The 144179-nt window shown below is 44.7% G+C and overlaps 1 protein-coding gene across 1 annotated transcript; it reads left to right on the forward strand.

Annotated features, from left to right (window-relative positions):
- Window positions 1–24500: 24500 nt before the first annotated feature.
- On the forward strand, window positions 24501–75314 carry SDC1 (syndecan 1). Its single transcript, XM_040348544.1, has 5 exons — window positions 24501–24621; window positions 68795–68873; window positions 69530–70713; window positions 70925–71042; window positions 72422–75314. The coding sequence occupies exons 1-5, from the start codon at window positions 24565–24567 to the stop codon at window positions 72586–72588; spliced, it is 1605 nt and encodes a 534-aa protein (XP_040204478.1). The 5' UTR covers window positions 24501–24564; the 3' UTR covers window positions 72589–75314.
- Window positions 75315–144179: the final 68865 nt, after the last annotated feature.

Genomic DNA, 144179 nt, shown 5'->3' on the forward strand with positions numbered 1-144179 from the left:
CATTGAGCACAGGGGCATGGGCCCGTTAATCATATGAATTAACCACCTTCAACACCAGACCAATTGTTCAGTTTTCAGTATTGTGATAGTTTGACTGACAATAACCCATCATGCCCATAAAGAATTGTATATCATTGTCAGACAGACAGAGCTTTCTTTTGGTGTTTTTGACCATATAAATAAAAAGAAAACAATTTTGCAAAAAAAATGTTATAAAAAAACTGGTATAAATCATATAAGATAAATAGAAAGAATTTTTTCAACCACTAGTGGTAGAGAAAAAGACACTGCGCTAACATATAAATTATTGTGAAACACGTGAATGTGAATAGCTGCCAGTACTAAATACCTAGAACCAAAGTAAAAAAACGAAAAATACAAAAAAAGTACAGCGCTAAAAATATATGTGATCACCAAAAAAATGTTAAAAAAATTTGTGAAAAAATAAATGAACAGTGAAAAGAGAACAATAGTTCAATAAAAGTCCAAAAAAGATCATGTATTGAATAGTGATGTTGAAAGTAGAAATCCTCCACCATAAAGGACACCCGGTATATAAAGATGTAGTCTCCTTACCAGATGATAAGACCGGTATTGCAGCGGTCTTTATAGGGCCCAGGGATATTTAAAAGTCCTCCCAAAGGACTAATTCAGATGCTGGAATGGGTCTCATAAGCTAAGTGCGTGCCTCCAAGCATAGTCCCTTCAAGCTCCCATGTAATGAAAGACAATAAAGAGCCACATAGTGTAAATCCGTAAACTATGTAGGGTTTAATAAAATGAAAAAGGCGCACTTACAGTGAGTAGAACACAAAAACAGCGTGTAGACTGAATGGTTTTCGGAGTGGCGTCTCCTCTGTGTTTTCTTCCGTCTGCTCACACTCTGTCACCGTGTGTCTCCGGGTAGTGCGTGATGACGTCACAAGCTAGGCCACGCCTACGCGTTTCGTCACATACAGGACGTCGTCAGGGATTGGCTGCTGATCCCGACGACGTCCTGTATGTGACGAAACAGCTTTTTTTCAGGGGGAACTTGGGGGAACTCAGTTCCACCACCTCTGGCTCAGACCCTTTGGTGCCTGCTCATCACAATCACTTGTAAACACAAAAGTCTGGTTTCTGTGTTTACAAGTGACAGCTCTGCACTCTGTGTGTAACTCCCTGAACTCTGCACTCTGTATGTATGACCCTTCTACTGTTTTGTGAAATTTGAATGGGGTCGTGGTTGAGTTCCCGCACCTATTTTTTAAAGAAAAAAAGCTTTGGGAGGAACCAAGGAGCGCAGGGGGGGAGCAGACGATTGACACCGGAAGTGCTCATTTACACTTACTTCGGCTTCAACACACATTAATGGCTAGTATACATTTGTTTCAAAACAAGGCTTCGGACAGGCTTTGTTAACGCTCTCTAAACGCTAGTCAAAGCTCCTGTCACTAGATAAAATGGTTAGCTTACATTCCCGTTTACCCCTTGCTTTTGCTTTGCATTGCTTCGGCTTTACTTCAAAAATGATTCCCCATGTAGCTTTAGTGGTGCTTCAAAGCGTCTTCAAAGCCTCCAAAGTAGTCTATGGCAAAGCTCACTTGAAGCTCCACTGAAGCCCCACAAAGCCTCATCGAAGCCCCACCAAAGCCCCAACAAAGGCTTGTCGAAGCCTCATCAAAGCTCCACTAAAGCCTCATCAATGCTCCACGAAAGCCTCATCGAAGCTCCACCGAAGCCTCTATGAAGCCTCATCGAAGCACCAAGCAAAAGCAAGGTGTAAACAGGACTGTAAGGGCTGGTTTACAATTGCTTTAAAACATGGCTTTGGACACGCTTTGTTAAAGCTCTCTGAACGACAGTCAAAGCCCCTATCACTAAATAAAATGGTTAGCTTACAGTCCTGTTTACACCTTGCTTTTGCTTGGGGCTTCAATGAGGCTTCGATGGGGCTTCAATAAGCTTTTGGTGGGGCTTCAGTAAAGCTTTGTGGGGCTTTGATGAGGCTTCAGTGATTCAAGCGAGTTTTGCCATAGACTTCTATGGAGGCTTTGAAGAGGCTTTAGAGCAGCACTAAAGCTACATGGGGTATAATTTTTGAAGCAAAGCCAAACCAAAGCGAAAGCAAGGTGTAAACGGGACTGTAAGCTAACCATTTTATTTAGTGACAGGGGCTTTGATTGGCGTTCAGAGAGCTTTAACAAAGCCTGTCCGAAGCCATGTTTTGAAACAAGTGTAAACTAGCCCAAAGTGTCAGATCCAGAAGATTCTTTAGCCAGCCGATTGAAGATTAGCAGCGCAAGCAGCAGCAAGTCTATTGATATTATACAGGTACCACTTTGAGTTAATTTTTTTGGGTAGAGTCACTTTTTTATTATTATTATTATACAGGATTTCTATAGCGCCAACAGTTTGCGCAGCACTTTACAACATTTTATGGTATACTTATTTAACCAGGGCCATAGACAAATTATGTCCTGGTCGGAAAGTGAAATACCGGGGATATGGCTGCAGTTTCTTTTTTTTTTCCAGCCGATTCTCAACAAGATTAAAGTGGTCCCAGTGCTGAATTCACCACTGGATCACTTTTAGAAGGCCCCACTGCTTCCCAGTGGTTCCCGGGCTTACAGACCTCTCTAGCGCTGCCGGTGCAGTGGCATAGAGATGAGCAACGGCAAGATGGCCTCTGCTTATCTCTATGGCCTTGGAGGACCGGAGTGACGTCATGACGTCACTTCTGTTTCCTCCGACAAGTAAAGAAGGTTTTTTGTTTTTTAAAGAAAAAGTTTAAAAAGTGTAACCAAGTGTAAGAATAGGTCCAGTAGGCAGGTGGTTAAAGCCGCCGATTTATTTTTATTTTATTTAAAGTCAGCAGCTACAAATACTGCAGCTGCTGACCTTTAAATGAAGGACACTTACCTGTCCAGCGTGCCCACGATGTCGGCACCCAAAGCCGAGCTATGGCTTGGCTCTCGGGTGCTGCTGCCGCCATCTTTGGTAAGGAAATCAGGAAGTGAAGCCTTGTGGCTTAACTTCCTGGTTCCCTACTGCGCATGCGCGAGTCACGCTGCGCGATCCGAATGGTCTCTACTGTCTTCTGGGACCTATGTTTCTCCCAGAAGACAACGGGGGGGGGGGAGTGGCGTAGATACCCACCGATAATGCAGCTAATTATTCCCGTAAGTGGGAGCAAATAACTGTATTAAACAGGTATCAGCTCCCCCCTGAAAGGTGCCAAATGTGACACCAGAGGGGGGAGGGTTCCTAAAAGTGGAAGTTCCATTTTTGGGTGGAACTCCGCTTTAATATGCTGAAATTAACACAGATATGTGCTACTAATGTGAATGAGACCGGGGCAGATACAAACATCAGAAGACATGTTTGCTTGGCTGAGATTTTATGTTTATACTGTAGAGCTTGGATGGGGGCACAGATAGACAACCCAAGCTGGGGTTGACTGACACTGCCCACAATCATAGTCTGGACAGATTGGGATAAAGTCATGTCATCTTGCCCATGAAATGGCAATTCTCCAGGCCCAGGGGCCAGTAGTGACTGTTGGCACTTTTTTTTTTACTCCAGTTCCAGAGAGGACCAAACATTTTGTTATAAATCGAGTAAATCTGTGACCCAGTCAGGGAATTATGAATTATTAGGCAAGGCGAAGGAGTTTCTGAATGATAGTAATGCCTGCACTCGCCCACAACAAAAAGATGGTGGTGAATAAAACATGCTGCACCCCCTTATACCATAGTAATATTGTTATCATAGAGCCATATGCAGATTCACTATGACATTGTCTTTACTTTAATTATAACTGCCAAGTCATTGTATTCATTGACCTGACATACAAAATCCCATCTCTACATGAATGAGCAGAGGGAAAAATAATTATGCCAGCCTGTCACAATACGTAATTGTGATGATTTCAAATGTTATATACTGTAGGACAGAAAACAACAATTATATATAGCTAAACATATATGGATACCATATTGGCACTTCTACAATTAATTCATCAAGTTTAGTGATTTTTTTGTGTTATGTGATATTTTGTGTAATATGTGATTTTTTTTTGTGTGTGATATGTGATTTGTTTTGTGTAATATGTGATTTTTGTGTAATATGTGATTTGTTTTGTGTAATATGTGATTTTTGTGTGATATGTGATTTATTTTGTGTGTTATGTGATATTTTGTGTAATATGTGATTTTTTTTATGCAATATGTAATTTTTTTGTGTGTGATATGATATTTTTTTATTGTGTAGAATATATTGTTTTGCTTTGTTTTTCATTTATCTGTCCCTGCAGTCTAAAAGGACTCATTCAAACGTGCCTAACCACTTAAATACCACCCACCGCATATATACTGCGGCAGGTGGCTCTATAGCAATATATCGCTCTATTGCAATATATTGTTTCATGCAATAGATAGTGTGGGGGCGCGTGCGCCCGCTGCACATAGGAGGAGCACTTACTACATTATTGCTCATTGGTCCTAAAATCCTCCTAATAGAGACTACTCTACTTATAAACTCAGAATTCTGAATTTGAATCCTCAAAAGGGATACGCCGGCGTATCTACTGATACGCCGTCGTATCCCTGTTTCTATCTTTGGAACTGATCCACAGAATCAGTTTCCAAAAGATAGGCAGAAGATCCGACATGTGTAAGGGACTTACACTGCCGGATCTTAGGATGCAGTACCGCATCCGCCGCTGGGGGCATTTCGAGTCGAAAATGCCGCTTCGGGTATGCAAATGAGCACTTACGGAGATCCACGAAGCGGTTTAGCTTTGTGAAATCTCCGTAAATACTTACGTTGCAATCGTAAAATTAGGGCTGCTTTTACAAAGTGTAAACTGTTTACACCTTGTAAAAGTAGACCCTTCTTACCCGCGACGCTGTTATTTTCTTTTTTTTTTCCCACCGTATCTTTTTTTTTTCCCGACGCAACTTTTTTTACCCGGCGCGATTCTCAAAACTCGGCGTAACGTAAAACCGCGCTATGCACGTCGGGAAAATGACGTTGTGAGCATGCGCAGTATGTCCGGCGCGGGAGCGCGCCTAATTTAAATGGGACTCGCCCCATGAAAATAGGAACGCCTTGCGCCGGACGGATTTAAGTTACACAGCCGAAAATTTCTAGGTAAGTGCTTTGTGGATCGGGCACTTAGGTAGAAATTTTGCGGCAGTGTAACTTAAATCAGAATATTTAAGTTACGGCGGCTCTTTGTGGATCTGGCCCTCTGACTTTTAATAACAGAATTTTGTAAAAAAAAAACAAAAAAAACAAATGTAAACGCAGAATTCTGTAAAAATAATATTTTTTTTTTTCAAACTCATAGTTCTGTAATATTTTTTTCATGATGGCCCCAGGGCTCTTTGATAGGAAAGAGGTCATAAAGCCAGTATATGGGGTAAGTGGCTGAATAAGGTTGTGCCATGGGTCACAAACGTACAGAGGCAATTGTCTCATTTATATTATTGTGGAATATTATATGTTAAAAAAGGTCATGCATCTTGTTTCATTCATTCATGTGCCATAATAAAGGAAAATTTATTATCATACTTACCGTAATTTTCCTTTCCTGATGGACTCCATGGCAGCCTACGTGTGGGTTAATCCCGCCTCCTCTCCATTGATAGGACCCCATACCCATAAAGGTTTACTCACCGCCCAGTACTGGTGTTCCGTAACTATCCCGACTCCATAATTTCAGGGTGGGAACTCCGTCTGCCATGGAGTCCATCAGGAAAGGAAAATTACGGTAAGTATGATAATAAATTTTCCTTTTTCCTGACTGACTCCATGGCAGCCTACGTGTGGGAAATAACTAGCCAGACCACACGGGTGGGTATGCTGAACAAAAAATAAATTTTAATTTGTCCCGTCAACTGACAAAACTGATAAACCAAAATTCACAGAGGAAAGAGATGCAGGCTCAACACAGTAATGAGACATAAAAGTATGTATAGAAGACCAAGAGGCCGCTCTGCAGATGACATCTGGAGCCACGTGACGAGCTGCCGCCCAGGAAGCTGCCATCCCTCTGGTAGAGTGAGCTGTCACCGCTTGCGGAGGAGCCAAGCCCTTCGCCCTGTAAGCCTGCTGAATTGTCTGAACGATCCAGGCCGCGATTGTTCTGGCAGAAGCCTTTTTCCCCTTGTTACTGCCTGAGTGCAGGATAAACAGATGATCCGAACGTCTAAAGGGGGACGTCATCTGGATGTATTCAGAAAGGATCTTGCCCATGTCTAGAGGGTGAGTCTCATTGGAATCCGAAGACCTGAAGGTAGGAAGGACAACTTCTTGATTCTCATGAAAGACAGAAGAAACTTTCGGATTTGAACCCAGCATGGGTATCAAAACCACCCGATCCGGGAAGAAGGTCAGGAATGGCTCTTTGTGACCAAGAGACCCAATCTCCGACACTCTTTTGGCCGAGGTGATAGCGACCAAGAATGCCACTTTAGCTGAAAAGTCCTTTATAGAGGACGGGGAAGGCCCCGTCGTACTGAGTCCACTCAGAAAATCCAGGACTAGTGGGAGATCCCACTTGGGAAATCTTGGCTTCCTTTGAGGTTTCAACCTTGATGCCCCTCGAAAGAATTGTTTAACTAGTGGGTGTACTGCCCACGAAATTCCAGAGAAGGCCGACAGAGCCGAGATTTGAACTCTCAGTGAACTTACGGATAAGGGAAGATCTAACCCCGTTTGGAGAAAACTCAATACATCTTGGATTTCTGGATTCCTAAAGGACCTGCCTGAGACCGTAGAGAATTCCACAAATTTAGCCCAAATTCTTCCGTAGACTTTATTCGTGCTTGCCCTTCTCGAGCTCATCAGCGTGGAGATCACTCTAGAGGCGCAACCAAGGGATTCCAGCCTCTCCCTCTCAAGAACCAGACCGTCAGTTTCATCAGAGCCGGACAAGGGTGTAGGAGTGAACCCTGAGAGAGAAGGTCCGGTCTGACTGGTAGAGGTACTGGGTCCCGGTAGCTCAGTTGGACCAGGAGAGGGAACCATGGTCTGTTCGGCCAGTAGGGGGCCACTAGTGTCACCTCGACATCTTCTGCTTGAAGTCTCTGTAGGAATCTCAGAATTACTGGGATCGGGGGAAAAGCATATGCTCTCTGAAAACTCCACCGATCCGTCAAGGCATCCGTCCCGATCGCCTGACTGCAATGACCTCTCGAGTAGAACTTCTCCATCTTGGTATTGTGCTGTGAAGCGAAAAGATCTACTTGGGGACTGACTCCCAGAGACAGGATCCATTGGAATGTTTGGATGTGGAGAGACCACTCGTTGATGTCCAGCTGAGTGCGAGAAAGATAGTCTGCCTGGGAGTTCTGTATTCCGGGAATAAAGACTGCTGTCAGGTTGACCAGGTTTTCCTGTGCCCACCTCATGATGGGTTCGACTTCCCGTAGAAGAGACGAACTCCGTGTCCCTCCTTGCCTCTTGACATAGGACACTGCTGTGGTATTGTCCATCCTTAACAGTACCGACTCTCCCTTCAGGAGTTGGGAGAAGGACTGGAGGGCACACCAGGCTGCTCGAAGCTCTAGTATGTTCGAGCCCGGATTGCGGAGGCGAGCATCCCATCTGCCCTGTGCCATGTTTGTACCACACAGGGCCCCCCAGCCGTAGCCACTGGCATCGGTCGTCACTGTGACCCAGGAGACCGGGGCGATGGAATGACAATTCCGTAGATTTTTGGGCTGGAGCCACCAAAAGAGGCTGTTCCTCATGGAAGTTGAGATGCGAATCTGCTGATTCTTGTTGCCTGACTTCCACTGTTTGAGGAAGCCGGACTGGAAGGGACGTAGTCTCCATAATGCCCATTTCACCATGGGGGTTGTGGAAACCATTGTTCCGATGATTTTTAGACACTGGAATGCCTTCAGGTGGTGAATGAATGAATGAATGAAAAATTTATATAGCGCGGCACATGCGAACTGAATCGCCTCTGGGCGCTTGTTGTTTGTGTCTCATGCCTTTCAGAAAAGCAGGGTTTTGATCTGCCTTCTGAAGGACAGGTGGTTTTGCTCCAACCGAATGCTGGTTGGTAAAGCATTCCAAAGCCTGGGGCCCTGGAAAGCAAACCTTCTTTCTCCTTTGGACTTGTATTTGGTTTTAGGAACCTTGACCAGATTTTGGTCGGTGGATCGCAGAATGCGGTTGCAATTGTGCGGTTTGATCTTGTCGCATAGATATCTAGGAGCCTTCCCATGGATGCACTTATGTGTCAGGCAGAGTGCTTTAAATGCAATTCTGTCTTTCACTGGCAACCAGTGAAGGGATCTCAGTGAAGGTGAGATTGATTCCCAAGATTTTTTCCCAGTCACCAGTCTAGCGGCCGTATTCTGTACGACTTGAAGACGAGCGATTTGGTACTTGGGTAGCCCGAGGTAAAGGGCATTTGCATAGTCCAGTCTGGAATTCACGATTGTTCCCACCACGACTGCTACGTCTTCTTTGGGGATAAATGGAATCAGTCTGCGTAGTAGGCGCATCAAATGGTGCGCCCCGCTGACTACTGACCCTATTTGTGCGTCCATTGTCATGAAGGTGTCAAACGTGACTCCCAGACTTTTGACTTTGGAGCTAGGGGAGATGATTTGTCCCAGGATGGGAGATGGTGTCCAGTTTGTTGTCGGTTGTTTCTTCCGACTGGCATCGAAGATAAAGAGTTCTGTTTTAGCGCTATTGAGTTTGAGATAACTCTTAGTCATCCAGTTTTCTATTGAAGAGAGACATTTCTCTAATCTGAGATGATGATCCTTTTTATGGCAGATGCGAAAATACAACTGCGTGTCGTCTGCATAAGAGTGATAGAGTAGTTCTTGGCTACCGATAATATCAAAGAGAGGACGAAGATAGATATTAAACAGCACCGGTGATAGGGGGGATCCTTGGGGGACCCCACATGGCACCGTGCGTTTTTCTGACGTGAAGGATCCCAGTTTCACTGTTTGTGATCGGTTTCCGAGAAAAGAGGAGAACCATGGTAAGGCATCTTCTGAGACTCCGGCGACTTCTGTTAGTCGTCTCAGTAGCAATTTATGGTCTACTGTGTCAAAAGCTGCGCTTAGGTCCAGCAGAACCAGGAGACACGATTCTCCTTCGTCTGCGGCCTCGAGCGCATCGTCCCATATTTTCAGTAAGGCCGTTTCTGTACCGTGTCCGGGACGGAACCCGGATTGAAATGGATCGAGTAGGTTGTGGGTGTCCAGATGCTGTTGCAGCTGATTTACCACCACTTTCTCCATTATCTTGGACAGAGCATTTAGACCTGTTATGGGACGGCGGTGAGTTGGGTCCATAGGATCCAAATTAGGTTTTTTCAAGATCGGCAGGATTGTGCCCTCTTTCAGCAGGGAAGGCATTATGCCTTCCTTAAATGACTGATTTATAAGCTGCGTGATCGGAGGCGCCAGGATGTCGGCACATTCCTTCAGTAGCTTGGTGGGAATGATGTCATTGGGTGCTGTGCTGTTGCGCAGCGCACCAATGAATTTTTTTGTGGTATCGATGGAGATGGGTTCCAAAGTGAACTTAGTTGATTGTAGAGGCGTTCCGTCTGTGTTTTGATTGAAGAGGGGGCTGAGTGGAGTATTGTTTTGCCGAATACTGTTTTGGTGGGTGTCTAACGCTCGAAAAATCCTCTCTTGAATCACAGGGATCTTTTCCACCGGAAGAGAGATGGTTTTCTTCACTGTGTCGAACTGGGCTCCCAGATACACTAGGTATTGAGTTGGTTCTAAATGGCTTTTCGATAGATTCAGGAGCCAACCGAATTCGGACAGGATCGAGATTACCTGATCTCTTTGCGCTAGGAGCTGTGTCTTGTCCTGGGCTAGGACAAGGAGGTCGTCTAGATAATGATAAAGTCTTATCTTTTTCAGTCTGATGAAGGCCACCACTGCTAATAGGGTTTTGGTGAAGACTCGCGGTGAGGTTGTCAGCCCAAAGGGTAGGCACACGAATTGAAGGTGTTCTTGCCCAACGTGGAACCTGAGATATTTCTGTAGCTCGATTGCCACCGGGACGTGGAAATAAGCGTCCTTCAGATCTATCGAGATCATCCAATCGCCTGGCTGTATGGCTTGCTGGATTGTCGACAGAGTTTCCATCTTGAACCTTCTGTGTTTTATAAATTTGTTTAGATAGGTCAAATCTATGACTGGACGCCAAGCACCGCTTTTCTTCTGCACCAAGAAGAGGGGGGAGTATATTCCATGAAACTGTTCGTCCTTTGGGACGCATACTACTGCTCCTTGGGATTTGAGTAGATCCACATATGTTAGAAGAACCTGTCTCTGATCCGCTGACTTTGGGAGAAGGGTGGAAATGAACCTTGGAAGAGGAATGTTGGAGAATGACCATGCGTGGCCTGATGTTATTGTTTTGATGACCCAAAAGTCTGTGATCGAGGCCGCCCAAACGTGCCGAAAGAGGAGCAGACGAGCTCCCACCCGATCCGCCTGGGCGGGCGTTGTTTCAAAAGGACTTAGGCTGATCGCGCCCACTCGACGCTTGGTTAGAAAACGCTGGTTTGCGAAAGGATGCACGGCCTCTACCCCAGTTTCTTCTGAAGTTCCCGCCAGGTCTGTAGGCGCGAGCCTCTCTAGTGCGGTCCGGACTATACCTTCTGAAATGCTGTTTCTTCTTACCGGACTGACGCCTGTCCTGGGGGAGAAAACCCGATTTACCACCTGTAGCCTTAGAAATGGCGTCATCCAACTTGTTGCCAAACAAGGATGATCCCTCAAAGGGAATCTTACACCAATTTTGTTTGGATGATGGGTCAGCGACCCAGGGGCGCAACCACAAGGCCCTTTTGGCTGTAACAGAGGACAGCATAATTCTTGCCAATAGGCGAATTAAATCAACGGATGCCTCCCCCAGAAAGGCAACTGCTAGTTTAAGTTCTGAAGTAGCCGAACTACTGGCCAGCTCTTCAGAGACACCCTTAAGGAAGGAGTCCACATTTTCCGTCCAGGCCTCCATTGCTTTGGATAAAGCTGCCAAGGCCAAAGCAGGTTTGCAGGCTGTACCAGCCAGACCGTAGATTCTTTTGAGGTCTTGATCCATCCTTCTATCAAGACCGTCCTTGAAGGACACTGAATCAGCCAATGGAAGTGTAACATGTTTGGCCAGTCGTGTCACTGCTGCGTCTACCACAGGAATATTCTCCAGGTGTTTAACGTCATCTGCTTTGAAGGGATACAGTCTGGAGGCCTTATTGGCCATAGAGGACCTCTTGTCCACTTTACTCCATTCTTCCTCAAAGATGCCCTTCAATTCGGTTAACAACGGAAAACTCGGGCGTTCCTTCCCCAGACGTTTGAAATACTTCTTTTGCTTAGCTGGAGAAGTAGATTGCTCTTCCCACAAGAGAGCCTCTTTGATTGCTTTGATAAGTGGTGTCACTTGGGAGAAGTCGAACTCTAGACTCTCCTCATCGCTTTCCGGTTCACCCTCCTGGGAATCTGGAGAAGCAGCGCGAGGCTGGGAAGGACCGGGATCCTCAAGGACCTCAATGGCCTGAGAACCAGACCTGACGGTACTGGCTTGATTTTGCGTGTGGGAGATATTCTCTCTCAAAGATTTTTGTACCACACGTTCCACAAGAGACTCGATACGACGATCTTCAGTCTCCTTTTCCCCAACCGCCAGGGCATAGCATTGGTCACATAATGATTTGCCCTCCGGGACATAAGTATCACATCCCCAGCAAGCTCTGCGATCAGAGCGGCTTTCATGGCGGTGGGAGCGGTGTCTGGAGGAGGAATGGGAACTTCTCCTCTGATGGGAAGATGTAGACGGAGATCTTCGTTTACTCTTTGATTTAGATTTAGAAGAAGAACGATGATGTGGCCTGGCAAGGTCTGCGGACTGGATAGCGGCATAAGGATCAGGACCGGAAGGGCTAAGGAAAAGGTGAGACATACGTATAGGGGGAATAAGTCAGATATAAAAAATATACAAAGTATGAATTCCACCCCTATGCCCCTCTCACCCGCACATACCTTGTGCGTGAGGGCTGGCCACCTGTAGACGGTGACTGGTCCGTGGTTTCTTGGACCTGCATAGTAATGTGATATATATATCCAAACAACTGAAGAGATCCTAAGATGCCAGAAAAAAATAACAATATAAGAGTACTGCCCCTTTAAGAAGAAAAAACATTTTTAAAACCATATAGAAAATACATACATTTTAAAATCGATTAAAAAAAAAAAAAAATTAATCTATGCAGCATTAAGATACCAGCAAAGACAGTAAGCATGTAAGCAAGTGGAATAACAGGGGGGATCTATGCCTATAGCATAGGCAGATCCCTCACTGACCTGGTAGAATGTCACAGGATCAGCTGCTCGCCTGACAGGAAGAACCCCAGTGTACATCGGCGAGCAGCTGATTTTTGAATCCCCCGCCGATGACGTCAGACGCTGCCCACGTACGCGCCTGCGCAGTGGTGGATGGCTCAACGGCGCCTGCGCGGCCGCCGCGAGTCCCGTCCGACTGCGCATGCGCGAACCAAGCCTCGCTCTGGGATTGGGTACTGCGCATGCGCGAAGGGCTCTGGTGCTTACACCAGGAAGAGAGCAAACGGCGCTGGAACGCAGAAGCGCTCCAGCCGCCATACAGGCAGAAAAAACACACATGGGGACATACAACATATAGGTGACTGCCATGGAAATAAATATAAGACCTTGCCAGCCAGGAAGTCCGGATCTTCAGCACACGCAGCTACTACCGCACAGCGGAGGGGAAGTTGCTGCAAAGCTCTCCACCCGCCCATGGCTGGGATCCGAGCTGCACCGCTTAAAGTGTGCCATCCTATTTCAAGTAAGTCCTTGTCTTGCACAAATTAGAATTTCCTAAAGTTGGTCCATGGAGGAGGACAAAAAAGGAACACCAGTACTGGGCGGTGAGTAAACCTTTATGGGTATGGGGTCCTATCAATGGAGAGGAGGCGGGATTAACCCACACGTAGGCTGCCATGGAGTCAGTCAGGAAACACACATTAATGCAATGTAATGGACTGCTTAACCTCTCTACGACCCAATCACATTAAATCTACTGCGAGCGGATGGCAGCTGCAGGCAAGTACACTGGCACAGTCCATGGGGCATGTAGTAGTGCTATTCTTAGACCGTACATGACTTGACATGTTGGGTATCTATTTGCTCAATGCAATCCCATCTTTAAGGCTCCATGCACACTAGCGTTTTTTTTTAAGCTAAACAAAAAGCTGGATAAAAAAACACTGGTAATAGCTTTTTTGCAGTAGCATTTTAGTAGCGTTTAGGAACATTAGCGTTTTATTAGCATTTTTGCAGTTCCCTTAAATAAAAGGGGGAAAAAACACTCCAAGAAACGACAAAAACAATTGTTTTTCTGCTCCTAGACCCTGAAGCTCAAAAAATGCTAATGAACTAAAGTAGTGTGCATGGACACATGGGATAACACTATTTAGCTTCTAGGAGCAGAAAAAAATGCTAATAACAGCTTCTAGGAGCGTAAAAAAACGCTATTATGCCTTATATTTTAACAAAAAATTAATATCAAATATTGTTTAACATAAAAATTGCTACTACTACCATTTTATTCTACAAAGCCTCTGCTTTTAGAAAATATTTAATTGCTTGTTAATTTGTTGTTTAAGTCATTTTCTAGTAAAAGTGTAGATTTTAACGTGCGTGAAATTTTTTAAAACTCTCTCGGACTTCAAGTGGTTAAACGAATCATGGCGACTCAATTGAAATACACAGAGAGCCAGATCCACAGATAATTAGATGGGGGCAGCGTATCAGAGATACGCTACGCCGCCGTACCTTACCTGGCGGATCTTCGAATCCTCAAAGAATTTGCGCCTTAAGTTAAGGCGGTGTAGTGTATTTCTGGCGGTGGAATTCAAATAGGCGGGTAGGGGGCGTGATTTATTTAAATGAAGCGCGTCCCCGCGCCGAATGAACTGCGCATGCGTCGTTTCGAAATTTCCCGCCGTGCATTGCGCTAAATCACGTCGCTAGGACGTAATTTTTTTAACTTAGACGTGAGTTACGTCCATCCCTATTCACGGGGAAATCAAATTTCGGCGCGGGAACGACAGCCATACTTAACATGGCAAGTCTATCTATACGCCGCAAAATACCAGCTTTAACTATACGCCGGAAAAAGCCGACTACAGACGACGTTAGAAAATGCGACGTTCGTGGATCGTCGTAAATCGCTAATTTGCATACCCGACGCGGAAAACGACGCAAACTCCACCCAGCGGGCGCCAAAGTATTGCATCTAAGATCCGAAGGCATACGAAGCCGTACGCCTGTTGGATCTTACCCAGATGCTGTCGTATCTTGGTTTGAGGATTCAAACTAAAGATACGACGCGGGAAATTTGAAAGTACGCCGGCGTATCAGTAGATACGCCGGCGTACTTGCTCTGTGGATCTGCCCCAGAGAGTGTTAACATCCTTAAGCCCTGTACACACTGCCCAGATTCTCGTCAGGAACATTTTTTGTTTTTCCTGACGAGATTCGTGGCAAGATTCCCTTGCCGGTCGAGTGTACACACACAGGAAGAGACAGCCAGCCCCCCATGACCTGCCGTGTCACCTGCGCTGTAGAATACCCTGAAACCTCCTGGAATGCATGATGTGAGTATCCAGGAGGCAGTGGGCAACTGAATTCACCATTGTTGCCCAGGCCAGAATCCAGGAAGTGCAGGGAGGGGTTCCCCTAAAACAGTATTTAAAAAAAAATGTCTGATTGTAAGAGAGATGGAAAGTAGGAGTGGATTGAGCGAAAGTAGATGGGCAAGGCGAAGGTCTGTTTTAATGAAAGTAGCCTATGATTGTGCGTGTGCTCGCATGTGGGACCTCATAGTGGTGAGAGTTTCATTTTGTTGTGTAATTTGTTGAGTCAGCCATTGTTATCTATGGAAATTAGCCCAGCTATGATCTTTGCAATTTGTCTTACCTAAAAATCTACCTGGAGTTTTGCTGGCATGTTTTCACATGCATACATGTAATTACTTCAAGTATAGAACTCAGGTAACCTTTCTGTTTATAACAACAGTTCTCATGGCATGCAATTAATGAGCTTTGATATGTAAATTTGGTGATTTGCTGTGCATTGTAATTCTTATGAGGGCCCCGCCGAACTTAAAGTGCCCTGGGCCCCTCAAGATCTAAATCTGCCCCTGGACACAGTAAAACTATAGGGCAGTGATGGCAAACCTTGGCACCCCAGATGTTCTGAAACGACATTTTCCATGATGCTCATGCACTCTGCAGTGTAGCTGAGCATCATGGGAAATGTAGTTCCAAAACATCTGGGGGCACATCCACAAAGAAATTACGCCGGCGTATCTATTGATACGCCGGCGTAATTTCAAAATTCCTGCGTCGTATCTTTGTTTTGAATCCTCAAAACAAGATATGACGGCATCTCGGCTAGATCCTTCAGGCGTACGTCTTCGTACGCCGTCGGATCTAAGTTGCAATTTTTCGGCGCCCGCTAGGTGGCGTTCCCGTCGAAATCCGCGTCGAGTATGCCAATTATCTATTTACGGTGATCCACGAACGTACGGCGGCCTGGCGCATTTTTTTCCGTTGTTTGCGTTTGGCTTTTTCCGGCGTATAGTTAAAGCTGCTATACTGAGACGTACTCAATGTTAAGTATGGCTGTTCTTCCCGCGTACAATTTTGAATTTTTTACGTCGTTTGCGTAAGTCGTTCGCGAATAGGAATTTGCGTAGAATGACGTCACCGTCGTAAGCATTGGCGGGTTTAATTTCGAGCATGCGCACTGGGATACCCCAGGGACGGCGCATGCGCAGTTCCAAAAAAACGTCGTTTACGTCGGGTCACAACGTATTAACATAAAAAACGCCCCCATCACAGCCATTTGAATTCCGCGCCCTTACGCCGCGATAGATACACTACGCCGTCTAACTTATGGCGCGGATTCGTTGTGGATTCAATTTAAAAAAGATAAGTTACGGCGGCGTAGCGTATCTTAGATACGCTGTGCCCGGCGCAGATGTCTGTGGATCTGCCCCCTGGGGTGCCATGGTTTGCCATCACTGCTATAGGGTCCGGCAGCTGGAACTAGAGCACACATCAGAGGATGCAGCATTGGCAACACCAAGAAGTGTAAGATGGCACATGGTCCGTCACTTCTGCAGAGCAGGAAGATGAAGAAGGTGGCCAGGAGAGTGACTCTGTTCCTCCAACCACCTCCAACTCTATTGCCCACCAGGTTGCACCAAACACTTCACAATTAATATGGCACCCCTCTTGACTGAATTGACTCTTTTTTACACACACTGCTGAGCAGTATTGAGTAACCTCATAGGATACACTGCCCAGATACTGGTCCCTAACTGAGACATTAAGGAGTAACTTTGCTTGTAACCAGGGTGGATTGTTGTAACTTTACTTAAAGTGGAACTTTAGTCAGAAAAATAAGTCCTGCTAGATTAGTTCAGGCTGGCCCTTTTTGCAGGTATAGTTTTGTAAAACATAAAAATAGGTGTGTGTTTAAAAAAAAAAAATAATAATACCCTGTCTTACCGTGCTCTGCACATGCTCAGTTGCTCTCTATTCTGGGCACTGTGCTTAAAATCAGAGCCACTAGATCAGGGGTGTCAAACTCCATTTCCTTGTGGGCCACATCAGCATTGTGGTTGCCCTCAAAGGGCCGGTTGTATCAGCACCCTACCCCCCTAACATCAGATTTCAAGAGCACCCCCACCATCAGAAGTTGAGCATCCTCCCTCTATATCTTACATCAGTGCACCCCCTTGCCTTGTGCTGCTACCAGGAAAAAAACTGGGGGCTGGAGCTGGGAAGCAGAAAATGCAGGGTCTGGAGGAGGACCAGAGAAGGTCTGGACAGAGAAGTGCAGGATCTGATGGAGGAGACCTGTCCTATCTGCTGCTGACTGCTGAGACCAGGTGGGGGCAGAGACGAGGGGGGTGTGTGAGGGCCACATGTAATGGCCTGGAGGGCCGGATTTGGCCCGCGGCCTTGTGTTTGACACCTGTGCACTAGAGGCTTATCAACTGATTTAAGATTTACTGTTGCTGAAGGGGGAAGAAAGAGGGAATGGGAATAATTTGCGCTTAGTAAAGAGTGTATGTTAGTGAAACAATTAAGATAGGGTCCTGAGAAGGACGTCCTGCTGCTAAACACTACAACTTAGATATATAGTGTAAAGAAAAATGTGCAAAAATAGTGTAGCGCTACACTGTTTTTGCACAAATAGCTTCCTTTACCTTAGTGCAGTCCTCCTTCACTTACCTCATCCTATTTTGCTTTTAAATGTCCCTATTTCTTCTTAGAAATCCTCACTTCCTGTTCTTCTGTCTGTAACTCCACACAGTAATGGGAGGCTTTCTCCCTGGTGTGGAGTGTCGTGCTCGCCCCCTCCCTTGGACTACAGGAGAGTTAGGACGCCCACTAACACACAGCTCATTTCTCTATCTGCAACGTAGAGAGCGTCCTGACTCTCCTGTAATCCAAGGGAGGGGGCGAGCACGACACTCCACACCAGGGAGAAAGCCTCCCATTACTGTGTGGAGTTACAGACAGAAGAACAGGAAGTGAGGATTTCTCAGAAGAAATAAGGACATTTAAAAGCAAAATGGAAGGATGAGGTAAGTGAAGGAGGACTGCACTGAGGTAAAGGAAGCTATTTAGGGAAAGAAATTTTAAATTTACAACCCCTTTAAGCCTCGTACACACAATGAGAATATCAGGCGAATGATTGTCCGATTTTTTTTTTGTTTATTTGCATGCTAGTCTCATATCAAATATGAAGAGGTTACTAAACTCTTGTTCGACATAATACCACTTTGGAAGTGATGTAATGTGTTGTATTATATTGTAATGTATTCTTTCGTTTCTGAGCATGCGTGGTCCTGCTCTTCAGATATTTTTCGGACGAATACTATACTTATTGAAAGATTTTCGTGTCCCTTCAGATGAACTGTTGTGATCAGCTCTCGAAAGCTATGTACTAATGATCAGATTATTGTATGACCCGTTCGAAAGCAGTATTTTTTGTCCGATTTTCTGACCCTGTGTACTAGGCATTACAAGGATAGTGTCTTATCTTATCTTCTTATCTCCCTAATTCTCTCTCTCCTTTCTCCCTCATCAACAGTGCTATGAACTTCAGCACTGTAAAGCCTGGTATATACTACAAGTTTTTTTTGTTCAACCCAGCGGGGGGCGGGGGGGATGTAATGAAAAAAAAACTGTCAGCTCTGGTCGGAGCCGCTGTATTTACTATGCAAAGTTAGTACAGCGATATCCCCTGCTGAGCTGTTGTGTGTGACCTTTGGCTGAGAGCGCTGATTGGGAGGTGGTCAGTTGATGGTTTCCCAGCATGCTCACCCGACAGAAGCCAACCAAACATTTGGCTTCTGTCAGACAGACTGACATACACATGTGCCAAATGTCAGACCTTATTTTTTCCAGCTGATCTCTCCCGACATTCGGCTTGTGTGTACAGGGCTTAAAGCTTCTGTCAGCCTTCCTCTCTAACTGAGCTAAGACATACAAAAAAGCAAATGTACATATTTTAATTGAAGAAAGTCACACCGGGCTAGATTCAGCATTGAATTACGCTGGCGTATCTATAGATACGCCGCGTAAATTCAAAGCTGCGCTGGCGTATCTTCTTTCTGTATTCAGAAAGCAAGATACGCCGACCATTAGCCTAAGATCCGACTGGCGTAAGTCTCTTACACCGTCGTATCTTAGGGTGCATATTTACGCTGGCCGATAGGTGGCGCTTCCGTAGTTTTCAACGTAGAATATGCAAATGACCTAGATATGCCGATTCACAAATTTACGTACGCCCGGCGTATTTTTTTATGTCGTTTACGTTAGGCTTTTTTCGGCGTAAGGTTGCTCCTGCTATTATGAGGCGTACGCAATGTTAAGTATGGACGTCGTTCCCGCGTCGAATTTTGCATTTTTTACGTCGTTTGCGTAAGTCGTTCGCGAATAGGGCTGGACGTAATTTACGTTCACGTCGAAACCAATGACATCATTGCGGCGTACTTTGGAGCAATGCACACTGGGAAATTCCACGGACGGCGCATGCACCGTTCGGGGAAAAACGCAATCACGTCGGGTCACCAAGAATTAACATAAAATACGCCCCCTCATCCTCATTTGAATTACGCGCGCTTACGCCGGCCCCATTTACGCTACGCCACCGTAACTTAGGAGGCAAGTGCTTTGTGAATACAGCACTTGCCTCTCTAACTTATGGTGGCGTAGCGTAAATACGATACGCTGCGCCGCCGTAACAATGCGCGCCCCTACCTGAATCTAGCTCATAGTTTTTAAGACCAAGGAGAGGGGGAGAGTTCCTAATAAGGAAGTGACTTCTCTGGGCTTCAACAAAATGGCTGCCTCCAGCAACAACAAGAACATTAGTTGTTATCAAACTGTTATGGGTTACGTTCCACTTAAATAAGAGTAGTTAAGCATATAACAGTTCATATGCTGGTATAACACAGGGATAATCCAGTACAAGGTAGTAGATACAGAACATCAGGTATGAAGCTTCCAAATCCTAGGTTATAGTCTGCTAACTGTTCAGGTACTGTCCTGGAATGTCGCACTAGCGTTTACTAATCCCAGGTTTTAGGCCTCCTCTGCTCCAGAGTCTCCTCCCCAAGCTCCAGGGAGAGCTCACCTGATGGACATCCCTTTGTGTTGCTGCTATCCCAAGAGGGCTAAGAACGCTTCTCCTCCTAACGGCTATAGCTACCAGCCCACCTCCACTTGCCTATAGACTTATCACTTTCATTTACAATTAAACATTTTAGTAAGTGCTAGGAGTATAGCTATCTCACAATGGTGTATGTACGCTGTAGTACGCCTATGTGAGTGAGGCCTTGCGGACTGGTGTCTGTTGCCAGGCGGGTAAACATGGCCCTCACAAAGGTGTATGTACGCTGTAGTACGCCCATGTGAGTGAGGCCTTGCGGGCTGGTGACTGTTGGTGTCCGGGTGGTGAGGGGGCTGTGCGATGGACTCTTTTAGCTTATCACACTGTTTACATTTTCATTAACCACTTGCCGACCACAATACATATACTGTATATACACTGCTGGCTGCAAGTGGTTTCCAAGGATTGAGGCTGAAACTATCATCCATAACCCTTGGCTCTTTCATGAAACTTACACCCCCTCCCTCCTGCCACTCGCCGGTGAAACATTCTGGCGGTGTGGCCGGCTGATCACAGAGGCGATAAAAGACTAGATCATCATTGATCCCCTCTATGACCTTGGAGGACTGGAGCAATGTCATGACGTCACTTCCAGTCCAGGGTGGAAGTAAACAATTTTTTTTTTTAAGCAAAAGATTGAAAAAAAATAAAAAATTCTTGCCTCTTTTGCTTATAAAGGTAAAGGAGAGATTTTGGGTCTCTTTGACCCCAGATCTGTCCATAAAGAGGACCTGTCATTATGTTTTATATCACAAAGGATGTTTACATTCCTAAATTGATAAAAAAATTAAAATTAAAAGACCAGTAAAAAAAATAAAAAAAATAAATAAGAAAAGAAATGTAAAGCGCTCCCATCCATCCAAGCTTGCATACAGAAGCGAATGTAAACAATGTTCGCACCACACATGTGTTATCGCCGCAAAGAGAGCAAGAGCAATAATTCTAATAATTATAGTGCTAGACCCCCTCTGTAACTCTAAACAGGTAACCAGTAAAGGGGATTAAAACGTGATTTTTAAGTACCGTAGTTTGGATTTCAAGGAGTGCAGCGATTCAGGAACTTTTCTGTGATGTACCGTAGTTTGTTGCCATTCCACGAGTGCGCACAATTTTAAAGAGTGGTTTGCTAAGTATCTATTCACTCGGCGTAACATCATCTTTCATACTATTCAAAAATGTGGGCTATATATATTGTGTTTTTTTTATTATTATTTAAAAGTATTATTTCTCAACAAATTACGTTTGAAAAACTGCTGCGCAAATACTGTAAAAATTGTAACGATCGCCATTTTATTCCCTAGGGTCTCTGCTAATATATATATATATATATATATATATATATATAGCAAAAAATACTGATTTAGCCAAGGTTCACACTGCCCTGACCTCTGCGGGACTTTGTATCCAACATCCCTGCACGACTTCATTGCAGCTTGCGTAGGACTTCAGCAGAAGTCAATGCAAGTTGTGTTGAAGTTGCACAAAAAGTAGCGCAGGAACCTTTTTCTAATTCGGAGCGACTTGAGTCGCACCGATTAGAATGGTTCCATAGCTGTTCATGGGGCACAGCAGTGCCATCCCATGTCTACATTTTTCTGTAGTGTTGTTATGTGAACGGGACACACGGGATACACTTGTTGTCTGTGAGCTCTAGTCAGTGATGCAAGTCACCTCATATAAGGGGGAACTAAAAAAAGGTGTCTAATGGCCCCTACACACAATGCTAAAATCGGACGTAAAATACCGCTTTTGACGCGATTGCGCGATCGTGTGATAATCGGATCGTTAGTACAGAGCTTTCGAGAGCCGATCACGACAATTCATTCGATAATATTAGATTGAACAAGCACAAAAATGTTCCTCGTACGGTACCAAATCGTACGATTTCCGTTTAATCAGTACAATTGTCGTCCGAAAATACAATGCACATACATTACAACGCATGACATCACTTGCGATTTTTTTTTCTGTCATACGAGAATTTTCGGGACTTTAGCAACCTATTCAATTTCTACTTGTGACTAGTAAGTGAAAAAAGTCAGACGATCTGTCGTCTGATTTTCGGATCATGTGTACAGGCCTTAAGAAACGAACGTAACGTTGTCTCATCTGGAGCGCAGCCAATCAACTTTTAAGGCTCGTTTATATCTGAGGTTGGGGGGTAAATCCCTGCGGTTAAGCCACGGCTTTACCGCCCCCAACTACTCTTCCTTTAGCTGACCAGGGGTGTACACATGCCACTACCATGATGCTTTGCATCTGCAGCAGGAATTATACCCAATGCCGCTTTCCCTGATGATCGTGACACATGCAAGTGAATAAGGCTGTTGTGCAAGTGTACAATGTACATGGTTGCAGCATGCTAGTGCGGCCTCCAAGGGGTCAGTGGCGTCACTGGGATGGGATCGGGGGGGTGGATGGAGCTGGGATGGAATCGGGGGTGGATGGAGCTGTAATAGGATGGGGGGTGGATGGAGCTGGGATAGGATAGGGGGGGTGGATGGAGCTGGGATAGGATTAGATCGGGATATGGATGGAGCTGGGATAAGATCAGGGGGGTGGATGGAGCTGGGATGGGATCATGGGGGGGGGGGGGGTAAATGGAGCTAGGATGGGATCGGGGGGTGGATGGACCTGGCATGGGATAGGGGTGGATGGAGCAGGGATGGGATGGGGGGGGGTTATTGGACCTGGGATAGGATGGGATCAAGGGTGGATGGAGTTGGGATGGGATCGGGGGGATGGATGGAGCTGGGATGTGATCAGGGGGGGGGTGGATGGAGCTGGGATGGGGTGGTGGATGGAGCTGAGATGGTATTGGGGAGATTGATGGAGCTGGAATGGATGGAGCTGGGATGTGATCAGGGGGGGTGGATGGAGCTGGGATGGAATGGGGTGGTGGATGGAGCTGGGATGGATTGGGGAGATGGATGGAACTGGGATGGGATGGGGGGGTGGATGGAGTATGAATGGGATGGGGGGAGAGATGGAGCTGGGATGGGATGGGGGGATGGATGGACCTGGAATGGGATGGGATGGGATCGGGGGTGGATGGAGATGGGATGGGATCGGGGGGATGGATGGAGCTGGGATGTGATCAGGGAGGTGTGGATGGAGCTGGATGGGGGGGGTAGATGGAGCTGGGATAGGATGGGGGGGAGAGATGGAGCTGGGATGGGATGGGGGGATGGATGGAGCTGGGATAGGATGGGGGGAGAGATGGAGCTGGGATGGGATGGGGTGGTGGATGGAGATGGGATGGGGGGGGGGGTAGATGGAGCTGGGATAGGATGGGGGGAGAGATGGAGCTGGGATGGGATGGGGGGATGGATGGAGCTGGGATAGGATGGGGGGAGAGATGGAGCTGGGATGGGATGGGGTGGTGGATGGAGATGGGATGGGGGGGGGGGTAGATGGAGCTGGGATAGGATGGGGGGAGAGATGGAGCTGGGATGGGATGGGGGGATGGATGGAGCCGGGATGGGATGGGGGGATGGATGGGGCTGGGATGGGGGGTGGATGGAGCATGGATGGGATGGGGGGAGAGATGGGGATGGGATGGGGGGATGGATGGAGCCGGGGTGGGATGGGGGGATGGATGGGGCTGGGATGGGATGGGGGATGGATGGAGCATGGATGGGATGGGGGGGTAGATGGAGCTGGGATAGGATGGGGGGAATGGATGGAGCATGAATGGGATGGGGGGAGAGATGGGGATGGGATGGGGGGATGGATAGAGCCGGGATGGGATGGGGGGAGAGATGGAGCTGGGATGGGATGGGGGATGGATAGAGCCGGGATGGGATGGGGGGAGAGATGGAGCTGGGATGGGATGGGGGGATAGATGGAGCCGGGATGGGATGGGGGGATGGATGGGGCCGGGATGGGATGGGGGGATGGATGGGGCTGGGATAGGATGGGGGGATGGATGGAGCCGGGATGGGATGGGGGGATGGATGGGGCTGGGATGGGATGGGGGATGGATGGAGCTGCGATGTGATCAGGGGGGGTGGATGGAGCTGGGATGGGGTGGTGGATGGAGCTGGGATGGGAATGGGGAGATGGATGGAGCTGGGATGGGAATGGGGTGGTGGATGGAGCATGAATAGGATGGGGGGAGAGATGGAGCTGGGATGGGGGGAGAGATGGAGCTGGGATGGGGGGATGGATGGACCTGGGATGGGATGGGATGGGATCGGGGGTGGATGGAGATGGGATGTGATCAGGGGGGGTGGATGGAGCTGGGATAGGATGGGGTAGTGGATGGAGCTGGGATGGGATTGGGGAGATGGATGGAGCTGGGATGGGATGGGGGGAGAGATGGAGCTGGGGTGGGATGGGGGGATGGATGGGGCTGGGATGGAGCATGGATGGGATGGGGGGGTAGATGGAGCTGGGATGGGATGGGGGGGTAGATGGAGCTGGGATAGGATGGGGGGAATGGATTGAGCAAGGGTGGAAGGGGTTAAAGCAGGCCAGACCTAGAACTTGTCTCACAGAGTGTAAAGGAGCCCTATGATTGCAGGCAAACTATAACTCCTACATTTTAATAGAATAAACTCATTGTTATTGCTGATATTTGTGTATAAAGGAGGGACCCTCTTGGTGCACTAGCAGCCCCAGCCTGCCCTGTGTGCGGGACTCAGTGAGCACACCTCTATGCCGCCTGCAGGTGGCGCTGTGCGGTTGCTGGATTCCGGTTGGGGGTGTGTCTGGTGGGAAGTCTTTCCTCCTCCTGGACAGTAAAGGAAGGGATCGGATCGGCAGTGTGAGCGGAGAAGAGCCAGGAGGAGGACGGAGCGCAGACATGGACCTGATAACATTGCTTTATATTCTGGGGATCAGCAGCTCACTGGCCTGGGGGGTAAGGATCGGCGCAGGGGCCTTTTATTACTGGAGGGGGGAGATCACAGTCTATGGAGTTCTGGAGGGAAACTTGACAATGGTTGGCTCACCTGGGGGAGGGAGGGGGGCGCTCCGCCACTGCACCTGTGTGCGCCATACCCGCATCACTGCGCCCCCCCTCCATATATAATCTCTATATCCATCCAGGCTGGGGAACTTTATATCTTTGTTTTATTAGACTTTTATATAGTATGGAAGGGGAGGAAAGTGCAGTCTATGGACTCTGCTTTATTCCTGGTGTGTTTATCCCATATATAGGAAATGAGATGGGGAGGGCAGGGGGTGCTTATTATTGGGGTGTTTTTGGCCCCTTTTATTTTTATGTTGTAGCATTTGGAGGGGGTTATTGCTTCATTTTGTACATCATTTTTCTACAATACATCCTAGATTGTAGTGTGATTAAAAACTGTTGTATATTGTGATAACTGATTATGTTTTTTAGTAATTTTATTTTTTAGAAGGGGCAAACTATTTATTTTACCATCCCTTTTAGAAGGTGCAAGCATTACTTTATTTTGTACACTTTTTAGATTATGTATTATCATTGAGTATAATCTAAAAAGTGTACAGAATAAAGTAATGCTTGCACCTTCTAAAAAAGTGAAATGTACAAATATTTGCCCCCCTATAATAAAATGATACTCACATTTGACCATTGTAAATGGAAGGGGTGTGTGTGTGTGTGTGTGTGTGTGTGTGTGTGTGTGTGTGTGTGTATATTACAATGGTCAAATGTGAGTATCATTTTATTATAAGGGGGCAAATATTTGTACATTTTCCTTTTTTAGAAGGTGTGAGCATTCATTGTATTTTTATATTAGTGTTTTTTTTTAGGGGAAAACTTCTTGTTTTTGTAAGGGTCAAGCATTTTTTCTTTAGCAAGGGAACCCCTTCTCTTTTTTTTTTTTTTTTTTTTTTTTTGGAAAAAAGTTTTTGAGTTTGTTTCTACTGCACGTGGTTCCTGGAGTATGGTGCCCCTCAGCTCTGAGATAGAATAATAGGGATGAGTGGGGCATCAGATCTGGGCATGGTCTTGATGTGAAGTATTAGGAAATGTTTGGCACAGTTGCTTGTCTGCCCCTTGTGGAGGGTGGTCTGGGTCTTGATACTGTGGGGGGTCATTAACCTCTTCTGTGCAGGATGAGAGTAACAAATTTCTGGGCCTGGGACCCCCCATTCCCCTCCATTGGTGGGTGGGCATCTACTTCCCTTTGTGCTGGTTTTCGGTGGGGAAGTAATGGAATGTATATAGTGTTGAGATTGGTGTGCCGGCTGATCTGCAGTTGTTGTTGTGCGGCTCCTTATTGTATTCTCGGTGTGTCTGCATCTCATGAATCCTTTCCATCCTCACCTGCTGAACAATTAAGGTGGTCATTAGCAATCTTTTGTAGTGTGGGGTGTGTTTGTTTTTGTGTGTTTTGTTTGACTGTTTAGCCATTCTTTTGCCAATGATCTGACCATCCATATGATTGTCTTGTAAGTTTTGACACTTGCCCTTGGTGGTTTTCTGTCTGGAGACCTCCATGGGAGTTGACTGCCGTGTATAATGTTCTATGGAAAGACTAAAGAAATCTCCATCTGCTTTTGGGATTCCTATTTTGCCGGCTCTGGCACGTGTTCTGATCCTGCTATTCATAGAAGGGGAAATGGCGGAAATAATTTCATGCGGGGCCAGCTGTTCTTTCTGTGTGGCCTTAAAACACTTGTGGGGTGGATTACCTGTATGTGTCCAGATGTGGGGTGTCTGTTGGCCGTGATCTCGGTTGCATATGGTAAAAAGGGGTCAATCCTTGAAGTACAGGTGAATGCTGGTGGTCTTAAGGTGACCATGCAAGCAGCAGATTGGAGATGATCGATCCCAATTTAAAAGATTGCAACATACTTGGGTTTTCTTCACACTCTCATTCATATCATTGATCAGCTATAAAGGTAGCCAAACTGAATTACAATTGGATTTCCTAACGGATAATTGTTCGATCACTCAAAAGTGATCAAGAAACTTCCACCACAGCAGATTGTCTTGCCAGAGTCCATATCGATCGCGAGCTTACTAAATCTGTCTTTTTATTCAGTTAAATTCTTTTAGCTACATTGAATGACTATATGATCATATTGATGTGTGTATTTATCATTATTCAGGATTTACGCAGCGCGGTACAATAAAAGGTTGTAGCCACCTTTGGGCTAGGTTCACACTGCTGCAGTATGACTTTAATCTGACTTTTAGTGAGATTATGTGGTGCTACTTGGATACAACTTTGTTAAGGCTTGTATGTTCTATGGGGCAAAATCGCACTGGAATTGCACTAAGGTAGTGCAGGAGCCTTTTCCAAAATTGCTGTTTGCCATTGTCATGTGACTTTGGGACTCAAGTCACATCTTAAATCGCACTAGTGTGAACAGAACCTTCACCAGTGATCCGAAGGAGTTCCTGAAATGTCTAGTGATGGAATCCAGTGAGGTCTTTCTCCCTGTCTTGAACTGATCAATACAGCCAAGGGCTGGTGACTGAGCTATGATGAGCTCTTCGGATGCTTAGAACTGCATGCATGTGTTTTAATTATTGGGCCCCTAGATGGCGCTGGCAGATAATCCCAGGCCGAAGAAGGGTTTTGGGGCCAGCCTGCCATGCCCTTGAAGGCCTTGGGTTTTGGGGCCAGCCTGCCATGCCCTTGATGGCCTTGGGGCCAGCCTGCCATGCCCTTGATGGCCATAGGTTTTGGAGCCAGCCTGCCATGCCCTTGGGTTTTGGGGCCAGCCTGCCATGCCCTTGATGGCCTTGGGTTTTGGGGCCAGCCTGCCATGCCCTTGATGGCCATAGGTTTTGGCCAAACAATTCCAACCTTTCTGCTTGGAGTATCTTCAAATTCCATTTAAGGATCTGTTGACTGCTAATCGGGGGGGGGGGGGGGGGGGTATTAATAAACACACAGTTAATTTACATTGTCCCTTCTATTTGTGGATAATACCACAAATTTTAATAAAAAAAAAAAATCCAGCTATCGTGTTCCTGATCAATATACAGCTGTCACATTTACCAGCCTGTCTGCAGGGAAACATAAGCAGGAGGAGCTTCTGGTCCTCTGATGCTGGTCACATGTTCAAAAAAAAACAATGGCATTTGGAATAAAAATAATCAATTATTTATATTGTCGTATTTGAAATTGAATCAATTTTTTGGCAATAACATGTGGTCAGATTTCTGCCAGTCACAGGCTAAGCCCCTCCAGCCTGTGTCTTGGAATAAAAGGGAGGTGAAGCCTCCATTAAGCTACATGTAATATCCCACCCTGTTGTGTTTTTGGTGGGGAGGGAGCTGTCATTTATCACTGTTTATGCTCAAATGTGACTATAGTCACATGGGCTGCTCAGATGCGATTGGGAGCAATTGCTCTGCATAAAAACTTGATGAAAACGAAGCATGTGCAGAGCTGCCAACGCTGCGCCGCAAAATGCCTAGATGAATTGGGAACATGAACGGCAGGATCAGCCAGGATTTTTGCACAATAAAGAAAATTAATCTTGTAGTGATTTATGAACAGCATGTAATACGCCATTTATTCGTAGTTTTTATTTTTTTAATGATGTGGGTTTAATTATACTTTAGGCTGGGTTCACACTAGTGTGATTGACACCGCATTGTTGCGCATATCGCATGCAATATCTGCATTGCAAATTCACCCATATGTATGGCTGAAATCTCATTGCATTTGCACCAAATGGTGCAGGACTTTTATCTATCTGCACTGGAATCGAATTGCATGGGTGCTCACACTCGTGTTCCGATTCCTGTCCTATTTTACAGTTCCGTCTGCAAACCGATTTATTTTTTTGGTGTCATTAACGTTACATTGACACCCGCAGCAATTTGCAGAGAGCAGTGTGAGATGTGATGCAGGATTTGCGCTGGTTCCCACCTCGCAAAAGCGTGAACCCAGGACTAAATGAGTGAAATGATGACAAATGGTCCCAAGAAGTCGGGTGATGGATGTCTGTCTGTTCTTTGATTGCGTTGACAGGCTGGCCCCTGGGTGTTATCCAGCTCTTGTAGAAGTGTGCTGGCAGAATCATTTTCAGAGTCCATGGTCTGACTAGGGAGGTTGTTGGTTGTTTGGAGCACGTGGCGTCTACTTTTGTGTAAAGCAATTAAAGCGCCGTCTTTCCTCTCTGAATATCTGTCTGCTTTGTAGTCTCTAGACTTTAGATGAGGCTCTAGTCTAGATAATCTCATTGGTGAGGATAACGCAATTACTGATCTTGTTAGACGTCAGATAATCGTATTAGTGTGGTTAACTTGATTACTTATCCAGTTAGACCACATCTGATCTTCAGCTGGTTTTAACTCTGCACTATACTGATTTTTATCTCTTCTGCACATTTTTTATTTTTTTTATTATTGTATACTTTTTTTCTTTTTTGCGTGTGGGGTTTTTGTTTTTTCCTCCATTGAGTGAAGACAAAAAATGGTTTGTTTTGCATCTTGTATTTTTGCAATATATACAACATGTCATTATGCATGGGTTATAATGTCACTGAAGTGTATTGTTCACCATGTGATCTTTTGTGACTGTTCAAAGTCACCTGGAAAATCCCCAGAGTGAATGTGAATTGTCATGAAAATAAAGCAGTTTCCTCAGTGGAGGGGACAGGACGGCTGTTATTGTGGAGCAGACTTGTATGGGGCCTTGGTTTTAGGTTCAGAGATTCAGCTGGGCGTACATTTTTATAAAGTGATTTAATTTTGTCTCAAGCCCCCCCCCCCCCTTCATTCTGGCTCCATTCTGCCCTGCATTTAATACCTTCTAGAGCTAGTTACTGCCAGGCTGGATGATAGGGTTGCCACCTCATCCCTTTAAAACAGAACACATATGAATTGCATAGGTTCTGAGGCAAATTTAATGCAGGTAAGGCACCAAATGAGTCTAATTACCACCTTAATTAGCCTCAGAACCTGTGTAATTAATATGTGTTCGGTTTAAAAGGGATGAGGTGGCAACCCTACTGGATGACTTGTCGCCAGTGTTGAGAAACATGACATCCTTCCTGATATACCATAATTTGAAGGCCCTAGCATTGGTAAACCATGCAATATTTTGGGTAGGTTACCATTCATGCAAGGTGTTTATTTCTGCTTGTAACCCCATTATCCCTCACTTCCTTTCCTTGTGACACCAGGACAAGAATGAGGAGGTAGTTGTCACTTGGACAAACAAGACATTGAGAAAAGTTCTGTTCTGCTACAAAAAATAAGGTTTTTGACCATGACTGAGGCCTAACGGCTGAAACGTGTTGGCTGTTATACATGTTTGTGGAATAACGAGTAACTATTGTTGGAAGCCACTCAGAATGGCTTCCATCTCTCCTCCCCAATGTGGATGGAGGCAATTCCAAAAATATAAAAAATCAAACTCCTCTCCCTTCCTGTCAGGGTGGGGGGACATCAGGGGTCAAGTTCTGGGGAAAAAAGTGTGGGAACTTCTACCCAAGATCAAAAAAAAAAATTATATGCATAATTACTAAACTGCATGTTTTTTTTCGATCCACTGTACCTTAGTAGTCCTTTATGTTAGTGGAGTTATCGCGGGATTTAGAAAGAAGCTCTTTCTAAATCCCGCGATAACTCGCGGCAGACCTCCGCAATGTCTCCTGGGAACAATAACAAAAGCTCCCAGGAGACATTGCAGCATCGAGGAAGTGACGGAATACCCGCACACTACCCGATGAATCCATATACAGGAAGCGGCCAGTAACATAAAGGATTACTAAAGTTCGCCTGACAGTGACTCGAGCTGGGCATCGCCGCTTAGTGAAGGATTGGCTCGGGCAACTCGGCTGCTCTAGTCCTGCAAAGGGAACTGAGTTCCTGCTGTGAAAAAAGTGCAGGAACTCCGTTCCCATGCGTTCCCGCAGGACTTGTGCCCTGGGGGACATACTGAATGTTGGTTCGTGCAGGTGCCCCATTAAGCAGTGTCCTAGTCTACATCGGCGTTCCTTGAGAATTTTCGGACTTTCAGAAAAGTTCCCAGTGACCCTTTTGATCTTTAGTTTTCTGTGAGGTGGTTAGTTCTTCCCAATAACTACAAATGTAAGGAGCATTCTTCTCACTGACTATCCTGAGCTGTAGTCGCGTTTTTGTGTGTGTCTTCCCCAGGCTATTTCGTGGGTTAACCTGTGTTTGAAAAGGTTGGGGCCTTCATGCTAGGCTGACCCCAACCCCCCCCTCAAAAAAAGATAACTTAATAATCCATCTCTGGTGCTTGTATAGTACCTGCCCTGTGTACATGGGTCTCTGAGGAGATTGTGGCTATATTGGAACGAATAGATATTGACTGTACATTGGAATCCACATGGTCTTTGCTCAGTGTGGGCATATTTGAGGCCTCAGAGCTGCTTTGGTGTGGGCACATGTTGGTGACTTCATGTACACACCTGTACTATTTCTCAGGTTAAATGAAGGCCTCTGCTGTCTAGAACGTGCCAGGCACTCGGTTGATCCCATTTAAAATGAACAGCTGTTGTGTTTTCCCGAATACTGAATGCATCTGATTTGAAGTGGTTGCTGTTTTGGCCTGGTTCACACTGGTGGGACCTGTCATGCAATTTGGCAAGTCGCAACTTTTTGTTGGCAATGGAACTAAGCTAATTTCGGTCAGTTCATCATAGGCAGGCGCGCATTCCCACAATCTGTGATCTCAAATGCAACAAACTCATTTGAAAATGCATGGTTTCTGGTGTGAAAGGACCAGACAGTCAAAACCTGGTCCTAGCCAATGGCCAAGGTTTTTGGGGACACAGTGATCCTTTTTTGTTACACTCGAAACCCTACCGAGTTGCAAAAAAAATTCCGACCCTCAAAAAATGTGACTACTTTTTAAGCCCTGGAAATCTAGTTGTATATGGTCAGTGCCGATCCTGACCTCCCTGGGGCCCTAAGCAAAATGACGTGTCACATTAAAGTTGGGGGGGAGCTGCTGAAAATTAGACATATCACGTTAAAGATTAAAGTTGAGAAGTGGGGGTGTTCTGCTGTCGTAAATTACATCTTATATTAGTGAGAAGCGGGGGATGCTGACTTCTTACCTCTTCTCCCATGCAGCTAGCGAGTTGAGAAGCGGGGTGAAGGGCCGAAAATGACTTCTCACCAGGCGGGGCCTAAGCGGCTTGCATAGTGATCCTATAGGGCGGATCGGCCCTGTATATGGTTCCAATCTTTTCTGGCTGGAAAAGCGCCCAGAGGCGATTCAGTTTGCATGTGCAGCGCTTTACCATTCATTCAATGTAATGATTACAAGCGGCATGCTAATCTGATCCCTTTCCATCAACAAGGCCTTTGGATGGCTTCCATGAAATGTTTCCCATCGGTTATTGCCTTAATTGCATTCTCTATAAACTTGATCCGATGTCTCACCAAATCAAATAATGTTTACAGGACACTGCAATTAAACTTGTAGGATCTGTGCTACAGAGGGTCATAAACCGAATGGCTGACCTTCTGGGTGGGGACAAAGGTGGCAATCTGGAACCTCTGCCAATGGTTTTGGTAAATCAAGGAGTATTTGTCTGCCCTATCGCCTATAAAATGTAAAGGAAGGACACACTGGATTTCTGTCTGGGTGATATAAACAAGGCTTTCTTTCCATTTATAAAGGCTTTCCATTTCAGGTTGCAACCAACGATTTTCCTTGCAACAATACATTGTTGGTCAACAAGGTCTCCCAGACGTTTCATCCTCCATCTCTTGTAACTGGCTTGCTGCTCTTATGTGGAACTATATTCTCCTCCGCTCCAGTGATGTCCCTCACCAGCCACTGACCTCTTCTACCTGGTCTTTGCCTGTTTTGATTGGCCGGACCAAGGTGATGTTTTCTCGGGAGATGCCGCCATTGTACACCGAGCTGCATGTGTGGATAGATGGGTAACTAATGCACAGGGGGTTGATTTACTAAAACTGGGATACAGCTGTCCATGGCAACCAATCGGCTTCCAGGTTTTTGTGCTTTTTTGACAAAAAAAGTAATCTAACAAGTTGAAGGTAGAAGCTGACTATGTACTATGTTTTGTGCTTTTATGTACAGCTGCACCACATTGTGCAATTCTAGGAAGGGCTGGTTCACACCACAAAAACGCACTGCAGATCTGTTCCGGATGTTTCTGCATGCCTGTTAACACTGTTACAGAGTGTTCCAATGCATTCCAGATGCCTTTCGGTGTGTCCTACTTTCAATGCATTTTTGATGCAGAAAAAAACTCTGAACTGGCCCTAAATCCCCCCCCCCCCCTCCCCCCAATGTGTCTTAGTAAATCAATGGGAGTGAATAGGGATGTTTACATGCCACGATGCTTTGCTTCACTCGACATATAGCGGTTGGTGGGCGAGTGTGACGAATGCTACATGTGTAAATGTGGTAGCGCCTCAAACACCCCGCAACTGCGTGCAGTGACCTTACAGTGTGTTGTCAAATGGGATTAAAAGGAACAGTTGCTTCACTGCCCATCGGTAGCCTCTGAGGTGTGATCTGAATGCTGATTGGGCTTCAGGGGCAAGGGAGATTTAGACGCACGTCTAAATCCACCCTACTCGCAGCAGTACATTGGGACAGTCTGAATGTGGCCCCAGGTCTGTTGCAAGGATGTTTGCCGCTCCCTCCCTGACTCCACCTCCTTTGCCCTGCCCATGTATACCCCTCCTTTTTTTGAAGCGTCCATCAAATGCAGCCTCACCAGCATCGATCAATGAATGCCTGCTTCTAGTCATTTCGCAGTCGCGACAGACACTGTCCTCTGCCATTGCTGCGCCTCTGACGCCATGTGTGAGCGGAGCAGTGTCTGCCTTCTGATGCTGAGACTTGGTTGCTCGCTGCAGAGAGAAGAGAAGAGAAACGTGAGTGGCCGGGTGCCGCCTAGCCAGCAGTGCACCCTAGGCGGCTGCCTAGTGGTGACACCGGCCATGTGGGGCCCACAAACTGATTATCATTTATATGCTAAAAGTGACATGTTTAGTACAAATGCTGATTGCACTGGCTCACTGGGGGGGGGTTATTTTAAATCTAAAATGCTGATCTGCAGACATGAATGTCAGACTTGAAGCGAATACCTGAAGGTTTCCCTTTAACTAGGTAAAGTGATCCAGTGTTTGTGGCTTGGGGTGAGACTTGTAAGGCTGCTATTTCGGTGTCGGGAGGGATCCAATTACCTTTGTGCTTTGCTTGTTCGTTCTCTCTCTCGATGGATATATATATATATATATATATATATATATATATATATATATATATATATATATATATATATATATATATATATATATATATATATATATATATATATATATATATATATATATATATATATATATATATATATATATATATATATATATATATATATATTATATTATCTCTAATTTCTCCTCAGGAAGGGTTTGTGCAGGCCGCTGGTGATGTATGCCGCGTTCTGTACACTGCTTTTTGCCTCTCGCTCCCCCTTCCTCACGCGGTCAGCACTTGCCTCTCGCCCTCTCTGGTGCAGGATGTTTACTGTGATTACAAGGCAGTCCACAGGTCCTGTTTTTAGGTGAAGTGCAGGGAGCGTCTGTTCTGTCTCCAGTCCTCTCAGGCTGGCTCTGGAGGTTGGGAACTGGAACATTCCCTGTTGGTATATAATACAAGTGATGTATTGATGTTGGCCTTGCAGAGCTTTAACACTTTCCAGTAACGTGCCTACTTCATACTGGAGCTCAGTCAGGATGGTCGACGGAATGATTGCAGCAACGCCTGTAAAACAAAATGTAAAGGAAATGTTCAAACACGTTTTCTAAATGGCTAACAATATTTGCCTCTTAAAGCCTCCTTAAACCCAACACGTAATATAGAGAAACTTACCAACACCTTAGATGTGGTGGCTCCATTCACACACCAGCGCAGAGGCCCCGCTACTACAGTGCAGGATATATATATATATATATATATATATATATATATATATATATATATATATATATATATATATATATATATATATATATATATATATATATATATATATATATATATAATTTTTTTTTGGGAGTGCCACTATTCATTTGAATGGGCCTCCCCGCCACTCCAAAGAAGCTCATGTACCAAATCTTGGCCCAGGTACACTGGGAGCGTTTGTCAGTGCTAGTTTGCTGCAATTGTTGGGCGACATATTGCAGCGCCAAACACTCCCGGCGAACCTGTGCCAATATTTGATACATGAGCCTCTTTAGGCATTTGTGCTGACATTAAAGGATGGCATTGCAAATGCATCCCTTGTTTGTTTCGCCATTCAAACTGCCTAGGATTGAACAGAGCCTTGGGGTTTGGCCAGTAACACGCATGTATTGGAGTGCCTCCACTCTGGATGAAGGAGCACAGGGGCTCCTTTGGACAGCAGCATTGTCAGTCTGGGGGGCGGGGGGGGGGGAGGAGTTGAATGTTGGTGTATTTTAGATCTGCTAACAAACTGAAGCTCACGTAGGCTGGGTTCACACTACTATAATCAGTGACTGGGTTTATTTTTTATTTTAAACCTTTTTTTGGGATATGTTTTGCATAAAAGCTGATTATTTTAAGCACCCCTGTCAGTAGTAAATGGTTTGTCTCATCCCTATAAACTGATAATTCTAGAAGATCTTGTTCCTTTGAAAAACAAACTTACAGGCTAGATCAGGCTATATCATTCGATGAAAATGGTCTAAAAGAGAACTAATGCAGCCATTGCATCTAAGAATTGGTAAGCTGCAATATAATAAATACTTTTGGGTTTAATGCCACTTTAGAGGCTCTGTCACGAACTTGAGGTAATAACATTGAGGGTTTCTTCTCTTGGCATGCACAGTAAAATATATAAAAAAAACTCCAGTAAACGTTCTAAAATGCTCAATCCAGCATGTGCAGTTTACAACTTTTAATGCTGCTGGCTCGTTCTGTGTGTGCTGCTCCCCTGAATGTCTGATCTGCACAAGAAAGAGTTAACAGTGGACAGTGCAGTCTCCAGTCAGTCTGCCAGCTTTAAGAAGGGAGGAGCAGGTAAGTGCCTTGCCTTCCTAAGCTCCAGCTTGGCTTCTATTGATGCACACAGTGTAGGGAGAGGCAGCTCTAGTCCCTGCATGGAAGGGTGGCTCCATAGGAAGCTGCAAGAGAAAGGAGCCACCCTGATGTAGGAAACCTGGCATAGTGGTCATGGCACCAGCTTAAAGTGGAACACGGGAAAGGATTAAAAGATAAAGTTGCATTCTCAGTAAGTGATTAAATCTGCTGCTTAAATTGAGGATTTAATCTTTACAAAACTACTATTAACCACTTAAGGACCAGAAGATATTCCCCCCTTAATGACCAGGCTATTTTTTGTGAAGCAGCACTGACAACTGCACGGTCATGCGACGCGGTACCCAAACAAAATTTGCCTTTTTTTTTCACAAATGGAGCTTTCTTCTGGTGGTATCTGATCGCCTCTGCAGTGTTTTTTTGTTTTTTTTGTTCTACTATTAACAAAAAACAAATTTGGGGGTCAGGGAAGGGATTCAGTATTTGTTGCTATAATATCCCAAAAAATTAACCAATTTCTTCATCAGTTTAGACGAATATGCACAATACCTACTATTTTTGGTAAAAATCACAATAAGCGTGGACTGGAGGAGAGGGGTCGCTGTTCCTTATCACTAGGAACAAACAATCTCTCTACTCCCATGTCAGCGGTATCTGTTTATATCGACAGATCCCCCGTTCTGCCAGCCACGCACATCTGCTCCCCCGCCGTGCAGCACGTGCCTGCTATAGCTCTTAAAAGAGACTCCTTACTTCGATTTGCAGGAACGACGTTGCCAAGTGGTTAAGAAAGATGCAGGATATCTTGGTGCTTTTTACAAGAGGAACTTCCACTTTACTGTGTGTAAAATAAATATATATTTATTAATTTTTATTTATATATATATATATATATATATATATATATATATATATATATATATATATATATATATATATATATATATATATATATATATATATATATATATGTTCTTTCTACCACTTTTGGTCTGTTTTGGTGGTCTTTCAAGGGAGGTTTGGACAGGTAAATGCCATACCTTAAATGCAAAGTTGGCTTTCACATGGCCAGTCCAAACTCTGGAGGCATCCTGGCAATGCCAGATCCACTGAAATGCCTGGCCAGCAGCTGGCTTGGCACACCACTGAGAGCCTGAGCCAGCCACTCCCTCTAGCCTGGCATATTGGTGAGCACTGGAGGAGAAGAGTAGTGACTGACATTTGCTGCTCTCCTCTCGGAGGTCCAAAAGAAGTCAAACTCTAAGTGACTTTTTTGCATTCTATGCGCACAAGGCGTTTTCTATAAAATGTTCTCCTTCTCTATATAGTTGCAGGCAGCTTGATGTTGGAGGGTCCTGCATGGAGAAGTCCTTTTAGTTTGGGCATTTAACGGCCGGCATGATAATGATTGTGTTTTTCAGTGAGGGGAACCTCCCTTTGCCTCTCCCAGAAGTCCCTGACATGTATGTGTATGTCATGAATTGCAGGGTGTGAAGTCAATGATTCACATGGCTCGGCAGGGAACACGTCTTGTGGCCGACGGTGAAACTTTTCCATGTTTGATAAGACTGTGATGGCAACATGGTGTCTGCCCTTGGGCCTTCTCTTTAGTTGTGTTCTGTGCACCAATGTCTGTTTACTGCTTGATGACAAACTTGTAGCCTTTCGGCTGATGTCACCAGGGCTGAGCTGGATGCTGGCACCCAATTGAGATCCTACCTGCCCCAATTAAATTGTTCCTTTTGATCGCCATCAAGACGTTGCTTCAAGATTGACGGGGCGCTCCTGATGGTGCGCACAGGCATTCTGAACAGAAGTTTGGACTTGTATTGCTGACCTCCTGCAGTTTGTCAAGGATTAATTGGGTTTTATGTCTGCGGCTCGGGATTTGCTTTCAGCACTCTGTATCTCAGGTTGTTGCTTGTAGCGGATTAGAGAGCTGTACAAAGACTAAAATTGCTTTTTGTTTGTCCACATTTTCATGAAGCAGTAAACTGCAAGTTTCTGAATGGCTGCCATGTGAACCTTCCGATCACACAAGCTGCCTACCCGCTACTGGCAGGGGAAATGCAAAAGCATGGGCGTTCTTTCAGGGTGAGTGATGGCATGGGCACTCTTATCTTGTGTACCTGCCTAGTTTTCCCGTATTGTTTGTAGTTAAAGCGGAGTTCTGCCGAAAGTCGGCAGCTACAAATACAGCAGCTGCTGACTTTTAAAATATGGACACTTGCCTCCCCCCCCCCCCCCCTCTCCCCCCGTCTTTCAGGTGCTACCGCCACCATCAGTAAGGGAATCGAAACCTTGTGGCTTCACTTCCTGGTTCCCTACTGCGCATGTGCAACCCCACTGGTCCCTGCTGTCTTCTGGGACCTGTGTCTCCAAGAAAGACAGTGGGGGGGGGGGCAGAGTAGGCACCGGAAGTGGCGTAGGTCACCACGGTGATCTATGCCCAGAAGTGGGAGCAAATGCCTGGATTACATAGGTATCTGCTCCCTCCTCCCCCCTGAAAGATGCCAAATGTGACGGGGTGGATTCCAAAAGGTGAAAGTTACATTTTTGTGTGGAACTCCGCTTTAAAATGTAGTAACTATAGTCACTTGCCAAAAAGACTTGTATTGTGGAGAAGCCTTGATTTCTCTAGAACGGTAGTCTCAACTGTGGCTCAGATGTTGCTCTTTGCTGGCTTTTATCCGGACCTTGGGGCACTATTCCTCACTGCAGCTCTAGCTTTTTTCCGGACCTTGGGGCACTATTCCTCACTGCGGCTCTAGCTTTTATCCGGACCTTGGGGCACTATTCCTCACTGCGGCTCTAGCTTTTATCCGGACATTGGGGCACTATTCCTCACTGCGGCTCTAGCTTTTATCCGGACCTTGGGGCACTATTCCTCACTGCGGCTCTAGTCCGGCCCTCTCAGTCTGACAGTAAACTGGCCCTTTTTTGTTTCGACAGTTTGGAGACCCCCCTGCTCGTGAGGTTTGACATGCCTCATAACCAGAGCTCTCAATCTGTGGGAACATGAGCGTTCCTGACTGCGGCGCTATAGGTCTGACTCAGTAGGGGGTGTGTTGGACCTCTGCAATGAGACCACTGCATACTTGGGGGATCAAGGGTCCTTCTCTGCAGCTGCTGGCAGGGGGGGGACTTTTTTTTTTTTATATCTTCTGCATCTGTGGATACTTTAGAAGAAAACTAATGAAGGCTTTTTTTGTTGCACCTGGAATGTACTGTACTTGGAGTAGCCGATTTTTAAAAGGACGGTTCATTAGGGCTTTGGGAAGAATTCCCCTTGACTCTTCCTTCCCCTGCATCTTGCTGACGTCCTGTAGAACATTATGAGTCAAACTACTTCTTGGTCATTGTGGACAGACTTGGGTGACAACAGTTCTGCAGAAACTCCCTATCAGTTGTTCCTCACATGATACCACTAAAAGGAACCACTTGGCTTTCGGATTTATAAGCTATTGTAATTGGTAAAAATAGGAAATGTGTTCTGTCACATGCATTTGTTTTCGAGGTGGCCAGAATCGTCGGTGAAATAAGGAAGTAATGCACGCTCTCACCGAGAGGCTGTGTGCATCAGCATTTTGGGGGGGGGGGGGAGAAAAGCGTGAACTTTGGGAATAGGCAAAAGTTGCAAGCTGAAACTTTTTTGCATACATACATGAACCACCCTCGAGTGTAGATGGATAATAAACTAGTCTTCCACTAAATCCCTGTTTATACCGGTGTGAATTGTCATGCGATTGACAGTTCCATATGGCATGACAAGTTCACCCCACTGCCGGCAATGGAACTGTTCATATCGCAGCGATTTATGAAAGGTTCCTGCACTACATTTCTAACACTTTTCATTGCGACTTGCATAGACTTCTGTTAAATGAAGCTGTAATGAAATTGGCAGTGCAAGTCGTGCTGAAGTAGCCCAAGTTCAAAGCTGCAACGCTGTGAACAGGGGCTAAAAGTTTTATGTGCGCAGAACCTAAAGGAGAAATCTAGCCAAAGCTATTGACTCGCTCAGCTGGTCCCAGCTTTGGAAGGATGCCAACCCCCCCCCCCCCCAGATTCCTGGACCAGCGAGCTGCCGCGTGCCTGAGCTGGACTGTCCACAGCCCAGCACTTCAGTGAGCTCTGGAGGAAAGAGTCAATGACTGATGGTCACGGCTCTCTGCTCAGAGTGGAGGGGGAACTGAGAGATCAACTGTTTGCTTGTTCTCACTGCAGAGCTGGCAAGGGACCAATGCTCTATCCACTAAGGTGAGAAATCTTAAAGGGTCACTAAAGGAATTTTTTTTCCTTTAAAATGACAAACATGTCATACTTGCCTCCACTGTGCAGTTCATTTTGCACAGAGTGGCCCCGATCCACGTCTTCTGGGGTCCCTCTGCGGCTGTCTCTGGTCCTCCCCGCAAGAACTCATCACATTCATGCAAGAGAGCTTGCATGGTGATGAGTCCTTGCGGGCACGCTCCCGTGATACAGCGAGCGGCCATAGCCGCTCACTGTCACTCGGCCCCGCCCCTCGGCATCACTGAATGTGATTGACAGCAGCGCCAGCCAAAGGCTGCGCTCCTCTCAATCCATCCGTTCTAGCCAATCAGCGGCCAGGCTGAGCAGCGAAGAAGATCTCGGGACCGAGCGCGGGACTTTCGAGGGATCAGGTAAGTAAAATGGGGGGGGGGGGGTGGGTTTGGCCAGCATCAAATGTTTTTTTCACCTTGATGCATAAATTGCATTAAGGTGAAAAAATGTTTTCCTTTTTACAAACTTTTTAAGAAGTTCATCTGCACTTCATTTTCCCTTGCCTGTAATCAAACTAGTAAAAGGATTAAGTCGGTGTCTTGTCGTGCTAGTTCCCCTATCGATATGATTCCCTGCTTGACTGCGCAGACGAAACCCACAGAAATCTCTGAACCTCAGGCGGCATCCAGGCTCATTCCTTAACATCCCTGTGGATTGGAGGATGTTAAATAAAGAGCCAGGAGGCCGAGCGAGCGCAGTGAGCCGTCCGAGCAAAGCGAGCCACTTACAGCAAATTGCACGTCACCCTGGACCTGTTGCTACAGCTGGTCAGGTTCTATGATTTCCGTTGGCTCTTATTGCGCCTTCGAAGTCAAGGAGGAACCATATCGATAGGAGGAACTATATTGGCAGATCACCGGCAACTCTGTAGTTCATATAGAGATTTTAATGGTTGGTTGCATGAAGTGACAAGCAAAAAAAGCTGACATGTTTCAGCAACAGCCTTGGTCATGTTCTCAAATACCTGTTGATCCTGCCAGTAATTCAGCTTTCTGGGATACTGCACTGCTTCTGAAGTCAGAGGACCACTTGTGCTTGAACCAGGCAGAATGGAATAAAATGTATTCAGTGAGCAATAAGTATTGCCACTGCTGATCTACAAAAGTATGTAGATGGCCACTCGGCAATTAGTCGCAGTAGTCCTGCCTGCTGTTTCTGGATACCCGGCCTGTTGCTGAAACCTTCCCACTGTGAGCTGCAGTGCCTGAGGGGGGCCGTGTGAGACACAGGTGGAGGAATTGGCTCAGCTAGGGAAGGTAAAGGATCGTTGTTTTGTGACTTGTGTTTCCTATAGTAACTGAATTTGGGACTTGTTTGTCATACAGGAGCCTTTAGTTGTAGTTTTTAACTGATGTCCTGATTTGAATTCAGCCAAAATACAATGTAAACTGTGTTCTAAACATGACACAATTGGGAAAGTATTATATATGACAGGATACTATAATGCTTAGTGTAGAATTGATGGCTTTGCACCCACTGGATAATACAGCCAGCACTATACTTCTGGGGCTCATGTGACCATCCTGTCATTTGGTGGATATGTTATGATAAATGATGCCTTTAAAAAACATTTACGTTTTCTTTATTTTAAATATTTTTTTTTATGATTGGTGTAATGGACTCCTATTTGGCAGTTTATGAATGACACGCTGGTATGAAAAGTGATCTGTCTAGTGCGGTGTTCTCTGTAAACAGGTCCCAGGTTCAGTATTGTTAGCCCATCAGATAAGGTTTCCCCGCTTCATTCATTTCTTGTGGCTGAATAGAAGCCTTCCAGCTTACAGGCTCTTCCCCTGTCTTGTCAAGCAAGGTGTACTACAAAGCGTGCACCATCGAATATACATTCTAATATGTATCTGTGGGCAAAACTATTTTATTTTTTTTCTTCGCTGAGCTCTGCAGAGTGACTTCAGTTATCCCCTTTTTTTTTATTTATTTTCTTCACCAAGCACTCAAACTTTAGAAGTTTTGCACTTTGAACAGAGGAAGGCTGCAGATTAGGGTTGTCCCGATACCACTTTTTTAGGACCGAGTACAAGTACCGATACTTTTTTTCATGTAGTCGCCGATACCGAATACCGATACTTTTTTTAAATGTCATGTGACAGTTTTCAAACCACAATACAGACTAAGGATATTTTCTTTAGAATTATGAAGAACTCTAACTCAAGACATTATAAAAGAATAAAAATGAGTAAAAATGAATAAAAATGTTTTATTTGCTTGTCACGCAGTAGTAAAAAACTCAAAGAATTTTCATAGAACATGTTGATAAATACAAAAAAAGTATTCTATTTAGGTATCGGGAGCATTTGCGCGAGTACGAGTACTCCCGCAAATACTCGGTATCGGTCCCGATACCGATACTAGTATCGGTATCTGGACAACCCTACTGCAGATAAACAAATCCAACTTGTGTAGGACTTGTTTCATTGCTGTTTAACCTGAGGCCAGTCACTTCACTGGGTATCTGGAAATATTAATTTAGGAAGATTGGGGGGGGGGGGGTTGACTACTTCTGAGCTGCTGCAAGCCATTCTCAGGTGACCAGCCTGACTTGCATCTTTTGAGGGGAGAAACTAATGGAATGTAACCTTATCTGGTAAGAACGGTGGTTGTTCTACCTGGTAAGGCAAGTTTATTTTTAATTTTGCCGTTTAGAAAATATGAATAAAATGTTACGCTAATACCTGCCATACAGCTTTTTACAAACGCCCTGAAACCTTTTTCTGAAGACTAAATATTCTGTGACTCAAAAATGATATAAAACTCTAGTTGTGTTTGTGTGGGGGGGGAATGGGGGTTCCTTAACAAAAAAAAGTTTTTGTATTTTGGCTTCAAGATGAATAAATGACTTCTATATTGAGTTAGAACTCTACTGCTTTAAGGTTGCCTACCCCTTGCCTTAGAACATAATCTCTAATGTGGAGTCTTTGAGACCACGAGACAACTCGAACAAGTGTCCATAAATCTGGGACAAATCTTTTCTTTTGAGAGGTAGTTTCCCTCACATCCAGTGGACAGGAGAGTAAATGTTGACACTAATGGAGGTCATCCTCTTCAGGTAGATGTAGCGCAGGGGCCCCCAAACTTTCTAAACAAAGGACCAATTTACTGTCCTCCAGACTTTAGGGGGGCTGGGCTCTGGCCATTGGGAGTGTAAATGTCCCAGAATCGTTGGAAATAAACAATCCCCTGTCATTGGGCCCCATTGTTGGGAGGAATTTGGATCCATTGTCTTTTGGAGGGACTGTACGCCATCGTTGACATCACTGGTAGGAAGTGTGCCCTTCATTGTTGGTGAATAAAATGGCACCCCAAGGGCCTCAAAAGCAAGCAAAGGGCCGCATCCTGCCCCCGGGCCGCAGTTTAGAGACCACTGATGTAGCGTATTCTGACTTTTGGGTGGGTTGCTCCTACTGGCATCGGTAAGTCCTGTTAGGATTTTTTTTCCTTGATTAAAGATTTCTTGGCTAGATGTGCCCCAAGGTGGGCTCTCCCTAATATGAGTGGTTCGTATCAATAGATGAGGTGCTGTCGGTAGCAGTATTTGGTTGTGGAAGCCTGCAGGCTCTGCTCTGATGAAAATGTTTGTTCTTCTACGCCCCCTGTGATTTGTCTTCTTCTATACGGACATGTCTTTCTACGTAGAGTTTGCTCTGCTTTTATGCTCTGTTGAGGTTTACATTTTCCAGTTTGTTTAGTGTAAAAAGGCCATTTACACAGTCAGTCAATCGTTCAGTCATTTTCTCAGTTCCGAAGCAGATTAAAGAAGGTGCCTGCTATTTGCTGCATCCCAAACCTTCACTTTAAAGGCAGAAGACCCACCAATTAGCATGTTATACTTTGTGGTGGTTTGTTCATTCATTGAAAAAATTCCCACATCCTAGGAGGCTGTTTACCTGCCATTATTCAGTGATGTGACCTAGTTACACCATCGTGTCTGCACTCGCTAGTGTATGAGGTTGGCTCAGTAATCTTTGTTTAATGTGCTGACATAAGGTTTTATGTAGGTGCAGTTTGATTTTATTTTCCTAAAGGCTTCTGCTGCATTTGGATGCAAATTTTGTCCTAGCAGAACTCCATGCCATCGCTCCACTCCAGAAGCCTCCCAGTTCTGTATAATCTCTATGCAGTTTTTCAGCTGCTCCACTGACATAGGAGCTGGCTTTTTCCACAGTGGGGATGAGGGGTGGGTAGGCATTCCTCCTGGAGTACTGTGAGCCCAGTCGGCAAGAATACATGCCCCCCATGGGGGGTGCTGCCAATGAGCTGGGCTCACCGGTAAGGGGTAGAGTGACATTCTGCCTGACACTGTGGGCTCCATGCACACTAGCATCTTGGCATTTTTCTGCTGCTAGAAACTAGATGGTTGCGTCTATGCACACTAATTTAAGAGATTCACGTTTTTGAGCTTCAGTGTCTATTAGCAAAAAAAATAGTTTTTAGCTTTTTTTTTTTTGTGCTTTTTCCAGCCATTTTTTCTTGTGCTGCTAAAATGTAAATGCTTCTAAAATTCTGCTACACGCTTGAACAAAACCACTATTGGCATTTTTCATCAGCTCTTCTTCCTTTTTTTTTTTTTTTTTTTTTTTTTTTTATTGCTGTGATGTCTTGAGGGCCCAATGCACCACTTGCTAGTGGTGCATGGAGCCTAAAAAGACATCACAGCAATAAGTATCCCAACCTTTGTGCAAGTATAACTTCTACCTGGCAAGTTGCTATGAGACCTCCACTCCTGGGTAAACCTTTTATAGAACCAAAGACTAAGGTCGGCCATACACGCTTTGAATCTCAAACCAAGATTTGAACTGGTAATGGTCAGGCTGAATCAACAAAGTTGATCGCTCAACTTGGGTACAACCAGCCTGCCCAATCCTTTAGTACTTGTTAGTGGCTGCTATAGCCGCTAGCAATAATTGCGGTTTTCTCCCGACGGGGACAGCTTCTGCCCACCCATGCCTCCCTGTCAGGAAAAGACAATTGCTTATTCCCCTGCCAACACTGTGATGGGGGAATCGGGTTGCAGGAAATTTGTACCGTGTATGGCCGGCCTTGCCACCAGTACTCATACCAATATTAATTGAGGTCTAGGTAGCTTATTTTCTCAAATGATTTTTCAAAGCAGTTTAGCAGTGCTTGTCTCCTGAATGTAATTCTTCTGCTTTCAGGGGAAGGAGCTTTGTGACTGCCTCTAAATTCCTCAAAGCGTGTGCATGATGAAAACCTTCACTTTTTGAGGTGTGTTCAGGAGCTTAAGCAAAAAAACTAAGCCCCAAAATGTCTGTTTAGGAGAAGTCCTATGCACAAGGCCTTATAGGGAAGCTAAATGGTATCTGCCCAACTTTCCCAGGGCGTGTGTTCTGTCATGGGATGGAAGCTTCCACCCAGAGCTTCTGAGAGCTTCCTCAGGAACCAGGAAGTGCTTCCACTGACAATGCAGATGGTCTAGGAAGGGGCCAGCCTCATTTCTTTATTTCCTTAGACTTGTCTCTGCATAGTAACAAAGTTACAGCTACTGTTTTCCTCCTTGCCTTCACACGCTGTAAATTATGCTAGGAATTTGGCTTGGCTTATTTTTAGCTGGGTTTCTAATAATCATTTACAGTTTAGAAAAGTGTCTTGCATTACATATTGGTGAGAGAATTTTTATCCGATCATTCAGTTCCAATCCTGACTTCCTGAAAGGGGGGGCGGATAGTAATTATACTGGTTAAAAAGGTAAGCTTGTAAAGTGACACCTTCAGGTGTTAGAGCTTTGAAGTATGGGAAATAACCATTTGTGACTTGGCTAGACTCATTACAGTAAATTCGCCATGAGAAAAAGTGGGGCCACCACTGCCGACCACCTTTTTAGACTGTTGCCTGGCAGTCATGCTTATTTACTAGCTTCAGTTCTGAATCCATGATCCTGAGCGAATGGATCAGGAAAGTCGTCTGTTTCAGGGCTGCCACTGAAAATGCTGGGGCTGGGGGGGGGGGGGGGGGGGAGAGAATCGGTCATGACTGGCAGATGGGATTTTAAGTTTCGAAATCTTTGATTACTTTCTGGCAGATTTAATTTGTCCTTGGTTTTTCGGTGCTGTAATGGGCCCAAAGCTCATTAATGTGTGTTCTCAAATGTTGGGAGACAAATTTCCTCCTGTAGATTTCCTGTAGCGCCTCCTATTTATTTCAGGTTGTCCTACAACAGGTTGCCCTTCCATGTTCTATCCAACATGCTATACACTTCAAGCAGCAGTCACCCAACCTTTTTGGTATCGGGGACCAGTTTCATGGAAGCCAGATATTCGTGAGTCTCTTCTTGGGGCCCCTTTTACACCACAAACCACCTTAGTGTCCAGTCTCCCTTTACATCCCAGTCCCCCACCTTTTAAAGCAATCCCAGTGTCCTCTATTCCCTTTACAGTGCAGTACCCATTTGTATCGGTGCCCCTTGCAGTCATGCCCCCCCTCCATCTCTCACTGCCCCATTCCAGTATCGGCCTCCCCTGCACAGTCCTACCTACGGCAGAGGCAGTTTTCAGCCGATGTCAGCAGGGGGTGGGAGGAGCTTCAGATCTGGACAGGAGCTGTCAAAATTTAACAAGGTTGTGATTACCCGCTTGTTAATATGAAGTCTCCTGCCCCCTGCTTTGCTGATTTTAAAATGACATCAGTGGCAGGGTGGGAGACTGCCCAGCCACACAGTGGGAGGTAAGCGGCAGTTGCAGTCTGCTAGTTGTCCGGACCGTGGTCGCCACTCGCCTCCCACGGCCGCGCTCTTGTCAAATGGTGACAGTGGGTACTGGGTAAAGCTCCCCGGCCTGCTGTCTGAGTGCAGGGATTGGGAGGTGGCTGCAGGATTCTGAATGTTACATGTTCCGCCCTAAAAACGTGTGGAACATGTTCCTGAAGGTGAACTTGTACTTTAAATACCCAGCTGGGGTGGTCATACCCTAGGCCTTATGGTTCATTTGCTATCCACCCCTTCCTTTAAAAAAAAAAGTGTTCTCTGAAACATGTATTGCTTTTTCCTGGGGAAAGCGACCTCTAGGCGCTCGTCACATTATTAAACCAAATTGTGGCTGTTTTCAGCGAAGAGCTTGCAAATGTTCAGCCAACTGTTTACTGCTGCTTGAGTATTGTGCCCAAGGTCATGACAGATTTTCTATTTCCTTTTTTTTTTTTTTTTTTTTTTTTTTCCATGTCTGCTGATGCACTCTGTATGATCAAGTGATAAAGGAATTATCAGTAGGTTGTGAATGTAAGGCATCCATTTATCGAGAAATTAGACCTTGTCTTGTGTGCAGCATGGCTCTGGGCTCAATTTGGCTGCTTGTTGGTCTGTCCAACTTTACTTTGTATGTTGGCGCACCCGGGGTTCAGTGTAGTCTGAAGGGGCGTGTGTTTTTTTTCTTTTTTGCAGAGCAGTGGCTGCCTAATGGGTATCGCCTAAACTTTCCATTTTGGCTTTCTGTTCTTGCACTTTCTCCAGCGGTAGACTGGAGTACATGTTGCATGTTTTGACATTGAATTGGGTGTGGTTTAATTGTCCCCATCTAGTCATTTGTCTCCCTGACTAATTGCCTGATGACCTACATGTAACTGAAGCCGGTTATTACAGTTGCTTGGGTTGCACTTTTGGTTCATTTGAACCCACTTTCTAGTTTCTGAAATATAAACTTGTATTGCCCATTTTCTCAAGTTCATTCCTTAAATGCAGGTATGCAGTAAGCTTCAGGCAGGGTCATAGACCTGGAAATATGCGGATGAGGGGGTGGGGACGACTTATCAGTTATGTCTGCTATAGGAACTATTCTCGGGCAACTGCCAGCTCTACCCCCTTCCTTTTAACCAATCGCTGCCAATGATAAAACAAACCTAAATGCCATTTTTACTTTCCTAAATCCACACTTGAATTTTTACATTTATTGTAATTTTGTTACGGTCTTGTTTCTGTTCATTGTGATTTTTATTTTTTTTGTTGAATCTGTACCCTTTTTATTTTCCTTGGGATTAAAGGAGTTGTAAAAGTCTTCAGTTTTTCACCTTAATGCATGTTATGCATAAAAATGAACCTTCTGATGCAGCTACTCCCAGAAAACCCAACCCCCACTTTTTTTTTTCTCCTCATCTGAACTCGATCGTTCAAGTGACGGACACGAGCCCAGCAGCTGTCTCGGGTCCTCATTGGATAGATTGAAAGCAGCAAGAGTAATTGGCTCCTGTCAATCAAATCCAGTGACACGGATTTGATGCAGCAGGTCTCTGGAGCATGCCTGCACAAGTGCCGCCATGGAATGTGGCTTTCTGTGAAGGAGACAGGAGCTCTGCTGGGGAACCACAGAAAAGGAGGATTGGGGCTGTTCTGTGCAAAACCCTTGCACAATTTGGGGTGTGTGAATCTTTAAACTAATATAGTGCTGAGTCTGACATTTAACTGCATTGAGGACTTGACATACTGGTTTGAGTGCTGACTTTTTCTATACTGCAGTGCACTCATGTAGTCTTTGTAGATCACAAACTGCTAGCAAAAGGCTGCATAGCTCAAATTGCAGTGAACCCATCTGTAAGGAAGACATCAGGGATCCCTCTGTGCCTTCTGCTTGCTTTTGGAATTGGTGGTGTTTGGAGGTCAGGGTTTGACTATAAGATAGTTTGGGATGTGTTTCAGTTTCTCCCCCATGTTCTGGTTTCTGGAATTGTAGGCACTGGTGTGTAATGTCACTGAAAACCATGTACCCTACTTGCTATGTTTTTTAATGCAGGGAAAAAAGCCCTGGAATATGTATATTTATGGCACCCCTTAAAGGTCATTCTGCAGCATAACTTTCAACATGCTAAACAAAAATTTTGAATCTCAAATGACCTATATGTCCCTAGGCTTGGGTAGAAGAAAGGCTGATCTTGCTTTTAGTAGTTTTAAATAAGTTGTTGGGTTTGAAGTGCAAAATGGGTTGCCCATGGGCTAAGCACTGTACAGTGATACCATGCGGCATCTGCACATGCACAATATAGTATCAAGTTGAATCCTATAATATTGTATTTTGGGCAAAAGGGATGCCACCTTTCATTCTTCTAGAAGTCCCATCAGATCCCTTGCTTGGTTTGCTTGTCATTTTATTTGCCAGGAATAGCTGTCCCTCCTTTCATGGTCCCTGAGAGTCCAAAAAGGCCAAGCAAAACCCAGGTGTTTGGGCAACTCTTCAAACCAGGGTGACCCGCACTGCTTTAGTTATTACCTTGTAGGTCAGTTATGTGAAGACGGTCTGACACCACGTAGAGGTTTGATGTATAGCTAAATGGCTTCCTTTACCTTACTGCAGTCCTGGTTTCATGTCCTCGTTGTTAGTTTTTGCTTTGATGTTGCTGTAATTCCTCTGTTCTGGACACTTCCTGGTTGTCGGTTTCCTGATCACCACAGTACTGGGAGATTTCACACCTAGGCGTTTTTACGCCTGTAGCGCTACGCCGCTGCCGCCAGAGGGCTGAAAACAGATGTCCCTCTATGGAGATGGTTCACATCTCCACGCCGGACGCCTGTCGCGTGAAAAAAGGTCCCGGACCTTTTTTTCAGGCGTCTTCGAGCGTTCGGCTAGGAGATGGGAATCATCTCCATAGAGGGGGTCATCTTGGGGCACATCTAGGCGGACAATACCGGCGTTTTGTCGCCGCAAATCGTGGTACAAAACGCCGCTATTTTTACCGCGATTTGCGGCGACAAAACGCCGCGATTTCGTCCGCCTAGATGTGAATGCAGCCTAATCAAGGAGGTGTGATTACTGTCAGCACCAATCCAGTTTTGTTTTACAAAGCATCACTGCCCTCTATTGGCTCTTTGTCTCTGTACATCAGAGAGACAGGAAACAACAGCAAAAACGAAACTAAACTACAGGTACATTATATGATTGGTTTTTATCTATTTTTAATAATTTTTTAAAAGGAATCAGTTAACTATGTCTATACCCTGTAAACAGTCATTTCAGCAAACATTTTTTTCCTTTAGTGACCCTTTAAGCGGCTGATGCTGCTTGACATTTTGCACATGTTTACTAGGCTATACTGATGAACTCATCCTGTGCAAGAGCTTTTATTTTTTTCTCCTCCCATGATTTGATCTGGCAATGTGCATGTAGAGGATCGAGGCTACTTTGTGCAAAACTATGCACAGAGCAGGCAAGTATGACATGTTTGTTTTTTTGTTAGCGGGTTTACAACCCATTTTTACGCTTTTTGGGTGACGGGAGTGCACATGTAATCTTATGGGAGGATTGGTAAAGTAACCGGCCTGGCGACAGGGGCCGCCTAAGATTGTTACATGAGCTCCATAAGCCGTCCTAAATGGCTCCTGCGTTCTGTTCTGGATCACTTGTACAGCCTCTGCCTTATTTTGGCAGGTAGCCATTGTGATGCTCAAGGTACCCAATTCTGTTCTGCACACAGTAAACTTGGAGTTGGCATATGAGAGGTCTTGTCCTTCAATCATCCTGGCAGAGAATGGATGCCTCCTACATGCTTCTAGCAGGGAAGTGAAGGCATCAATTTGTAATATTTCATACAGATACTAAAGTAGTGTAAGCATTAAAACTTGCTTTTTTTTTTTTTTTTTTTTTTTTATTAACATTGGATGTTGTATGTGCATGATTGTTCCTGTAAGTCGCTGGGTGGGAAGGGTTTTGCAAGGACTTGTGATTGCACCTCTGCCCCACTAAGTACAACTTTACCCATGAAGAATGTGAGCCTGCCTCTTGCTAGCTGTGCTGGGTCTTGAAAGCTGTTTGCACAGAGAAGGGGTGAAGAGTCCTTCACTTTCACACAAGTCTTAAACTGTTTGCCATACAGTCACCATAGTAATTTGCCCACATCTCCTGGGTCACCCAGAATCAAATACTTAAAGCCCAGTTTGTGATGACCTAACCTTAAAGTGTTACTAAATTGTTACCCAGGAGCATGCGTTCACTACACGGAACATGGAAATGCAGTAGTTTTAGTAAATATAAACTAAGCTTTTCTCATCAGCAGTATATAGTCTTGTGACTTTATCTGTGTCTAGTTAGTTTGTAGAGTTCATTCTACTCTGACTGTCCCTGACTCTCTGGACAGTGTGGATTGGTCCTGTGCTGATCACATGCGCTTTCCCAAGAGAATAAATCTCTAGCAATGCATAACAAATTGAGCATGTGCAGAATGCTCCCAAGGTTCTGTTTTGGGGACAGAAGAATTAGACAAAATCAAATCGCCTTTTTACACAATGCACAGGATTAACCCCTTAGGTTCCACATTGATTATAACAAGCATGCTTTGCTGCACATACAGACTAATTTTTACTGTTGGTTTAGTAACACTTAAATGCAGTACTCGCTGCCACTTTGAATCCATCCTGTACAGGTCTGCCTATAAAATTATTGGCTGCTGTAACTCTGGGTGTTGCTGTTTAATTGGCTACTCACATGGGGGGGGGGGGGTTGCTAAAAAAAAAAACTGTTTATCCCCATCACCTTTTATCTTTTGGGGTCCATGCACACTGGGCTTAACCAGTTCCTGCCTGGTCTATAGGCTGTCGGCAAGGCAGGATTCTGGGTAGGCATCCTATGATGGCGCAATCTGTTGCTGGACAGAGCTCATGACAGATCACTACCGGTACCATGTGATCATTGTGACCAATCGCATGACAATTGTAAACAATGGCTCACCGTATAGGTCGAGGGTTTTTTTTTTTTTGGTCCTTAAAATGCTCCACTCGGCTTAGACTCGAGTCAGGCGCTAAGAAAAAGTGTCCGAGTACGGTGTACAGAGCAGTGTCCGCTCCCCCTTCACTTACAAGCACAGCCCGGCTCTCATAGACCCACTGCACTCTGCCCAGGGATGAGAGAGATGAGTCTGGGGCCGCCGCCGTGCAGAGTAGTGTCCACTCCCCCTACACTTAACGAGCACAGCCCGGCTCTCATAGAACCGCCGCACTCTGCCTGCCTCGCACTGCCCAGGGATGAAAGAGCAGAGTCTGGGGCCTGGGAACATGACGGCTACTGTTTGCCACCTGAAGATACCGGGGACAAACGGGCAGGACTGCGACACCAAGGGGGATGAAGAGGTTCAGGGGTTGACGGGGCTGTGTACATCAGGAGAGGGACACATGGACAGGGGGTGTCGCCTGTCTACTGCATACACCGCACTAGACTGACCCTGTGCACACTGACAGTGCATGGAGGAGGACTGACACTGTACTGACTGCACTGGACTGACACTGCCTGTCTCCTTTCCATTCATCTGCAGTGCAGTTGAGGCTACAGAGAAGGACTGGGAAATCTCTGTCCTTAGTCCCTTTCTCTGTCTCAAAGGGGAGATTTCAGCGGTCTAAGACCCCTAATCTCACCAAAGCCCCCCCGGGGCAAAAAAGTTTAAAAGGTAAAATTTATTTAAAATGCCCTCTTTTCCACTTGCAGTACCTGCTGCATTCCCACCATAGGCTTATACTCGAGTCAATATGTTTTACCAGTTTTGTGGTAAAATTGGGTGCCTCGACTTGTACGCTGGTGTATATACAGTAATTTTATGCCATTTATTGTGTTGCTGGCTGTGATTGGTACAGCCCATCTTTGCCATGTGATTAGCTGTGGCTAATAGGGGTGCAACGGATCAAACTCACGGTTCGGATCGTTCCTCAGATCAGGAGTCACGGATCCTTTTTCGGATCGGGGGGAAAAAAAAAAATTCTCCCCACTGTAATATATCCACCATTGCCCCCACTCATCACTGTAATAGCCAGTCAAACATTGCCAAAACTCACTGTACTTGACACGCTCTTGCAGGATAGCCAGCTAGAAGATTCTCAAGCAGATGAGGGAGGGGTGATGACGTCAACGCACACCTAGGCGGCCGCCGGGTGTACCAAGATGGCCGGCCGCTCCGGAGCTAGGCCGAAGCCGCGGCCTTTCCTAAGGCCGAGGCAGCGGTTCGGATAGCGTTCTGTGCCGATCCGAACAGGTCGACCCGTTCGGATCACAGATTGGTCACGATCCGTTGCACCACTAGTGGCTAATCATAATACACACTGAATCCAGTTTAGTTCAGTGAATATGGTTGCTTATAACGGAAACTCACTGGTATAAGCAATCATGTGTGTTGAAGAGAAAAAATCCTGATCACTTTCCCAGAGTAGTACTATGGCAATATTGTGTTGCTCTGGTTAGCGGCCTCTCCCTCCAAGCAGCCTGCACTAGGGGCACCCACGCAGTCTCCCTCCCAAGCTGCTGTGTCCATTTACACATTGTGTGTGGATTTGAGCCCAGTGGGCATGGACCCCCCCCCCCCAATGATTTAAACCATTCTAATATAATTTTTCCAAGTCATTTCTTGCCTTACCTGTGACTGGCTGCTGTGTGGTCTACATACCTACCCAAGGGTGAACCTAGTGGCATAAAAGATATTGTATATTGCCCTTGTTTCCTTCTGTTCAGGGGATGATGAGAATTATAGGACAAATAATTCATGCTTAAACAGCCAGCCACTCTTTTTTGTCTGTATATTAAGTAGAATGATTTTGAGTATTTGACCCCAGTGAGATCTTGTACATAGAAGCTCTGTCTGTTTTGGGAGACTTTCTACTTTTCTCTGTAGCTCTAATTCTACACGTTGCAGAATTCCAGCATCGGACCATATCTTTACATTTTGGTATTTCTTAAATAGACCGTGAATGATCTTTCTATTAGAAAGCTATGTAAAACAAGGACGCATGATCAGGGTCACAAATCTGCCTTGTGACTGTTGGCTGGTTGTGTGTTTTGGAAACCAGACAGTTCAAGGACATGGCTGCAGTGTGGATTTTCTAGCGGTATTTGCTTTTCTGGAAATTTAAACTGCAATATTTGGGAGAATCCACACTGCATGTTTGGAGTACATTTGGAATTGTGTGGTACTGAATGTATAAGCTGGGCCTAACTAAGGTTAAAGCTGTTTTCACTTTATTTGTTGTTCAGGGGCGCACCGGCTATACTCCCCTGATCTTCCGGAAAACACTTATTATGCATTAGTATAAATGACCTTCTGCCTCTAAAATCCTCTAAAATCCCTTTTTTTTTAAGGCAATGTTTACAGTCAATGCTCTGCCTACTTACTGATGCTAGTAGGTGGGTACCATGACCTTTTGGTGTTCTTTCTGTATTCAAGTTTTGCTTGGCTACAGGGTTACTTGTCACCAAGGTAAAGTACTAGTCACCAGTATTGCTTATAGTCTCTCAACAGTTAATCTCTTCCTCATTAACTTGCCATGCCTTGCCCCATAATGCCTGTGGAGGTGACCAGCTTGGTAGAGGGGCACTGCTTTGCTTCCTGAAATCAGAGCTGCTCCTTTGACTGGTGGGGTAGTGATCATTAAAGTAGCAGAATAGGAGAAATGAAGAGGACACAGAATAAGCAATGAGAGCTTGAAGGGTATAGGTTTGTGTACAGCCTGCTCTTTAGCATGGACGGCACAGGAGTGACCTTCACCACAACCTACAGCCATGAGGCTGCAGAACAGGGTTGCCTAGGCACAGTGGCATGTTGAAGTTTGCTCCTACTTTTCAGGAGGAATTTGAAGAAAAGTTTGCGTTTTTTGCCCAAGCAGTACTTTGTGTGAAAAAATGTCTACACATTCCATGGAAGATGGCAAACCTTCACTTTGAGATAGGCTTGGTTCACACCGCCAAACAAAAAAATTCCATTTGTGTAGATTTCTTTTCACCAGTCTAGATTGTAAACTGAGTCCAGATCAACCTTCTGTGCACATAATTTTATGGTTGATACTTGGAACAGTGTCAGCAAATTGCATGCGAAGAGAGAACTTAGGTTTACAGTGTTTTTACTTGTCTGCCTTCCACAGTATAATTGCAGGTCTCTTCCTTGTGGAGAAAGTTCAGGAGGAAATTGTGTAGGATGTCACAATAAAATTGCATGACGCTTCTGCAGGTTTTAAAAATGGTCAAATCACAAAATGCTGTTCCTGAAATTATAATACGCGTGCAGCAACAATGCCTGCAAGCTTTTCCGTACCACTCTTTGTAAAACCTATATCTGATAGTGGGGAGGGCTATAATTCTGTATGAAGAGGTTGGGGGGGCCTTGTGTTGCTTTAGTCCTCATCAGTGTTGCCAACCTACCAGATTGACATTTACTGGCATGGCCATGTTTTTACTGGCTTATCCAAAAGTTACAAAATGACAGTTAAGTGCAAATTTCTGTATTTGGGCTACAAACTATTTACAATATGTAATTGGCAAAGCGATTTAAGGCAAAAACGTTTTTTTTCGATATAGTAAATGAGCAGCTCGGACAGAAATCAAGAGGGCAAGAAATTTAGCATGGGCTGCACACATAAAATTGACTCAGTGTGCAGCAGCACAGATGTTGGCACCTCACCAACATGACACGTCCCCTCCTGAGTCGGTGACCCTCTATGGCAGGTGGTCCGGGCCCTTGACTCCACTACCGGTGTCCTGCCAAAAACACTCGCGCAGTACAAACTCAACTAAGCCTCCGAAGATGTAGAGCTGAGTCGCTCTACACGGCTCCTGTGCACGGACTATGACACGTGCTGCACGCTCCCAATGCTAGTGCTATCTGCAAGGGGCGGGGGTCATTTTAGCAATAAAGTACATGTCTTGGCGGGGCACGTTGCAAAACCCACCCTTCATTTGTTTTAACACACCCAGCTAAGACGTGTACTTTAATGCTTAAATACCCATGCCCCTTGCAGAGTAGCACTAGCATCGGGAGCGTGCGACGTGTCATAGTCGGTGTGCAGGCGCTGTGTAGAGCTTGCGCTCGGTGCTACATCTTCGGCTATTTTCAGAGGCTCAGTTGAGTTCATACCGCACCTGCACAGTACAGGGGGGGGGTCCTTATCTCCCGGGGGTCTCAGCGAAGCATCACAGCCAGATTTTTTTATTTTTTATTTTTTTTAACTGGCGGTTGGAAACACTGGGCTTCATGTACACTGCTGCTGGTAAACTAACGTTTAGGAGCAGTTTGGCTTTTTTTTTTTTTTTTTTTTTTTTTCCCCCCCAACTGCTCCTGAACACTCATCTTATCAGTACATATACACAGAGTTGTTTAGAGGCTTTTTCTTGAACCCCCAAAAAATGCGTTCAGAAGCTGTGTTTAGAGGCAGTTGAAGTGCCAAACGTGTTTCGTACATTTTTTTTTTCATGTTGATTAAAATGCTTTTAGAAGCAAACGCGGCTAGACGGCTTTTTTTTTTTTTTTTTTAAGACACTGGTTTCTAGATGTCAAGTTAAATGTTCAGGAGAGGTTGAACAATGTCCTGTGTACATGAAGCCTTGTACAGATCGACACGCAATGAACGGTCATGATGTGAACAAGTCCTAAAACTGTGCTTCCGTTTTATGGAGAATCTATAGAGTAAACTTCATACTGTTATGTGATGGTTGGGAAAGGGAATTAAGATGGGATATGTTGTCGGTGGATTTCTAAGGTCCCCATAAAAAATCCGCCTATTGCAAACCGGTAACCCAGTTTGGAGTGGAGGAATTTTTTTATTTAAATTGTCCAGCTGTTGAACAGACTAGAGGGGCAGGAGGGGGTTTAAGCTGGTACGTTGCTGGGGGAGGTATGAGCCAGTCTCCTAGAATTGCAAGGTTTTTATGGTTGATACTTGTACAGTAAGAGTGCCAGTTGCTCCGTCACCTGGATTTTCCCTATTTTATGACGACATGTGGGGAGTGGAGCATTAATCCATGTAACCACATGCCTGAAAATCTAGTGAATGTTGCACAATTTAAAATCTGTTCATTACACCGTGCCCTGGAGTCACAACCTAAAAGCTCATTAAGCAGTATGATGAACGAGTCTGTGTACTTAGATTGTCGTTAAGGGTTTTTATTGTGGTCCCTCCTACATGTGGGAACCGTGGACAAGACTTGTAACTGCTCATACACTGGGAAGGGTGTGTGCATCGGGGTCCAGTAACTACACTGCTTTTCTCTGCACAAGTTTATTTTCTCAAAGGTTGACACAAGTCAAATGTAGACTAAATCTAACCAAAGCTGTGGTGGGAACTCCAGTAGGCAGACTTCCTTGCCCTAACTTGCTATCCACCAGGTTCCATCCCTAATGTGGACACCTAGGGGTGTGTGGTAGTAACTCCTATACACTCATCGGACACTTGGGTACACCTCGCTAGTATCGGACACTTGGGTACACCTCGCTAGTATCGGACACTTGGGTACACCTCGCTAGTATCGGACACTTGGGTACACCTCGATAGTATCGGGTTGAACACCCCTTTGCCTTCAGAACTCCCTTAATTCTTTGTGGCCTGGTCTGAGGAGTCCATCTTCTTCTATTGTCCTATTTTGGTAAGCCTGTGTGACTTTTGGCCTGAGTTCCCTGTTCTTGGCTGACAGGAGTGGCAACTGCTGTGGTCGTCTGCTTCCAGGTTCGATGTGTGTTCAGAGATGTTGTTCTGCGTACCTTGGTAGTAATGAGTGGTTATTTGAGTTACTGTTGCCTTTCTATTACCTCAAACCAGTCTGCCCATTTTCCTCCAACTTCCGCTCACTGGATATTTTCTCCTTTTCGACCATTTTCTGTAAACCCTAGAGATGGTTTGTGTGTGGAATTCCCAGTAGATCAGTTTAAAAAAAAAAAAAAAAAAATGCTCAGATCGGCCCATCTGGCACGAACAACCATGCCACATTCAGTCACTTAAATCCACATTCTGATGCTCAGTTTGAACTTCAAGTTCACCATGTGTAAATGCATTGAGTTTCTGCCATGTGATTGGCTGATTAACAATTTGAGTTACCAAGCAATTGGAACAGGTGTACCTAATTTTGTATTTATACAAGTAAACCAAACTCTCCCATATTGCTGCGGAATGCTGGCATTGAGCTTTAATAAAACAATTTACTTTTTAGAAGTAACACAATAGTTTAATGGGAGTACATCTGTGTAGTTGGTCACAAGATCTCAAAACAAATGCAGCTGTTTTATGGCCCTCCATTTTTGTTAGCAAACATATTGAAAGCTCAACTCCAGGATCAGGAAATATTGTCTAAAATATTAGTCTTGTGTATTCCAGATCTGTGTAGTAATCCAGGGTTAGACTTTGCCTCTGTGGAGGAGCTTCCTGTAATAGACCGGGCACTGCTGCTCTCTCCTTGTGCAGGGTGACTAGTCTTGTCTCCGCCCCCTCCTGCAGCCTGTAGTACAAGTAAGGCCTGCTGGGCCCCTACCACAGCTCTACAGCAGGGGTCTCAAACTGGCAGCCCTCCAGCTGTTGTGGAACTGAAAGTCCCATCACGCCTCTGCCTATGGGAGTGATGCTTTTTAACTGTCAGCCTTGCAATGCCTCATGGGAATTGTAGTTCTGCAACAGCTGGAGGGCCACCAGTTTGAGACCCTTGCTCTACAGGCTGCATACAGCACCGTACTATCACTGCTACTTTTACAAGGCACTAGTCGTGTTTGCAAAAGCATTTGCATTTTAAATATATATTTTTTGTGCTTTAAGAAATTTCTTAATCTTTCACACCAAGGACCGATCACACAATACTAGTATGGGATAAAGTGGAAAGAACGTCACAACAGACTTCCACAGGAGGTTGTCTACCAACACTTTGGGTGCTGAAACCTGTCGGGTTTTTACTGCTGTCACTTTGACAGCAGCAGGAGCCAATAGCGCCACATCAGTCGGGAAGGAGACTCTCAGATGGCAGACACACTTGTGGACATTGCTGGATGGCGGGACCTCAGGTAAGTATTGGGGGGGCTGCTGCACACAAGGCTTTTTACTTAGATTTATTAGGATAATCGCCTGCCTTTACAACCACTTTTAAGCTGCCTATTGTGTGGTTACCTCCTAGTCTGTAGATTGGTTACTGGAACTCCTGTTTTGTGAACTTGCTGTCTTTGCCAGAGAATGCAAAAAAAAAGCTTTACGCAGACTTGTGAGCCTCAGGGTTGTCATGTATAATTCATTTTTATATTGTCTCTGCTAAATTCCCATGGAAACTTCACTCACTGTTTCAGTAATGGTAACTATCCATGCACCTATTTGCTTGAGCCCTGGTTCACACGGTACGATTTGAGATGCGATTTGACATGTCAAATCGCATCTCAAAACGGCGGCAATTGTCGGCAATGGCACTGTCCTAATCAGTGCGACGCCGCATCTGCGATTTCAAAAAGTAGTTCCTGTACTACTTTTTGCGATTTCGGGCTGCGATTTACATTAAATTGCGGCCGAAATCGCAGTAAAATCGCATTTTACCGCGATTTCGAATTCGCAGCAGTGTGAACCTAGGCTTAAAGTAAAAAAAAAAAATATTGTCCAGCTTGGTTGCCTCTAATTCTTAATGCCATGTGTAGAGGGTTGGTGCTTAAAAACCGTAGCTGTATTATGCTGAATATCATTGGCTTTGATCTGTAAGTTTGACTGCTGCTTGTACATGGGCACTTCCTCCATTCAGAAAATGTCTTTCCCAGAGTACAAGGAGTTTAGTTCTCCCTAAAGCTGAATTCACATGTCTCTCTTCCTGCGCATTGCGGTGGGGTGAATTCGTCATATTGTCCAATCGGAGAATCCAAGATGTTATCAAACTGTACAAATCTTGCCTTAGTGCACTGGGGTGCCAGGTGCATGGCACACTAACACGTAAAGGTGTGATTCTGCTAATTGGGTGTAAACTCTGGTTCTTTATGACTGTTCAACAGCGGGAGTTTGTGGGGGGTGTGTAATTTTTTTTATTTTTGACAAAACCTGTGATATGTATCTTTACAGATGCACGACACGGGGTACTCACCTGAACTGCCATGTGTTCTGCTCTATGGGGTTCTGCTGACCTGTATTTGTCTTCCTGCGTTTGACATGTTTGGACGCAAACTATTTACATGGGCCCCAATGGTGATGCTAAGCCACATACTGGTATCATTGGAAGGATTTTTTATTTTTTTTAAACCTAATGGTGGCTTATTGCTGTGACTGAATGTGCTTGCTATGACCCTTCCTCTCCATGTCCTTGCCCACATTCTGATTGGAATAGTTCAGGATGCTCTGTTTTGTATTCTAAAAGCTGTAAATACAGTGGACTGTGTGCCAACTGAGAAACTGTGCACCTGGTGCTACCCTGGTCCATTAAAAAAGGTGCCCGTTCGCACTTCCGAGACACACAGCGAGGTTCCCAGGATGCTTGGCATGCTTTGTGCACGCACAGTAGGGAACCAACTGAAGCTGCAAGGCTTCACTGCTGGTTTCCCTTATAAGGAATGGCGGCACCAGCACCAGAGAGCCAATTGAAAAACCGGCTGGTGTGTCGACAGTACGACTCCTATCTGTCCAGGGATCCTAATATTAAATGTGAGCAGCTACAGTATGTGGCTGCCAACTTCTCTTTTTAGAGGGGAGATTGGAGCTCTGCTTTAACTGTGGGCACCCAGCTGTGACAGCTTGCGGCTGCACATGCATGAGCTGTACCTTGTGAATGATCCTGCAGTTGTCTGAGACCTATCCCAGAAGATTGGGGGGGGGGGGGGGGGGGGGGTTAAGATTACCTGCCGCCTACCTCCCAAATGTGCCATTTCATAAACCGGTGGGGTAGGAGGCCTTAAAGCAGGATGTCCCCTTTTAGGTAAAACTCTGCTTTAAGCAGTCATGGTGACATGCCAGCTTTGCCCCAGGGGCCCATTTGGTTAACCAGGGTGTGTTTACAAACCATGCTAACTGGAGGTCGACCGATATGGGTTTTTCTCTGGCCGATGCCGATGCCGATATTTAGAAATCGGGGCAGCCGATGGCCGATATATGAGGCCGATTTTTGCGGCCGATATTTTGGGCCGATTTTTGGATTGGGATGCATTGTGGAGGAGGATGGATGGTGCTGGGCGTGGGTGGGAGATGCGTTGTGGAGGGGGAAAGATGGTGCTGGCTGTGCCTGGGGGATGCATTGTGGAAGGGGATGGCTGGATGTTGCTGGCCTTGGAGGGGGGATGCTTTGTGGAGGGGAAGAGATGGATGGTGCTGGCTGTGGATGGAGGGAGGGGGTGGATGGATGCAGCTGGCCGTGGGTGGGGGATGCATTGTGAAGGGGGATAGATGGATGGAGCGAGCTGGCCGTGGGTGGGGGATAAATTGTGAAGGGGGATGGATGGATGCAGCTGGCCGTGGGTGGGGGATGCATTGTGAAGGGGGATGGATGGAGCTGGCCGTGGGTGGGGGATGTATTGTGAAGGGGGATGGATGGAGCTGGCCGTGGGTGGGGGATGCATTGTGAAGATGGATGGAGCTGGCCGTGGGTGAGGGATGCATTGTAGAGGGGGGATGGATGGATGCAGCTGGCCGTGGGTGGGGGATGCATTGTGAAAGGGGATGGATGGATGGAGCTGGCCGTTGGTGGGGGATGGATGGATGGAGCTGGCCGTGGGTGGGGGATGCATTGTGAAGGGGGATGGATGGAGCGAGCTGGCCGTGGGTGGGGGATGTATTGTGAAGGGTGATGAATGGAGCTGGCTGTGGGTGGGGGATGTATTGTGAAGGGGGATGGATGGATGGAGCTGGCCGTGGGTGGGGGATGTATTGTGAAGATGGATGGAGCTGGCCGTGGGTGAGGGATGCATTGTAGAGGGGGGATGGATGGATGCAGCTGGCCGTGGGTGGGGGATGCATTGTGAAAGGGGATGGATGGATGGAGCTGGCCGTTGGTGGGGGATGGATGGATGGAGCTGGCCGTGGGTGGGGGATGCATTGTGAAGGGGGATGGATGGATGGAGCGAGCTGGCCGTGGGTGGGGGATGTATTGTGAAGGGTGATGAATGGAGCTGGCTGTGGGTGGGGGATGTATTGTGAAGGGGGATGGATGGATGGAGCTGGCCGTGGGTGGGGGATGTATTGTGAAGATGGATGGAGCTGGCCGTGGGTGAGGGATGCATTGTAGAGGGGGGATGGATGGATGCAGCTGGCCGTGGGTGGGGGATGCATTGTGAAAGGGGATGGATGGATGGAGCTGGCCGTTGGTGGGGGATGGATGGATGGAGCTGGCCGTGGGTGGGGGATGCATTGTGAAGGGGGATGGATGGATGGAGCGAGCTGGCCGTGGGTGGGGGATGTATTGTGAAGGGTGATGAATGGAGCTGGCTGTGGGTGGGGGATGTATTGTGAAGGGGGATGGATGGATGGAGCTGGCCGTGGGTGGGGGATGTATTGTGAAGGGGGATGGATGGATGGAGCTGGCCGTGGGTGGGGGATGTATTGTGAAGGGGGATGGATGGATGGAGCTGGCCGTGGGTGGGAGATGCTTTGTAGAGGGGGGTGGATGGATGGAGCTGGCCGTGGGTGGGGGATGTATTGTGAAGGGGGATGGATGGATGCAGCTGGCCGTGGGTGGGGATGGATAAAATGAGTGTGTATACAGGAGAGGTGTGTGCTCTAACATGTACACACTGTTCCCTCCAGCACTGTCCATTGGATGACACCTGTGAGCTCCCACGTGAGTTGGAGTACAATCACTAGAGAGCCGAGGCACCTATCAGAGATGATAGGAATACTGTACATTACCCCAGTCTCCAGCAGCACGAGAAATGAATCCTTCAGCCACGCTGCTGGTAGCCTGCGCGCCGGCCCCTCCCCCCCCTACCTCGACGGGCTGTAGCAGAAAGCAAACTTGTCACAAGCCCGAGCAGCTGCAGTAGTTGCTTGTCTGCGCGAAGAGATCACAAAAGCTTCCTGCATGCTGGGACGGTGGCGGGATTACTTAACATGGGCTCTAGGCTACGGCAGCCGTAGCCTAGAGCCCATGTTAAGTAATCCCGCCACTGTCCCAGCATGCAGGAAGCTTTTGTGATCTCTTCGCGCAGACAAGCAACTACTGCAGCTGCTCGGGCTTGTGACAAGTTTGCTTTCTGCTACAGCCCGTCGAGGTAGGGGGGGGAGGGGCCGGCGCGCAGGCTACCAGCAGCGTGGCTGAAGGATTCATTTCTCGTGGAGCGGGGTTTAGCGCGGCAGCCGAAAATCGGCCGATTTTTTTACAATAATCGGCCGATGCCGATTTCTTAAAAACTGCCAAATATCGGCCGATATATCGGCCGACCGATATATCGGTCGACCTCTAATGCTAACCACCTGTTCCTGCTGACATAAGTGACCACAAATATCTGCTGCAAGGCATAAGTAAATGTTGGTCTAGAACTGGGCCAGAATGTATCTGATCCTAAAAACTAAGTAATCTATTTGGCCAAAAGAGCATATATTTGTAAGGTCAGGTTGTGATGTGGGGGGGGGGGCAAGAAGGACCCAACTCCTAATATGCACCCTAGATCATCCCAAAGGGGTTCAACATGGCTTTGTGCAGACCCCTTACGGTAGACCTTCACACACATCTCCATATAATTCCATCCTGTTACACAATCGCATATGTAGCGCCCCCTTGCTTTCGGCATGGGCACTACGCTAAAGTTAATGGGGAATGGGAGAGTTACTTTGCTCCCATTCATAATTTGTTTGAAATTTGGGACTTCTGTCCCAGAAATGTCCACTGGGTCAGTCTGTGGTCCAGGGATGCAATGCCACCCCTGGCTGGCAGTTGGCGCTAGAGGGGTTCTGGCAGAGTAAGTCTCTCCATCAGCCAATTGGAGGAGCTGTTTCCCTTGCGGGGTGTGCTGGAGAGGAGTATATCTGCGACAGGTGTCAGTTTTTCTTTATCTTCGCGGGGTCCATGTGCGACATCACCTTCAGGGTGCGTGCATCCATGGACCCCGCCGGCGCAGCCTACCTGGCCAAAGCTGCGGACTGCATCAAACCTCATCCGGAGGTACAAGGGGACCCCAGTGCTTCACTGGGTTCCTGGACCTATTAAGAACATCCCAAGCTGGGATCGGGTGACCGGACCACTGATAGTTATGCTTGCTGTCATCTGGGGACCTATATAGAAAAGTCTACTGGGAGGATTCGCTCTTTATTAATCTAAGTCCTTTATTGAAATTGGCCTGTGGCAGAGGCCCTAGAGCTGGGTCTGTGAGAGGCCTGTTCCTCCCAGAAATCCAAAGTGACACCTCGGCTGCCAGGCTTGTGGCAGGTGTCTGTCCGGGGGCACTTCACCCACTCAAGTAGCGCGCTCTCCCTCCCCCCCCCCCTGACCTTCCCAATTTATGTTGATTTTGGCCTGGAAAATAAAGAATTGGAAAAACCTTTATTCACGGTCTGGACCTTCGATCACTGCTTATGTTCTCACAACTACACCCCGCCAGGGTAACTCAGCAGGCCGATCCCAAATTCAACCAGCGGCTACTTCGGGGGTGAGCACTACACGTGTGTGTGTGTGTGTGTGTGTGTGTGTGTGTGTTTTTTCCATGGTCAATTTCTTGTAGCAACAGACTTCTCCATAGCAGTGTGACGTTCTTCTTGACTTCCCCAATACCAAACGCTACAATTGGGGGATTTATTTTTTATTTTTACAAAGGCTGTGCATAGCAACCAATCAGATTCCGCTTTCAAAGCTCGACTAAACAAGTTGCTCAATTTTTGTCCTTCAGTTTTAATCTCCCTCAAATGCTATGTTGGCGTTGCACAGGGTCAGACTTGATGAAACCAATGGTCTTACCTAAGGCTGTTGGCACAGGGTTGGAATTGCACTAACGGGTAATCTTATTTTGCCAGTGTGCATGGACCCTTAGTTCTATATTGCTGGATTTGGCAAACCTAGCACTTGGTATACCAAATGTTTGGTTAAGGTGATCGGGGATTTTTTTTTTCCTTGGTTTGTGAATTCTTCGGTCACCAAAATATCCCTCTGCGAAGCTGTACTTGTTGCTGGTCAGTGGGAGGGAGCCCATTGCCACCACAGGCCGGTGTGGATTCTGTGTAAACTGATAGTTGTATGACCTGGCGGGGGATCAGCAGTGCAGGCACACACTTGTTTTCCAAGGAGTGTGAATTAAAGAGGGAAAAATTATAATTTTTTTTTTTTTTTCCTCTTCAAAAGCTCTCATTGTTCAATGCTCACGTATCACATTCTCCAGTAGTTTGGCACACAGTTGTTGACCAAACAGGGTCATGAAAAGTCCTTCTGCTTTCTGAGCTCCTGTTGGATGAGTAGAGTGTCTCGCATGTGCGTAAAATCCAGCCAGACAATGAGATGGCTTTGTATGACAACTATTTACCTGCCCACATTCTCTGTAGCCACTTGTTTCCAAAGCTCAGTCATCAATGGTGGTTCTGATGCTATTAGCTCGTGTTTTCACAATACAGACTGTTTACTGCGCAATTGGTAAGATCATGGTACTGAAGAGGCCCTAAACGTATGCCACTCCATCACCAAGTGCCTGAAATATGTTGGGCTGACAGTGCTATGCAATACAGTCAGGCCTTGTAGAAATGCAATGTTTTGTAAGAGCCGTAATTGAGAATGTCTAGGACAAAATCTGAATATCACATTTAAAGACTGCAGACTTCATGTAATCACATCCACCCTGTACGGTAGTCTGGCTTCTTAGGATGTGGCCCGCTTTCCCCTAATCACTAATCCGTTAAAAGGTCACTTTGGAACGTTGAGCTGGGCCTTGAAGTCATTTTGAGCCTTAATGTGCACAAATCCTTGTAGTCCCAGTCATTCTTCGGCTGTAAATGTCTAGTCAGACGGCAAATCCTCCCAACTGTAATTTCAGTCCACCCTCCCACACCTTAATTATCCTTCCTATCTCAAGGGCTCAGCTGTTTCATGCTACGGTTCTCTGAATGAATGGAAGATTAAAGTGCTATTGGGTTTTGGGTGACCGTCTACTTTTAAATGCTTTAAAACCCAACTAACTCTATCCACTCGCAGCCACAATCTAAAACAATCTATCCCTGTAAAGAAGAAATCAATATACATGTTGTGAAGCCGATCTGGTCTAGTCTACGGTGGCGGATGCTGTGTGCAGGGGGGAACTGACAACGGCTGGGAAGTGACGCCACCCGTAGACTTCCTATGGGGCTTCCCTTGTGGATTGCCTCTCCTGTACAGCCCTAGACAGAGAAGCCACTGCTGACAGCTCAGCGTGGAACGGAAGTGGCTGCAGAACTGGCAAGCACAGCAACTTCTTTACAGGGCTAGATGGATTTAGTTTTAGAATGTGGCTGCGGGTAGAGTTGGGCTATGGCTGAACAAATTATTTAAATTTTGGCTGTAGATATACCTAAAAGTGTGTGTGTGTGTGTGTGTGTGTGTGTGTGTGTGTGTGTGTGTGTGTGTGTGTGTCGTGCAGGGGTCTCCAAATCTGACCCTCTGAAAAAGTTTGAAGTGAACATGTGTGAGGGCCAACCCATTTCTTCCATCTTTCTATAAAAATTCGGTCAAGTGTGTTCAAACGCTAATGTACTGCCCAACAAGGGTTATTTTGTCTGTGTGTGGTAAAGAGGATGAGCTTCGGTGTGTTATCGGCGTATAACACACACCTTCACTTTAGGAGGGAAGTTCCAGGATTTTTTTTTTTTAAATGAACTGAAGCAAAATGAGGGTCAGTGCCCATTTGCAGCCCCCACCATTGCCATGAGTGCAACATGATGCCCATCTGCAACCTCGGAGGGGCAGGACTTCCTATTAAAGAGCCCGCCATGTAAACAAGAAATGCTCTTGTATGAACGCCACTCATTCCGCCGTGTGTGTAAAAATTATATTGGGGGGGGCGGGGCGCACAAGATGTACATGTCCAAATTACCAGGCATGCCATTCCAGAACACAGGCCAGACTTTAGACATGCCTGGTATATTTTCATACTGTAATTTCTACAAGGTGGAAACATTTGGCGTTTGTGGACATTATGTTGCTACAGATTCAATAGAAAAGCAATACATTTTTATTAAAAATAAAGATACAACTAAATTGTTGGCAGCATTTGTACATCTGAATATTTAAAGCAAAATTCTGGCGTTTCAGACGGTGTAGAAATGAAGACTTGTGTTGGGCTCCCAGGTTATCTACAATAAACTTATTTTATTTTGCACCATTTCCCTGTTCTGTAATGCCTCGTTTCCACTGAGCGGATCGGTTCGGTACGGTATGCTTTTTTGGGTGTTTCCATTATGAAAGCGTGCCATAAAAGCGAACCGTACCGAACCATTCTGGGTCCTGCTTCAGATGTGGGGCCATAGAGAATGGAACGGTTCCATTAGGGCGGACCTACAAATACATCTCACTGATTGGTGGACGTGCTAGGCTTTTTTTCTAAACCTTGCATGGTCCCGGATGGTCCGATTTGCAGTGGAAATGCTCTGCAGAATAGACCGGTCCCATTCTAACCGCTCCATTCTTTCTGACCTGAACCGATCCGTGCAGTGGAAACAAGGCATAACTGAATGCTTTCAGTTCTACTTTATTTTTTTATTTTTTATTATGTAGATGGAAATATGAACTGATTCTTCTGTGTGCTGTGCCACACTCTAAGTTGTATTGTTCTGAAAACCACAGAATCCCACCCATCTGTTATGGGGAGAGGATGGAGAGTTTTCAGTAGTCCTGTTTCTGTTAAAACCCAGTAGGCTGGGTGAAATTTTTTTAATGGATTTGTTGGTTTGCCCACTAGTGTGTGTTGGGGCCGGTTTACACTGCTGCGATGTCAAGAGTTCGCATGTGATTTGCACTGCAGTGAAAAATCGCACGCAATTTTAGCCATACAAATCGTATGGCTGAATTGACACTGCGATATGTGAACTGATTTGGGGGTGTCATTTAATTTTTAACTGACACTCCCAGCAGTTTGTATAGGGCAGTGTGAACTGCTGCCGGGAAACATGTGGCGAGCAGTGGATTTGCAGGGTTCCCGCATTGCAGCAGTGTGAACTGGCCCTTGGTGAGTATTGACGGCATCCTTTTAAATTTCATGCATGGTTTATTTTTACATGGTAACATTGGTCCAACAGGTACCAATGCATATACCCATACCTGCCTGATGCCCCCGGAAGCTGGAAATGGCTGAAGTTTACTAAATACAGGAGCTTGGCACAGGTGCTTTATGGATAATGCCTTGCTTGTTCTGATTGAAGGCAAAGTGTTCTCTGGATGAGATGGAGTGTGACATCACCTCCATGCCTCTTCATCCAATCACAGAACATTTTGCATTCTCTAAATGGTGCTTGTGTTAAGCGACTGACTTCCTGTGAACCGGGCAGCTGGCTGCTCAGCGTGGGATGGGAAGCGGGTGGAGATTACTGGAGCACATGAAAGAAGCCGTCCCCACTGGGAGAAGACTGATTATTGATAGCAATAATCGCAAGAGAATCCAGCAGGCTGGTAGTACCCAAGTTATTGATCAACCTGGTACATTCAGCCTTCCCATTAATGGTTTGAATCTCGGCCGGTTCAGTAGGAGATTTGAAACGTGTATGGCCAGCCCAAGTAAAGTTGCCAGGCTGAGTTTTTCCCCTTGATAATGGGTACTCAAAGGTGTGAGATGGAACCATATAGGTGACCTGCTGGGTGCCACTAGACCCTATGAAAGTTGTGTTTTTTATTTTTTTTTTGGGAATGGATGCCCCTTTACCTTTCAGCACTTGGTGCCTGAGTGTTCACTGTCACTGTTGGGTGTCTAGGTCATTAACGGCTGAAGCTACAGTTTCAGACAGTCGGGCAGCCAGCATTTTCAGAAGAGGCTACCAAGGATTTTTTTTTTTTTTTTTTTTGATAGACGCTTACTTTTTAAAGCAATGTAGTGCTCTGCGGGCCTCATTCAGTGCTTTTTCTTAGTTTGGAAAGTTCTTGTGTGCAAGGTGGACTGGTACTGAGGCTAACTCCGTGCTTAATTTTTGTTTTTCAGAATGTGAAACCCACAGCTCCTGAAGACCTTGATGGCTCTGGAGACGATGAGGAGGATTTCTCAGGCTCAGGAATGGAGAGTAAGTTCAGTTCTTACCAAAGCTATCCTTCAATATCCATGCCCGCTTCCTTTGGTTCTTTTAACTGAATTGCAGGAGAATTTAAAGTTTAAATCCACCTTGGTGAAGCATGGTACTGTAAAGCAGGACAATTGGAAACTTCTAAATTCACTTCGCTACTTGGTTGCAAAGTATAGAGCCAGCTTCATAATGAAGGCCCTTCCTTAAATGGAGCACGTAACCTCCCCATAGTACTGTTCATGTTCAGAAAAATTTCTACAGAAACCTATTTAAACTGGACACATGGCAGAGCTTGCTGGAGATCATTGACATTCCAGCCACTTTAAAGTGTTACCACAAGATGCATCAAAACTGTCAAGGACACACATAAAAATAAGGGGTGGTCAACACAGAAAATGAACTAAGCATGCTAATTTGACAGTGCCAAGTGTTGCGTTTTATTCCTTTACAGGCCCGAGTTCTGGTTATGGTAGGGTGAAACATTTTTGCCAGTGCAGGTTCTGTGGTAGTGAAGCAGTTCTCAGACGTGCATATTTTGGGGTGCTTTGCTAGGTTTACCTGCAGTAGAACAAGGTTGTTTGTTTTTTTTTGTTTTTCTTTAGCATAGCACTTATTGGGTCAAAACACACTTTATTCATCGGTTTTCTTATTTCTAGGTGTCTTGGTAGAGGTCTCCCCGACACAAGTCTCGCCTCTGGCCCCTACGGTCACACAGGTATCCACAGCCCGGCAGCCGGATATTGCTATTGAAGAGGAACGTGATGTAGAAAATGCTACTCGACCACATGATCTCGATCTCTTTGATTTTCACCCTGTTGGGAAAGAACCGTTTGCTGAGCAAACTACAACTCTTGACCCTACAACCCATCAGTCAGCTACTGAAGAATCTAATGTAAAAAAACACCATCACCACCATCATACAACCACACCAGGCACATCCATTCCTGCTGAGGTTGTTTTAGTTGACACCACTGCTAGTCCTACTGAAGAATCTGATGTAAAAAAACACCACCACCACCATCATCATACAACCACACCAGGCACATCCATTCCTGCTGAGGTTTTAGTTGACACCACTGCTAGTCCTACTGAAGTTGAAAAGCCTTTTGTTGCCACCAAGGAAACTACCATAAGTACTCCAGATGGGGGTGACATTCATTTGGTTCAAGACGTTGCACCCACAACTGAAGATTCAGTCCAACCAGTTGACCATCCAGAAACCACCTCAGGCTTAACTAGTACTGCATATGCAGAAAATGAGGAGACAACTGCAGGTCTAGCAGATATTGGTGAAATTCCAGGCTTTGTGGACTCTGTGGAAAAGACTACTGTGACAGATGAAGAACATGCTCGTAAACATCATCATCATCATCATCACCACCACCATCACCACACCACCACCACTGCGACCACCACCACTGCAATCCTATTGGATGAGTCTGATATTCTTATTGAGAAGACAACACAACAATCTGACCATCTTGAGCCTGAAGAAGATCAAAACCAGCAAGGGGAAGCCACCACAACACCAACTAGTGAAGACAAACACCATGGCCATGAGCATCACCATCACAAACACCACCATCACCATACAACTACACCAGGGGCCACCCAGTCTACTGCCTCTGAGCAGGATATAGTTCATACCAAGGAACCTAAGGGCAGGAGGGTCAACATTCCCCCTGCAGAAATGACAACTGCAGTTCCAGTACTACCTGAAGATGAGGAACCTGTTGGCTCAACTGTGCGGTATAACCACACTGTTGGTCCAGTACAAGACGAAGACATCCCAGATTCCAGCGAGGAGGAATCGGGAGCTGGACCAGTGGAAACAGTAGATGTAAGTTTAGGTTTCTGTGATTCTTTACTTTTTAAATCTGAAAACTTTCCATATTAGAAACGTTATAGATTTTCATTGTAAATATCCTTATGTCTACATTATTTCCAAATGTAGAAGGCAAAATGTTGTAACCTTCATTAAAGAATTGTCTATTTTCATACTCCTTTCTCCAAATCCTTGTTAAAGGCTCTTTTTTATTTTTCCTCTCCAGGACTTGTTTTTTGAAGTTACGGCTTCGGTTGATAAAAGTGACAAGATGGCACCGGCCCCTGGTGATGGCAGTGCAGGTGCCTCACATGGAATAATGGAAAGGAAGGAGCTTCTTGCAGGTAAGGGGAGGGTGTGGAATGTTTTGGTTTATGCAGAAGCATGTTTGTACTTGCTACCGTAAGTCCCCTTTTACACAATCGGACCGTTTGGGCCATCCATTGACTTCTATAGGGGGGGGAGGTGTCAGTGGATATGTGTCAGCTGACATCCAATAAGATCGGCTGAAAACGGACATTAGGCGATGAGTCCGCCCTCCATCCAGCAGGTGGGATCGGCTGAAAACTGACAGCCTTTCTGTTTTTCATCCGATCTCCCCATAGAGGAGAGCAGGGCTCTGACGGTTCAGTCTCGACACAGTGAGCGGAGCTGGACCTGTCGTCCACGGTGATCAATGGAGCGATTCCCTGCTGAGTAAGCAGTCCGTCAAAACAGATCATGATTTTATTTTGTAGTAAGCAATGTTTTGAGATGTGGTTTTGTTTTTAATTATAGCACTGGGCTTTAAGTGTGGGTTTTTTTTTTTTTATACGTCAAATGTGCGTCACATTTATGCAGAATAAGATTCAGCTTAAATCAGGTTTTACATTCGTTTTTCAGTTTGGTTTATGTCTACCTGCTGGGTCCTTAAAGGGGTTTTCCACCCATTTTGTAAGTTTATTAAAAGTCAGCAGCTACAAAAAGTGTAGCTGCTGGCTTTTAATAAACCGACACTTACCTGCTCCACGGCTCCAGCGACGCGCCGGACGGGGCTCCACTCCTCGCCCCCCCTCGCCGGCCGGCGTCTTCATGCTCAGTGTGGGCACCCGGCCGTGACGGCTTTCGGCTTCACGGCTGGGCACCCACTGCGCATGCGCGAGCGGCCCGGCGCCGTCCGATTGGACAGGCGATCGCTGAGGACCTGTCACGTGTCCTGGGCGATCGCCTACAGCAGCCCCTTCCTGTAGGTGATTAAGCTTAATCGCCTAGGCGATTAGGCTTAATCGTCTACCCAGAAGGAGGAAGTGGGACAGGAAGTCCCACTCCTCCTGAAGCCCCCACTCCCCCCAAAAAAAACTACATGCCAAATGTGGCATGTAAGGGGGAGAGGAGTGGGTTAAGAGGAAGTTCCAAATTTGGGTGGAACTCCTCTTTAATCATGACATTCTCCCCCCCCCCCCCCCCCCCCCCCTTATTGGCCTGGTATGGTTCAGGGTTTTTCTTTGCCGACAAGGAAACCTCCACTGACATCTGGGATAACTCGCTGGTTCTTACCTGGCGGCTTTTAACAACCAATAGAAGATGCAGACAGACGTCGTTTACAAATGATTGCCTCTATTCAAATCCTTTTTTTTTTTTTTATGGAACTGAGACTTATTCCATTAAAAAAAATAGAAATGTGTGAAAGGGGCTTAATTTCTATTATACAAGCCTAATGCATTACTTTTCATTCTAATTCCAGGTATCATTGCCGGTGGTTTGGCAGGATTGGTGTTTGCTGCATCCTTGGTGGCATTTGTTTTCTACCGGATGAAGAAGAAAGATGAAGGAAGCTACTCCTTGGAGGAGCCAAAACAGTCAAATGGGGGATACCAGAAACCACGGGAGCAGAGGGAGTTTTATGCATAGACGTCCATGGCTAAAAAAACGTTTTCACTTTTAGTTGCCCCCCCCCCAACGGCCTGTCTACTTGACCTACGCCCACAGCTTTTCCTATGTGGCCTTTGTTCGGTACAGACTTCAATAAACATTCTTTTAAAAAAAAGTCTAAAGTGGCTCTTGTACAACACCATGTCTTCAAGAGGATGAAGGCCATTTTTTTTTTTTTTTTCTCTCCTGCAGCCAAAGTCTAAATTGGACTAAGGTGAAAGACTAACTTTGACTTCAGCTGCACCGGAAGAAAGTACAAACGTGCTCCACATTCTAACAAGAACTTGGCATTAATGTTTGCTTGATCATTCTGCCGCAACCAAAAATTTAGACCGATGCCCCCCCCCCCCCCCCAATGGTTAGTCTGTTATTTAGTTTGACTCCAGCACTTAAATTGCAAGCTTTTATTGTGGAACTCTGGCTGAGTTGATGCGTGTAGCAGTCGGGCAGCAGAGTTTTTGTAACTTGCACTGTTATGGGTACCTGTTGGAGTCTGATCGGCTATAAGCAGCAAAAGTTTCTCCCGTCCCACTGGTTAGAATTCCACCCAGTTGAAAATGTGCACCGTTGTTTAACAATATTGGAACTGTAATGCGTGTCCATTCAATGTACCTATCTATATTAAATCTTCAGGCTGTGCCAGGGTATTTAAAAAAATATATATACTTAAGCTTTAAACTGCCACACATTTATTCATAGCTTTAAACAGGTTTGTGCACACAAACAGTTGACTATTCAAGCATTAACAGCATTCCAATGTGCACCTTTTTTTTATTTTTTTACTTTTTAAATCTATTGCACTACCCTGTCAACAGGTCTGCGTTTTTTGTTTTATTTTTTAATTGGATTGGTTTTGCATTTTTGATTTTGCTCGCTATAAACTCTGTAGATTTATAATTCTTGTGTAGACTCTACCAAGCCAAAATGTCCCCCTTTTTTTTTTTTTTTGTTTTATCTGCCCCATGTGATTTTTTATTTTGAGTGCAGTGCCAACAATTTTTAATGTATAGTGTTCTTAAAATGCAAGTGTATATTTGTAATGTAAATTTGGTACGAGTTAAGGGAAAGTGTAAAATTTGTAGGTTAAAGAGGGTGTTTTTTGTTTTTTCCAATATGTCTTGTCCTGCTATCCTTCTAGAAATGGTTTCCTTTTTGAACATGGTATGTATGTATGCACGGAGAGGGGTTTGAGTCTGTAAAATAAGTTTAAACTTTTGAATTGGTATGATGAGTTTTGGGGGTATAAGTATTTTTGTTATGGGTGGTTGCTGGTCTTGAACAACCCACTGGCTTCTTTTATCTTTAGGCACAAACATCCCTTTACCTGACTTGCTAGCTTGTAATCCTAATGGGAAAGTTTGCCTATTTTTTTTATTTAATTTTTTTGGTTTAATTGATCTTCACTGTTAAGAACTCAAGTGGCTGTGCAGGCAGTTGTACATAGATGGCACAGTGCCATGAAGGAGCAGTGTATATAAGAAATAAAGGAGATGAGGCTTTTTCAGCAAGACCTACAATGTTTCACTGGCTGTAGTGGGTTAGGGTGTGTAGGTTTTTTGTTTTTTAACCATGTCGCTGCCTGCATCTGCTTGTCACGGAGTTCATCATGGTTTTTGTAGCCGCAGTTGATGGAGTTGCAACATAAGAGGGGCTAGGCTGTGGGAAGATACTGCACTCTGATGCTCAGGTGCAGTTTGGGATTGCCCTCTGATGTGTTCCAACCTGAGACACGGACAGATTTAAACCCTCATTACTTTTATCTAAGAGTTGCACCCTATAGAATACCAGGGCAGATGGAAACCTGGCTGTCATGCTTATCTAATGTCTTTAATGCTTCCAAATTACTGACGAGACACCAACATCAATGTTGGGATTGATGCATTTTGGAAAGAAAATGTACAATGCACATGGCTGAGAACTAGTGCCATTTAAAACCATATCAAATCTGTGGCATGCATTGATGTGTGGTACAACTCGTAGGTGTGGATGGTTAAGGTAAGCTGCTTCTGGCACAGTTGGCGGTTTAGTAAGGGGTGTGTGGTTTTAATGTTCTCCCTTCAAGGTTTTAACGGGCCGTGATCCAGAGCTGCCTGCCAGCAGCGCCCTTTTCCCCACTACAAGGTAGGACAGTGCTGGATTACTTGGTGACCTTCATAAGAGCAGCATTGGAGATCCACATCTCTGAAGGGAACCGAGTACTAGGACTGTCTGGGGGCATTCTGGATTGACTTTAAGTCGTGTATAACTCCCCCAAACGTTCCTAAATATAATGCTATATAGCAGACTGCTTTTACTCTGCTGGATGTTTATATCTGTAAATAGGTTTTAAAAATTTTCGACAGATTGTTTTTTAATTCTCACCTTACCCCTGATAGAACTCCTTGTATGCAGTAGGTGTCTCCCCACAAGGGGATGTGCTTAGCCAGAATCCTCTAAATACAAGAAGTTTTAATTAAAGGGCTTTTGACTCAGGGACTGAAGGTGAGAAACCAGCAATAAACTGTTATGTAAATTGTATTTTTCGGTAAAATTGTCGATCTTTGTGCCTTTACAACTTTGCTATGACTTTATGCAACACATGCTGGTTTTCAATATATTTTTTTTTTTTTCTCTCCTAGAAATGTCATGTAAAGTTATTCATCCAATCCACTTTAAGCAATGTGTTGTAAGGGTTTAATGTAATAAAAAAAAAAATTCTTGGAAAATCCAGTTGGTCATTGTTTGTGTCTGAAATATGTAATGTTAAAGCTGAACTCCAGGCAAAAGCGATGCAAGCGAACAAATGTGTGTGTTTTTTTTTTTTTTTTTTCCTGTTCTGTAGTCCTATGATTCTTGTCCCTGATGGGGCAAGAGACCTAAACCTACTACAGTTTCACTTTCATTTACGGGTCTCCTCCCCACCTCCAGCTGGTGACTGGACAGTGAAAGGAGAAACTGCATGGTGTTGAGCTTGCATTGCTTGCTCACTCTCTTCCTATCAACATGCTGCTTGCACTGCAATGCAGCCATGTGGCTTTCAGCTGCTGCTACTTCTGTCACTGAACTGTGCTGTACAGGGCTGATGCAAAGTCAAAAATGGGTGCCTACATACAGTGTCTTAATAGAAGGTTGCATTATGCTGACCCACTGGCTAAAATGCTTCCAAGTCTGTTCAAATGAGTTTCGATGTTTCTCTCATCAGTTTTTTTTTTTTTTTTTTTTCCCTGTCATGGCAGATGTATAGGAGTCCCATAAACTACAACCCCCCCCCCCCCCCCGACTAATCTTGCTAATAAAACACCCTAATGCTTTAACTAAATTGAAAAAGGTATGCACGTTGGGAGTTTAACAGAGCTGGTTTGGGGTCAATGACTAGGTTATTAAAGAGTGAGATCCCTGAGCTTTCAGCTCTTAAAACAAATCTGCAATGTTCTAAATAGATGGACTTCCCTACAGTACAGATTTCCACAGCAATTATTTGGCTCTACCTCTGTGACTGCACAGGAGGCTCATACTGCCGAAGACTAGTGTATTTTGGCGTCCAGACTTCATATATGTGAGACGCTTTCTTATTTTGTTTGACCTGCTATGATTGGTTTTTAGGTCTGTAGTAATGAACAAAGGAAACCCATTGTTGGACGGTTGTGACTCAGACAGGTGTCCCCATTGGAAGATCTTCCCTCACCTCTTGTTCCTGTGGCAACTCCAAACTACTGGTATCTCCCATCACTTTCTGTACCATGGACAGTAGTAACAAGGACAAATGGGGCGAATCTTCGCAATGGGCTCATGGACGGCAACAAAACCTGACTGGTGTCTTAAGACATTTCATTTTATCCAAAACGTTTTAACTGTGCCGTACATGCAATTCTGGCTCCCACAGACTGGCTACAGTGTGTGGTACAGTTGCAAGAAATGTGAACCCTTTTGGAATGATATGGATTTCTGCACATATTGATCATAAAATGTGATCTGATCTTCACCTAAGTCACAAAAATAGTCGGTCTGCTTAAACTAATAACACACAGAATTAACTGTTACCATGTTTTTATTGAACACACCATGTAAACATTCACAGTGCAGATGGAAAAAGTATGTGACCCCTTGGATTTAATAACTGGGTAAACCTCCTTTTGGCAGCAATAACAACCAAACGTTTCCTGTAGTTGCAGATCAGACGTGCACAACGGTCAGGAGTAATTCTTGACCATTCCTCCTTACAGAACTGTTTCAGTTCAGCAATATTCTTGGGATGTCTGGTGTGAATGGCTTTCTTGAGGTCATGCCACATCTCAATCGGGTTAAGGTCAGGACTCTTGAGTGGGCCACTCCAGAAGGCGTATTTTCTTCTGGTTTAAGCCATTCTGTTTGTTTACTTCTATGCTTTGGGTCGTTGTCCTGTTGCAACACCCATCTTCTGTTGAGCTTCAGCTGGTGGACAGATGGCCTTGAGTTCTCCTGCAAAATGTCTTGATAAACTTGAATTCATTTTTTCCTTTGATGGCAATCTGTCCAGGCCCTGATGCAGCAAAGCAGCCCCAAACCATGATGCCCCGCCACCATACTTTACAGTTGGGGTGAGGTTTAAATGTTGGTGTGCTGTGCCTCTTTTTCCACACATGGTGTTTGTTACTTCCAAACTCAACTTGGTTTCATTTGTCCACAGAATAGTTTGCCAGTACTGCTGTGGAACATACAGGTGCTCTTGTGCAAACTGTAAAGTGCAGCAATGTTTTTTTTTTTTTTTTTTTTTTTTTTTTTGGACAGCAGTGGCTTCCTCTGTGGTATCCTACCATGAAATCCGTTCTTTAGTGTTTTATGTATCGTAGATTAGCTAACTGGGATGTTGGCATATGCCGGAGACTATTGCAAGTCTTTAGTTGACACTCTAGGATTCTTCTTCACCTCATTGAGCAGTCTGTGCTGTGCTCTTGCAGCCATCTTTACAGGACGGCCACACCTAGGTAGAGTAGCAGCAGTGCTGAACTTTCTCAATTTATAGACAATTTGTCTTACCGTGGACTGGTGAACAGCAAGGCTTTTGGAGATACTTTTATAACCCTTTCCAGCTTTATGCAATTAAAAAATTCTTAATCGTAGGTCTTCTGAGAGCTCTTTTGTGCGAGGCATCATTCACATCGGGCAATGCTTGTGAAAAGCAAACCCAGACCTGGTGTGGGTGTTTATATATAAAAACATTATTTATTTATTTATTTATATTTATATATATATATATATATATATATATATATATATATATATATATATATATATATATATATATATATTTATATAATTATATAATTTTCTCTCTCCTAACACCTCCAATCTAATCTCATTGATTGGACTCCAGTTGGCTGACGCCTCACTCCAATTGTTTATTGTGACTTAGATGAAGATGGGATCACATTTTATGACCAAATTGTACAGAAATCCATATCATTCCAAAAGGGTTCACATACTTTTTTCTTGCAACTGTACAGATTAGTGCTGTCAATTTTAAGCAAGTGTGCTACGGACAACTTCTTGTGTGTAAGACGCTGGTTGGCAGGATCTTTTTCTTTTCAAACCTCACCATCTTGGGCAGGACCAAAGAGCTGTCGGAGGACATCAGGGACAAGATTTTAGACCTGCACAAGGCTGGAATGGGCTGCAAGAAGCTTGGCGAGGAGACAACTGTTGGAGTATTTGCAAATAAAAAAAATTCAAAATGACTATCAATTAACCTCGGTCTGGAGCTCCATGCAAATTTTTGCCTCATGGGGTAAGGATGATCATGAGAAAAGTGAGCAGAGGCTTGGGAGGAAGTGCTGTGGTCAGATGAGACCAAAAATGAGCTCTTTGGCATCAACTCAACGTGTTTGGGGGGCAGCAAAAAAATGCTGACTATGACCTAAAGAACACACCATCCCTACAGTCGAGCACAGAGGTGGAAACATGCTTTGGGGCTGTTTCGCTACTAAAGGTACAGACTGACGTTGCCTTATTGAGGGGCTGAAGGACTGGGCCATGTATTGTAAAATCTTGAATGAGAACCACCTTCCCTCAGCCGGAACACTGAAGATGGGTCACAAAACATACAGCCAAGGCAACAAAGGGGTGGCTCGAAGCATATTAAAGGGGTTGTAAAGGTTCCTTCATTTTCCCTTCTAAATGTGTGTTTTTTTTTTTGTCTGCATTTCTCACTTCCTGTTTCTCCAAGTTTTCCACCATCATCCGAGCGGTGGATAGTCAGCCAGAAGTGAGAAATTCCGACAAAGGGGGGGGGGGGAAACATTTAGAAGGGAAATCTAAGGTAAGTGAACCAACAATGCACTAGCTTAAAGGAACCTTTTTTTAGAAAATAAAAACAAACCTCTGCAACCCCTTTAAGGTCATGGAGTGTCCTAGCCAGTCTGTAGACCAGAGATCGTCAAACTGCAGCCCTCCCAGCTGTTGTAGAACTACACCTCCCATGAGGTGTTGTGAAACTGACATTCAGACATGAAGGTAGTTGTAGTTCCTGAACAACTGGAGGGTCATAGTTTGAGGACCTCTGTCCTAGACCTTATTCGTATAAATTCATACAGGGAGCTGAAATGTTTAGTTGCCAAGGAACCTTAAGAATCTAGAGAAGATCTGTGAAGAGTGGACCAAAATCCCTCATGAGATGTATGCAAACCTGGCAACAAACTACAAAAAGTGTCTTACCTTTGCTTGCCAATTAGGGTTTCTCCAAGTACGAAGTCATGCTTTTGGGGGATCAAATACTTATTTTGCTCACTGAACTGCAACTCCATTTATAACACATTGTATAGTGTGTGGTTTTTTTTTTTTTTTTTATATTGATTTATTTTAATTGATCTTCTGTGTGGACCTTTTTAAAATGCATCTATGTAAAAAAAAAAGTATACCTTTTTTCCATTGAAAGTGGGCACATTTACAAGATCTGCAGGGGATAAAATATACTTTTTTTTTTTTTGACAAAGCTGTTAATATTTTTCCCTTGTATAATAATGCCCTGTGCAAAATGCCAGCCAGCACCATATGGACGTAGTTTGGTATAAAGTACCTTGGGTAGCCTACATAGAGCCCTGATCTTAACCCTACTGAACACATTTGGACAGTCAATCGAATTCAATCTTGTGCAAAATTTATTACCTGACTGACCTCACAAATAAACCCCCCCCCCCCCCCCAGCTGAATGGGCACATGTTCCAACAGACATGTCTTGTGGAGGCTTTATGGTGAGGGGGCAACTCCTTATTAATGCTCATGGTAGCTCAACAAATGTTCTGCTAAGCTAGAGACATGTGAAAAATGTAAGTACACCCTTTGACATTGGTGACACTTTTTCACCACATGAACAGGCAGACATTGAGTTTTTTCATTAGCCATCAAATATTCTTGGGGGGGGGGGGGGGGGGAGGAAACGGAAGGAATTTTTTTTTTTGTCTTTACAATATAACAAATTTGAATAGATGTACTCTGATAAAAGTACACCCCCTGGCCTTGGAAGTGGTTATTGCCTGCTTTAGCAGTGTAAGCAATTGCACACCTGTGGTGTTCCCCCCCCCCCTTCCTTTCCAACTGTTATTTATTGTACCCAGGGTTGAGCTTTTGTATGGGTGTTTTTTTATGCACTTAAAGTGGACTTCCATAGATATATTTTATAAAAATTTTTTACCCCCAAAAAATGTTTTACTCGCCAGAAAGCGCTGTTGTTATGTGGAAGTATCTCTTCTGCCTCTTCCTTCACCGTGGTGCTAGGGGGGCACTGCCTTCTGGGAACTGTGTGTAACCCAGGAGGCAGCTGCCCATTCACAAAGCGCCATGTGAGATGCGCAGTAGGAAACGGGCAGTGAAGCCGTAAGGCTTCACTGCCTGTTTCCCTTAGGATGGAGGTGCCAGGACTGAGCGATCAATGTCGGGGGCCCATCGCTGGCGCCTAGGACAGGTAAGTGTCCCTATTAAAAGTCAGCAGCTACACTGTTAGCTGCTGACTTTAAAAAAAATAAAAATATTAATTTGCGGGTGGAATCCGCTTTAATTATACGATGTGTGTGTGTGTGGGGGGGGGGGAATTGGGATGTAGCCAGCTTTTTAGTCTGCTGCTTAAAGTGGTGGTTCCCCCGAATTAGGTTTTAAAAAAAAAAAAAAAAAAAAATTCTCCCGCTTAAGTGTACAATAATGTACTCACCCGTCCCATTAATCTAAGCGCCGTCATTCTTGAATCATCAGAAAGTGACTTTTATAAAAATGGATGTTTCCATCTTAGCTCCTGGCAGTCTGACGTCCGTGTCTTCTGGGTTGCGGCGAATGCTGTACTCCCAGCATTCACCTCTCTATCCCGCGCATGCGCAGTGTTGACGGCGGGCGCGCCGTCAACACTGCACAGTTACTATGACAACAGCGCAGCGTGCTGAAAAGGACTCGCCCCCTTCAAAGTAAACAGAAGAGCGATCTTGTAGCACCTTCTCCGACGGTATCCAGGTAAGTAATGGCGATGTCTACACGTTACCAGTAGTTAAAATGGCGCTATTGTAGCCGCCCTCGTCACATGACTGGCTGCAAGAGTCATGTGACTTGCGGAAATAGCGCACGATAACAGAACATACTGCAGAGATTTCTCTGCAAGAAATCGTGACGCTGCATTCCCACGATGCATAGCGGCTATCCTGGAAGAAAATACACGCCCAGCCCCAGTCAGACAGACCCGGAAGTGCAGGCTTCACAGAGCTGAAAGAAAGGTAATGAAACCTTTAAAAAAAATTGTTGATGGCGAACTGTTTATAGGCGAACTGTGCCCGTGTGTTTAAGGTTAGGTTGCTAGATTTTAATAAGGGGCATGCTTTCCATTACATAGTCTTTGGAAACGATCACAGATCTGAAAATAGGAGGACTTGTGTAAAATGTAATCAATAGTTGATTACGTTGTTTGTTACGGTCTTTCTGCTTACTTGTAATCTTCTCCATGAGCCCCCCCCCCCCCCAACACTAACTTCTGTTTGGAATGAGTGGTGCATGCTAATTGTCAAGTTCACGGCTCTATGGACACTACACATCCCATACTTCCTATTCCAGGGGGTACTCCAATGGCAGGTTAGTAAGCTAAGTTCATGAGTTGCTGACCCACCACCCCAGACCATCAGCGGGGATGGAGCAGGAGGCGTATAAGCCAATGCTTTCTCTGTAGCGCCAGTTCCTGTCCCAGGCAAAGGTGTCGCTAAGAACCTAACAGCCTAGCGGTGCCAGCAGAAGATGAGACAAAAGTCAGTTTATTAAATATCTGTTTTGTAATGGGCATATTGGACTTTAAAAAAAATAAATACAAATTATTGGGCAGCTTTTTACACTGATCTGATTGTGATGTCATTTATCCCCTCCACATCACCTTATCGGTGTGTGAAATCTATCTTTCCAAAAAAAATTTTTTTTTTTTTTTTTTTCTACACAACAATACAATACACTAGAAAATCCACCAAGCAATAGTAAGATAAATAAATAAATGGAGTATTGTGGATTGGCCTAATCAAATACCAGAGAAATGTTGTTGTGGGGGATTTTAAACTGGTGGTTCATGCATTAAATACACAAACCTCTTTAAGTGAATGAATTTTCTTGGAGGTATTAATTGCAAGGACTGGTGGGCATTCATGCAGAATTGGTTATCCCTGGTAAAGCGGAGCTATGCCAGCCTCTGAGGTCCAGGGTTTACATACTTTTTTCACAGTACACCATTGCATCTACTGACATTTCTGTTGAATAAATCATTGAAAAAGGTGAATTTTCCTTGTGTTCCTATTCAAGTATAATCGCCTTTATCTGCAGGCACTGTTTAAATGAAGATGTAAAGCGCGGCGCAAACTGTTGGCGCTATATAAATCCTGTATAATAATAATTTGCCTGTTCAAATATGTTAAACAAGCCATCAGTGGGATGTACTTACTTTGTCACATAATTGACTGTCTCTGCTATGAGATGAGGTGGAAGTTGTGTAATCTGATCTATCCTGCCCTTCAGATGTATTGTATAAAACGCTGATATCTGAACCTATGGAAAGTTGCTTTTTTAATTTGTTGACCCCTCCTCCCCACCTGGCTGCAGCACTGATGTATAATAATTATAAAGAACTAATAAGAATTTTATAGTACAAAACATAGTAAAAAAGAGGAGAAACTCTGTAGATTGTAAGCTGCCAGGAGCAGGGCCCTCCTAACCCTCCTTGTAGTGTTGCGGTCTCCCTTTATATTGTAAGGTGCTGCACAAACTGTTGGTGCTATATAAATCCTGTACAATAATAATCTATTCTTTGGATTGGAATTTTCCATCTGTAGTAGAAGGTAGAGCTAATCCAGTTCTTCTGATAAGTTGATCTGTGTTGAGGTCACAGATTGTCCTACATAAGATAACTCGCCAGTGTTTGTTTATTGTGAAGTAAGTGCAGAGTGGAAGGTCAAGGAGCTTTGTACTCTGAGATCAATAGATGACCCGGTGCCCTGGGTCCATTTACCTGCAGGTCATGTCTGTTTATCTAACTATAGCCCTTTAATGTAGCCCTCAAGCTTGCAGACCAGGTCAGCCAGTATGGATGTTCCTGACAAGGTTCTGCATATTGTCGGTGCTTGATTGCCTGCCCAGAAATGGGAACTTTTACGTAAAAATCACACTGGCTAATACGTTTTGGAATCGGTAATTTTATGTCTAATTTGCTGATAAACCGTGTAGGTGCAGACGGCTGCCACACCTACAAATTCAATGCTGGGAGATGCTATGGATGGTTCTGGTTCTTCCATGTGTCCTCTTTGTTGGATGTATCTAAATGGTACCTTGTAAGGGGCATCTATATGAAATGCCTTAACCACTTGCCGACCGCGCTATAGCAAAAATACTGCTACAGCGCGGTCGAGTTGTTGTGACACGACGTCCCTGGGACGTCCTCGTGCACTTCCTCGTTTGCGCGCCCCCTGAGACGCACTCCCGGAAGTGTCCGTGCTCGCCGGGTCCAGGGGACCCGATGTAACACGGATCACGGTGAAGAGCCAATGATAGCGGCTCTTCACCACCTGATCGCTCCCTCCAATGAGGGAGCAGAGAAAAGTAAACAAAAAAAAGTCATCCTGAGGTCTTCTCTCCTCACACCGATACAGCGTGTGAGGAGAGAAGTGATTTTTAAAGTGAGTGCCATCTACATTGTGCCTAGCAGTGCCCCTATAGTCCCAATCAGTGCCACTACAGTCCCCACCAGTGCCACCTCTGCCACTTCAGTGCCCATTGGTGCTGCTAGTGTCTGCCAGTGCCACTACAGTACTTATCAGTGCCGCCAGTGCTCCATCAGTGCCACTACCGTGCCCAGTGCCACTACAGTGCCAATATCCCTTTTTTTTTTTTTTTTTTACCAAAAATATGTAGCCGTATACATTTTAGGCCAAATTTTATGAGGAAAATTAACTTTTTTGCAAAATGTTATGATCGAAATGAAGAAAAATTCATTTTTTTACAAAATTTTCATTCTTTTTTCATTTATAGCAAAAAAAATTAAAACCGCAGAGGTGATCAAATACCACCAAAAGAAAGCTCTATTTGTGGGAAAAAAAGGCCAAAATTTCATTTGGTTACAGTGTTGTATGACTGAGTTATTGTCATTCAAAATGTGAGAGCACCGAAAGCTGAAAATTGGTCTGGTCAGGAAGGGTGTTTAAGTGCCCAGTGGTTAAAGAGGAAGTGAACCCTCCAATACATTTCTTTAAAAAACAAAAAACCTGCAAAAGAGGCATAATGAGCTAGTATGCATAGCATACTAGCTCATTATGAATTATTTACCTGATATCGAAGCCCCTCTCATTCCTCTCCTCCGCCGCCATGATACCCATGTGACTTCCGGGTATCGCAGCTCTGGCGCTGTGATTGGCCGGAGCCGCAATGACGTCACTCCCGCGCATGTGCGTGAGTGACGGCACGATCGCCTTTAGTGAGAGCCCAATCACCTTTCTGAACGGCACGCTCAGTGCGCCTGCGCCGTTGACATCGGTGCAGTCTTTTCAGCAAATATCTCCTAAACCGTGTAGGTTTAGGAGATATTTGTTGCACTAACAGGTAAGCCTTAATCTAGGCCTTCATGCATAGAATGTTGTGCCTTTACAACCACTTTAACCGCTTGCCGACTGCTGCACGATCATTTACGTTGGCAGAATGGCACAGCTGCACAGTGGCCCCTTTAATTTGCCGCCATGTGCGACCCTGTCACGAGCTCCATGCCCGCGGAAGAACGGGGAGATTTTCAGTGTAAACACATCTCCCTGTTCTTCCTAGCGACATGTCACCACTGATCGCCTGTTCCCTTTCATCGGAAACAGCGATCAGTGATGTTTCACTCGTCGCCACGCCCCCTAACAGTTGGCAGCACTCTCTAGGACACACTTAACCCCTTCTGCGCCTCCTACAGGTTAACTCCTTCACTGTCACTGTAATTCTTACAGTAGTCGGTGCTTTTTTATAGCACTGAATGCTGTAAAAATGACAATGGTGTCTGTGTCTGCCATAAAGTCATGATAAAAATCGCTGATTGCCGCCATTACTAGTAAAAAAAATAAAAATACTAAAAATCACAAACTGCCCTATTCTGTAGACGCTATAACTTTTGTGCAAACCAATCAAACGCTTAGTGAGATTTTGTTTTTTGTAACCAAAAATATGCAGAAGAACACGTATCGGCCTAAACTGAGGGGGAAAAAAATATATATATTTTCTTGTATATATTTTGGGGATATTTATTATAGCAAAAAGTATTGCATTTGTTTTCAAAATTGTCGCTCTATTTTTGTTTATAGCGCAAAAAATAAAAACCGCAGAGGTGATCAAATACCACAGAAAGAAAGCTGTATTTGTGGGGTAAAAAGGACGTAAATTTTGTTTGAGAGCCACGTCGCACGCCCGCGTAATTGTCTGTTAAAGCGGCACAGTGCTGAATCACAAAAAGTGGCCTGGTCTTTGTCCAGCCAAATTGTCCAGGGCTGAAATGGTTAAGAAGAACGTGCTGTACTTAGAATGCAGTAATCAAGAGTAAGAAATGTAAAACGCAGTGAAGGGAATTTATCAAAACTGGTGCGGTCAGAATTTGGAACAGCTGTTGCATGGCAATCAATCGGCTTCCATCTTCAGCTTAAAAATGAAAGCTATGAGCTGATTGGTTGCCATTCACAGCTGTTCCAAATTCTGTCTGCTTTAATTTTGATAAATTCCACTAAGAGTTCAGCAGAGAGGTCCTGTATGCTGAGACACTTTTTGCTGCATCTACCAGAGAGGTTCACCAATGGAAGTGGATGCACAGATCTGAATGCAGACATCATCCCTTCCTTTGGACTCCCACAAACTCTTGGACCCACTACAATCAGGCTTCCGCCCAGGCCATGGCACAGAAAAAGCCCTTCTCAAAATATGGGATGATGCAGCAGATGATGGAGAATCATGTCTCCTGGATCTCAGTGCAGCATTTGACACTGTAGACCACAAAACTCTACTCCAGGGATATGCAATTAGCTGACCTCCAGCTGTTGCAAAACTACAAGTTCCATCATGCCTCTGCCTCTGGGTGTCATGCTTGTGGCTGTCAGTCTTGCTATGCCTCATGGGACTTGTAGTTCTGCAACAGCTGGAGGTCCGCTAATTGCATATCCCCGCTCTAATCATTCGCCTTAAAGAAGTAGCTGGAGTCGCAGACCCTGGTTTGTATCCTCCAAAGAAAATCGTTCCCAGACAGTGAAACTAGGAGCCTTCACCTCTGAAACTCGCACAGTTTCTTGTGGAGTCCCTCAAGGATCACACCTGTCACCCATGCTCTTTAACATCTACATCGGCCCACTCCTCAAAATCATCAGCAAACGGGACCTGTGCTACCACTCATACGCTGACGACGCTCAACTCTACTTTCGCATTACCGGAAAAAAAAGAACAATATCACGGACTGGAAAACTGCCTTGCATTAATCGATGATTAAGGGAGCTCTCAGTCATCCAAACTCAATGGATCCAAAACAGAACTACTCCTCCACGCAAACCGAAAGACAAAAGCTAAACGCCGCGTACACACGACCGTTCTTAATGTCCTAGAAAAAAAGCGTCTCCAATCTTGGTACACTCTGCACTCGGCACATAAAAGCAGCAGCGGACATCTTGTTGCACCCAGCCCATATAGTTTGGGCTGGGTACAACAAGATGTCCGCTGCTGGCTTAATGTGGCCGAGTGCAGGGTGTTCCAAGATCGGCGTTGGATGTTCAAGCACTGACAGCAACACGGAGGGTGACTTCAGTTACCGAATGTGACGGCTCCGGTCACCGTTGATGCGGATGGACCCTGCATCTCTGCCAGGCCAGCTTACCTGCTCGAGGACTTGATTTTCGCTCCGCCTGATGACTTCGGCCACTGACTCCGCCCTTATTGAACGCCGCCTCTCTCATCCCAGGTATCGGATTAGGTATCGGGAGCATTTGTGCGAGTACAAGTACTCGCATTAATTGTCGGTATTGGTCCTGATACCAATCCTAGTATCGGTATCGGAACAACCCTAATACAAACGGTCAGATTTTCCGACAAAACCCTTCCATCACACATTTTTTGTCAGAAAATCCGATCGTGTGTACGAGGCTTTAGACTTTCATTGGTGTGTGTGATAAAACTCGGCAACATGGTCTTGAATAAATTTATCAGGAAAAAAAACTTTTTGTGTGTGCAAATTAACAAATCTTGGTTCTAATCAATGGCCCGCATTTAGTTCACACACATTGCAATACATGTTTAAGCTGGCCAACTGTGTCAGTAATTGCTTTTTAGCCAGTCCTACTCTGCTCTACCATTGCAAATGCTCCTGTGGACACAATGCCAAGACAGAAAAGGCGATACACCCACACGGATGTCAAATAAGGAGAAGCAACTGTGTCTGTACAGCTGCTGAGTCCCAATAGACACAAATGGGACTACCTGCTCAGGGATGCATGGAACACCTGTGCATCCCCATACCGGTAAACACGGCCCTCCCATGGGTGTAAGCTGTAGTACGCTCTGCGGGAATGAGACCTTAGTGGGAAGTGGCAGCACTAACAAATGCACAATATATTTAAATTTCATGCACCACATTGAAGCGGAGGTCCACCCTAAAAAAATAAACAAAAAGGCTCCAAAAAATGTAAAAAAAAAAAAAGTTTCATACTTACCAGAAATGGCTGTTGCTAGGCAGATCATCCTAATCTACAACTTCCTATTCTGCAGTGATCTTCTGTCTTCTCCTCCTCGCATTGTCTCCTGGGACATTTGGGTGAGGTGTCTTCTAGGACCTGTGTGTGTCGCAGAAGACAGCCGACTATGCACCGCGCGACTTGCGCATTTGCAGTAGGAAACGGGCAGTGAAGACGCAAGGCTCCATTGCCTGTTTCCCTTACTTCGAATGGTGGCGCCGGGACCCGAACCGAGGGACGGATTGACCTACGGTGCTTATTAAAAGTCGGCAGCTACAGTGTTTGTAGCTGCTGACTTTTAAATTCGTTTTTTAACAGCTGGACCTCCGCTTTAATGAAGTGTCATGCAACACATTCAGCATATAGAACTCTTTAATGAAACGGCAGAAGATAATTTGGAAAAATTATATAAAACGTAGTAAATAAGTAGTAAATTTACTGACTGAACCCAACTTTTCCGATTAGTCTCAGTACAAAGTAATATACCGCTCTTATCTACCTAATAGTTTCTGTCTGCCGGTGCTACAAATAACCAGGGCCCGGTCATTTCCTGCCAAGTCTCGGTGCTATGGAATGGCTTACGGATTTGGTGAAGTTGGTGTTTTTTAGAAAACGTGAAGTCTTTCAATGTACAACAGACTGTACCTTTATAAAACTCAATAAAAAACGATTGAAAAAAAAAAAGAAAACGTGACCTCATAGAGTAATATTACATATCCATCGGTCACAACAATCCTATCAGTTCCTTCCCTAGTGACTTGCCAACAAACACTTGGGTTACTTTCGGTTACACTGTACCAGGCTCCAGCAAGGAGTGGTTATACTGTAAGAAACACTTAACAATGTGATTAGTCACACATTAACCACAGCTGTGCAAACACACCTCACAGACTGTGCGTGTGACAATGGGGATCCCAGCGCACAATTCTGCTGATCTATGTTCCCCTGTCCAATGACTGCTGTCTGTGTGCTAAGGAATATATGGCACAAATGGCATGGCAGTAAAATGTTAAAGAATATATGAGGTTTTAGTGATTGTGTTTACATCTACTTCAATGCAGCTGCTTCATACTGTCATCCAATGAGATGAATTAGAAAATGCGGCTGAATGCTGTTATGTGCCAGGAGGTGCATAGAGCACCTGCAGGGGACATATGCTCTGAGCGGAGATAGTGTGCTTTATGCAACCCCTGGCACATAATTGCATACATCTACATCTTCCAATTCATCTCACTGGGCGGCTGTATGCGGCGGCTGTACGCGGCGGCGGTGGCTGTATGCGGCGGCTGTACGCGGCAGCTGCGGTACCGGGAAAGTGATTTTGCAGGCTCTGCATGCTGTACGGTGGACACAGCAGTTTGGCCCGATCCTGGGAGGACGTCATATGATGTCCACTCGGGTTGGCAGTAGGGTTGCCACTTTTTCTTCAAGCTAAACCTGAACACTTTAGCAACGCACAGTACATTTTTTTTTTTAGTATACACTATATGATTGTAATTAACCGGAGACAACTTTGGGCGCTCCAAAAGTGATAGTAATGCAGCATGCATAGTGCCTCCTCACCCCCCTGCTCTGAGCCACATTCCTGTCTAAATAATGTGTCCGGGTTTCAGGTGGACTGAAATTCAGACAAGTGGCAACCCTAGTTGGCAGTGCTCCCGCTCAGCCGTCATATTACTATACGCTGGGCAAGAGGCGGGTAAAGTGTTACTAAACCCAGGACCCTGCATTCTCTATATCTGGTCTCCCACAGTACACAGAACATGGAAATGCAATTATTTTGGTAAATATAAACTGCTAAATACCCTTTCTCATTGGTAGTATATGGCCTCGTACACACGATAGGTTAAACTGAGGACAATGGTCTGATGGACCATTTTCATCGGTCAAAACCGATCGTGTGTAGGCCCCATAGGTTATTTAACCATCGGTTTAAAAAAAGCCAACTTGCTTTAAATTTAACCGATGGATTCCTAACCGATAGGTCAAAACGATCGTTAGTAGGCACAACCATCGGTTAAAAATCCACGCATGCTCAGAATCAAGTCGACGCATGCTTGGAAGCATTGAACTTTGTTTTTTTCAGCACGTCGTCGTGTGTTACGTCACCGCGTTCTGACACGATCGTTTTTTTAACCTATGGTGTGTAGGCGCGACAGACCATCAGTTAGCTTCATCGGTTAACCTATGACAACGGTCCATCAGACCGTTCTCATCGGATGGACTGATCGTGTGTACGCGGCTTATAGCAGTCCTGTGACTTCTATCAGGTCGAGCACTGGTTAAAGCTAATAGGAGAGACTTTTTAGGCTCAAGAAATGTGCAAAGGTCAGGAATAATAGTATTAAATATATTGTATTTATTAGTATTTAAAAGTACTAAAAGTAAATAACGATATAAAACAAATTGGGCTGTGACCACAAGGCAAAAAAAAACACTAAATGTGAGTTCAAATGTTGTATGTAAACCAATCGCCAACGCGTTTCAGAGTCCTTAAAGCTCCTTCTTCAGGGAAGGTTTTAACAATCGTATGGTAATGCCTTAATGAAAATTGTCAACACACAGTCAGCAATGGGATAAAAACTGTGGAAATCAGTCAATGAATGGTGGTGAGTATGTGAAGCAAAGGAAAAAGACAGAAAGACCTCCCCAGCCCAGAAAAACTAAGGAGGAAGAGAAACAATGGAATACTAGTGAGTACCAGTTTGCAAAAGTGTATTTGCTTTGGAAGAATAAATCACCTTGAGCTGCAGTGTACATGAGCCCTTAACATTGGGCGTCCTACGTGTATTGATGTTGCTGTATTATGTAAAACTATCAGAATCGTTTTTACATTTTAGAATGGGGTGCCTCGAGATTGTCCATAATTTTGGAGGGGGCCTCGAGATTGTCCATAATTTTGGAGGGGGCCTCGAGATTGTCCATAATTTTGGAGGGGGCCTCGAGATTGTCCATAATTTTAAAGGGTGCCTTGACAGTAAAAAGGTTGAGAAACACTGGACTAAACAGATCCCTGATGTCTCTTTTTTGAGACAGAAAAATTGAGGACACAGATCTCCAATCCTTCCTCGGCAGCCTCAGCTGCACTGCATTATAAAGCTTCATGCACACAGGACATTTTGAAAACTCCTAGAAACTTTTCCTCCTGACAGCAGCATTTTTGCAGAAATATCGCATTCAGGCGTGTTTACAGGTGTCAAGCGCTTGGGCGTTAATACCTTTCATTGGCCAAATAATTTATTTATTCCAGCCATAGAAATGAATTGACGCTCAAGCGCTAAATGTGCCTAGCGTTTACAATCGTCAAGCATTTTTTTCTGCTGTTTCTAAACGGCGCTAAAAATCTGTGTGCATTGACACATAGGTTAGCTGCAGTAAAAAGTCCTCTCTGCATGAGGCATTAAAATGATTGTAAAGGTTCATTTAAAAAAAAATAACAAACATGTTATACTTACCTCCTCTGTGCAAGGGTTTTCTGCGGTCTCCCTTCGGCGCTCCTGGCTCCTCCTCCGTATCTAGTTTTCCTCCCCTGGAGAGTTGCATTCCCTGGCGTGTTCCCAAGTCCTGCTGCTGCGTCCATTGACACAGGCAGCAGGGCTTGGCCCTGCCCTCCGGCTCCTGTTTCACTGGATTTGATTGACAACAGCAGGAGCCAATGGCTCCCACTGCTATCAATCTATCTAATGAGGACCCGAGACAGCAGCTGGAGTGTAAAATGGAGGTTCTGGGGGGCTGCTGCACCACAGAATGTTCTTCAGCTTAATGCATAGAATGCATTTAGCTGAAAAAACACAAGACTTTACAACTCATTTAATGAACAGGAAACGCTCTGTACATAGGTTCCCTGTTCATTCACAAAGTGAAAGCATAGTAAACAAGTTTACTATGCTTTAGTGATGAATGAACACAAGAGCAATCAGTACTGATCGCTGTGTTCATTCAGGAAAACAAGGGTCCAGTAAACATGACATGGGGGCGCAATTACTGGAACAGATGCTACTGTGGCTCCCCCTATAGTAGCTGAAAGCCAGCAGGAGGGAGAGGAGGATAAGCCGTGGGATCTGCTCCAGTAATAAAGAGTCCTGAGCCCCCCTGTTCTACCTATGGGGCCTGGTGCCAAACAGGAGGGCAGGTGCTACCCTATTATTGGCAGCCTCAACAGTGCTGTTTATTTTGAATAGAAGCAAATGCACTGAGACATAGCACATGTGCTGTAGGAAAATTAATTCATTGGGATATTTATGTGTGTCAGAAGGCCGCTGATGTCAATAGACTGCATTAATGCAACACACATTAATGTGTACCTTAAAGTGGTTGTAAAGTCACTGATCCCAATTCCTGCCAGTCCCTCTGCAATATTAAGATATACTACACAGTAGAGCTGTACGATTAATCGTTAGGAATCGAGATCGCAATTCTCTCCCCCTTGTGATCTTAACAAAGCATTTTCCCAATTCTATCCAGAGTTCCCTGCTTAAGGCCGGGTTCACACCTATGCGAATTGGTTGCGGCTTAAACCGCATCCAATTCGCATAACATTATAAAATACATTGATTTTAATAAGGCTGGTTCACATATGTGCGATGCATTCACACTGCGCATTACCGAAAAAAAGTGTGCGTTTTCTAGGCATTGTGGTGCGGCTCAGGTGCAAATTCAGGCCTATTATCTTCTATGGGCGTGCATCTGATTCACATATGTGTTGTGTTCTGAACAGGGATCATGAGGGGGAACTACACGCCAAATTTTAAATAAAAAAACAGCATGGGTTCCCCTCCATAAGCATACCAGACCCTTGGGTCTGGTATGGATTTTAATGGAAACCCCCTACGCCAGAAAAACGGTGTTGGGGGCCCTGCAATCCATACCAGACCCTTATCGGAGCATGCAGCCTGGCCGGTCAGGTGCGGGTGTGGGGACGAGCGAGCGCCCCCCCCTACTGAACCGTACCAGGCCGCATGCCCTCAACATGGGGGGGGTGGGTGCTTTGGGGCAGGGGGGCGCCCTGAAGCCCCCCACCCCAAAGCACCCTGTCCCCATGTTGCTGAGGACAGGGCCTCTTCCTGACAACCCTGGCCCTTGGTTGTCGGGGTCTGCGGGAGGGGGGCTTATCGGAATCCAGGATCCCGGCCCCCCACCCTATGTGAATGAGTATGGGGTACATCGTACACCTATATAAAAGTAAACTGCGCCAAGTAGGAAACCAGATATCAGGCTGGTAAAAAGCAATGATAATAAATAATATGAATAAAAGCACATTCAGTCCAATATAAGGTTCGTAGCAGCACCACCATGTGTCAGCAAAACTGAAAGCCGCTTACCAGAACCACCCAAGCATTAGGCATGTAGACAGATTTTTTTCAATGGGCTCCACATCAGATTAGCATCAGACTGGGGAGGGATCCAGGGAGCAGATCTCAAATTGCACCACATCGATGATTGAACATATCCTTGGTATATAAATAAAAACGGACCATAGCGTGATACCGTACGAAATATTTAATAAAAATGCATAAGACATGTACTTACAAACATCTCATGATTAAAAGTGTGTATGTATGCCGGCCGGCAATAGGAGCCCTTCCTCCTTCAGTTGGAACGCGGTGACGTCAGTGTGCGCCTTCCCAGACAACGTTTCGTCATTAACAGACGTTCTCAATGGGGATCTACACCTACCCATTCACCTGGTGGAAAAAATGTCAATAAAAAAAAACACTACACAGGTTTTCAAAGTAATTTATTAGGCAGCTCCGGGGGTCTTCTTGCGACTTCGGAGGTCTCTTCCGATTCTCCAGCTTCTTCTCCCGCTCTCCGGTGCCTTCTCCGCGCTCTCTGGTCTCCTCCCGCTCTCCGATGCTTTCTTCCTTCTGCCGGGCACCACCGCTTTCTTCTTGCAGCTCTTTTACTTACGAGCGGGGGCCCGGTCTTCCTCGTCGCCTTCTTCCCTCTTCTTGAGATGTTGATTCGACGCTCTGTCCCGCTGTAATGCCGTTTGCACGATGCGCAACGATTTATATAGGCATGGGGCGTGGTCACCGCCCCCGTATGACCTCACAGTCCCATCATTCCCCTGAACTGTAAGGTCATATGGGGGCGTGGTCACCGGGTGGCATCAGGGGGTTAAAGGGGGTTGCCATCCGGGCCCCTGGGGACCTCCGGGCCCCTTACAGGTGTACTGCCTGTACCCCCCTGATGGCGGCCCTGATTACTAGTAAAAAACAAATAATAAAAATGCCATAAATATGTCCCCTATTTTGTAGACGCTATAACTTTTGCACAAACCAATCAATATACTCGTATTGCGATTTTTTTTTACCAAAAATATGTAGGAGAATACACATTGGCCTAAATTTTTTTAGGGGGGATATTTATTATAGCAAAAAGTACAAAATATTGTGTTTCAATTGTCGCTCTTTTATTGTTTATAGAGCAAAAAAAACGCAGAGGTGATCAATTACCACCAAAAGAAAGCTCTATTTGTGGGAAAAAAAAGAACATACATTTGTTTGGGTACAGCGTCGCACGACCGCGCAATTGTCAGTTAAAGCGGCGCAGTGCAGTATCGCCAAAAATGGCCTGGTCATTAAGAGGGCAAATTCTTCCGGGGCTGAAGTGGTTAACACATGTGTATTAACATACTGCACAAATGTAAATGACACATGCTGTTGGAAGACAGAAAGTTTTGGATTTGTAGCCTGTGCCTGGTTTTCTCTGACATACCCCCCCCCCCCCCCGCGCCCCCCACCTCTTGCCGGCTGTACTCATTGAGTCTGGAAGTAAGTGGTTAATATTACTCACTAACCATCACAATACAAACAAATAATTGAAAGCATTTATCTGGCTGGTCTGCAGTGTATGTTGGAGCTGCGGTGCCTGCGGGCAGGATTACTTGTGTCAGAAACCATTTGAGAAATAGTAAAAGCACAAAAATGTTACAGCTCAGAGCAACGAGTTTAAAACAATAGTCTTTAAAATCCAGCCACAAACTGTTCTTTATCTTGCTAATTGACTTGCAATGACCTACTTAAATCTGAACCTCATGCAGATAAAAAAAATACACCATTTAATCCATTTATGCATCTCTTAAAAAAAAATCACTGAATTTATTTTTATACACAGTACACATAAGCAAAATCAGTCTTCGTATTAGCTTCCCGTGATCCAGCGGTGACCAACCAGTGGCCCGGGGAGCCCTCTGATGTGGCCCGCGACCTCCTGCTCTGGGATGGAATAGAATACTGTTATTAAAGATCAGTTTATTACTAAAATCACAGTGTGTGTATATATATATATATATATATATATATATATATATATATATAGGCATATCTGCAGTGATTACTAGGCTGCTTTAAAACTGATGCAGAGCACACCTGCAGGTTACCTGCACTGAGCCATAGACGTCTGTTATTACCTGTGAGCTAGATTCACAAAGGACTATGCCGACGTATCTACTGATACGCCGTCGTAAGTCCGAATGTGAGCCGTTGTATGTATGCATCAGATTCAAAGAATCAGATACGCCTGAATTTGTCCAAGATACGACCGACGTAAGTCTCTTACGCCGTCGTATCTTGGGTGCATATTTACGTTGGCCGCTAGGGGCGCTTCCGTAGATTTACGCGTCGTAAATATATGCAAACGACCTAGATATGCCGATTCACAAACGTACTTGCGCCCGTCGCTGTAATCCACGCCGTTTACGTAAGGCGTACGTCCGTCGTAAAGTTATCCCTGCTATATGAGGCGCAGCTAATGTTAAGGTATAGACGTCGGAACAAGCGTCAAATTTTACGGCGTTTACGTAAGTCGTACGTGAATGGGGCTGTGCGTAGGTTACGTTCACGTCATAGGCATTGAGGCGTTGTATGTTTGGGCGTATATTCTACGTTATTCTGAGAATGCGCGCGCATGCGCCGTTCGATCGGCCGCTCATTTACATGGGGTCACGGTTAATTTAAATGAAGAACGCCCACTACCTGCCTACTTTGAATTAGGCGGGCTTACGCCGGCCTATTTACACTACGCCGGCGCAATGTACGGCGCGACTCCTTTGAGAATACTGTTCTGGGCTCCCTGTTTTACGTCGGCGTAGTGCATATGAGATGCGCTACGCCGGCCAAAAGATGCGCCCAGGTACGTGAATCTAGCTCTGTGAGTTTGATAAGCTTTCTGAAAGTGCACCAAACATGCAGAATATAATAGAAGTCTATTGCAAAGAGCAGGAAAGCCAAAGGTGCACAGTGTTGCACCCGCAGTGTGGGTAAACCGCAGCACATCTGTGTGAAAGCAGCCTTGGGCCCCTTTTACACAGTCAGTCCGACCCAATTGGACCCTCAATTCACCTCTAAGGAGTGGCAGATTTAAACCGACTTGTGCCCTACCTCCAATCCGATAAAAAAAAAATCAGTACAGTGGGCCGTGTCCGTGTCTGCTCTGCATATGCAGAGCAGACACAGACCGGCCCACTCCGCTCATTGTGGCCCGCGATCGATTACCATGTTGCTTAAGTGGCCCTCGCTCTTCAAAAGGTTGGGCACCCCTGCCGTAATCCCTGGTCACCTCCCTGATAAGGCTCAATTTTCTCTTGTCCATTCCAAGGGCCAAATACAGCTAGCTAGTAGGTTTTTGAACAAACATTTGTATGAATATTCACACAAACATTCGTACAAACATTCTTTGTACATTCGATGACTGAGTTAATGTCGTTCCAAAGTATTTAAAAACAGTGTCTGCCCACCCATTAGGGGCGTAGGGATGACGCCCCCCCTATCCATACGTCTGACCCCCTAATCTACATCGTGGATCATGGATTCCAATGAGAGTTTTTTTTTAAACACGTGATAGGCCTCAAAAAAGTGTGGGCTCCGGGCACAGAGCAGAGTTGTGTGACAATAGCGAATGAACATTCGCTATTGTCACACTGATTCTCCTCCTGGCCAATCAGGAAGCGGGTTCTGAGCCCCGTTTTCCTGATTGTCTCGAAGGAGAAGCCATCCTACTCGCCACTGTTTTTAAATACTTTGGAACGACATTAACTCAGTCATCGAATGTACAAAGAATATTCATACAAATGTCCGTTCAAAAACCTACTAACTAGCTCTATTTGGCCCCCTGGAATGGACAAGAGAAAATTGAGCCTTCCATAGCCAGCCTTATCAGGGAGGTGACCAGGGATTACAGAAAGCTAATACGAAGACTCTGATTTTGCATATTTGTACTGTGTATAAAAAGAAATTCTGTGATTTTTTTTATGAGATGCATAAATGGATTAAATGGTGTATTTTTTTATCTGCATGAGGTTCAGATTTAAGTAGGTCATTGCAAGTCGATTAGCAAGAGGAGGAATGAGGAGGGGGGAGGTGACGTACGGCCGCCATGATGCAGAGGAGACGCAGGGGAAGCCCGACCGACAGAGGGTGGACATGGAGGCCGGGACACGGAGGAGACTGAGGGGGGAATCCGCCGTCGTCTCCACATGTCAGTCCGGGGCAGTGTTGCCAACCTACCAGATTTAAATTTACTGGCACGACACCCGAAATGTCACGGCGCAGCCACGTTTTTACTGGCATTTCACAAAAGTTAGTAAATTACATTTTTAGGTGCACATTTCAGTATTTAGGCTACAAACAAGTACATTAGGCAAATAGCAATGTGATTTAAGGTAGATATTAAGGTAAAAAAATAAATTTTTGTTATTTTCTATATAATAAGGGCAAATTATTTAGTCACATCACCCCCTGCCTCCATCCCCCTCTGCCACCAACACCCCCTGCCTCCATCCCCCTCTGCCACCAACACCCCCTGCCTTCACCCCCCTCTGCAGTGCCACAATCTTCCCCTGCCTCCAATCTCCCTCTGCCTCCAATCTCTCCCTGCCTCCAATTTCCCCCAGGCCCCCTGCCTCCAATCTCCCCCTGCCTCCATTGTCCCCTGCCTCCATCCCCCTCTGCGATACAACCAACAACCCCTGTCTCCATCCCTCACCCTCTGAGGTGCCACTATCCCCCTCTGTGGTGCCACCAACACCCCCTGCCTCCAATCTCCCCCTGCTTCCATCCCCCTCTGAGGTGCCACCGCAGCCACCATCACCCCCTGCCTCCAATCTCCATGTGCAGTTCCAAGCCGAACCGATCTCGGCTATTTTTCCTGACACATTCCCGCAACCACGGACATTTACGAACGGGGGGAAAAAGTGCCCGTTTTTACGAACTGTCCGTAAATATACGGACGGTTGGCAACACTGGTCCGGGGGCAGCACAGGGTGAGTGAGCCAACGACCAGGGGAGAGTGTGGGGTGCGGGCTAGAGCGACTGGGGGGGGATCCGTGGTCAAGTCTGTCTGCCGCTCCCTCCCCCCAACCGATGGAGCACCAGCCGCCACTGCTTAAAAATGTGGTTTACTTTTACCATTCGAGTTTGGAACACATATAGTTTCCTGTAGGAATACCACATACACTGTTAGAAATGAGTTAGTTTGATAAAAAAAATTCCATCCTGCTTCTTCAAATTTTCTTGTAATTGTGGTCAAAAACGAGTGCTGATTTGACTCCATAACAATTAGAAAATTGAACAAATGTTCTTAAAAAAAAATGTTTAAATAAAATTCTACTCGTGTATGGCCAGCTTAAAGGCCTATACACACGATCGGATTTTCCGACAACAACGGTCCGACGGACGTGTTTTATCGGACAATCCGACCGTCTGTATGCTCTATCGGACAATTGTTGTCGGAATTTCCGACAACAAATATTGGCTGTGCATGCTCTCAAACTTTCCGACAACAAATGGGTTACGTCGGATCATCCGATCGTGTGTACACGAGTCCATCAGACTAAAATCCAAAGTATAAACACGCATGCTCAGAACCAATGCTAAACATCAGACAACAATAGCAGAAGTTGCCCAAAGGGTGGCGGTAAAGAGTTGATTTGGTGAATGATGGCTGAAAATGTTCTGCCGTCTGTATGCAGAACAAGTTCACGGCCAACGTCCCTTTAGACAAAAATCCACGGAAAAGTCAGATGGAAGTCTGATCGTGTGTACGAGTCTTTAGAGAAAATCAGTTCTGGGTGGAGGAATCTCCACTGTTGATTATTGCATTCAGCTAGCTGAGGCACCTGCGGCTGCCTGAATACAATGGCACTGCCGAACAGTGGCTGCCTCTGATAGAATACAGTCCCTGGACAACCATTATCTGCCCAAGTAAGTCGATTTTTCAATGAACTTTTGTGCAGCCAGGTAGTGCTTGTTAGGTCACCCATGGCTTGAATTTTGTCCAACTGGGAGAAGGAGAGCCAGCACTTTGAGGCTGGCATTGACTGCCTGGTAACACTAGGATCTTATTGACAGAATGAGAGAGCAGAGTGATAGTCTTATCATTGTGCTGCTGTTTTGTCATCAAGCAGTCAGGAGGCTCAGGGTAGATCAATGACCGATCTGATTTGCTTATCTGTAGTGAAGAAAAGTAAGGTTGTGGACCTGGCTGGAATAACTGGCTGGGATACCTGAGTAGCAATCCAGTAGTAGGGTCTTGGTTTGGTGATTTTTCTCATGCTCATCAAACAAAAATTAAATGTAGCTGTGGTATGGTTTGAATCTTTTTTTTGTTTTTTACTTGAATAACTAGACTTGTTGAATTGAATTACACTTTTTTGCAACTATTTTGGTTTAAAGAAAAACTCCACTCTGGATAAAAATCCTCAGTAACTGTACAAAATATCAGGTTAAATCATTATTATGGACTTCACAATTTGCAGTTACCATAAAGCCCATTGACGTGCATTACTTTGCACATTAGTGTGCATAAAAAAAAAAAATCGCATACTTCTGTACAGGTTTTGGGGCAGATCCACAAAAGAATTACGCCGGCGTATCTATTGATACGCCAGCGTAATTTTAAATTTCCCGCGTCGTATCTTTGTTTTGTATCCACAAAACAAGATACAACGCCATCTCGGGTCGATCCGACAGGCGTACGTCTTAGTACGCCATTGGATCCAAGATGCCGCTAAGTGGCGTTTCCGTCAAGTATGCAAATTAGCTAGTTACGGCGATCCACGAACGTACGTCCGGCCGGCGCATTTTTTTACGTCGTTTGCGTTCGGCTTTTTCCGGCGTATAGTTAAAGCTGCTATATGGTGGCGTACTCAATGTTAAGTCTGGCCGTCGTTCCCGCGTAGAAATTTGAAATTTTTACGTTGTTTGCCTAAGTCGTTCGCGAATAGGGATTTGCGTAGAATGATGTCACCGTCGGAAGCATTGGCTTGTTCCGGGTTAATTTCGAGCATGCGCACTGGGATACCCCCACGGACAGCGCATGCGCAGTTAAAAAAACGTTGTTTACGTCGGGTCACAATGTATTTAAATAAAAAAAGGCCCCCATCACAGAGATTTGAATGCCGCGCCATTACGCCGCCAAAGATACACTACGCCGCCGTAACTTACGGCGCAAATTCTTTGAGGATTCGAAAAAAAAAAAGGTAAGTTACGGCGGCGTAGTGTATCTTAGATACGCTACGCCCAGCGTAATAATGCGCCATCGTACGTGGATCTACCCCTTTGTGTTTGAAGCCAAAGGACATGTCAGCTCATCAGTGCCCTTGCAGCCCATTAAAACGACAAGTCTGCCTGCCGCGGTGTCAGATGGTGCTTGTAGTTTATCCATTCACACAAACTTGTGAATGTATGATGCGGCTGTGTGGGTGGAGCTCCACATAGATGTGCTGTTTTTTAAAAGGTGACAGCGGGAGAGGGCAGAAGAACCCCCACCTGCTGTCACAGGGAGGGGGATCGGCGGCAAGAGCTTGAACATGTTACATGTTTCATACTACATACGGGTACAATACGTAACATGTTCCAAAAGTGAACTTACCCTTTAAGCTGAAACTTCACACACATTTTACCCTGTCCACTCTATTAACAAATACATATATTTAATAAGCCCTGTAATATTAACATGTGCTGTTAAAAATGCTGCTATAGGCTGCCAAGGGACTGGTCATGTGATTATGCAGTATGCCTAGGCATTTGGTCATTTATTCCTAGCTGCAGGAGTTTAAGAGATTATCTGGCTTTACCTAAACGTTTCCATTGATATGAGATCCTTTGAAGCACAAAGCAGCATTTTGTGTAACAAACTTTATCACATCAGTGGTACTTTTTTTTTAATTTTAACAATTGGTTTAAAGGTATGGATGGTCAGAATGGGGGTTGCATTTTTACTTTAGGTCTGGTTTGATTGATCATGGGGGAAGGCATCACTGAGGAAAGGAAACATGCTGTATGCTCTCCAGAACCCACAGAACAAGAACAATATCAAAAGTGTCCATGCTTTTTACCTCCCTCTTTATAACAATGTTGGGTATAGGGTTCTGTATATGGAAGTCTTCTATTTTGTTTTTTACAATTTTTTTCATTGGTTGAACTGCTAGATGGACATTTTTATCTCGGTGGAGCTAAAGTGAAATTAAATCATTTTTCAAGGAGCACATGGAAAACAGGTCACTGCCCCATCTATATCTGGCCTTCATAGCAAGGAGCACATCACATGGAAAACAGGTCACTGCCCCATATATAACTGACCTTCATAGCAAGGAGCACATCACATGGAAAACTGGTCACTGCCCCATCTATATCTGGCCTTCACAGCAAGGAACACATGGAAAACTGGTCACTGCCCCATCTATATCTGGCCTTCACAGCAAGGAACACATGGAAAACTGGTCACTGCCCCATCTATATCTGGCCTTCAAAGCAAGGAACACATGGAAAACTGGTCACTGCCCCATCTATATCTGGCCTTCACAGCAAGGAACACATGGAAAACTGGTCACTGCCCCATCTATATCTGGCCTTCACAGCAAGGAGCACATCACATGGAAAACTGGTCACTGCCTCATCTATATCTGGCCTTCACAGCAAGGAGCACATGGAAAACTGGTCACTGCCCCATCTATATCTGGCATTCACAGCAAGGAGCACATGGAAAACTGGTCACTGCCCCATCTATATCTGACCTTCACAGAAAGAGCACACGGAAGGCTGGTCACTGCCCCATCTATATCTGACCTTCACAGAAAGAGCACATGGAAGGCTGGTCACTGCCCCATCTATATCTGGCCTTCACAGCAAGGAGCACATGGAAGGCTGGTCACTGCCCCATCTATATCTGACCTTCACAGAAAGAGCACACGGAAGGCTGGTCACTGCCCCATCTATATCTGACCTTCACAGAAAGAGCACATGGAAGGCTGGTCACTGCCCCATCTATATCTGGCCTTCACAGAAAGAGCACATGGAAGGCTGGTCACTGCCCCATCTATATCTGGCCTTCACAGCAAGGAGCACATGGAAAACTGGTCACTGCCCCATCTATCTGGCCTTCACAGCAAGGAGCACATGGAACACTGGTCACTGCCCAATCTATATCTGGCCTTCACAGCAAGGAGCACATGGAAAACTGGTCTCTGCCCCATCTATAACTGTTCTTCACAGAAAGGAGCACATGAAAAACTGGTCACTGCCCCATGTATAACTGCCCTTCACAGCAAGGAGCACATGGAAAACTGGTCACTGCCCCATCTATATCTGGCCTTCACAGCAAGGAGCACATGGGAAACTGGTCACTGCCCAATCTATATCTGGCCTTCACAGCAAGGAGCACATGAAAAACTGGTCACTGCCCCATCAATAACTGGCCTTTACAGCAAGGAGCACATGGAAAACTGGTCACTGCCCAATCTATATCTGGCCTTCACAGCAAGGAGCACATCACATGGAAAACTGGTCAATGCCCCATCTATATTTGGCCTTCACAGCAAGGAGCACATGGAAAACTGGTCACTGCCCAATCTATATCTGGCCTTCACAGTAAGGAGCACATGGAAAACTGGTCACTGCCCAATCTATATCTGGCCTTCACAGTAAGGAGCACATGGAAAACTGGTAACTGCCCCATCTATATCTGGCCTTCACAGCAAGGAGCACGTGGAAAACTGGTCAATGCCCCATCTATATCTGACCTTCACAGCAAGGAGCACGTGGAAAACGGGTCACTGCCCCATGTATAACTGGCCTTCACAGCAAGGAGCGCATGGAAAACTGGTCACTGCCCCATGTATAACTGGCCTTCACAGCAAGGAGCACATGGAAAACTGGTCACTGCCCCATCTATATCTGGCCTTCACAGCAATGTGCACATCACATGGAAAACTGGTCACTGTCCCATCTATATCTGGCCTTCACAGCAATGAGCACATCATATGGAAAACTGGTCACTGCCCCATCTATATCTGGCCTTCACAGCAATGAGCACATCATATGGAAAACTGGTCACTGCCCCATCTATATCTGGCCTTCACAGCAATGCGCACATCACATGGAAAACTGGTCAGTGCCCCATCTATATCTGGCCTTCACAGCAAGGAGCACATGGAAAACTGATCACTGCCCCATCTATATCTGGCCTTCACAGAAAGAGCACATGGAAGACTGGTCACTGCCCCATCTATATCTGGCCTTCACAGCAAGGAGCACATGGAAAACTGGTCACTGCCCCATCTATAACTGGCCTTCACAGCAATGCGCACATTACATGGAAAACTGGTCACTGCCCCATCTATATCTGGCCTTCACAGCAATGAGCACATCACATGGAAAACTGGTCACTGCCCCATCTATATCTGGCCTTCACAGCAATGAGCACATCACATGGAAAACTGGTCACTGCCCCATCTAGAACTGGCCTTCACAGCAAGGAGCACATGGAAAACTGATCACTGCCCCATCTATATCTGGCCTTCACAGCAAGGAGCACATCACATGGAAAACTGGTCACTGCCCCATCTATATCTGGCCTTCACAGCAAGGAGCACATGGAAAACTGGTCACTGCCCCATCTATAACTGTCCTTCACAGAAAGAGCCCATGGAAGTCTGGTCACTGCCCCATCTATAACTGGCCTTCACAGCAAAGGAGCACATGGAAAACTGGTCACTGCCCCATCTATAACTGGCCTTCACAGCAAGGAGCACATCACATGGAAAACTGGTCACTGCCCCATCTATATCTGGCCTTCACAGCAAGGAGCACATTGAAAACTGGTCACTGCCCCATCTATATCTGGCCTTCACAGAAAGAGCACATGGAAGACTGGTCACTGCCCCATCTATATCTGGCCTTTACAGAAAGAGCACATGGAAGACTGGTCACTGCCCCATCTATATCTGGCCTTCACAGCAAGGAACACATGGAAAACTGGTCGCTGCCCCATCTATAACTGGCCTTCACAGCAAGGAGCACATCACATGGAAAACTGGTCACTGCCCATCTATATCTGGCCTTCACAGCAAGGAGAACATGGAAGGGCAACACAGGCAAAACCAAACCAAAGAAAATTCCCGGCTCAACTCAGCAGCAAGTCTACAGCCAACAAAATTATCCTGTGTAACAGTTTTGTATTGCTGACCTATGCATTATACATTATAGTATAGCCCACTATGTGGATGAGAAGACAATGTGATTTAGTTTGAAAATATTTGACGGGTCAGACAGTTCTCATTTATGTGTTTTACCATGGCAAGTGAACATATACAGCAGAACATCTCGTTATAATATAAGTAACTGTATGATTTATGGTAGTCTTGTAGCTGAAGACAAATAAAATATATTTCATCATAATAGGTAATATATCTGACAACGTAATGGAAGGACTAATATAAGGTGCCACACCTGTCTATAGGCGGGAAGCTGCTTACTGGGCCTCAGGGCTGATAGCACGTATTACAATTTTCTATAAAACGGACGCAGCCGTGCTGAGTATTATCCTTTGGAAAAACTACTAATTAACGTGATTTTAACACAGAAAAACAACCCTTTAATCAATGAATTTAGAACTCTAATTAAGAATAAAGGGCCAGATTCACAGAACAAATATGTATTTTCAAATTTGCCGCGTCGTATCTTAATTTGTGATTCACAAACAAGTTACAACGGCTTTTGGCTAAGATCCGACAGGCTTACGGCTTCGTACGCCTTTGGATCTTAGGCTGCAATACTTTGGCCGCCGCTGGGTGGAGTTCGCATCGTTTTCCAGCGTCGGGTATGCAAATTAGCATTTATGGCGTGAATCTACTCGCGTGTGTAACGTAGTTTTTTCCCGTCGCAAAGTTAAGCAATCTTTTTCATTGCTTAACTTTACACCAGCCATGTTAAAGTATGGCCGTCGTTCCCGCTTCGAATTTGAATTTTTTTTTTTCAACGTAAGTACGTTACGCACGTCGCCATTCACAAACACGTCGGGGTGCCATAATTTCACGCAAAGCACGTCGGGAAAGTTGCGAACGGAGCATGCGCAGAACGTTCGGCGCGGGAGCGCGCCTAATTTAAATGGTACACGCCCCATTTGAATTAAGCGGGCTTGCGCCAGACGTCATTACGATACGCCGCCGCAAGTTTACAGGTAAGTGTTTTTTGAATCAGGCACTTACGCTGAAAACTTGCGGCAGTGTAACGTAAACACGATACGTTACACCACCGGAGTTCTACGAGAATCTGGCCCACAATCACCTACTATTAGGTGACATACAGTACACTTGATATTTAATTTTCAGTGCTAGCTATAGAAGTATCATTACTGAAGCTTCAAAGTCACTTGTTGGTTGGTGTTTCTGAGGTGTGTAACTTAAGCAAAGAGGAGAGGGAATTCACCCTGGTACAGGAAGTTCAGTTCCCAGAATGCCCTGGCTGTCACTATAACAGGAAGTGAGGCAACATTTTCCAGATAGGAACAAAGACATCAATAAAACCTTAAAGTAGATCTTAAAGCGGACCTTCAGTCATTTTTTCAGCTTTCCATATTTGAAAACTTTGGATAGTAAAACATTTTTTTCCTGCCAGTAAATACCTTATACAGCCTACTTCCTATTTTTGAGTTTGCCAGGAAGGGAGGGGGGGTGAGTCATAAGAGGGCTAATGAGAGCTGCAGGCCTGGAGGAGTGCCTCTGTGTGTCTGTGTAAATCCAGGAAGTTAACAGGCAGCAGCTTCAGCTGCCCACAGTTAAGATGGCTGCAGCCAAACTCAGTGAAGGGAGATTTCTACAGCATATTTGGCAAGTACAGAATCACAGTATATATAGAATAATATGCAAAGTGGTTGGAGGGAAGCTTCAACAAAAAATAAAAACCGTCTGCTGCGAGCGTCAATGATTTGAAAGCCGCGCCTTCTCCTCAGACTGTCCTGTGATAGGCGGAACACAAATTTTCCCAGCAGCGCCTCTGTTCTGTGTTCCGCCTATCACGGACGTCTTCTCATCTCGTCCGAGGATGAGAAAGCATCTGTGATAGGAGGAACACAGAACAGAGGCGCTGCTGGGAAAATTTGTGTTCCGCCTATCACAGGACACTCTGAGGAGAAGGAGCGGCTTTTAAATAATTGAAGCTCGCAGCAGACGGAGACTGTCACCGGCGTATAAGACGACCCCCGACTTTGGATGCATTTTTTTGCATCCAAAAAGTCGTCTTATACGCCGGAAAATACGGTAAGTGCTTTCTTTTGGTGGTATACCACTGGGTTATTTATTTTTTACAATATAAATGTGAAAAAAAAATTGAAAAAAAAACAAAAACAATATTATTTACTTTCTACAGTTAAACATATCCAATAAAAATTCAAAAACACATTTCTTCGTACTTTTTGGCCAAAATGTATTCTGCTACATTTCTTTGATAAAAAAAAAAATCCTAATAAGTGTATATTTATTGGTTTGTATGAAAGTTCTACCCGCGGACATTCGCTTGGAAGAAAACTATCCGGCCTTTAGGAAGAAGCTTAAGACCCACCTCTTCTGAAGACACAGGCGGACACTGGCTGCAAAAGCGCCTTGAGGCGATTTAGTTTGAATTTTTAGCGCTATGCAAGTTACTTATTCATCTACAATATATGGTTTATACAGTATATTAGAATTACATTTTAATTTTTTTACTACTTATGGCGATGATCGGCAACCTATAATGGAACTGTAATAGTGTGGCAGGCAATCTAGGTGTTAAATATGTGCCTAACAATGTGTAATGTGTGCTGATTTTTACGATAGATCTCTTTGTTTCTTATGCCTTTGCAGGGATTAGAAACAGAGAGATTGTTCCCTCTGTACAGAGCGTTGTAATTGGACAGCAGATCAGCAGGTCTCGGTCTGAATCATTGACTTGGACTTGCTGACAGACTCCTGCTGTACAAACACAGCAGGTGTCGTCGGGGTGGGGGTGGAGGTGCACATGCGCACGCACGAAAACCAGAAACAGGCAACGTTGTATGCCGTCCGCAGTACATTGTGAGTGGGTGGTCTGCAAGTGGTTAATGGTGGCCACACAGTTCAGTTTTTTTTAACACGATCGATGTGCGTCTCGATAGATACAATCAAATCTGCAAACAATCGACTAACCATAACTTCCCTTCAGATCAATTTAGACTCAATTTCAAACAGATTTGATGAAACTGAATTAATCACCCAGGATTAAATTTTATCCATCATTTTACATCATGGCAGCCCCGAGATACTTTGTTCACGAATACAATCATGTGTCTATTAGTCAATCATATGAGATTATATGTGGATGCAATCAATATTTTTGGATCGTAAGTTACGATTGTAACTATTAATTGAAATTCACTTCTGTGTGAGTGTGTGGCAAATCTATTGATTGGGTTGTTGGCTATAGATTAATTATTGGAAGAGATTGTTTGGAAAAGAAATAGATAATATATCGAAGTGTGTATGGCCATAAGGGTTTATTAACCCTTCTACGCTTTCTCCAACACTACAAAAAAAAAATAGAGCTCTAATTTAAAATCTCCAATCTCAGCTAAAAGTAGCCAATCCTCCTGATGTTCCTGAGACTAATGCCGCGTACACACAACCGTTTTTCGCGATGTAAAAAACAATTGTTTTTTTATGTCATTAAAATCGATCGTGTGTGGGCTCCAGAGCATTTTTCGCGACGTTAAAAATGGCCATTAAATTTAGAACATGCTCTAAATTTTCGCGTCGCTTTTAAATTTGTCGTTTTTAACGTCGTAAAAAATGGTCGTGTGTGGGCTTTAACGACGTGAAAATAACGTGCATGCTCAGAAGCTAGTTATGAGACGAGAGCGCTCGTTCTGGTAAAACTAGCGTTCGTAATGGAGATAGCACATTCATCGCGCTGTAACAGACTGAAAAGTGTGAATCGTCTCTCCCCTTTATAGTGCCGTCGTACGTGTTGTACGTCACCGCGTTTTGCTAGAGCATTTCTTTTTCACGATCGTGTGTAGGCAAGGCCGGCTTAACAATAATCGGGTTGAAAAAAACGTTGTTTTTTCTAGACCATTAAAAACGGTCGTGTGTACGCGGCATTAGAGCTGCACAATCTTTGTCCAATCTCCTTTAGATTTACCTAGTACAATGAGGAACTTTCCAAAATTTCTCATTTACTCATCCAATCAGGCAGACCCTTGTACCATAGCTCCCAACTGTCCCTGATTTCGAGGGACTGTCCCTGATTTGGAGCAATGTTTCTCTTTCCTTCATCCCTCCTCATTTATCCCTCATTTTGGTCTGATCAATATAATTGTATTTAAAATGCACTTTTTATCTATCAAAAAGTTTTTTTCAGGTCTTCAACCTTTCATCCAATTTCTAAATTGCAGCATTTCTAAATTCCAAAAGCCAATATGAAGGAATAGTAGTGGTAAAAAAAACACGGGGGGGGGGGGGGGTTAACCAATCTTGTTTTTTTTGTACAATTCTCCGTCATTTTACGGCGGCAAGTCGGCTCCCCTGCGCAAGAGCCCGTAGCTATACGTTGGCTCTTGCGCAGGCCGACTCCCGTGCATGTGCCCGGCGGGCACACGCGATCGTTCATTACAGAGCGGGGACCGGGAGCTGTGTGTGTAAACACACAGGGCCAGATTCACAGAAGAAATACGCCGGAGTATCTACTGATACTCCGGCGTATTTTTAAATTTGCCGCGTCGTATCTTAATTTGTGATTCACAAACAAGATACGACGGTTTTTTGGCTAAGATCCGACAGGCTTACGGCTTCGTACGCCTTCGGGTCTTAGGCTGCAATACTTCGGCCGCCGCTGGGTGGAGTTTGCGTCGTTTTCCAGCGTCGGGTATGCAAATTAGCTTTTACAGCGATCCACGAAGCTACTCGCGTGCGTTACGTCGTTTTTTCCCGTCGCAAAGTTAAGCCATCTTTTTCATGGCTTAACTTTACACCAGCCATGTTAAAGTATGGGCGTCGTTCCCGCGTTGAATTAAAAAAAAAAAAATTTCGGCGTAAGTACGTTACGCACGTCGCCATTCACAAACACGTCGGGGCGCCATAATTTCGCGCAAAGTACGTCGGGAAATTTACTAACGGAGCATGCGCAGAACGTTCGGCGCGGGAGCTCGCCTAATTTAAATGGTACACGTCCCATTTGAATTAGGCGGGCTTGCGCCGGACGTCTTTACGTTATTCCAACGCAAGTTTATACTCAAGTGCTTTGTGAATCAAGCACTTAAGAGAAAAACTTGCGGCGGTGTAACGTAAAGACGATACGTTACGCCGCCTCATTTGTACCTGAATCTGGCCCACAGCTCCCAGTCCTGTCAGGGAGAGAAATGCTGATCTTCTGTTTATACAATGTATGAACAGAAGATCGGTAATTTCCCCTAGTGAGGCGAGGCCACCCCCCCTACAGTTAGAACACACCCAGGGAACATACTTAACCCCTTCCCCGCCCCCTAGTGTTAACCCCTTCACTGCCAGTATAGTAATCCAATGCATTTTTATAGCACTGATCGCTATAAAAATGCCAATGGTCCCAAAAATGTGTCAAAAGTGTCCGCCATAATGTCGCAGTACCGAAAAAAAACCGCTGATCGTCGCCATTACTAGTAAAAAAAAAATATTAATAAAAATGCCATAAAAATACCCCCTATTTTGTAAACGCTATAACTTTTGCGCAAACCAATCAATAAACGCTTATTGCAAATTTTTTATTACGAAAAATATGTAGAAGAATACGTATCGGCCTAAACTGAGGAAAAAATGTTTTTTTATATATTTTTGGGGGATATTTATTACAGCAAAAGTAAAAAATATTCATTTTTTTCAAAATTGTCGCTCTATTTTTGTTTATAGCGCAAAAACTAAAAACCGCAGAGGTGATCAAATACCACCAAAACAAAGCTCTATTTGTAGGGAAAAAAGGACGCCAATTTTGTTTGGAAGCCACGTCGCACGACCGCGTAATTGTCAGTTAAAGCGACGCAGTGCCGAATCGCAAAAAGTGCTTTGACCAGCAATATGGTCCGGGGGTTAAGTGGTTAAGGAGGCGTGGCAAGGGTGTGTGTCCTATGCCTGCATACTTTTGCTGATAGGTGTCCCTCATTCCCATCCCAAAAAGTTGGGAGGTATGCTTGTACTACACTACCCTTTAGATTTACCAAAACCATATAATAGGAGGTCAAACCTAAACACTTTAAATTTGAATGCAATTAGGCAGACCCGTGCACTACATAGTTGAAGGTAAGTCTAAAGGAAATCTAACAACAAAAGTTGTATAGTGTGTATTGTGCTTTAGGGACAATCAGACTGTAATGTATGTGGTAACTGTATTTGCTAGCTAATCACCTCTGCATTTGGGCCTGACATTGCTGTAGGCCATGGAGGCCTTGGTTTCTTCTCTCTGACCACTAATGGCTGGCTATGGTAAGATATCTTTTTATTTGTATACCTGATCTTAAATGTCTTACACAACTGTGCATGATCCATCCTTCTCTGTACAGGGGAAGAGCTATGATCCAACTCTTACTGTAATACTTCTCCAAGCAGGCTGCCACTTGCTCCCCTCCTGCAAGCTATTGTACTTTGATATTTCTTCAAATTAACTTCAAACCTGCCCCGACTGGCCGGCTACATTGTAATAACAAAGCTTTGCACACTGTGCTCATGGTGACTAATGTATCCACCCCATATGACTAAAATACACCATATTTTTTCTTAATGGAGAACAAGAGCTACTTGTCTGCACGTTATGAGTTTATACTGAAACTTTGTGGCCAAGCGTACCTGAAACCAGATCCTTCCGATTAGGGCCGCTTTCCTGCATCCTGGGGAAACAAGCGGCACTTTTTATGGTATTTTTTTATAAATCGTGCCAGCCGCATTGTGTGATGGAAAAATAACATCACTCCTCCGCCTCCTATTTACCTCTTATGTTGGCTTGTTTTTGGTGGATCCAGTGTTGTACTGATGTCATATGCTGTTCAGGTGTTACAGCCCAGTTCTGCACCACCATCTTGATTAGGGTTGTCACCTGTCCAGGATTCACCCGGACAGTCCGGGTTGTGTCTGGGTTTCAGACTTAGACTTAGAAAATAAAGCCGCGACAGAAACTCTTAAATAAAATACATTCAGGAAATACATTTCTGATTTCTTGGCAAGTCCATAGGATGCAAAATGTAAGTATGTAATTCCAAATTGCAGTAAAGTTCATACAGGCAGAATCCTGGAAGCACACACCATCAAAAGTGACAGATATTTCCACACTGAAGTGACACCCTTCACCAAGATTCAACGCCGCTTACCAGAGGGCAAGCTTGATATGCAGTCGGCTATAACCCAGCCGCGGCCTTTATGGACTCACAGAAATGCAGGGGGAGACAAGTTCCCGAGGAAAACTTCAGGCACAATCTCAGGCTCATCCAGACATATAGATGGAAAGAGGATGCGCCATAGCGTGATTCTGTATAAATTTATATTTATTTAAAACGTAAGTGTACTTACAAACGTAGATAAAAACAAGCAGCATGTAAAACGAAAGTGCCGGCCGGCAACTATTGGAGCCCTTCCTCCTTGGCGTGGTGACGTCACTGCACGTCCTTTCAGACGCGTTTCGTCATAAGTCAGACGTTCTCAATGGGACAGACTTAGCTGTGGTTGCACAAGTAACCAAGATAGTCACACACAAATCTGTTGCTGTCCGGGAAATGTGGCGGCTGTCGGGGGGCAGGTTCGGCATCGCTGGGGGGCAGGGCGATGATGTCAGCAAGATCAATTTGGCCACACTCACTGTTTGCTACGGCATGCTATGCGCACCACATTACTACTCTCCAAAGGTGTCCCAGGCCGCTAAAATGTTCATGTTTGACTTGAAGAAAAGGTGGCAACCATAATCTTGATCCTCCTCTGTGATTGTGAGCCCAGTGCCAGGAAAAGGTCACCTAGAGCCCACGGAGAACATGCCAAACTGTGCCCCTTCTCCTAAAATGTCTCAGCAAAAAAATTAAGCACTAATCTGCATGCTTACCCCCTAACCATAAATTCTCACTCCTCCCAGGACAAATCTGCCCGCCTACTGAAATCCCCCCACCCCCCAGCACATATCTTTGCCCTCCCGTCACCACTCCCAGCTCAAATCCTCTCTCTCTCCAAATCCCCCCAGCACAATCCCCTCCCCCAAACTAAAATCATTCCTCCTAGCACAAATCCTTTACCGCTCAAATTTCCCCTCCAAGTACACATCCTGTTCCACCATTCCAAACCCCTCCTGCCAGCTCAAATCCTAATCCCCCCTCCTAGCATAAATCCTCCCCCTCTCAAATTTACCCTCTCAGCACATATACCTCCCAATCATCCATACTAGTACAAATCCCCCCAAAAAACACCCTCCCCCTCTACCATGTTGCCCCTTCTAGCACAAACCCCTTAAAACCCCCCTCCTAGCACAAATCCTATCTATCCCCAAATCCCCCCAGCACAAATACCCCCCCCCCCCCCACCAAAAAAATCTCCTCCTAGTACAAATCCCCTACCCCCTCTACCATATCGCCTCTTCTAGCACAAACCCCTTAAATTCCCCTCCTAGCACAAATCACCTTCCCCCATCCCCCCCTCCCAACATAAATTTTCCCAAACCAACACTCTTAGCACACCCTCCAAATTATCCCTCATAGAATGATTCTTAACCTCCTTCTGCCCCCAAATTCCCCCTCCCAAGACAAATACCCTCCCCCCACAATCTCCTTATGGTGACCCCCCATCTCAAATGATACTACAGTTCCCAGTGAAACCGCCCCTTGTTCCAGCCCTGCGTGAGCAGGGCCGGCCTTTGGGGTGTGCGAGCTGTGCGGCCGCACAGGGCGCCATGGGCAACAGGGGCGCCGTGCAGCCATCACAGCTTGCAGAATGTGAGTCGCAGTCAGTTACTCACATGATCATCACAGGAGTCCGACTGGGTGAAGAGCAACGCATCAGCTGCGGCACCGGAAAAAAATGGCTGCTGCCGGGCCCCGACAGGCACACTGCGTCTAAGCGCTGGGCGGCGCCATTTTTAAATGCAAAGCCGCACCGTCCACCGAAAGGTAAACAGATAAAAAGAAAAAGTATTTACTTTTTATAGCCAGCCTACACACAGAAGGGGAGGAGGATATAAGGGACCTCTTTGTGTATGTTAAGGTGACCAGGGGGCAAGGGGTGAAGATGGGGGGGGGGGCGCCACAGGATTAGCTCGCACATGGCGCCTGAACACCTAAGGCCGCCCCTGTGCGTGAGCAGTCTGCTTCTTCTGGGTTCAGGCAACTAGCCCACAATGATATGTAGCCACTTTATCCACTTTGTTTCTCTGCTCCTACTAGGTTATATGATGGGGATATCACAAAAAAATGCAAGAGAAGGAACAAGTCATTCTCAACGCAAATGGTGGGAGGGGTCAGATAAATAATGAAAACCATGTCAAGCCCCTTAAATTGTGAGTACCAGTGAAAAACCCAAATTGTTGTATGTTGGGTGGGGGCTTTTTTTGGGGGGGGGGGGGGTTTATTTAACTTCAATATTTTTCACCTAATTTTATTACTGGATAAAACATGAGGAAATGCCCTTCTTCCTTACTTTCAGAGCCTCCGCTGTCCCATATGAATAGAAAAGCTGGTTTCCACCAAACTCTCAAACACATATGAGGATGATGTTCCCCCTGTGGACAGTAGTGCTTATAGGGAAATATTTATTGTGTAATGCAATTTCAATTGACATTTTTTTCAGATATGTGCAAGAAAAAGTATGTGAACCATTTTGGAATTATATGGATTTACATGGTGTGTTCAATAAAAACATGCTAACATCTAATTCTTTGTGTGTTATTAGCAGTGTTGTAAGTAACGGCGTTAAAATAAACGCCATTACCTAACGATGCCCCTTTTGAGGGTAAGGCCCCATACACACGAGAGGATTTATCCGCGGATACGGTCCAGCGGACCGTATCCGCGGATAAATCCTCTCGAGGATTTGCGCGGATTTCCATGCGATGGAGTGTACTCACCATCGAATCGTGTCGCGCCATCGCCGCGATTATGACGCGGCGGCGTGCGCGACGCTGTCATATAAGGAATTCTACGCATGCGTCGAATCATTACGACGCATGTGGGGGATCCCTTCGGACGGATGGATCCGGTGAGTCTGTACAGACCAGCGGATCCATCCGTTGGGATGGATTCCAGCGGATAGATTTGATAGCATGTCATCAAATATTTATCCGCTGGAAATCCATCCCAGGGGATAAATATCCGCGGAAACAGATCCGCTGGATTGTACACACCATAGGATCTATCCGCTGAAACCCATTCGCTGGGATTTTTCAGCGGATGGATTCTATCGTGTGTATGGGGCCTAACGAGTAATCTACCAGATTACTCTTCCCCTCGCGGTAACGCCGTTCCCATTACTGGGCGGCGTTACCGCAATTACATGTACCTGTGTTGTGTCAGCCGGCGGCGCGCCTCCTTTTCTGACTGTTCCGTGGACCGTGATAGGCGGAACACTAATTTTCCCAGCAGAGCCTCTGTTTAGTGTTCAGCCTATCACGGATGCCTTCTCATCCTCAGCCTCGGACGAGAGGACATCCGTGATAGGCAGAACACTGAACAGAGGCTCTGCTGGGAAAATTAGTGTTCCGCCTATCACGGTCCAATTCCTGAGACTGAGGGAGTCGAGACCACGTGACACCCGCGCACGCCGGAGGCCAGCAGATAGGCGTAAGATGGCACTGTATACGCCGCGTCCTATGTTATTGTGGCTCTTATGGTACTGAGCGCCCATCAGGTCCCACGCTCACAGCTGGAACAGGAACTGACAGATCCAAGGAACATCGGCGAAAGAGAGAGAGGTCCACAGCCTGGAGAGACATACAGCCATACTATATGCACATATATAGTATCCCTAAGGTGAGGGAACTGTGAGACTTTTTTTGGATGCCACTATTTATATCAGCCATTAATTAGAAGACCGCTATTGATTTATTATCACCATCAGACCATTCAGTTTAGAGACTTCCTTTTCAGACAATTTATTGCACATTGCACTTTATTCATTCATTGAAGCACGGTCACTTTTTGTGTATGCACTTACCTTCAGTACATTTTGGACTTTTCCTGCTTTCATTATTTTATTATTTCATGTGTATTGATGGCTACATTTAGTCACATTTTTTAGTTGTGGTTACCTATGCTATTTGCCGTCCTTAGAGTTTATCACATTTCTTCTATCGACTCCTGATACAGCCTGAGAAGGAGGCGCGCATTTTGAATAATGGATGGCCGCCGACGTCTGACATACGGAGAACAGGAGAAGGTAGGGAGAGTCGAGGCATGTTACAGGCACAGTGAGGCATGTTAAAGGCACAGTGAGGCATGTTACAGGCACAGTGAGGCATGTATGTTGGCACAGTGTGCCATCATACATGCCTCACCGTGCCTGTAACATGCCTCACCGTGCCTGTAACATGCCTCACCGTGCCTGTAACATGCCTCACCGTGCCTGTAACATGCCTCACTGTGCCTGTAACATGCCTCACTGAGGCATGTTACAGATGGCACAGTGAGGCATGTTACAGATGGCACAGTGAGGCATGTTACAGGCGGTACAGTGAGGCATGTTACAGGCGGCACAGTGAGGCATGTTACAGATGTCACAGTGAGGCATGTTACAGATGTCACAGTGAGGCATGTTACAGGCACAGTGAGGCATGTTACAGATGTCACAGTGAGGCATGTTACAGATGTCACAGTGAGGCATGTTACAGGCACAGTGAGGCATGTTACAGGCACAGTGAGGCATGTTACAGATGTCACAGTGAGGCATGTTACAGATGTCACAGTGAGGCATGTTACAGGCACAGTGAGGCATGTTACAGGCACAGTGAGGCATGTTACAGGCGGCACAGTGAGGCATGTTACAGGCACAGTGAGGCATGTTACAGGCACAGTGAGGCATGTTACAGATGGCACAGTGAGGCATGTTACAGGCGGCACAGTGAGGCATGTTACAGGCACAGTGAGGCATGTTACAGATGGCACAGTGAGGCATGTTACAGGCGGCACAGTGAGGCATGTTACAGGCACAGTGAGGCATGTTTACAGATGGCACAGTGTCGTCTTATACGCTGGCAAAAAAAAAGTCAGGTACTTTGCTGAGTAACTAATTACTTTGCCAATGAAGTAACTGAGTCACTAACGCAATTACTTGTTTCGGACAAGTAATTTGTAACTGTAACTAATTACTTTTTTAAAGGAAGATGAGCAACACTGGTTATTAGTTTAAGCAGACTGTGATTGTCTATTGTTGTGACTTAGATGAAGATCAGATCACGATTTATGACCAATTTCTGCAGAAATCTATATCATTCCAAAAGGGTTCACATACTTTTTCTTGCAACTTTATCATTGTCCTCCTCTGTAATATCGCCTGTCATCTTAGGATAACGGTACTATTCATATGCTTCAGTGAAGATCTTCAAGTGTGTAACTGAAGGCAAAACTATTTTATTTGTTTTGGACAAAGTGGAGAGGGATTAGTACCCCTGCCAGGTTTTTATTGGTGTCTGTGCCCCTGTTAGGGTGATTCACCCTATTTGTCGTATTTACCATTATTACCGAGAGTGAAAGTGAAGTAAAATCCCAAATTTTGAGTTGTCAACGGAACAGGAATAGAGAGGAAAAAGAGAGGGGAAATGGGGACACTCTTCACTTCCTGTTTTGGCTATGACAGGACAAGATGGGAAATCTTCCCAGCGGGACACAGATGGCAAAACAACAACTGACAGGGGTTATAACTCTCCCTTATTCAAATTGGAAAAATAAAGAGATCTACAGCATATTGTTTTTCCTGCCTTGACACTAAGCAAGGTCACAATGTACGTATTAGCTTGCCTTGTATCAATGACTAGGCCCAGTTCCTGACACAATTTTCACCATCAAACATCAATAACCGAGTAGTATATAATTAAACAAAAAACAACACACCACTCCTAGGGGATACAGTTAGGTGCATTAATTATACAGAATTCTGGACATCTGTGTGACCAATAAGGTGCCTTTGGCAAAATGAATTCCACTGCGACATTTCATCAGGAAAATTTCTTTGAAGTGGATAAACTGATAGTTTTGCCCATTGAGCTGTTCGGGGGAAATTTGCTTGAAAAAAAAAAAATATTTGTTGTGTTTTTGTGTTGTTTGAGTTTTTTTTTTTTACCTTTCTTTTTTTTATTTGATTGCTTGTGTACTGTCACTCTAGATTTTTTTAATTTTTACAATTTTCAGTCTTTATTTCTATGAAAAAAAATATATATATTATATTATATAATATATATAGGTAAGCGGGTTTAGAATAGCTATGAGCTTTGATCATCAGCAGCCATTTAAAGTGGTTCTGCAACCTAAACATTTTTTACCCGAATGCATTCCCAGGCATTAAGATGGGGCAAGTGCTGGTCAGACAGTGCATGGGCAGGGTTCACAGTGGCATCATATGATGGGCATAAGTGGCAGCATTTGATGGGCTCAAGTGGTGGCATTTAATGGGCACAAGTGACTAAGCACTGACGCCAGTGCGAAACGTTGGCCATACTGATTTTTGTGGGCTTGCAGTGACTGTATGCACAGTTGAAAATAAAGACATCTCTTTTAAAGAAAATTTTGGAGTGCGGCTGTCCAGCTTTTGTTCTTTTGTTTTTTTGCTAATGGGCACAAGTGGCGGCATATGATGGGTACAGATGGCTGCATATCATAGGCACAAGTGGCTGCATTTGATGGGCACAAGTGGCTGCATTTTATGGGCACAAGTGGTGGCATTTGATAGGGCATATGTGATGGCATATAATGGGCAAAAGTAGCTGCAATTGAAGGGCACAAGTGGCTGCATTTGATGGGGCACAAGTGGCTACATTTGATGGGGCACAAGTGGCTGCATTTGATGGGCACAAGTGGCTGCATTTGATGGGGCACGTGGCGGCATATGATGAGCACAAGTGGCTGCATTTGATGGGCACAAGTGGTTGTATATGATGGGCACAAGTGGCTACATATGATGGGCATAAGTGACAGCATATGATGGGCAAAAGTAGCTACATATGATGGGCACAAGTGGCTACATTTGATGGGGCCCAAGTGGCGGCATTTGATGGGCACAAGTGGCGGCATATGATGGGCACAAGTGGCTGCAATTGAAGGGCACAAGTGGCTGCATTTGATGGGGCACAAGTGGCTGCATTTGATGGGGCACAAGTGGCTGCATTTGATGGGCACAAGTGGCGCGCAAAGCGATGTACCTGTACGTTGCTTTGAATTGGCCTCCGTGCGGGTGTTCGCACTCCTGTCGCTTGCTTCGTGACCTTGTCCACGGGACCCGCGGACTCGATGTCCGCTGTTGTCCTGTGATCGTGTCACAGAGAGGCAGAACAGGGAGATTCCTTTGTAAACAAGGCATCTCCCTGTTCTGCCTAGTGACAGTTATCGGGAGCAGTGATCACTGTCGTGTCAGTCATAGCCCAGCCCCCTCACAGTTAGAATCACTCCCTAGGACACTCTTAACCCCTTTCTCGCCCATAGTGGTTAACCCCTTCCCTGCCAGTGTCATTTACACAGTAATCAGTGCGATCGCTGTATAAATTACAATGGTCCCAAAATAGTGTCAAAAGTGTCCGATGTGTCCACCATAATGTCGCAGTCATGATAAAAAAAAAATCACTGACCGCCGCCATTACTAATAAAAAAATAAAAATAATAAAAATGCCATAAAACTATCCCCTATATTGTAGACGCTATAAAATTTGCGCAAACCAATCAATATGCGCTTATTGCAATTTTTGTTACCAAAAATATGTAGAAGAATACATATCGGCCTAAACTGAAAAAAAAATGATTAGCAAAAAGTAAAAAATATAGAATTTTTTTTTCAAAATTGTCGCACTTTTTTTGTTTATAGTGCAAAAAATAAAAACCGCAAAGGTGATCAAATACCACCAAAAGAAAGCTCTATTTGTGAGAAAAAAAGGACGTCAATTTTGTTTGGGTATCACGTAGCACGACCGCGCAATTGTCAGTTAAAACAACGCAGTGCTGAATCGCAAAAAGTGCTCTGGTCAGGAAGGGGGTAAATTCCTCCCGGGCCGAAGTGGTTAATAAGGTTAGTTTTATCTTTACAAAAACGCTGATCATTTTGGTAGCCCTTTGTGTATATATATCATTCTATCTATATTACCAAACTAACATGATGGGTTTACAAAAATATTTAATTCATGGCTACTGGAATCCTATCTTTAAAACAGTGGAACTACCCAGAAAGCTATCAGCTGTGGATTGTTACCTGAGAGCTACCAGCGGCAGGTACCTACATGTCACACATCTGTCACTTGTCACTGGGTGTACAGGGCTGCCGTGGAATGGGCTGACACGTGAAGGACAAGATGAAACACCTCCAACAGACAATGAGTAGACCAGCCAGGACACGTGATTTACCATGACCAGGGCAGGACTTAGGGTGGTGGGGGCCCCTGGGCTTGAGTGTTGAAGGGGCCCCCTGGAGCCGAGAATTGGGGGGGATCGAAGTTGTTGAGCGGGGGGGGGGCGAATTGAAGTTGTTGAGCGGGGGGGAGCGCATTAAAGTTGTTGAGCGGGGGGGGATTTTGCAGTTGTTGAGGGGGGGAGTGCCTCTCACCTGTGCCAACAGCCGGGGCCACAGACTGTCATTAGCCCAGCTCTCGGCTATCTTCCCTTCAGCAGCCACAGTCCTCCACACCACTCCGGTTCCTCCTGCTTCTGTGCTGCCTCCTCTTGCAGTCGGGTAAAATTAACCCTTTTGCGGGACTGCGGGAAGAAGCTGTCTGTGCGGGAAAGTCCCACAGAATCTGTGCGTGTTGGGAGGTATGTGCAGGGCCGCCATCAGGAATTTTGGGGCCCCTTGCACAGCTTGCACAGGGGGTGCTGCCGCCTGAAATTGAGAAGCGTGGGGGCTGCCGCAAATTGAGAAGCGGGGGGGCCTTTACAAAAAAAAGAAGAAATAAAGAAGAAAACAAATATATATAAATATATGTAGCCATCCGGGGCCCTGGGGACCTCTGGGCCTTTTAATAAAAAGAAAAAATAAACCTCTGGGCCCTTTAATAATAAAAAAAAAACATTTATAAAAAATACATAAAAAAAGGGAGGTTGCCAAACCCGGGGGCCCTGGGGACCTCTGGGCCCCTGGGAACCTCTGGGCCTTTTAATAAAAAAATAAACAAAAATAAAAAAATAAACCTCTGAGCCCTTTAATTAAAAAAAAAAATATATATATATATATATAAAAATGTAATTTTTTTTATAAAAAAATAAAAAAGGTGGGTTGCCATCCGGGGGCCCTGGAGGCCCCTGGGCCCTTTAATAATAATAATAATAATAATAATATATATATATATATATATATATATATATATATATATATATATATATATATATATATATATATATATATATATAAAAACATTTTTTTACAAAAAATAAATAAAAAAAAGGGGGGTTGCCGTCCGGGGCCCTGGGGACCTCCGGACCCCTAAAAAAAAAAAAAAAAAAAAAAAAAAAAAAAAATTTTTTTTTTTTTTTTAAAGGGGGCCCCCTATTGGGTGGGGCCCCTGGGCTTGAGCCCAGTCAAGGCCAATGGTAAGTCCGGCCCTGACCATGACTTAGCTTGATTTTAGGATGGCAATTCTAAGAGCAAATGTAATGTACAGTATACTAAAATGCAAAACTTTTTTGGAGTTTTGGATATAGTGGAAAGGAATTTAAACCCTTGTCCAGGGGCATTGAGAGGGGGTGGCTAGGGGGGGGGCTGGAGCCCCGAATGTGACCTCGAAAAGCCCAGAGTCTCATGCTGGCCGGTCTGCATTGTCAGCCCTGAGTGAGTGGTGAGCACCGGGACCGATCTGATCCCGAGCACCGCTGAATGTGGCCGAGTGCATCTGAGTGCCATAGCAGGTCCCACCTTCTGGAGCCTGCGCAACGCCTATAATAGACGTCCCACTGGTCAATTGCTAGGACCGCAGGACGTATGACGTCCATCATATGCGCCGCAGGCTCCAGAAGGCAGGAATTACAATGTGGCCGCCGTGCCACATCCCGCTCTGCACTCAGGCGGCACCCCTGTCCTCCCCTCCTCGGCTCTCCTCTCCTCCTCAGCTCTCCTCCGGCTCCACTCAGGCTTCTCGGCTCTCCTCCCCTCCAGGCTCCTCGGCTCTCCTCTTTGGACGACTGATGGAATGACTGACTGCAGGGACACCGCACACCATAGTTGAGCTGAGGTAGGTCAGAGACAGTGTATGTAAATGTCAGTGTATGTAGGTCAGTGTAGGTAGGTCAGTGTATGTAGGTCAGTGTAGGTAGGTCAGTGTATGTCAGGTAGGTCAGTGTAGGTAGGTCAGTGTATGTCAGATAGGTCGGTGTATGTAAGTCAGGTAGGTCAGTGTATTTTGGTCAGTGCATGTCAGGTAGGTCAGTGTATGTAGGTCACTACCGTCAGTGTAGGTAGGTCGTGTAGGTCAGTGTATGTAGGTCACTACCATCAGTGTATGTAGGTCACTACCATCAGTGTATGTAGGTCAGTGTAGATAGGTTGTGTAGGTCAGTGTATGTAGGTCACTACCGTCAGTGTATGTAGGTCACTACCATCAGTGTATGTTGGTCAGTGTAGGTAGGTCACTACCGTCAGTGTAGGTAGGTCAGGTAGGTCAGTGTATGTAGGTCACTACTGTCAGATTAGGTAGGTCAGGTAGGTCAGTGTATGTAGGTCACTACCATCAGTGTACGTAGGTCACTACCGTCAGTGTATGTAGGTCAGGTAGGTCAGTGTATGTAGGTCAGGTAGGTCAGTGTATGTAGGTCAGGTAGGTCAGTGTATGTAGGTCAGGTAGGTCAGTGTATGTAGGTCACTACCGTCAGTGTAGATAGGTCAGGTAGGTCAGTGAATATAGGTCACTACCGTCAGTGTATGTAGGTCACTACCGTCGGTGTATTTAGGTCAGGTAGGTCAGTGTATGTAAGTCACTACCGTTAGTGTAGGTAGGTCAGGTAGGTCAGTGTATGTAAGTCACTACCGTCAGTGTATGTAGGTCAGGTAGGTCACGGCCCAGCCCAAAAAAAAGCCCACATCACATACACCATTCCCCCTGGTTTCAGGCTGAAGCCCCTGGTCTTTTTTCCACCTAGCAACGCCCCTGCCCTTGTCAAGTTTTTTTATCACTGTTTGTTCCAGTGACCACCAGAAAGGGATAGGTTTAGAGGGGAAATCCTCCAATGGGGACACTATACAAGTTTGTAATAAGCCAAAAGTCATTTGGTGAATTTGTTCTTATTATTTTATTATGTTTCATCTTTTATATCTTCACCTATTCCAGGGGTGTCAAACTCAACTTTTATTGTGGGCCGCATCAGCATTATGGTTGCCCTCAAAGGGCCAGTTGTATCTGTAAGACTCAATGTCCAGAGCACCCCACCCTCCCTTACATCACAGTCCACCCCCCGTACCTTGTGCTGCTGCCAGGGAGAAACTGTGGGTGGAGCTGGGAAGCAGAAAGTGCAGGGTCTGCCGGAGTCGCCTGAATGCTGAAATCAGGGGAGGTGGAGATGATAAAAAGCAGAGGTGGGGTGCTATTAAGATGCTTTTAGGGGTGCCAATAAGATGAAGGAATTTTCAGAGAGGCTGGGTGCAAAAAGGTAGTCACACAGCTGCAATGGCAATCATGAAAAAGGGTAGTCTGCAACTCTTTGCTTGCTCTTTGAAGTCAACAACAAAATGTATTGGTTCTCCATAAAAGACACAGGGGCAGATCCACATACATCTGCGCCGGGCGCAGCGTATGTAAGATACGCTACGCCGCTGTAACTTACTTTGCTTTTGTTTGAATCCTCAACGAATTCACGCCGTAAGATACGGCAGGGTAGTGTATCGCTCGCGGCGTAAGGGTGCGGAATTCAAATGGCTGTGATGGGGGCGTGTTTTATGTTAATACGTCGTGACCCAACGTAATCGTCGTTTTTAAAAAAAATTAAACCGGAACCAGCCAATGCTTACGACGGTGATGTCATTCTACACAAATTCCTATTCGAGAACGACTTACGCAAACGACGCCAAAAATTCTAAATTGTACGCGGGAAGGACGGCCATACTTAACATTGAGTACGCCACCCTATAGCAGCTTTAACTATACGCCGGAAAAAGCCGAACGCAAACGACGGAAAAAAATGCGCCGGGCCGACGTACGTTCGTGGATCGCTGTAAATAGCTCATTTGCATACTCAACGCGGATTACGACGGAAACGCCACCTAGCGGACGCCAAAAAATTGCATCTAAGATCCGAAGGCGTACGAAGACGTACGCCTGTCGGGTCTAGCCGAGATGCCGTCGTATCTTGTTTTGAGGATTCAAAACAAAGATACGACGCGGGAATTTTGAAATATATACGCCGGCGTAATTTCTTTGTGGATCTACCCCACAGTGTCAGACAGAGGATGTAGTAGACATCTGCTGTCTGACACTGTCTTTTTTGGAGAACCAATACATTTTGAAGAGTTTAAAGAGCAAGCAAGGAGTTGAGGACTACAGCTTTTTATGGAGATAATGGAATACTGCTGTTGCAGAGAGGTGAAGGATCTGGCGGAGGAGTTCTGTCCTCCTCTCTGATGCCAATGGCTAAGGGGGTGCTGCAGGGGAGGTGCGAGGGCCACACGAAAGGGTCTAATGGGCCAGATTTGGCCCACAGGCCTTGCGTTTCACACATGTGCCCTATTCTATCCCAACCACATTGATGGTTAGGCTCTATGTACTTCTAGGAATTTCTTAGCAAGCCCCTTTTTTACACCTGGTTATAGTAAATAAAAGCCTGTACATAAAAGTTCAATAAAAATCTTTATACAGAAAAAAAAGTTATATGGTGAAACTGGGGTCTATTTCTAAATCTTTTCACTCAAGATTCATACTCTTCCAGTTAAATCCCATTAGAATAATGTGTGAATCCAGGGAGAAAGCTTTGTGTCTTTTATGAAAACATTAGCTTCATCAGGGTCAGCTAAAGAGTTATCCTAAAAGAAGGCCTCCAGTGATCCATCGATTCTTTTTTAAAATACAGGTCTCCAGAAACTGTGCAGGGAATGCAGCGGTACCATTAGTTCAACGCTTCTGGTCTGTCCGCCTTCTCATCTCTGTCTTTCTAATTTTGAAACAGAATTCGATGGGGGCTATAGAAATTGACCAAAGGCTAGTTCACCTGTGTGTGTTGCGTTTTAAGTGCATTTTACATATGGTTTAGGTGCGTTACCATTGGACACCGGTGTCTACAAGACCTTTAGTCCATTCCAAAATAGCCAGGACAGGAAGTAGACCAAGGTTGGGCCACAGGCAGATGCCACCTGAGCAGGCCATGTTTGCTGCTTCCTCCCTTCTTCTGTGATTGGTTTCTAGGATGCTGCTGGCCACGCAGTGTCATTGGTTTCTACAATGCAGGTGGCCAGACCACACAGTGTTATTGGTTTATATAGTACAGGTCGCCTCCTGCACCATAACAGCCAATGAAGCTGTGCTGTCTGGAGGCCAAACATACACAAGACTCAACATGCATTGAGAATGGAGCCTCCTTTAGACCATTACAAAAACAACCAGGACAGGAAGTAGATCAAGCTTGTGTCACAGCCAGATGCCACCTGAGCAGGCCATTTTTGCTGCTTCCTCCCTTCCTCTGTGATTAGTTTCTAGGATGCTGCTGGCCACGCAGTGTCATTGGTTTCTACAATGCAGGTGGCCAGACCACACAGTGTTATTGGTTTATATGGTACAGGTCGCCTCCTGCACCATAACAGCCAATGATGCTGTCCTGTCTGGAGGCCAAACATACACAAGACTGAACATGCATTGGGAATGACGTCTCCTTTAGTCCATTACAAAAAAAAACATGACAGGAAGTAGATCAAGATTGTGCCACCTGAGCAGGCCATTTTTTCTGCCTCCTCCCTTCCTCTGTGATTGGTTTCTAGGATGGTGCTGCCCACACAGTATCATTGATTTCTAGGATGCAAGAGTGAAGCCTCGTACACACGTCTGAGGAACTCGACGGGCGAAACACATCGTTTTGCCCGTAGAGTTCCTTGTGAAGCCGCCGAGGATCTCGGCGAGCCAAATTTTCCCATTGCCGTCGGGGAAAAAGAAGACATGCTTTCTTTTTGGCCCGACGAGATCCTCGGCGGTTTCCTCGTTGAAAAGTGTACACACGACCGGTTTCCTCGGCAAAAAAAAAAAAAAACAGCAAGCTTCTTGCTGGTTTTTGCCGAGAAATTTGGCCGTGTGTACGAGGTCTGAGGCCCAGAGTGAAAAAGCAAAAAAAAAATAACGGAGGGCTGGGCATGACCATGTGCAAGGGAGACTGCACAGGGTTAAGTTTGGGGGAGGTGGTTGAAAGGAGGGGCTGACTGGGAAAGTTAGTTGAAGGGGAGGAGCGGTATAAGAAAGGGAGGCGGGGTCTCTGGCACAGTGCGGCAGGAAGACTGAACGGAAGGAGGCAGTTTTCCCACCCGCTCTCCATATGTTGGTACTGTTGTGTGGTTTGTTTTTTGTGTCTTTTCTTTCAGGATTTCTGGATACGGGTCATCATAACAGCAGGGGAACGGCTGTGTCCTTGGTCTTTGATGGTGGAAGATAACAGATCTGATGGAAGTGTAGGGGGTTCACCTGTGGTATGGGCCCCTCTGGGGTATTCCAGTGGAACGGTGTCTGCTGGAATATGGGTATGGTGGCACTGCAGGAAAAAGAGGTTGTCTCCAAACTGTGATACGGCTGGAGGCCTGGTATGGTATATGGCCCGCAGTGTAGTGGTGGTAATGTTTTAAGTAATGTTTTTAAGTTTGGGGTGCCGTCAAAGACCAACAGGCTGGGTGTGTGTGTTAAAAAGTTGCCGTTAAAGAATGTTTATTTGGAAATAATTGTATTAATTCATTATTTTGGTAATAATAAAAAGGCTGTTATGGCCGGTTATACTCCAAACTCAGGTGTGGTATCGTTGTTATTATTATTATGGTTATGTGACTGGGGTGGGGGAAGGGAAAGGTATTGGGAGGAAAAGGGATATGGTAATGGGAATATCCTGAATACACTGGTCATGGCTGGACCATACAGTGTCATTGGTTTATATCCTGCACGATAACAGCCAATGACGCTGTGCTATCTGGAGGCTAAACATACACAAAATTGAACATGCATTGAGAAGGAAGTCTCCAGTATGGATGCTCCAGTCTCACTGCCACCCCCACCTTGCCTCCCTGAGTACCATCTGAGGCAGTCACCTCCATCAGCCTCATTAGCAGTTTGGCCCTGAAGTAGACAATTAATGGATTGAAAGCATTGAGCTAAAGCTACTACTGTGCTCAGAGAGTTGGATCTGGGAAAGGACAGCACAGAACTTTAGAGGTTTATTTACTAAAGGGAACTAGGCTGTTGACTTTGTATAGGAAGTTGCACCATGCATGGGGATTTCCCTGTTTGACTTTGCAAAGAATACACAATCATGAGCATGGAAAATAAAAGCACAGCTTTTTTTGCTTGCACATGATTGGATGATGAAACTTAACAGAGCTTTACCTCATTCACTAAGCTATGGGGAAAATGACCTTGCAAAGTGCAACCTCCCTCATAAGGTCAACAGCCTTTTTGCCTTTAGTCGTGTAAATTGTCTCTCATTGGATGGTAGCCAAATTAGAGAAATGCATTGTTGTTACAAAATAAGTGTAACAATGGGCATTTATGTTGTTCATGAAGTCCATATATAGCAAAAAATAAAAAATAAAACAGATGTGTAAAACGCAATGTACATTTTTCTTTTTGAAAAGGTTGTAAAGTACGTATTGTGCAGCCGGTGAACAGCACGGTGTCTCATTCTTGTATTTCATCTGTAAGTGGATCCAGGTTTCTAATGTGTGACACAGAACATATCCTGTTAGTGCTGGAGGAGCCTGGGGGAACTGGCGCTGTCTTCTGTTCCGTCCTCTGTGACAGCAGCGCTGACATATAGAGATGAATTATGCCACTGTCTTCTCTGGGTTGTCCTGTGCCAAGAAATCACATACTTGGTAATCGTTGAAGGTTGAAGCTCTACCTGCAGATCCTTTGCCGTAAGCTCTGTAAATGAACTATGTGGGTGGTAACATACATCCAGATTGGAAAAGGTTGATATTTATGCCTTCCTTTAAACAGAATAGATGCAGGTGCATGATCTGTAGAGTCATACTCAAGGGAATCAACTTAATACACAGACTATTAGCATGGGGAAACTACATGCTGTGCCCCCACTGCAGAGTGCCCCCTTGACACTCAGCTGTCAAGTCCTATTCACATCTCTGCATAGCGGGAACTTGCATTCCCACATGCGTTTTATTAATTTTTTAGCGAGGGGGAGGTGTTATGGAACATTTTTACTCATCACTCATAGGGCAGCCCACCCACCTTAATGGACTGCCCAACACGCAGTAATTGCCCCAAAAAAAGTTTTAGAAGGTTTTTTAGAGCGGAGCTTGGTGCGTTTTTTACTGTGATTATTGGTGAAGCGCATATCTGAAATGCAAGGAAATGCACAGATGTGAATGGATATGTCCAGACGAAGCTACGTGGATTCCCCCCTTGCGAAATGCGTTGACGTCACCAGCATCACGTGACACCCGTACTCCATCGTGTCCCGGAAGCCAGCCCTAGACTGGCACAGGGAACTCGGAGGGACCAGACCACAGCTATACATAACAGTGTGTCCGCTTTTCATCTGGAGGGATAGCTCCAGCAACCCATTTACCATCCTATCAGTGGTTAGTTCTCTGAGCAGCGACGATCAGGATCTTGTATGGAGACAGTGATGTTACACGGGTTACGTTCGGCAGATGCCTTTCATTTCCAGGCTTCCCTAATACGGGTATCGTATGCTCGGATTTCTAGCTTATGATCAGCCTGCTGCAATTTCTCCCTCAACCAGTACACAACACACTGTGTATCACCAATTATCCATACATATTAGACCTATATTAGGATCCACACTGAACGTGATATCACGCTGAAGATTGCTACTTGTTATCTATCATCACTCTTGATATATGAGGTCACTTCTTTTGGACTTCCAATCATATTTTCTTTGATTACTATTGGCTTCACATCTATATCAGAGACTTTGATGTTTTTTTGCAAGTATTATTTTGGCGGTGCTTGGTTCCACTATTATATACCCCTCAATTTCTTCCAGTTGGATTGCTACACTGCTGGGGATCCCTCCCCTACACTCGAGTCCCCTTGAGGCCCATTTCCCGTTCTTTCTGCTCTCCCCTTCCCCCCACCTTCCCCCCTCCCTCCTACCCCACCCCTCCCCCATCCATGGGCTATAGCCTTCCAGGGACCTATATGTGGATGGCCTGTCTTATTTTGTCATATTTTTAGATTCATATGACCCTTTTGTCGTGACAGGCCATTCATATACAGATTCTGGGCGTCCGGACGATCGATTCATTGTTTTCATGTTGTTTGTTTTTGTCCCGTGTTATTTTTGTTGTATCAGTGGCCACACATGGAGATTGGTTAATGCTAAAATTTCATTTGTTTTGTGTCAGATTTTTAGCATTCTTCACTCTCCTACCAGAGAGGTGTTTTATGGAATATTTTTTTTCTATTTATTAATAAACTTTATACATTTTTCATACTCACATATTGACTTTGGTGTCACTCATTTGGTCTTCAGGTCCCCTGCTGGCTTGGTATGGGACACCCCTTTTTTGATTTATATACATATGTGAATGGAGCCTCATTGTTCTTGTATTATCACACCAATTTCACTTTCAGGCCCCATTCACATCTAGCAGAGTGGGAACGCACATTTTGTGTCTCCTTCCTGTGACACGCATAGGGCAGTCTGTCGGTTACATGTGGTTAATGGGACGATTTGGCGTTTTGTGGGTTGTGTGTTTTTTATTGTGTGTTTTGCAGCATTTGCCCCTCGTTTTTTCACATGGAAAAATGTGTGTTTGCGTCTATGTTTTGTGTGCCGTTAACAATTAATGGCACTGAAAGCAACTAGTAATTTTAGGTGTATAAACATGGCCATAAACTATACAATATGATTGTACAAACATGCATGAAGACAGTGAAGCAAGTGTACATAGAATTAATGGAAAGCTTTGATATTTTTGCAAAATAAGTACATTAATGGTATATTGGTACATATGGGAGCTGGAATTTAGAAAAAAAAAGGTGAACGTCTGGATACATGGATTAGGACAAGAAAAGTACTGTAAGTGACTGTAGATTTAATGGAAAGCTTTGATATTTTTGCAAAAGAAGTACCGTATTTTCCGGCGTATAAGACGACTTTCTGGATGCAAAAACATGCATCCAAAGTCAGGGGTCGTCTTATACGCCGGAAAATACGGTACATTAATGGTATACTGGTACATAGGGTAATGTGGAAGCCTCTAGGGTTGGGATTATGTGGGCAACGAAAAGAATATATATTCAAAAAATTATAAAAATATATTTTAATACATATACGTAGAAAAATTACAAAAATTACATGAAATACAAAATTGGTGAAAAAGAACAAAACATTTACATTGAAAACATATAAATAGACAGATTGACACTTATGCCATGTTACAACATGAAATTCACCCCAAAGAGGTGAATTTGTGAAAGATGGACTGATCAGGATCAGTCCATCTTTCACAAATTCACCTCTTTGGGGTGAATTTCATGTTGTAACATGGCATAGTGTCAATCTGTCTATTTATATGTTTTCAATGTAAATGTTTTGTTCTTTTTCACCAATTTTGTATTTCTTGTAATTTTTGTAATTTTTCTACGTATATGTATTAAAATATATTTTTATAATTTTTTGAATATATATTCTTTTCGTTGCCCACATAATCCCAACCCTAGAGGCTTCCACATTACCAAGTTTAAAGGGATGATGGCAACTACATGGTCAATTGTATAGGCTGGTTTATTTACTACTGGTACATAGGGGAGCTGGAATTAAGAAAAAAAAAGGTGAACGTCTGAATACATGGATTAGGACAAGAAAAGAACTGTAAGTGACTGTAGATTTAATGGAAAACTTTGATATTTTTGCAAAAAAAGTACACGAATGCTATATTGGTGCATAGGAGAATCCAAAGGTAAACGTACCCTTTAAGCAGCAACACATGCTCTTTCATTAAGCGGTAATAGGCTCACTTGGAATGGCAAATAAAAATTGGCCATCTGAGGCTGTCCTAACACAAATCTGCCCTGACAATTTCTATCAAAATCTTATTACCAATTAAGAAACCATGGATGATACAGTAATCTAAAACTGGTCAGCAGTTTTTTTCAAGCATAACAGGCCTAACCAGTGTATTCCTAACTTTGTTTTTTTACTATGGGACTAGGGGGTTGGGTGAAAGTGATTGATTTAAGGTAGATTAGGTGCACAGTTTTTCCACCTATTTTTTTTCTTCTTTCAAATGATGCTTCAGGGTCCTGTGAACAACATAGCAGCTCAAAGAACAGATGGTCAGTAACAACAAGTGCTGTACTTTGAGAACCCCAAACTTAAAAAAAAAACATATTTAATAGATACAAAACAATAAACTGCCAAAAGAAATTAAAGTGGCTACTGACTATAAATGACAACACAAATCATATGGTTTTAATGTCTGTTATATAAGTATTTTTATTACTATGGGTTTCCCTGCATGGATACAACCCTATGGAGTTTTCATAATCTTATGGTACTAATTTTTTTTAAAAATATATAAAAAAAAGTGACTTCTGACCTCAAATCAAATCAATAAAATAATAATAAGACAACAAAGGGTCTTATTGCTCCGTGTCCCCTACTAACCCTTCTAAGCCTGCTTGCCACAGTTGAAGGGTCATGCAGTGCACTATGGTTTAAAAAAAATCTACTGTGGAAATCTGTAGAAAGGGAACTGAAAATTTCAAAAAAATTCAAAAACCCATAGGATTCACCTCAATGTCATGTTGGCAGCAAACCCAAACCTCTTACCTAATGAGAGTAAACCCAGTAATCACTTGGATAATTATTCTTTCTGCCACTTGTACTAGAAACCTTGTTCTTTTTGTCATGCCATGTCTTTAGGAAAAAAACATTTCCATTACAATTCGTAGAAGGGAACACAGTTATAACAAGGACTGGTGTGAGAGGATTAAGCTACTGGGTCAAAATCATTATGTAAAATGGGATATTCATCTTGGATATCCCTCAAGCCTAGTTCAACTAGCCCACCACAGGGGGCCTAATTATGCCTGTCCCAGACCAGGTATTGCTCCTCATTGGGGTTCATTTTCAATGCTCTGGTGGTTCCAATCCGATTAGGCACTCCTCCTTTTCAGCACCACCATACCACTTTTACTATCACATTCTTCCTTCTTGTCCTCTAAACCAGAAAGTCAATGTACTTTACAGGACAGGTAAAGGTGATCAGGTGATCATCCCTTCGAAAGGAAATTGCATGCAGAATGTGAGATGTAAGGCCGGCCATAGACAGAGCGAATTTGTTTCCTGCAACCACTGGCAGACAGTGTTGAATAAGGAATGAATTTTGGACCCCAAACCAAAAACCAGACAAAATGGGGGGGGGGGGAGTTTGAGCAGTTGAACCATTGCGGTACGATAGACAATTATAAAAATTGCAAGTGTAAAAGAGAATGTAAATTTTATTAACACAAAGACAAAAAAATATACAGACAAGAATACAAATTAAAATAGTGACGATCCATGTGTATCACCACAGTAGTCAACCCCTGAGGGGGGGAAGGTCACAATGGGAATAGGGGTCACTAAGGGAGTCTCACAGACAGACAGTGTTGACAGGGGAATCCCTCCTGCCGAGTAATTGTGTTCTTCTGGTGGGGGAAGCTGTTCCTGCTAGGAGAACACTATAACAGCCACTGAAATAATCACATATAAAACCAGGCAGGCTGGTTGTACCCATGTTTATAGATCAATCAACCTGGGTACATTCAGCCTGCCCATACTTGGTTGGAGTCTCAGCCAGTTCTTGTTAAACCGGCTGAAATTCAAGCCGTCTATGGCTGGCTGTAGACATGAGATGACAATTTCCCGGTGTGACCATTTTAAGTCAGATTGGAAGACAATCTCCTATTTAAAGTTAGGCACACACATTGTGAATTAGGACCAATTTTGGGAACCATCCACTATATGCAGACACATTATCTACCAGCAGTCGTTCAATGCAAAACATATTGAACAAGTGAACCATGCATTAGTTATCATGATAGATACTGGGGACACAGAAAAAAAACATTAAAAATTATCAGGGATTGCTTATGCCTACTCCATCTCTCTCTCTCTCTCTTGCTACAAATATATACTATATATACAGTATATATATATTCCACAACATTTATAAAATATATATATATATATATTCCGGTACTTAAAAAAAGCATTCATAATTGCCAATTTCTACAACTCAAAAATAAACCTAGACACATCTCTATAGCTGGTAATACACAGATTACATTTTGGTTGTTCCTGCTGAATTGACTGAAATCCATTCCATGGGTGACCCTGCCTGCAACACCTAATTCGACAAATTTTGATCTAAAGATCGATGGAGCCCATTGAAAATTGTTTGGCGAAAAGTAATTGCAGCCAATCAGTTACAGGCAGTGGGGCAGATCCACAAAGAGAGTACGCCGGCGTATCTAGTGATACGCCGGCATACTTTCAAATTTCCTGCGTCATATGTTTGTTTTGAATCCTCAAAACAAGATACAACGGCATCTGGGTTAGATCCGACAGGCGTACGTCTTCGTGGGTGGAGTTCCCGTCGTAATCCGCGTTGAGTATGCAAATTAGCTATTTCAGACGATCCACGAACGTACGAGCGGCCGTCGCATTCTTTTACGTCGTTTTCGTTCGGCTTTTTTCGGCGTATAGTTAAAGCTGCTATTTGGTGGCGTACGCAATGTTAAGTATGGCCGTCGTTCCTGCGTCGAATTTGAAAATATTTTTTTTTGTTTGTGTAAGGCCCCGTACTCACGACCAAACATGTCTGCTGAAACTGGTCCGCAGGCCAGTTTCAGCAGACATGTTTGGTCATGTGTGGGCGCGAGCGGGCCGAATTCCAGCAAACATTTGCCCGCCGGGCCTTTTCCCAGCGGACAAATATTCCTGGACTTGTTTTAAAACAGTCCGCTGGAATCCTGCCCGCTCGGACATGTACGGTCGTCAGTACAGACCTACCGTACATGTCCAGGCGCCCGCCGTCCCTCGCATGCGTCGAATGACTTCGACGCATGCGTGGAAGCATTTTAAAGGCGGCCCGCTCACGTCGCCGCGTCATTGTCGCGGCGACACCGCGTCATCGACGCGGCGACACCGCGGACACGCCCCGCGTATTGTTTACGCGCGTACTTCTGTACGATGGTGTGTACAACCATCGTACAGAAGCCCTCTGGCAGACATGTATGGTGAAAACGGTCCGACGGACCGCTTTCACCATACATGTTTGGTCGTGAGTACCCGGCCTTAGTCTTCCGTGAATGGGGCTGGACGTAATTTACGTCCACGTCAAAACAATGACGTCCTTTCGACATCATTTAGCGCAATGCACGGCGGGAAATTTAGGGACGGCGCATGCGCAGTTCGTTTGGCGAGGGGACACGCTTCATTTAAATGAAACACGCCCCCTACTCATCGATTTGAATTAGGCGCCGTTACGCTGCGAGAGATACACTACGCCGCCATTACTTAGGGCGCAAATTCTTTCTGGATTCAAAGCTTCCAAAAGTAAGTTACAGCGGCGTAACGTATCTCACATACGCTGCGCCCATGCAATTGTATGTGAATCTGCCCCATTGTTTATAATTCTGCACCAGGTGTTTAAATCCAAATAAGCATAACCAACGGTTCATAAAATTACCCCGCCGCTGATTGAAGTTTATCAGTCACTATCTGTCGAATAAGGATTTTAAACAATAGTAATGATCTTTAGGGTCTATAGTTCCTTGTTCAATTTGATTGTTTTTGTGGATCATTTTGGTTTACCGTCTGCCGATATCAAGAGGTGTCACTAGCTCTGGCCAACAGATCCATTTGGAGGGGTTAGAGATCCATGTTTTAGTTCTGTTATATTTCCGTATGATGAGACATTAGACCTGTCTGCTTTGCCTCTCCTGCCTCATCTTATTGCTCTACAGCAGGGGTCTCCAAACATTCTAAAGAAAGTACCATTTTACTGGCATTCAGACTTTAGGTGGGCCAAGCTGTACTTAGTGGGAGTAAACAATGCCCGATCTTTGGTATTAGGGGGATAAATAGTTGGTGTCATTGGAAGAAATAGTGCCCCATTGTTGGTGTCAGTGAAAGAAATAGTGCCCCATTGTTGGTGTCAGTGGCAGGAATTATGCCTTAAGGGCCAGATAAAAGAAAGCAAACGGCCACATCTGGCCCCAGGGCCGCAGTCTGGAGACCACTGCTCTACAAGAACATTATAACCAAAGATGGGGAAGCACCACACCACAGTGTTTCCAAAGAGAGGACGAACAGCAGTCTTACCTTCAAAAAACGTTATTAAATTAAAAAAATTGTAAATCAAGAACAAAAAAACAAATGGTATCCACCATTTATGATAAAATTGACAATGTCACATTTAAAAAATATCTGGGAACATGGTCATGCCAACACATACACGGCTAATTGGTATTGAGCATAGATAAAGCTGAATTACGCTATAAAATGGAGTATACCAATATCGAATAGAAAGTATCTGTTCCGAGGACACCACCAGGTTACTTTGGTGAGTCGGTACCCTTCTATATACCAGACAGTATCTTCTTATAACTTATCTGTCCAGATTGGATCCTTTTCTATAGATTGCTAGCTCTGCAGGAACAACCTGAGTTACTCTTTAAGTCTGCCACTGTGTAAACATACATCTTGAGATGGTTGGATCATGTTTGTGTGTTCATCCAATCTCTGATGTATATGTTTAATATAAACCTGTTAAAATATTCTTAAAGGAACACTAAAGGTTCTTTTTTTATCAGACCAATTGATTGCTGTAAGCTAGAGCATTTAAATATCACTTACCTCGTTTTTCCTTTTGACCTCCAAAATACAGTAATCCAGGTTTGAAAAAGCCATTTCCTGTCACTCCTCTTCTTGCTTTCCACCAGCATCTGAGCTGTTTTGCATGGTGGAAAGCAGAATGTGCTCACCCCCTCCCTATGACTACAGCCCTGCGTGAAGATGCTCTCTTATCCCTCACAGGCATGGAGGCTAAGCCTAATGGGAACTGTAGTTCCCATTAGGCCGTGATATAGCAAGAATGAATGCGCACCGCAAACCAGGAAGTCAGTGAGAATAATGATTCAGGAGTGACGGAGGTGAATAAAACAGCTTGATTTCAACAGGTATCAAACTAGTTATAGTGCAAAACATTACTTTTTACTTTATCAGCTACTGTCAGACTTTAATTTAAGAGGAAAATATTTTTGTCTTTACAACCCCTTTAATTAGAAAGTTGAAGAATTGATATCGCTGCAAACCAAAAAAATAATATTTATCCAATGAAATCTATATACAGAATATGATTTCGACTAGAGTTTTCCTTAAAGAGAGATAATCCCACTAATGCGCATTGCTAACAGGATTAACTGCTTTACCGTGTGCATTTCTTTTCATGATACATGTTTTCTAAATTTAGGTCATCATTTCATGTTTTGCGTGCTTAAAATCGACATAACACAAAGGTGCTGATTCCGCGAAAGGGCATGAATTCTCAGAAGAGGCTAGACAGAGACAAAGTATATTCCACACCGAGGCGATTACCAGCACCGGCAGATTGCCACTGGCTCTACATAGGTGATTTGACTGATAACAAATCCCGATGGCACCACCTCTAATATTATCATGAGGGTAAGAGGCTAAATAATGCCAGGAACCGGCGGGTCATTCTAGTAAGATTTAGTGGGAGAGTCATGCTATAACTAATAATTCACTGAAAAATATTTTCAATGGATACAGCACGGCCATATAGAATTTCACACATAGATGTGGGCCGTACAGGAAAGCTTTGCTCTGAGGCTTGAAAGGATCCTTTTGCCTAGGGCGACCTTAATAAGAGATTTGTTCGACTGTAAATACTAATTCAAAAGGCGGCCAGTAATTTCAGCAAAGTAAATAAACAGGGGGTGTTTTTGTTGTACAGAGCCTGCTCTATGAAGTGGCTGGCTGCACTGTGTTTGTCCTGCACAAGAGTCTTTTATAAAGGAATCGGTGGAGGTCATGGACTTCTCCCAACTTCAAAGGCCTGTTTTCATGCTTATATGTGAAGGGACCGGCAAGGTTCGGGCACTCTGGAGGTAACCTACATTTTGATTTATGAAGAACCAAAGCCAGTTCATTAGGCAGAGAAAAGAAAACTGTTTTCTGTAACAGGGAGTTTAATAAGTTCTCAAGGAATACAAGCTACTGGAGATAAAAATTAAAATAAAATAAAAACGACGTTAAAGAAATCCTGTCTTTAGCTTGAAAAAATGCAGGTAAAGGCACAGAAAAATCAAGCATTTTAAATCCTTACTTGAAGTGTTTTACCTATTCATAAAAAAAAAAAAAAAAAAAAAATACTTGCAAGGTGCCTCTGTACATGCTAGAAAATGTAACTTCTCCAAGAAGAGTCATCGGATTGCTAGCACAGCCTGCCTCTCTCCTTGCTTGTAGGCAGGTGGAAGTAGGTAGAGGCCCCTTTGGAGTTGCCCCTCCACTGGTGGAGTGCTTTGTTGGTATCTCTATGTAGCCCTCTTTTGGTGGAGGGTAATACCAAATGACCCTTGCCAAACAGGATATTGCACTAAACCTGTAGGTAAATAAGAGAATAAGCGCATTGCAGGCGGTTTTAACCCTTTATCGGCTGCTAGCGGGGGTTAAAAGTGCCCCGCTAGTGGCCGCAATGCGCCGCAAATCCGCCCATAGCGTTGGTGGTACAAATAGCTGCGTTTTACCGGCGACGCTATGGGCGGCTCTAGGTGAAAGGGGAACTTCTACTGCACCCAGCATATACCATCAGCCATAAGTACATAAACGCATACCAATAGGGAAATAAGACAAGATTGAAGTAGAAGTCCGGGCTACAACTAACTAAGCTTAAAAATGCTCCCACCAACATTCTACCTTCTATACTAACTACCCTGTAAAAAAAAAGATGCATATGCTTACCTGTTCTCAGAGTGCTCTGGTCCGTTTATGTGATCCCCCAGCGGCCGGCTTCAGGGGAGTGGAGAGAGTGCCGACAACAGATGGAAAGCCTGGGTGGTGAGGTCACCCATAGGCTTACTATTGGACGGCCATTAAAATGATAAGAAAGACTTATGCGCTGCTATGTAAAAACCAACCTTTATCCCCCCAAACTACTTAATTAGTAGACTGCTGCAACCATTTCTATAATGAACTTATACACTATAAATTAAAGAATATATTGAATATAAATGGTGCGCTTGTTCAAAATGAGTGCAAACAAATATCTATAGCCACAAATTACAATTATTAAAGTAACATAAAATAGATAGAATGAAATAATCTAGGTGTGTACAGTATATAAATCCTGAATTAGTCCATAGCATACCCACATCCACTATAGTGACTAAACAAGTGAGAAAAAAACAGCTCAGAGAAACTGCCGCAGGTAAGTAGACAATCCTCTATTGCCAATGACATCTACTTCTAAAGTAATAGTGCTGTAGTGATCCTTCATGCAGGAAAAACTATCCTCCACCAGCTACCAGTGAATAAATTGGCCGCTCAACTTCAATGTATGACCATATGGTCACACAGCACTTTCAAAGTATATTACTCTCAAGAACTAAGCATCCAGCTGGATCGATGAATCCCACTGGTAGTGATTCCTCTGCTGAGTATAGTCTGGGTCCACTATGCTCGCCTCCGATTTTCTCCAGTTTACTCAAATATATAAAAAGAGTAGCGCAGTATTGTTAATATTGTTCTTCATGGTTTGACATCACTTCCGGTCCTCACTCCTACAGGGTTGCAATTTTTGGTTATAGATATTTGTTTGCACTAATTTTGAACAAGCCCACCATGTATATCCAAATGTATTTATTGGACATCCATTGTTGGCTGTTCCTCCTTTCCCCTGAAGTCAGCCACTGGAAGCCAAGCCTGTGACCGGACCGGAGCACCCACAGAATAGGTAAGTATATGCCTCTTCCTTCTACAGGATGGTTAATATAGAGGTTAGAAGATGGCTGGGAGAAGTTTTAAGCTTAGTCAGTTCTAGCCGGATTTCTCTTTTAGTAATAGTACATACAATGTACAAACAGGTATTTTCAGCAAAGAGCCCAACAAGAGTCCTGGTGGAATTGTGCACATATACCCGGGTATATATAGTTATTAATAAGGATACCTCGAGATGAATGTGGCATGGATGATCATGATGTGGCATCTGACTTTGTATCAGAGACCTGAAGACAAGATCAGCGTTAATGAGGAGATCCTTCAATTGTTGTCCAACCAGCCTGGAAAGCAGCTTTTCATGGGCAAAAAATGTAGTTTAGCAATGTGGCACTGGAAGTCAGAGTCACCTATCTACTCTGCCTGTAAAGCCCTAGCAGTTTGTAATCTGACACGCAACTGGACCTCCAACTACCAGAAGTGACCATCACATGCCTAACCTGGCTCTAGCCTATGATGGTTATTGGGCCCTAAGTTAAAACTAGCTATAGAATCCCAGACCAGAAGAGACAGAGTAACTAAAATAACAGGAGCTGCATATAAACTCTATTGCAATAAACAGTATCAAATACCAAAGAAGAAAAGATAATACATAGGGGGCCTTAAATGTGCATTACAGATTTTTTTATTAACCATACAACAAAATTAAAATCTAAAATCTAAAACATGGGGTTTACTTGTATACATATCATAAAATACAACAAACAGGATAAAAAAGGATCTTCATTTAATTCTAATAACCCACATCCTACTCTAGTTCCCTTCTCTCTCTTCCACCCTTTGTGCCGCTCTGTGCTGCTTTTGGTTCCTGTGTCCTCTTTTCCCTAGGGTGCCGTGACAGCTTACGGACAGGGGGGTAAAACATGCACATAATTTTTTTTAGGATTAGGCCAGGCTCTATACTGTAGAAGAGGCTAAAACATTAATTGAATTGTTGGGTAGTCATGGCATGGAAATTTGTTCAACCTGCTCCCAAAAATGACCCCTTCTGCCCAACTAATGGGGTCCAGAGGACTATATTTAATTGCAGGAAGCCATGGCCAGACTAAAAATAGAAAAGAGATCCGGGCGGCCTGGGCTGGGGTGTGTGTGTGTGGGGTGGGAGGGGTTATGAGGTCAGTATGAGTGAATGTGGGTGTGAGTTGGAGTGAATGTTGGCGGTGTATGATATTTCATGTTTCTATCTGTTCCTTTTGCTGACAGCCAAATGTTTGCGCCGGTGGACCAGCTTGGGCCCAGGCTGGGTCACCTGGCGACAAATTACCCCTCCGTTGAGGGACTGGTGCAGCTATGTTCCGGGAGGGGATGGGGCATGGGGGTTTGAAATGTTTGTTTCTATGCCACCTCATGCTGACTTTGTGACAACCAATGTTCCCTTTCTTCCTTTCCGGAAGTGTATGTCAAAGTAAAACCAATAAAAATTGTTTAAAAAAAAAAAAAAAATAGAAAAGAGAAGTTCATTGTTGGGGCTTGTACGCACAGCCACTGGTGTGCACTGGGAAAAAAAGGTCCAACGTGCCAATCTTTAACCCTCCTTTTACTGGGTGGTCTATTGTTTTAGAGATCCATCCACCTAGGGGATCTAGTGTTGTTCCATTGAGACCCCCTTGTCTTTGGCCACTGCTTGGTCCCACACTGCCATTTTGCTTGTGACGTCCTTGAGAGGCCCGTTGGCTCTTCCAGGTTCAGCTGGCTCATCTCCTGGTGATGCGGCACTAGCCATTCGCCTTCTCCTTTCTAAAAGAAGGACTATACCTCCTGGTATGTATGACATGCATAGCTCAGGAGGCACAGCATGCACTGTGCATGTTATTTGTGTAGGCGAATGCATGGGTGGGCGGGGCCACATTTTTTTCACAAATAAAAGTAAATAAAAAAAAACGAATCCAAGAGAACTCTGTTCAGGGGGAAGATCCGCTTTAAGCTCTACTGACAATGCAGCTGTGTTGCTACATGCCATACTTTATTTCCAGTGCACACCACTACAGTGTGGTGGCGTCAACTAGCAGAATAGGGAACAAGGCACCTGGTATGAATGGGCCCTTAGGGTTTGCATACACTTTAAACCCATTATTTTCTTGAAAACATTTTTCCATATGTTTATTATAAAACAGAGAACAAAAAAGGCAGTGTAAAAAAAGACAATACTCTGGAAACAGATGGGGAAACCACCTAGTCTGCGGTAAACTGTAAGCATTATTAGCATTATTCTCTGTTATCTGTATTAGTATATGAAGCAAGAAAGTGCTTGTAATGGAAAAACTAATAAAGCGGTTATCATAGCAACCAGGCAACACAGTTATCGTATAATACATGACAAAGTTGTTCACACACACTATTTTCTCAGTAAGGAGATTAATTTAAAAATAATGAGCTTGCTCAGTGCTGAGTCAAAAAGCAACCCTTAATGGTAGATTTAGACGTGCGTCTAAATCTCTCTTTCCCCTGAAGCCCAATCTGCGTTTGAATCGTGCTTCAGAGGCTACTGATAGGTGGTAAGGAAGATCTGCGACGCCCCCTCACCGCCAGTTTTAACTTAATTTTTGCAAACGAACGAGCCACAACCATGTGCACTGCATGCGGTTGCAGAGCTCCAATATTTGCTTGAGGCTGGGTACACACTAATGCGAATTGGATGCGAGTTTTTCCCCATCCAATTCGCATTACAGGAGACTGTCTTTGACTGACTCTCAATGGAGCGGGTGTTCTGAAGAGAAATGCCCCCTGTCGAATAATGCTCAAACACATCTCCTAAACAAATATCTCTCTGCTATTCTTCCTACACGTGTTCTGCCAACTGAAGGGCAACACGTGTAGGAAGAATAGCAGAGATATATTTGTTTAGGAGATGTGTTTGAGTTTCGGGAAAAATTCTGCCCCCATCTTAACAGTACTGCCCATCTATACAAAATATGCCCCCTTCTGTAGGCATCCGCCCCTCACACGCGCCCATCATGAACAAATCCGCCCCTTGCAGACTTGCACGAGCATCAGGAGCGTGTGGCACAATTTAGGCTATTGTGTGAAGGCACTGACTACAGCTGATCATAAATTCAGATGTTCGGGGGCTTTCGGTGGATCCGTACTGCGCAAGCACTGCGCATGCGCAGTACCAGGAGGGTATTTTTCGACAGAGGGTATTTCTCGACAGGACACCAGATCACACAGCTCCGGGGCTGTCACGGTGCGCACAGGAAAGGGATCCTGTGCCTCTGTGGCTCCGTTTTAGGTCCCAATTCAAGCAAAACACCCCTGTCTACTGTCTATTGCAGCTTATGGGAAGGGCGGGAGAAGGGCGGGGGTGGGCAGCAAAAATGTGCATTACAGCTGCCTCAACTGCACATCTACATGAAGCCTTAAAGAACAACTGTAGCTAAATAATAAAAACTTTAGGGCCTGTTCACACCAGAGGCATTGGCACATTTTTTTCAACATATGCCAACGCAAGGACTTATAATATAGTTGTGTGAAATGGAGTAATTCATACTGATGTGTTGCACTGATATGCACTGATCTGCAGTGGAAAAAAATAGCGCAGACAGGGTAACGTGTGTCAACGCAACATGCATCAATATAAAAAACTGCATGCTGTAGACTCTTTGCATGTTTCATTAAGTGAGGAGAAAGGTGCATGTTAAAATGCAATACAACACACTGCAATGCGGCAAAACTGCGTGCAATGCATACTTGACGTTACAGTAGCTATAAAACCAACACTGGTAGCTTGCTGAGAGGATAACAGAGCAGAGTGAGTGGATTGATGACCTCAGCTTCGATTCTTTTATTGTCCAGTCAACAAGTTGAGGGTGCAGGTTAGTGACCAGACTGTTGTCTAAAGTGTATGTATAGCAATTTTTTTTTTCATTTTGGACAGAATAGGTAAAGGTATCATGTCTGTTGCTGTCTGTGCCCCTTCTAGGGAGGTCAACCTCTCTATTTGTTCTGATTAAATTTTAAATTTTAGAGCAGGGGTGTTCAAAATGTAGCCCACTGCAGCCAGAATGGGGGAGATACTCCCCAATTGAAATGAAAATGATTAACAAGAAACTAAGGCTAACTCACTTGTAGACCCTCAGTCAGAAGGATCTAGGTTATACACACTAGAAAGTTTGTCAAATCACCAAAAGCTCTTCTGCGCATGAGTTTGTGATAACCCAGTATAGGTATAGATGGTACTTCACTGGGTATTCACTTCAAGCCCTTCTCTGATGAAGAAAGTGATGCCTTCTAAATGCGTCAGCTAGCAGGGATCCTGGTGAGTTCCCCCTATATTCTGGAGACTGCTGTGTCTTGGATTATTGGGCTAAGGATGTGTGGTTTGATAAGCAAATTGTATTCACACGTTTGTGAGTATATATTTTTTTATGATTTTTAATAAAAATCATGGTGTAATGCACTAGGCTGGTGTGCCATTTTTATTTTTATATAGAAGTCAGGTTGGTTCTTCTGCCGGCTTAGCTGGGGCCCCTAAGTTGGTGTGCAATGAAAGTTGTAATTTCAGGATGTAAATAAAAAAAGTATTCCCTTTTTGGTGGCAAAGTAATTTGCAAAGTTGTTCTTAATATGCGGTATATAGATGGGAGAGGTTCACTTTAGGATATGAAATTGAAAACAAGATTCAATTTCAGAGGAGAGGGGAGAATTAGTTGTAAGACATACAGTGCCTTCAAAGACTATACATACCCTTTGAAATGTTCCACATTTTGTCATGTTGCAATCAAAAACATAAATGTATTTAATTGGAATTTTATGAGATAGATCAACAGTGGCACATATTTGTGAAGTGGAAGTAAAATGATAAATGGTTTTCCAAATTCTTTACAAATAAATATCTGAAAAGTGTGGCATGCATTTGCATTCATCACCTTTACTCTGATACCACTAACTAAAATCTAGTGAAACCAATTGCCTTTAGAAGGCACCTAATTAGTAAATAGAGTACATCTGTGTGTAATTTATTCTCAGTATAAATACAGCTGTTCTGTGAAGCCCTCTAAGGTTTGTTAGAGAACATTAGTGAACAAACAGCATCATGAAGGCCAAGGAACACACCAGCCAGGTCACGGATAAAGTTGTGGAGAAGTTTAAAGCAGAGTTGGGTAATAAAAAAATATTCCAAGCTTTGAACATCCACTGGAGCACTGTTTAATTCATCATCCAAAAATGGAAAGAGTATGGCGCAACTGCAAACCTACCAAGACATGGCCGTCCACCTAAACTGACAGGCCGAGCAAGGAGAGCATTAATCAGAGAAGTAGCCAAGAGGCCCATGGTAACTCTGGAGGAGCTGCAGAGATTTGCAGCCCGGGTGGGAGAATCTGTCCTCAGGACAACTATTTGTCGAGCACTCCACAAATCGGACCTTTATGGAAGAGTGGCAAGAAGAAAGCCATTGTTGAAAGAAAGCCATAAGAGTCCCTATTTGCTTTTTTTTTTAGAGAAGCCATGTGGGGGACATAGCAAACATGTGGAAGAAAGTGCTCTGGTCAGATGAGACCAACATTTTACCTTTTGGCCTAAAAGTGTAGCAGAAAACGAATACTGCACATCACCCCGATCACACCACTGTGAAACATGGTGGTGGCAGCATCATGTTGTGGGGATGCTTTTCTTCAGCAGGGACAGGAAAGCTGGTCAGAGTTGATGGGAAGATGGATGGAGCCAAATACAGGGCAATCTTAGAAGAAAACCTGTTATGCCCCATACACACCATCACTTTATGTGATGAAAAAAAACGTAATTTTCTGTGAAGTAAAA

The sequence above is a fragment of the Rana temporaria genome, chromosome 4, assembly GCF_905171775.1.
Source record: "Rana temporaria chromosome 4, aRanTem1.1, whole genome shotgun sequence".
NCBI classification, from domain to species: Eukaryota; Metazoa; Chordata; class Amphibia; order Anura; family Ranidae; genus Rana; species Rana temporaria.

Coding starts and splice junctions, on each gene's coding strand:
- SDC1 (XM_040348544.1), top strand. CDS start 24,565: ATGGACCTGATAACATTGCTTTATATTCTGGGGATCAGCAGCTCACTG. Junction 68,874..69,529: donor CTCAGGCTCAGGAATGGAGA/GTAAGTTCAGTT, acceptor TCTTATTTCTAG/GTGTCTTGGTAGAGGTCTCC. Junction 71,043..72,421: donor AAGGAAGGAGCTTCTTGCAG/GTAAGGGGAGGG, acceptor TTCTAATTCCAG/GTATCATTGCCGGTGGTTTG.